General features: G+C 46.4%; 1 protein-coding gene across 1 annotated transcript; it reads left to right on the forward strand.

Moving 5' to 3' along the window:
- Nucleotides 1-53426: 53426 nt before the first annotated feature.
- LOC146861834 (C-X-C motif chemokine 10-like) lies at nt 53427-107406 on the forward strand. Its single transcript, XM_085640982.1, has 4 exons — nt 53427-53550; nt 61507-61633; nt 94386-94475; nt 106371-107406. The coding sequence occupies exons 1-4, from the start codon at nt 53496-53498 to the stop codon at nt 106399-106401; spliced, it is 303 nt and encodes a 100-aa protein (XP_085497108.1). The 5' UTR covers nt 53427-53495; the 3' UTR covers nt 106402-107406.
- Nucleotides 107407-144179: the final 36773 nt, after the last annotated feature.

Consider the following 144179-nt stretch of genomic DNA (forward strand, 5'->3'; position numbering starts at 1 on the left):
TGCCTCTTCGTCTAGTTTCTGAAGTAATTCATTTACCCTGGTGGAAAATACACCTGGGCTGTTCTTATACCCTTGGGCATTTCGACAAAATTGCCGTTGGGACCCCAGCACTGAGAATGCTGTCAAATATCTGTTCTCAGGTGCTATATTTTGGCAGAAGAATCCATTCGAGAGATCTAGTGTTTTGTACTTTTTCCGCACAATGTTATTCATCAGTGCTGCACTACGTGTGATTTGTACTGCAAATGTTTTTGTGCATGAGTTCAGATGTCTGTAATCTAAAACTAGACAATATGAATTATCAGGTTTCATTACGGGAAACAAAGGATTATTCATTAATGAGGTGCAAGTTTCAATCACACCTTGGTATTCAAGTTGATCTAAGATCTCTCTGACCTGTTTTTTTGCTTCTTGTTTTATTGGATACCGTCTCGATATAGTGCAGGTGCAAGGGCTACAGCCTACTCCTGCGAGTATGTGTGTCTTATGTGCTGGGGAACGAGGTTGGAAAAGGCTGGCATAATTACCGTCTCTCCCTTTGGGCAATCCATAACAAAAGCAGGCAGCCAATCTTTCTCAGCTAAGAGAATGTCATATTCAAAAGTCATGTTCTCCCAAAGGAGACCTTTAATTTTCCTGGGCTTGTCCCCTTCCATTTTCAGCATTATTTCATACAGCCTTTGTGGGACACTTACCCTAGTATCAGGTGTTTCCACCATGATATACTCACTCAACTCTGCTGTCACCAGAAATTCCATCAGGTTCTGATGAGCTATTGTTACTTCTGCTGCGCTTTCTAGCATTGTCAAAGCCCATTCCCCATTCAGTAATTGAGTCCTCAGAATTCTGGGCATGTTTAACTTTTAGACCTGCTACTTTCTTCTTTTTGAATTAAGCTTTTGCTTTAGGCTTTTCTTCTTTTTTGGAAGCGTAGTCTGAAGTGCGTTGAGAGCCTCTGGACATTGTACGCTCTTCTTGTCTGTGTTCTGACCGTCCTTCCCTCTCTGAGTTTTTTGATGAACCCTGAAATGAACAAGAGGAATGTGTATCAGTGTCCTGATACCTGTCAGGTTTTTTTATGTTATCTCTATTCCTAAGGTTATACCTCCTTTCTGGGGGCTCCTGTTGAGGAGACTTTCCCCGGGATTGAGATCTATTCTTTTGTTGTTTGTTATTATCCCATTTCTTTTTTAAGAAACTGGATTTTGTTTTGCCTGTTCTTTCTCTGGACCTGCCACTAGTTGAGGTTCTGCATATGCAGTTTCAATTATTTTAGGTTGTTCTGTCTCCTATTGTAAAGGAATGAAGTCTCTCGGCATTGACGTATTGCCACTGATGCTGCTTCCCCTTTAATGTTTGGTAATATTATAGGTGATACCTGGGAAAAGTTGTTTAGTGTCTTCATTCCCAAGTTCAGAGCAGGTTCTGCTCCATATTCATTCTGTATTTGTCTCAATACATCTGGTATTACTGCTAATGAAGGGATACCATGAGTCTTGGTATATATTGCAGCGAAGACTGTATCCCAAGAAGTACAATCCTCTACTGGGGGAGCTATCCCCATTGGCAAGCAAATTGTTAGTATTCTATGCCTTTCCTGCGGGCCAGTGTGTGGAAATACTGCCTGCAACCGTTTTATTTTTTGTGCTATCCAGAAAGGCATTTGTTCACATTTAGTGGGCATTTTACCCATCACTGCGTGTAACGTTTGTGATGTAATTTTGGTTGTAGACGTTTGGAGTGGTCCTGATTGTGTAGCTGGTGTTGGCTGAAGTTTGAGTGTTCTCATCACGAACTGTGTCATGTTTCTGTAAAGTTTTATTAATTCTTTATGATGTATTAGTAAGTCTCCTCCTGGCATTTTGTCAAGGTCAGGGTGTGGTGTGTAGGCCGCTAATATCAGCCATGTTGCTCCATCTTTCCTGAGCGGACTGAGTCTTACTCAATTTCTTGTATGGGGGAGAGCGCCTTTCAACCAGTATAAATGTTCCTGGTAAGGTAGTGGAATTTCAGTGTTCTTATATGGACTATATTAGTTTGGTATGTCATCTTCAACATGGTAATGGAATTGTTTTAGTTGTGCATTTACCTGCGGGAATCTAATCTATGAATAGAATACCTCTGTTCCTATATGACTTGTGTACCTCAATCACAAAGGTTACTTGCCCACCCCTAGATGTAACACCGTATGCTACTAGTTTTAGGGTGATGCCATATCTAAAATTCTCTGCAATTTGTATTGCATCGGCATCTTCTTCCTCTATAGAGAAGTTTAGTGCATGTACTTGATACATGTCTCCCTGCCCAGTCATTGTTTTTAGAGAGGAGAGCTTTTCAAGGGAACTGAGATATGGTGTAATGCACAATAGGAACAATGTATCCTTCAAGCTTGATTAAACTAACAGCCAATACATAGGATTTTGCCTACTCAGCTGTGGCAGATTTTGTTCCCGCCCACTCCAGACGTCTCTGGGGAAAATGTGAGTAGGGCCTCTGAGAAATAGCACAACGGAACTATTCAGATTTGACCGTTAAATAAGTGCCCAACCAATGTTGGCGGCGCCATATAGTGTAGTTCTTATAAAACTTATACAGGATCTGTGCGTTTACACAACCTATACTACACGTTCAACCTAGCCTCGCAAGAAAAGGAGGAATCAATGAGTGACTTCATCGCCCGCATCAGGCGTCTCACCCGATACTGAGAATTCGACAAATTCAACACCGAAGATGCACCCCGTCTGCGCATCATTGAAGGATGCCAATCAGAATCACTACGTCGTCGACTACTAAAAAAGCACTACACTCTCGAAGAGATAGAAGAACTCACCCGCATCAATGATCAAGCGTAAGAGCACGCAAAAAAGATGGAGGCTAGCAAAACTGAGAAAAGAGAGCAAGCTCTTCGAGTACAGTCCCACACCGACTCGAGGCGTCGTCCTGACCTTCCCAAATCTGAAAGACTCGTGAGAACACATCGCGCGAACTCTCCACGCAGCAGGACCCGAAACAGCCAACTCAGAAACAAATCATCGCAATGTTACCGGTGTGGGCAAGAGTACCCTCACACAGGTCAATGCCCTGCAGTTGGTCAACAGTGCCATCGATGTGGAAGAGAGAACCACTTTGAAGCCATCTGCCAAACGCGCCGCCCGGAGGTAAAACAGACCAGACAGAGGACGGAATCACATCACCATGCCAGAGCTGTACAGGGACGGAGAGACCACTCCTCCAGCTCATCAAGGTCAAGCGCTCAATCAGTAAACTCCTACAGATCACAGCGGTCGACGTCCAGAGAATCATCTTCCCTCACTCCTATATCACAAGACAGTGATGAATACGTGTGCATGGTGGCAGACCCAGATAGATTAAAGAAATATCCACGGCTAGATATCCAAATAGGAAACCACTCTGCCACATTTGTACTAGATACGGGCGCATCGCTTAATTACATCTGTACCACAGAATACCAGAGCATGAATCTCAAACCGAAATTAGAACCAGCGGCAGTGCGAGTTTACACGTGGATGTCCAGAAAACCACTGCCATGTCTAGGACAGTTCCGCACCACCTTGACATACAAAGATCGACAAATCCAAGCACATATTCATGTTATTGAAGGCCCTGAAGCAGCAGACTGCCTCCTCAGCCTGCCAACAGCAGAACGTCTGAAGCTAGTTGAAATCCTATACAAGGTGGATGACTCGCCGGACATTGTCAACAAATTCCCGAAACTATTCAGTGGACTTGGAAAACTAACTCACTTCAAAGTCAAGCTACATATCAATGAACAAATAACACTGATAGCGCAGCATCACAGGAAGGTACCATTTCACTTGCAACAGGTAGTAGATGACGAACTACAAGACCTACTGAGAGCGGACATCATAGAGCGATCAACAGGACCCACTCCATGGGTGTCACCAGTCGTGGTTGTGCCCAAGAGAGAGGTCAAGACAACAAGGTATGCCTGTGTGTGGACATGCGAGTCCCGAATACGGCTATCGAGAGAGAGCGGCACCCAGGACCCCATATCAGCGACATGATCACGTGCCTAAACGGAGCGACAGTCTTCTTGAAATTGGATCTTAACAAAGGATATCACCAATTAGAACTACATTAGAAGTCGAGATACATTACCACATTCACCACTCACCAAGGCCTCTTCAGATACAAACGTCTCAACTTCGGAATCTCCTCGGCGGCCGAGATCTTTCAGGTGGCCGTCCGGCGGGTGATTCAAGACATTCCGAACGCATTCAACTACAGTGACGACATCTTGGTCTTTGGGGAGAATCAGAAAGAACATGACAAAGCACTTGATCGGGTATGTCATGCCCTCCTCAATGCCAATCTCACACTAAACCAAGACAAGTGCGAATTTCATAAGTCAACACTCAAGTTCTACGGCCATATCTTCTCAAAGGACGGTATGAGACCTGACCCGGAGAAAGTGTCTGTCTTTTCGGACACTCCACAACCACGTGATGTTAGTGATCTCCGTTCATTTCTAGGGATGGCCAGCTACTGCGCCCGCTACATTAAAGACTATGCCACCATCAGTTATCCACTCAGAGTACTGACAGGTCAAGGATAGCAATTCCTATGGTCAGCTACCTGTGAACACGGCTTCAACTAAATCAAAGAGGCGGTGAGCACTGCAATCAATTTAGCCTACTTCAACACCAAACGGAAGACCGAAATCACTGTGGGCGCCAGCCCATTGGGGTTAGGTGCAATCCTAGCACAATATGTTGATGAAGCTGACCAACGCCACATTGTCGCATACGCCAGTCGCAGCCTCACCAACACAGAAAAGGCTTACTCACAACCGGAAAAAGAAAGCCTCGCGGTTGTGTGGGCATGTGAACATTTCCATCTTTTCATCTACGGGAAACACTTCACTTTCATCACTGATCACCAGGCGCTAACAACCATCTTTGGTAACCCGCGGGCCAAGATGCCCCCACGGATTGAACGATGGGGAATTCGCCTACAAGACTACACCTACACCATTATCCACAAACCGGGGAAGGCGGAAAACCTGGCGGATTACATGTAGCAACATCCACAAACACGAACACAAGTGCGACGTTCTGTGGCAGAGGAATACCTCCATTTCGTCATCAACCGCGCCTTTCCACCGGCGGTCCCGCAAGCAGCCATCCGAGAAGCGTCCACCCAAGATGTCACAATTCAAAACATTATGCACCGAATCCATACCAACTCGTGGAGACACTTAGAAGACGCCCACAGAAATGAAACTGTCAACACTCAAGAACTTGCAGCATTCAAACACGTCCAAGAAGAACTGTCTATCAGTACGGACAAACTACTACTGAGAGACAGAAGAATCGTGATCCCTCAAAGGTTAAGACAAGGAATCGTCAACCTGGCACACGAAGGGCACAGAGGAGTGGTGGCCATGAAGAAAGCGTTACGGGAACGCGTCTGGTTCTCGTCCCTCAACCAGATGGTGGAAGCCACGCTCCAAGACTGCACATCTTGCCAACTAGTGGGACGAGATGAACCACCAGCGCCACTGCAGATGTCAGACCTCCCGGACAGCGTACGGCAACAAGTAGCCATTGACTTCTTCGGCCCGTTGAAATCAGGGAAATACATCGTCGTCATCATGGACGAATACTCTTGTTTTCCCATTGCTCATCAAATCTCTTCCACCAAAGCGACGGCTGTCATACCTGTCATCGACGAAGCATTCGCAGCATGGGGAATACCTACGGTGGTAAAGACAGACAACGGGCCACCATTCAATGGACAAAAATTTTCAAGTTTGGAAAACATCTCAACTTCAAACATCGGAAGGTCACTCCCTTGTGGCCCCAGGCCAACGGGATGGTAGAACGATTTATGGGAACAATCAAAAAGACCATACATCAAGCTGAAACTGGCTCACCGCGACATTCAACCGGCACTAAATTAAGTGCTGCGAGCCTATCGGACCACACCACACAGCACCACGAACCAATGTCCTGCCACTCTAATGCTTGGGCGAATTCCATGTACCCGGCTCCCAACTACAGACGCTGTCACGCAATCTCGACTCGTAACCACTGACCACAACACTCTAGTAAAACTTGATCACGCTAAGAAATCCAAAATGAAGGAATATGCTGATCACCGCAGACATGCAAAGGCGTCCGACATCCGTGAAGGAGACTGGGTGCTGGTGAAACAGGACAAGAGAACCAAAGCAGACAGTCGCTACCTTGCCCACCCCCTGCAGGTAACAAGAAGAAAAGGGACCATGATCACTGCAGAGTCTGAGGGCAAGCGGACAACCAGAAACATATCATACTTTAAAAGGTGCAATATCTCTGCCTATACTCGAGCTCAAGAGCATGACCATGACACAGACTCGTCAAGTCAAGACAGGAGCAGTGACCATGAGTATCGTCGAGCACGGGAGTCTGACGACAGGAGAGACAAGAGCCCACCTGAACAGACACAAGCCAGCCGACCACGAAGAACAATTCGGAGACCTGTTCGGCTCATTGAAGAACTCTAAAATACGGTGAACACTTAAAATACAAAGAGGGGAGGTGTCGTATCGTTATGCCTGACCCTGGTAATCAGACAGGGCAGGCAAGAAGGAAAAGGCGGGGTTAGGAAGGAGGCGGGAGGAGCAAGCGGAAGGGGGATTAATGGCGGTCGAGAAGGAATAAAGGAAGCCATAAGAGAGCTCCTGTGTCCCGCGTCTTCTTTGGGGGCAGAGATACCAAACTGGGGGCTTGGTATCTGAACTGATTCCAGATGCCCCCACCAAGTATGTTGGCCTGTATGCCAGCTAGCTCACAGTGCCACTAGAATCTCCTCTTATCAAGGAGAGAATAGTTCTTGGCAACTATCAAACATGACAACCCTGATCGCCCAGAATCTTTGAAACAGTGCAATACTTTTAGCTCAGTCACTCGTGCTCACTTAGAGGTCCATTAGGATGGTGGGCGGAAAAGCACCCCGACCGCCAATGAAGCGGAAAACAACTGCCCGCCGGCACCGTGGGAAAATCGTCGGCCAAATTAGGATAAACCGCCCAAAGAATCAGACCGCGGCAGAACGAGGCCAAGAAAAAACGCACGTTGCGGGCAGAGATGACCAAAATCCGTCCGCGGCGGTCGGAATTACGGCAAAAAACCACCAACCCGCCGCAAGTATAGCGTAGACACCGCACCGGAAATTAGGATGTCCCAGATGGTCCCGCGGTACGTACCGCCGGTTCTGACCGCCGCGGTTGCACAATGGGATGAATGGGAGAGCCAGCAGAAGAGCTGAAGTCCAGCCACCGCGGTGGACGAACCGTAAAAAATATGGCGGACGAAGCCAAAACCCCACAAGAAGGCCAAAAAGTGCACACAGAAAACTAGCCATGCCCCCCAAATACACACAACACACCCCAATGACACAACCACATGGTAAAACGAAAATTACAAATCCCAGGACAACACACCTGTCAGCAACACTACAATTGGACAAACCTACATAGCTGAGTATAAAACCAGCCCCTTCCCTGACCACAATCCCTTGCAAACCTCCAGGAGAGAAGGGACACATACCACAGCTGACAGGAGAGGCAAAGGACACAACATCACTAGCCACACCACACACAGCACCACCAACACCTCCACACCAGCACAACTAACCCCTGCACAACACACACCATACACAGCACAACCACAACCACCACTCACACTCCTGCACCCAGAATCACTTTGCACACCACACACCATGGCCACACAGAAAATGCCCAAATTCACTGAGAGTGAGTTGAAGGTCATGGTAGATGAGATAGTCAGAGTGGAACCGCAGCTTTTTGGTGGCCTGGTCCAACAGACACCATTAGCCACAAGGACACAAATGTGGGCAAGGATAGTCCAAAGGGCCAATGCGGTAGGGAGCTCCCCAAGATAAAAAAAAAGGAGATCATGAAGCGGTGGCATGATCTGAAGAGGGTGGTCAAGGAGAGGAGGAGCAAGAACCGTGAGCTGGCTCAGAGGACTGGCGGTTGCCCTCCCATTCCACAAAAACCATTCATACCATGGGAGGAGAAGGTGCTTGCCATATTGCATCCACAGGAGTAGCTGGGGGAGAGGAGGCTGGTAAGTACAAACAAATGACTACTGCCACTCTGCTATGTACTGTCTTGCACAACTGCAAAGCTACACCACCTAGGACACATACCATCCATGTGCACCACACACAAACAAAAACATGGCTCACAGATCCAACATTCACCCACTCCCATTCACCCCAAACGTAGCTACCAACATTACTATGGGGGCATGTCTACAGACAGACAGCACTACAACTCCCACCAAGCCCCCTGGCACACAGCATCAGCAAGATGAATCCCTCCCCCTACCCTACCCAGAAGCATGTGTCAGCCATTACACAACCCACATCAAACGTACAGGTAGGTAGCCATCTTCACACTAAGGCTGTTTGTGGGATGGAGGCCTGCACCACTACTCCCACCATGCCCCCTGTCCCACACCTGACCAGGATGGAGCCCTCCCCCACCCAGGCGCATTTGGAAGCCATTGCAATACTCCAAACAAACTTACAGGTAGGTAACCATCTTCACAATGAGGGTGTCTTGGGGTGGAGGCCTGCACCACTACTCCCAACATCCCCTCTGTCCCTCACCTGAGCAGGATGGAGCCCTCCCCCACTCCAGAGCAGTTGGAAGCCATTGCAGTACACCAAACAAACTTACAGGTAAGTGGCCAGTACGTGCACCAACCCATTTTAAAATAATTAAATGGTGCCATATGACAACACCAGCCCTCTCATTGCACAAAGAGGCATACCTACCCCATTGCCAAGCACAGTGTGCACACAGGTAAGCTAAGGAAACTGGCACAGCTACCAAAGTGTGACACACCAATGCACAACTAGAAGAAGGTCAGGGCACAATCATGCACAGCACCTATTGACAGGTGCATCGCCATGGGGCCAGAGCAACAAGGATTATTCGAAAAATGAAACTGCATGTGTGGTGGTAGAAATCAAGATATGCACATGACAGGACAAAGGGATGCAGGTGATGACAACGGCCAGTCCATGACCAGATGTGACATCTGCCAGGTCAGACAAATAAACAATGAGTTCTCAATTAAACACATGTTGTGCCAGGCCATAGATGGCAACAAGTCCTTGTAAGCCTCATTTGTGCACGGGTCGCATGGTATGCCTTGACGCCTCACACCATGGACAAGTAATGCCTGTACCACTGCATCATGTCAGGAAGCACAGTACTGCACATAGTCAACAATGTGATGATATGTCAATTGTGCAGTGTACAAAAAGTGAATGACACACAGCTAACACAAAGCTTGCCGGGTGCACTGCAATGATCATTTCACATCTGACCCACAGGTGACCAAGAACTCCCTGCAGAGGACAACACCAGCAACCTGCAGAGCCAGTCTCCACCCCCGGTACAAGGACTCTCGGATGTTGACTCCCAGGATTCCATGGACGATGAGCTCGAGGCCGGCCCATCTGGTGTGCCAGGGAGAAACAGGTCCCAGGACCCCATCGTCCCCCCCACCACATCTGCGCCAACAACAACTCCACAGCAGACTCCTGCTGTCATGGCCTGTGCAGCCACCGCCACCACCACCACTACCAGTGCTGCCTGCAACACCCTCCCTGTCCCAGAGGAGGGCCAGCACACACCACCAACGGAGGAGGGCAGGGAGAGGATGTGGGTGCCCACAGTGGTGAGGCAACAGGTCCTTGGCAGCAGGGCAGGTGTGAGGGGCAGGGTCAACCAGGGACACCAGGAGGCTGGGACCCACTCCCTGGAACACATCACCAGAGTCCTGGGTGCATACGAACAGGCCTAGGGACAAACGGGCCAGTCGGACCAACTGTTGCACAAGCTCATCCAGATGATGAGGTCCATCGACACCCACATGGGACCAATCGTGGACCTCTTGGGCCAGCAAGTGGCGGTACTGAGGGACAGGAATGAGCCACAGACAACACCTCCACCTCCCTCTGGTGGGCCGCACGATGACAGTTCACCATCCTCCCCTGCGCCCACAGAGAGCGGTGAGTCCTCAGACCCCACTCGCCCGGCACGACGAAGGGTCCATCCTAAGAAGACCCTGGGAGTATCTGGAGGCCAAGCACCTGCCAGACGCCAGTCACGGACCCAGCCATGATGGCAACCCTCTCCACCACTGCATTGACTTTTTGGACTCTCCTTCCCCACACTGCCTTGTGAATGGCATCTGTCTGATGGACTGGGTCACCACAGCAATGTGGTGACTACTCGACTATCTCATCTACCACAACTGTTAACTCACTGCTCCACCCCACCCCCAATGGAAATGTACACCCCCTCGCATCTCACCATTGTAAATAAAATATCCTCACACACGTTTATTGCAGGATGTACAGTCTTAAACATGGTCACAATGTACCAGGAGCATGGGCTGCATGTAGGCAAGGATAAGTCGAAGGCACCTAGGGAAACACAACAGAACAACTGTCACTGGTCTGGGTGTGGCATCACAGACATCACACAACACCTACCATCAGGATAACCCAACATGCACATGTCACAATGGCCAACAAGTGTCAACATACACGTCCTGTAGATGTCCCTGAATGACATGTCTCATGAACATTTCCAACCACTACTGAGTCTACTGGTTGATGCTACAATTCTCACTTGCCCCTTCATGACAACAGCAATATAATCAGACAATGGGTATGTTGCACATTGACACCCACCGTCAAGTGAAGTAGCGGGTGATGAGCTGTTCACGCAGGTCAACACCTTCCTCCTCTCCACTGTCCTCATCAATGGACACGGCTTGGTTTGCAGGCTGGGGCCTTGGGTCCTCACCATCATCCAGGAGCAGGGGAATCTCCTTGCGAATGGCTAGGTTGTGGAGCATGCAGCATGCCACAACAATCTGACACATCTTCCCGGGCGAGTATGCCAGTGCACCTCCGGTCTTGTCCAGGCAGTGGAAACATTACTTGAGCAGACCAAAAGTACGCTCCACCACACGACGTGTACTCCCATGGGCCTCATTGTAGCGGACTTCAGCCGGGGACCTGGGATTCCGCAGTGGGCTCAGCAACCAGGGACGGTTGGGATATGCAGAGTTACCTAGGTATGACAAACACAAATAGACATTGCAACCTCGCTGAGGCTCAGGGCAGCAGGTCACCCACACAGCATGCCACACGACTAGGCATATTCACCCACAATCCATGCACGCTCGGGAAGAAGATTAGCCATCAGCTGGGGCACTATGCTGTTCCGCAGGATGTAGGAGTCATGGGCCGAGTCTGGGAATTTGGCACACACCTGCGAGATGGTCATATCTGCCAGGCACACCACCGCACATTGATGGAGTGGTAATGCTTGCGATTGCGATATATGTGCTCACTTGCCTGTGGTGGCACAAGACCGACATGGGTGCAATCAATGGCCCCAACAACACTAGGGATGTGTCCAAGGGGATAGAACTGTCCCTTCACAGCTGGCAATTCAGCACCCCTGGGGAAATGGATGTATCTGTCCTTGTAAAGCATCATGGCGGACAGTACATCACGCAGCACCATGCTGAACATCGGTTGTGACATCCCACCAGCCCTGGCTACAGTCTCCTGGAACGATCCAGTGGCAAAAAAATGCAGGGCTGCCATCACCTTATAAGTAGGGGTGAAAGCTGTTGGATATGCCCTGCGGGGCTGCAGGTGGGGCTACAACAGATCACGAAGGGTTTTCAGGGTGGCTCTGTCCAGGCGGCATTTCTGTAGGATCGCAACATCCTCCATGTCCTCCAGCAGCGTCAAGTGACGAGTCAAATTTGGCCTCCTCCTATTTGAGATGATAGTGGACACATGTCAATGCAATACTTCATGAGATGTGCACAGCATATCACGTTCTGGATGACACAACCACAACAATGACTGACATCTATAGTGACTAACAGACCAGCTGACATGGAGTGACACCTTCAGCTACACAAAGGGCACACGTGTCAACTTACACAAAACAAGTACCTCAAACACCACCTTGGTCAATGTGAATGCACATAGGGATATGGCCACAGTTCACATGAGCACGCCTGGGAGTATAGCATTCAGCATATGTGTAACTAATCAAAACCACTGTCTCATACCTAGCTGCTGTACCCGTCACACCTTAATGCGTCATTGCAACCTGGCACACATCCACAACACAATGACCACATTCGGCGCTGGAATGACGAATGGGTTCATGTGCAGACATGAGAGGCAATGCTAAATAGATCATCATTCATTAAGACGAGCATTGCTGTGATTGCCACTGGACCTCAACACATTGACATGTGTACATATTGCACAGTCCAGAACAACACTGTCCTGCCCACACCAACATCAAATACATAAGTGACATGTGGGCACAGGCAAATCTACGTTACACACACACAAACATGGCATCTGTAGCCATCAGTGGACTGAATTGAGCATTGGCATCGTGTGCACAATGATGTGCCATTGAACATGTTGGCACTGTGCACTGTTGATGTTGGACAGATGGCCATCACCATTGTATGGCTCCCAAATCGCGGTAGCTACCGCCTGGCCCCGGTGGTGTGTCAGCAGCACCCCCCATTCACACAAGTGCGGTAGTGATAGTAATGGAGACATGGGGAAATGGTAGTTGGCCTGCTCCGCCGCCTGAATGGCGGAGCCTCGTGTCAATGTATGGCACCCAAATCGTGGTAGCTACCGCCTGGCCCCGGCGGTGTGTCATCAGCACCCCCATTCACACAAGTGCGGTAGTGATAGGCATGGGGACATGGGGAAATGGCGGTTGGCATGCTCCACCGCCTGAATGGCGGAGCCTCGTGTCAATGTATGGCACCCAAATCACAGTAGCTACCGCCTGGCCCCGGCGGTGTGTCACCAGCACCCCCATTTACACAAGTGTGGCAGTGATAGGAATGGAGACATTGGGAAATGAATGTTGGCATGCTCCGCTGCCTGAATGGCGGAGCCTCGTGTCAATGTATGGCACCCAAATCGTGGTAGCTACCGCCTGGCTCCGGCGGTGTGTCTCCAGCACCCCCATTCACACAAGTGCGGTAGTGATAGGCATGGAGACATGGGGAAATGGCGGTTGGCATGCTCCGCCACCTGAATGGCGGAGCCTCGTGTCAATGTATAACACCCAAATCGCGGTAGCTACCGCCTGGCCCCGGCGGTGTGTCATCAGCACCCCCATTCACACAAGTGCGGTAGTGATAGGCATGGGGACATGGGGAAATGGCGGTTGGCATGCTCCACCGCCTGAATGGCGGAGCCTCGTGTCAATGTATGGCACCCAAATCACAGTATCTACCGCCTGGCCCCGGCGGTGTGTCACCAGCACCCCCATTCACACAAGTGTGGCAGTGATAGGAATGGAGACATTGGGAAATTAATGTTGGCATGCTCCGCTGCCTGAATGGCGGAGCCTCGTGTCAATGTATGGCACCCAAATCGCGGTAGCTACCGCCTGGCCTCGGCGGTGTGTCTCCAGCACCCCCATTCACACAAGTGCGGTAGTGATAGGCATGGAGACATGGGAAAATGGCGTTTGGCATGCTCCGCCGCCTGAATGGCAGAGCCTCGTGTCAATGTATAACACCCAAATCGCGGTAGCTACCGCCTGGCCCCGGCGGTGTGTCACCAGCACCCCCGTTCACACAAGTGCGGTAGTAATAGGCAACAGGACATGGGGAAATGGCGGTTGGCATGCTCTGCCGCCAAAATTGCGCTAGCGCTCCCTGGGCCCTTGTGTTGTGTCACCGCCATAGAGCATGCCCATACAGCCGATGGGAGCCATGATTGCGGTGGCATGATGCAATTTTGAAGATCGCGGTAGGCGTGCTCTGCCACGGCGGAGGCGGTCATTGGATGCATTTGAAAGATGCACCATCGCTGTAGTGCACCCCGGGCCCCTGCGTTGTGTCACCGCCATGGAGCATGCCCATACAGCCAATGGGAGCCATGATTGTGGTGGCATGATGCAATTTTGAAGATCGCGGTAGGGGTGCTCTGCCACCGTGGAGGCGGTCATTGGATGCATTTGAAAGAGGCAGACCTGGACCACCAATTGCTACAGCTTTGCACCTTTGTAACGACCCCAGAGGGCTATATATGTGTGGGAGTGAGCCTCACATTTCCACTGCTCCCAAAGCCTGCTGCCTGAGACCCCTCACCTGCTGCCTCCAGGGACTGCTGCCTGATAACCCTCACCTGCTAATGCCTCCAGGGACTGCTGCCTGAGACCCCTCACCTGCTGCTGCATCCAGGGACTGCTGCCTGAGACCCCTCACCTGCTTCTGCCTCCAGGGACTGCTGCCTGAGAACCCTCACCTGCTGCTGCCTCCAGGGACTGCTGCCTGAGACCCCTCACCTGCTGCTGCCTCCAGGGACTGCTGCCTGAGAACCCTCACCACCCAATTCTGCCGCTGTTGTCTCATGTCCACAGTGATAGCAAGGACAGAGAAGATCCGTGCCAGTCCCTTCACGAGTGCGGAGCTGGAGGTCCTGGTGGACGAGGTGCTCACACAGTACCCAAGGCTTTATGGTGCCCCAAATGTCATGGTAAGTCTACCAACAGTGGTGGTCTAGGGAAGGGGGGCCACACCTGTAGTTGGACTGATGCAGTATGAGCCTGGGAGTGTGGGGTAGTGTCATGCACTGCCTGACATGCTGTCTCCAGTGGGAGGGTGTGTGTACCCAATGCCCCAGCTTTCCCTCCCTGCACATGTATGTATGAGTGACCTGTGTTGTGTTGTCAGCCATACAGTGACACAGAAGGTTATTCATGCTGTAGTCAGGCCAGTGACTGCTTGGCTGGATGGCTGTTTGTGCCCCTGTAGTCCTTCTCAGTGTGAGCCCAGCTGGACAGCACAGTCCCCGTCCACAAAGACAAGGACACATCACTCAACTTACAGAGTATGACATCAGTCTTTTCACATTGCACTCCAGCTATGGTCCATCTCAGCAATGTATTTTGCACACAACTGCCCTTGTGAATGGCATTTTGTATTTGTGTGATCATGTCCCTCAATGTGACCACCAGAACACATTCAACTATTCTCTGGACAGGGACATTGCTGGCTGCGCAGTCTTGGACACAGTGAGTCAACCCCCAAACATAGGTTGACGTGATGTATGTATTGCTCAAGCCAAAAATGGAGTGGAGTGTGGGCAGGCTACATGGGTATTTCAGTGCTGGCATCCGGCATGTGTGTGAGATGTGCAGGGACTGTGTTCCCCCTCACACCTGCATGCTTTAACATCAGCTTTTCCCATGCAGGTGTCCCATGTGAGCTGTACTATAGTCTCTGATTGCCAATTTTGTTTCATATGTGATGATTTTGTACCTTGCTGCTACACTGATAATGTTGTTACATGGCACTGTGTCACTGATCATTTCCCACTCTTGTCTCCCATGCCTGCAGCTCAAGGTACACCAGTGTAAGGCTGTGTGGAGGGCCATTGAAGCGAAGGTGCGAGCCCTGGGGGTCTCAAACCGATGGCGCACCCACTGCCACAAGAGATGGGACGACATCAGCCGGCTGGCAAAGAATGTGGCGAAGATGACCTTGGGGCTGCTTCCTCGCACTGGGCGTCTGGCACGGCGCAGTATGACACCACTAATGGGGCGCATCTTGGTGGTGACACAGCCTGAGCTGGATGCACGTTTGAAGGAGCATCAGCAGCAAGCCAGGGGTGAGCATTTGGGGGGAGTCTGAATTTGGATGGGAGTGGCTACATGTGTACAGAGCCTGTGCCAGCGCTGGCCTCTGTGATGTTGGTAGTGTGATGCTGTGGCATGTAAGTGGCTGCTGGCCTGGGTGCCTTTGGCATGCATTTGCTCTACCTGTACTTACAAAGGTGATTTGGATGCTGTGCCTTCACATTACATTCTGAGTTGTGCTCTTCAGGTTTCTTCTGCATTGGTGTAGTCTTGGGAATCCCATGGGAGGGAACGGCAGTGTGGCCAATCTGACTGTGCGTACATCAATGTGTCCATTGCATGCACCCATATTGGGGAGGCCTACACACCTTACAGCAATGTGCAGCATTATATTGTCCCCAAGGTACGACATGGTGGGTGGCATGGGCTAATGTCCATTGTGGACTGTCATGTTGTAGTCTGGGTTTGTGTTGTCCCCTCCTGTTCCATCCAGTTCTGTCATTGGCAACAAGTAGTGTGCCCCCATCATGTCACTAGGTGTGCTCAGAACTAGTTGTGTGTCTGTTTGAACAGAGCCACAAGCAGGGTGTTGGGCTGTGTGATCATCACATGGCTCACTCATGCCTGAGTATCCTGTTTCCACGCACTGCTTGAGTCAATGTAGACAACCTTTATTAATATCCCTCAATATCCAACCTAAAAACAGTGCAAATGACAGTATATAAAGATTTTAACTGTCTAGTGTATATGGAGGGTCAACATGTTTCAGCATTCACGGGACAATTTGATTCCATGCTTTCTTCATGACCACAAGTGTGTTGCTACTGCAACTAAACAAAAAAGTGCATAAAAACGGTTGGAACAGATACAACCAGTTCACCTGTAATCAGGAATGTGCATTACTTCCTCCGCAAATCATATGATGCAAATGGCATCTGCAATGAAATGAAACGAAGTGGATGCTATTATTTCAAAGTAATTGAGTTCTCATATTGCTAAGACCTTTTCATCATCATCATCATCATAGTGACAACCGCTTGATCATCTATAGGCTCCAAAAAATGAATATAAACATAGCATTCTTACCCGAAATGCTTGGGAAGAAGACCTCACCTCACCTGGCTGCGGCTCAGGATAAAAGGGAGGCAACATCTCTATAAGAAAAAAAGTGGGAAATGCCATTCTCGTTATGGTTCCCTACTAATATCATGATCCATCATATCATCACTAACAACTGAGAGCCAGATGTACAAAAGTGCAACACGGATTGCATATAGAATGGCTGTGGATTTAAATATGCGAGTTGTCACTAGAACAAATGGTACTAATGTGCTCCTCATATGCTTACAAAATGAAGAATAGTTATCGAGTGCCATCTTCAAATGCAAGTAAAACGAACATTGTTTGTGCTCCACCCCACTCACATTGTCAACTCCTGACAATGTGTGGCGAAATCTAAATGTCTACAAACATCATTCTACCAAGTCTCAAAATGGGCACAAAAACTCGCATGGCCAAAAAATGGCTCGGTTTCCCGTAAAATTAGTGTGGCAATGCTGTGTAAGTCAAAAATCACCCGCGATATCTATAGCCCATTTAATGTTAAACACGCGTCTAAACATAATGGGTGTCAATCTTATAACCACTCATAAGTGTTGTACGTTCTAGTGTCTCGTTCCCTCTGTGTCACGTGACGCCCCGTCCAATCGGGACGGGCGGCTCCGTGACGCGGAGGGGGGCGGAGACACTCGAAGGAGAGCGTTGGCGGCGAGCCTACATCGCCGCTCCTCGTGGGCCCTAAAACGGAACATACATGTTGTATTTACTCAAATAAACCTACAAGCTGTTACTACCATCAACCAGCGTCCTCCCTGTTATTTATGGCACAACAAATGGCGACGAGGGTTCTGGAAGCTGGGCCCACGAGTGTCTCTCCATGCCCTGCTGTCCTTGCTGATTGAGGCGGAGTCCTCCCACGTGGGCGTCTGCTGCTGAAGTCCGTCCCTGCTGCATCTAGTACCTGCTTTGCTGCCTGCCTCGCCTGCCCCCTTGCCTCGTGCTTCTGCCTGTTGCTGCTGTCTCCGGCCCTGAGTGCCAGGTACTTTCTGTTGCCGTGGGGTCTCGCCTGGCGGTGTCTGCGCCTTGCTTGATTCCCATTCCTCGTGCTCACGTCCTGTCAAGGCTTGGGGTCCTGCCGCTGGGTGGGGGAGCCTGCCGACCGTGCCACGTGTGCCGGGCGTGCTCAAAATGGCGCACGGAGGCAACATCTGTGTCCCGCCTCTCTTCTTGGAGGTTCCCGGCAAGCCATGCATGAAGTGGAAAAGCTGGTTGAGGGCTTTCGAGAACTATATTGTTTCCATTGATGGCACGGGGTACTCGGCGGAGCGGAAGAAGGCGCTGCTGTTCGGACTGCTGGGGAAGGCTGGGCAAGAGGTCTTCGACAGTTTGCCTGTGTTCGTGAATCCGCCTGGTGTTACCACTCAGCTCAACGCGTACCAGGAGGCGGTGAGGAGGTTGGAGCTGCAGTATGCTGAAGAGACTAACATCATGGTGGGGCGCCACAAGTTCGCGCTTAGGAAGCAGGAAGAGGGGGAGTCTATTGAGGAATACATTGCCTGCTTGCGCATTCTGGCCCAAGACTCTGAATTTGCGGGCATGACGGACACTTACATCAGAGACCAGGTGGTGTTCTACTGCCACTCCAAGAAAGTGCAGGAACGATTACTGACATGCCGCGATCCTACGCTTCAGGAGGTGGTGGCCATTGCGAAGGCCATCGAGAGATCCCTGGTATCCGCAGAGGAACTTGCCAAGACTAGCCACGCTGCCAATGTGTTTTATGTGCAGGACAGGAGCAAATCCGCCCAGAAGCCTCCTGACAGAGGGGCGAATGATAAGGGGGCGGGTAGGAAGCCGCTCGCTTGCTTCAGGTGCGGAGCGCTAGATCACTTGGCGGACAGTAAGGCTTGCCCTGCGCTGGGCAGGAAATGTACTAAGTGCAAGAGGGTGGGCCACTTTGCTGCTGTATGCAAGACCAGGAAGCCAGCTAGCAGTGTGAAAGTGAGTTCTGTGAGCGAAGGTGATCTCGAGGCGCTTGGGGATATAGTGCTCTCTATTGATGCTGAGGATGGGCGAGTGAAGGGGCCCATAGGCTCCGTAATGATTGGCTCTGTTGAGCTTCCGTTCACTGCTGATTCAGGTTCCCCTATTACCCTGATTTCCGACACTACGTTTGATGCGATGTGGCACGATGTGCAATTGCGTGTGACGGATGTAAACCCGAAAGCGTTTGGGGAGCAGGATATAGTGATGAAAGGATACTTTCCCGATACCCTCACTTTCAAAGGGAGGGCCATCAATACCAAGATTTACGTAGCTGAGAAAGGGAGAAGCCTTGTGGGATGGAAGGATCTGGCAAAGTTGGGAGTGATGCTAATCCCGGGGGCAGCGGATCCCATAGTCCTCAGAGCTGACTGGGTCAATTCTATTCAGGCGGACGATGAACCGGGTGGGTTGTCTGGAGTTCTTGCAAAATTCAGCTCGGTCTTCGCAAATGAAGTAGGATGTGTGAAAGGCTTCGTGCACGACATACAGCTGTAGGAGGGGGCGATGCCAATCAAGCACAAGGTCAGGACTGCCCCTATCTGTCAGGGCGGAACTCAAGTCTGTGCTGGACAAGTTGGAGAATGAAGGGGTGATTGAAGGTGCCGGTGCTTCGGAATGGGTGTCCGCGATCGTCGTATCGAAGAAGAAAAGATCTGGAGACATCCGTCTATGCGTGGACCTGCGTTCCCTCAATAACAACATCCTGGTCAATTGTCACCCGCTGCCCAACATTCAGGACATTTTGGCGTCGATGTCCGGGTCCCGCCTCTTTACCCTGATTGATCTGAAGTCCGCGTACCACCAGGTCTGCCTCACCGAAGGCTCTAAGAAGCTGACCACGTTTGTCACTCCGTTTGGGGCGTACAGGTATGTCCGGCTGCCTTTCGGACTCGCCTCTGCTTCGGGGGTGTTTCAAAAGTTGATGGATCTGTTGTTCTGTGACATGGAGGGGGTTGAAGCGTTCCAGGACGATATCTTGATTCACACTAAGGACGAAGCAGAGCACCTGGTGGTGTTGGGCAAGGTGTTGGAGGTTTTGCGTGAGAAGGGGATGACAGTCTCCAAGGACAAATGCAAATTTATGGAGTCCAAGATCGAATACTTGGGGCATGTCTTGACCCCGGATGGGATTGCTCCCAAAGAAGACCTGGTGAAGGCGATCAGAGAAGCTCCGTGCCCTGGCGACAAGGACGCACTGCGGTCTTTCCTGGGGCTCAGTGAGTACTATTCGAAGTTCCTGCAAGGGTACGCGACCACGGTGGAGCCACTGAGGGCCTTGTTGAGGAAGAATGTCAAGTACGCGTGGGCAGCGGAGCAGGACGCGGCGTTCGAGGCCGTCAAGAGGGGTATCGCAGAGGCTCCGGTGCTGCAGCCTTACAACAAGGACTTGCGGAATGTGGTCACGGTCGATGCAAGTGCAAAGGGCATTGGGGCGGTTTTCTGTCAGTTCCACGGGCAGAAGGAGAATACCATCGCCTTCATATCCCGCTCTTTGAGCGATGCCGAGAAGCACTACAGCACCATTGAGCGCGAGACGCTCGCCTGTGTCTGGGCGGTGGAGAAACTGAAGAACTACTTGTGGGGCAAGGTGTTCGAAATCGTCACGGATCACAAACCCCTGATCTACATGATGGCCGGTGAGGGCCGTGGTAATGGGAAGGCCAGTTCGCGGCTGCTGCGCCTACTGTCCAAGCTGCAGGAATACCACTTCACGATCAGGCACATCAAGGGTGGCCTCAACTGCAGAGCGGATTGCCTGTCCCGCTTGCCCGTGACAGGGGACGATGGTGGGTCCCTTGACGATACGGAGTGTGTGGTGGCTCTGGTGGATGCCACGACGATGTGCGAAGGTTCCATATCTGAAGAGGAGTGGCTCGCTTCTCAGGAGAAGGACGTGGTTCTCCGCACCGTGATGGGCCACATGACATCCTATTGGCCTCCTGTCCGGAATCTACACGGTTCCCTCCGGAGCTTCCAGCAAGTGAGTGCGGAACTCACCCTCGAGAATGGCTTCTTGAAACGGCATGAGCTGTTCGTCCCTCCGGAAGGTCTCAGAGGCAAACTGATAAGGATTGCCCACAAAGGTCACCATGGCGGCACCGCGACCAAGAATCTATTGAAAATGTACTACTGGTGGCCGGGGATGACCAGCGACGTCTGCGACTTCATAGACAGGTGCGAGCAGTGTCTGAAGGCGGACAAGCATTGGAAGACCAGCAGAGGGGAGCTGCAGAGGGTGGAGATTCCGGCTGGCCCATGGAGCAAGATTGCCATCGACTTCGCGGGTCCGTTCTCGCTGCTGCCGGAGGACTGCAGATTTCTCATCGTGATCACCGACTATTACTCCAAGTGGATACAGTACAAGTTCGTCCGAGAGGTTACCACGGACCGGGTGATTCAAGTGCTACGGAAACTCTTCGCTCAAGAAGGGCAACCGAAGGTCATGGTATCCGATAACGGCACCCAGCTGGTATCCAAGAAGATGATGGATTTGCTCGCCCACTCGGGGATCAAGCAGGAGAAGACCCCGTTGTACAGCCCGAAGAGCAATGGGCAGGTGGAGAGAATGAACAGGTTCCTCAAGGAGGGAATTCAGCTAGCACTTGCGTCCAATTTGGATGTAAAGCTGTTTCTCGCGGACAAGGTGCACACTTACCATAACACTCCAAATGCCGTTACAGGCCACACGCCTTTCTATTTGATGAGGGGGAGACGGTGCACCAGTGAGCTTACCCCCAAATACAACGAGTGGTATGATGTACGGGAAGACACTGAGGGTGTACAAGAGAAGACGCTGAGAGTCAGGGAGCAAATCATGGCTAAGCAAGAGTGTGCAAAAAGGTACGCTGATACCGTGAATAGAGCCAAAGCAAAGGATGTGGAACAGAGAGATTGGGTGCTAGTAAAGAAGCCGCATAAGGTGATGAAGGGGGAGTCAGTCTTTCAAACTCCTGTACGTGTGCGGGAGGTTAGGAAAGGGGCAGTGTGTTTGGAAAGTGGAGGATGGAGAAGCAAAGATGACATCGTCAAGCTCAAAGCAGGCCAGGAAAACATCATTATGAATGGAGGCCGTGCGAGTGGGCCCAGGAATGACGATAGTGTACCTGAGTGGCAAGAGTACGAGGTTGTGAGCAGGAGTGAACGGGCGGATAATGGTTGGTTGCACACCCCGCTTGTTGATAGAGCTAGCAAAGGAGAATCAGCATGTCACGAGGAGGTGCGAATTGAGACAAGTGGTGCCGGTGGGCGTGGTGGAACGAAATCTGTGCGAGAGTGCGAAGGCAACCAGGGTGTCCAGGAGGGTACCAGATATAGTAGCACGCCATGCGCCGAGGGGCAACCTTGGTTTGTGACTCCTAGGAGGCCCACCAGATTTGTTAGGGCGCCCAAGCGCTTTGAAGACTTTGTCATGACATGATTAATGTTTTGCTGTTTATATTGTTGAAGGGGAGATGTTGTACGTTCTAGTGTCTCGATCCCTCTGTGTCACGTGACGCCCCGTCCAATCGGGACGGGCGGCTCCGTGACGCGAAGGGGGGCGGAGACACTCGAAGGAGAGCGTTGGCGGCGTGCCTACATCGCCGCTCCTCGTGGGCCCTAAAACGGAACATACATGTTGTATTTACTCAAATAAACCTACAAGCTGTTACTACCATTAACCAGCGTCCTCCCTGTTATTTATGGCACAACAATAAGTTAAACCAAACACTGTTATTGAGCAGTTTAGAATAAATATGGAGATAATGCCGCCTACCTCTCCATCGGTACCTTTGGCGGTCATCTAAGCCATCTGGAGAGGTGCAGCGCAAGGCAGGAGACCATGTTTAAGTCACGTTCGTCTCGTTCAGAGGCGTCATTTCACGCATGCGTGTTAATTGCTACTACGTGATTGCGTTATTTCTCAAAGTCCTGAGAATGTTGGGAGTTGTAGTCCCTCTCTACGAAAACCCTTCGAGAGACGAAAAAGTGGGGGAAAGATTCAATGATTTATCATCAGATTCCTGTAGTATTCCTGAATCCCATCAAAGTATGTTTGTGGGGCCATAACACAATTTCTCTAAAAATCCTGGCCAACAGTTATTAAAACCGATCTGATTGTTACTCAGAAAAGATCGCAATAGTCTTGTGTCTCAGCTCAGACTTCTTATTCAGTTATCATTCCACATCGACTGAATAGAAGTCTTTGCCAATTCTCCTTATTTATCATGAATGTGCCACTAGCATACATAAAAGGGGCTGTTTTTTATCATATTCTACTGTGTCCTTAGTCCTATTAATACATTCCATGGAACCAGATACACAGCGAAAGTGCCACTCGTCGATACTGAAGAGTCTATCAGGTCACATCAGCGCTGTACATGTGTTATCAAAATATTCAGCGCTTTGGTGTTAAAAGAATGTGTTGGAATTCTAATGATTGAAATTCTTTATAGCATAACACAGGGTATAGCATCATTCAGACCCAGGCTGTCACTACGCAGCTTGAAGACCCATTTCTGTTCTCTAAGTAACAGGAACTTGGAAATATCTGTGATATGTTCTGGAATGTGCAACTGTTCTAGCACTGTCCATTTGAAATCATCCGGCCGGTGATTTACTTCTAAGAAATGATTTGTTAATCTTGTAGCTTGTTTTCTGCATCTTATAGTGCTCTTATGTTCTAGGATTCTTAATTTCACCTTGCAGGTCGTCATACCCACATAGTTCAAATTGCATGGGCACGTTATCAAATAGGTAACTTTTTCACTGTTGCAGTTTGTGAACTTTTTCTGGACCCATGGTCTATCCGTGCCAATATCAATCGTTTTGGTTTTGTGAGTTTGTGGGCAAACCGTCCACGAGCCACAGGGATAGTGGCTCTGTACAGCAGGGAGATCCCAAAGGGTTCCAACTGTGTGTGTTTCATGAGGCCTAGGTCTCGTGTGCACTAGTTGGTCACATAAGTTGGTGCTCCTTTTAAAAGAAAATAATGGTAGTGGGACATGTGTGTCTCCAATATTCAATATTTTCCAATTTTTCCGAGAACTTTTTTGAATGTCATTCGACATCGTGCTAAAGGTGTTAACAAATGTAAGTCTTGTGAGTTCACCATTTCGTCCTGAGGGTTCTAATAAAGACTCCCTGTTATTGTTCATTGCTCGTTTGATTGAGCGACGGACCAATCTTTTTGGGTATTTCCTGGCACACAATTGTGACAAAAGAATTGTCGGATGCTCTAGAAATCCCTCCTTAGTGGAACAGTTTCTACGAACCCGCAGAAACTGACCATAAGGTAAGTTATGTGGAAGAGATTTTGGATGGTGACTATCATAACATAACAAAGAGTTTCTTATACAGTTCTGTTTCTAGGCCAGTTGGTGTAGCCACAATGAATAGGTCCAGAAAAGCTAACTTATGTTTATCAAATTCCACAGTAAATTTCAAGAATGCATTTCTACTGTTTAACCATGCAAGGAACTGATCAATAGATTCTGTCACTCCACGCCAAACAACAAAAACATTGTCTATATAACGCCTCCATAAACGTATAGACTCACGAAAAGGGTTGGATATTGTCAACACATGTTCCTGTTCAAAACCATGTACATAGAGATTTGCCAGGCTGGGAGCAAAAATGCTTCCCATACTGGTTCCGGAGACTTGGAAATAGTTTGTGTCTTCAAATTTAAAAAAGTTTTCTTTCATTGCAATTTGGGCATATGCCATAATGAAATGAACTGGAGTAATGGAGTCCAAATTCCTCTCATATAGTAATATTGTGATAGCATCAAGTGTTTCGTCTTGGGGAATTGACGTGTAGAGTGACTCTACATCAAAGGACACCAACACATCAGTTTCCATATTGAAGTCAATTTCTGGCAATAATCTGAGCACATCCTTTGTGTCCTGTAAAAAGGTCGGCATCTCTTTTACCATTGGCCTTAAAAACTGATCCACAAAAGTGGATAAGGGTTCTAGTAATGAGCCTTGTCCAGATATAATAGGATGCCCTGGTGGTGGCCTTTGTGATTTGTGTATCTTGGGGAGAACGTAGAAATAAGGCATAATAGGATGTTTGGTTTGTAAAAACACAGACTCTTGTGCCGTTATCCATCCTTCACTTAATGCCTCTTCTACCATTACAGAGATGTTGTTCCTTATTCTCTCTGTTGGGTCGTCTTTCGATGAGCGATAGGATCTCCTTTCCCTAGCTGTCTTAAACATTCAGCACAATAGCTTTCAGTGTCTAACAGCACTATCGCTCTGCCCTTGTCAGCCGACTTGATTGTGATACGTTCATCGGATGTAAGATGACGCAATGCTGACTGTTCGCTCTTGGGGAGATTACAAAAGGTTTTCTCATCTTTCTTTAAACGGGCTGTTATATCCTCATTTACGGCTTGTTCAAAGGTTAATACCTGTGCTGGTATGAGATGTGCCGGGGGATTAAACGTAGATCGACTTTTGAGCCCTGTGTTTGTATCAATCAGATCTCTTTGCTCTTCTCGTTCTTTTTTGAAGAAGAAATGTAAACAAACTTTTTATGAAAAATTTAGAAAGTTCCCAATGAGTCTGGAACGGATCACCCCTAAAGGAAGACACAAAACTGAGACCTCTATTCAACACTCTCTGTTCATCAGGCATTAGAGATCTCAAGCTCAAATTTATCACTAGTTCGTTTCCGCACTGGTCCCGGGTTGACCGGGAGGTTTCTTCTTGTTGCTGCGCAAACTCCTAGGTGATGGCGGGGGCTCCAGTGAACCTGGGCCTGTTGGTTCCGCCACCTTCCTCTGGAGCGCCCGCGGCCAAACCCTAAGAAAGGCTGGTTGATGGTATTACTAGGAAAAACTGGTGGTTGAAAGGATGGTTGAAAAGGTCCGATCGATTGGTGAAAAGGAGGAGCTGGAAAATTCCATGGATTTGGTTGTCACCATTGTTGGTATTGACTCGGTGGGCTCCCCCGCCATTTGGACTGAAAATTTCTTCCACGTCCTCTATTGTCTTGACCACACTTTGTAGAGGAATCCGAATCACTGGATCCCTCATCTGAGCTAGATGTACCATATGAGGAACCTAGCTTCCATCCTTTGCTGTTAAATTCTGGAGGGGCGTAGCTATTGCTCGTATATGGATATACTCTCTCAAGAGTAAACCGTGCCAAGTCCTTCTTAAACTTCTCGATTTTGGAGAGTAGGGTGGCATCTTTGAATTCTTTGTTATTTTTATTAGATTCTTCCTGATTCTTTTTAAATAGAGTACTTGTGATCGTGGTTTTAATTTGTGATTCCAAAACCTGGATCTCAATGAGATGGTGTCAGCCAGTCGTTTCGTTGTCTTAATTATAAGAATTACCCAATCGCACGTACAGCACCATGCTATTAACGACCAGTCTTTTAGGAACAATTTATCAGTGAGAAACAGTCTAGGCACGTTTGTTACCAATAGTCCAGTAGGGGCTCAGTTACCAAGTAAGTATTCAGTCATGATAGCCCCATGGATTACTGTGCGTGAATGGGGTTAACACCTTGTAAACAGGAGAAGGGGGGGCAGAGGCGAAGCAAGTCAAAGCGTTCCACTGGGTCCAGCACATCACCAGAGTGGCTGCCAGTGCCTGCACCTGCTGCAGCAGTGGTGGTGAGTGTGCCTGTTGTGCCCACACCACTTCCCATTGATCCAAAGTCAGGCAAGCCATTTAGGATCCCCAAGAAGCAGCAGGGCACCCCTCCACAATCTCCCAGCCACACCGTGACTCCCGTCTGCATGGCTCCGCCTCCACGTGCCACTACACCACCTGGTCCAAGTAGTCCTCCGGCTAGCCAAGCCACTGATAGCTCTACCTCAGCTGTTCCGCTCTCTCCCCCGTCAAGTGCCCCTACAGTCCCTGAGATACAGCCAGCTCCCAGTCCGCCTGACAGCCAAGTCTGAGTGTTTGTCACCCTCACACACCTGTCCCTCACACAGGTGAGCCTGTACTGCACATTGTTGCCCCCTGACTGTGCAGCTTCTCATGGACTCAGTCTGCACTTTGTCCTGCCCACTGGCCTTGTCATCCACTGCTGTGTTAGAGCCTTCCCTGTGCAGCTTCTCATGGACTCAGTCTGCACCCTTGGCTGGCCACTGGCCCTGTTGCTCTTCACTATATTGGACCCTTCCCTGTGCAGCTTCTCATGGACTCAGTCTGCACTTTGTCCTGCCCACTGGCCTTGTCCTTCACTGCTGTGTGCCCCCTGCCAGTGCAGCTTCTCATGGACTCAGTCAGCACCTTGGACTGGCCACTTGTGTTTTGCCCCCTGCCTGTGCAGCTTCTCATGGACTCAGTCAGCACCTTGGACCGGCCACTGGCCTTGTGTTTTTCCCCCTGCCTGTGCAGCTTCTCATGGACTCAGTCTGCACTTTGTCCTGCCCACTGGCCTTGTCGTTCACTGCTGTGTGCCCCCTGCCTGTGCAGCTTCTCATGGACATGCTCTCCATCTTGTGCCTTGCTCTTCTCTTCTCATGGTACCTATTTGTGCACTATGTGAATAAAAACAGTTTCTCCTGTTGTCTATTTTGTCAGTGTCCTTACTGAATAAAGTTAATTTGCTGTGTGTAAATGGTTTACTGTGCCACATGGTCTGTGTGGCACTTCAGCATGGTCAATGTTTGGGCTCACTTACTCTCTTTTTTTCAGGGCTGACAGGGTCTTCATTTCTTCTTGACCCAGATACTTGTGGTGGCAATGGTGTAAATTTCGAATGGTTAGCAGTAGTCATTTACTTGATTAGTTCATGTTGGCTCTATTGTACACATGTCAGGGGGTTCACTGCCAGCACATAGTGGGTTTCTGCACACAGTATTGCAGGCAGGCTGTCCAGGGTCATCATGTATGTGTGTTCTTCCTTTCTGTGTGCCCAGTGGTGTATGTGTGTGGTCATCTTGTGATGGCCAGTCATCCTAGTTCCATTGCTTACTTTCCATTTGTGCTCTTGGATGGCCAGGTAGTGTGCAGTGTGAAGGGGGTGAGATTGTGGGGAGTGTTGATGTTTACATGCCTCTGCAATGTCAACTACACACATGTGTCACCTAGGAGTTGTGTATCTGTTGTTTTGATGTTCATCCCTGTGGACGTGGTTATATGCCCATGTGTGAGTTGTGTGTTGTGCACTGTGCAGTGTGTTGGTGTGTCCTTACAGTTCTGTGTGACTCCTACTTGTTGTTTTTGTCACTTGTGAGTATGCAGAGAGTGTTACTGGCAAGTCAAGGTTGTATTTTGTTGCACATCCATGTGTCTGGTGGCTGTTTGTGGGGACTGTGCAGACCTGCTGCTCCACACTGCCATTGTGGTTGTGTTTTCTCATGCCTTGCTGTCACATGGGGCCTTCTTGCCTCCAGTGTGGCATGTTGTGTGTGTTGTCATGCCATTCCCTATCTGTGCTTTAGCTGCCTACCCATTGTGGGTCTGACCTCCCTCTCTTTGTGTATGGTACACTCCTGCAATGTCCCCTACTGACATGCAGTACACTTCACTTTGGTGTGAGCTGTCCCCTTGCTTTGTATGTGTGTGTGCCTTCCCATGACTTAATTTGTGCCACTGTGCTTTGTGGTGCAGTTCATTGTCCGGGGTCAATGTGTCACTCAGGGCATTTCCCCAATGGGTAATGTGTGATGTTCTGGTGCTGTTTGTCATTCATGGTTGCTCCTATGCAGTTCAACTGTGTGTGCTGCCCAGTCCTCTGGTCAAGTTGTTTCCACCTTTGTGTCCCAGACTTGTGCATCTATTGGGTGTTGTGTTGTATGTATGTGTGTTGTTTGTATTTTTGCTTCACTTCCTGGGTGTGCTGTTGTCTTTGTGCTGTGCTGTGTGGTGTTGTGTGGGTTGCTGTTCTGTCACTGATGTCTATGTGTGTCTGGTATGCTTGGTGTGCACACGCTGCTTGTTGTCCATGCAGTGATGTGTGTGTATGTTGCCTTGTGATTGCCTGGTGTGCATCCTCTGATGTCGTGCTGTGTTTGCTATGTGATTGTTCTGCCTGTGCATCTGTTATTTGTTTGTTGTGGCTGTGTTGTTCTGTGATGGTGCACTTCTTGTGTGTGTTGTGGTATGTTGTCTGTGCATTGTTCCTGGGTGATGGGGTTGTGCACTCATGTTGTGTCTGTGCTCCCATTGCCTTTCCCCAGTTTAGCTGCACAGGGCATGTCTGTTGTTGTGACTCTGTGTGTGTTTCTGGTGGGCTATGTGTTTGTCTGTTGTACTTATTTCCACTTTTGTGGTGGCATCCCTGTGTGTCTGTGTTATGTTTGTGGCTGAGCCCAGGGTGTGTGGTTGTTTGTGTGTGTATTGTCCGTCAACTATTTCCAGCCTTCAGTGTGTTTGGCACTGGTGTTGTGTGCTGCTGGTGTGAGGGGGGTATGTGTGTAGATTCTTACTGGTGTTTGTCAATCCTGAGGTGTGTAGATGGACCCTGTGTGTAGTGCTGCTGGTGTGCTCCTGTGGGGTAGTTATATGTATGTGTGACTGTGCAGGCTGTGTGTCCATTTGGATGTTGATTCCTTGTATGTGTTCATTTGTTGCTTGTCCTCATTGATATTTCCCTGAGTGTGGTGTTGTGTGTGTTTCCCTGGCCCTGTGCTACTGTGCTGTGTGTTGTGTGTTCCTGTGCAGCCACTCCTGCAGTGTGTGTCTCCATGATTGTTTGTTGTGTGGTGCAGGGTGTGTATTGCCCTGTCTTGTTGTTGTGCATGGTGTGCACAGGAGGGGCACATGTCATGTGCCTTCATAGGGTGTGCTAGTGTGTGGTGGGAGTGGGTGTGTCCCTGTGGTCTTTGTGCACTGCCCATGCCCGGCACTAGCCCTGCCTTCTGCATTGTGTGCATGTATTTGCTTGTGTTCGCCGCTGCGGTGACGTGACCAGGACATTGCTGCATGGTGGCGGTTGCTGTGTGTCCAGGATGCAGCGGGGTGACTTTGTGGCAGGTGGGTGATGTGTGGGTGCCCTTGTGGATGTGTCCCTGTCCCCCTTAGGCTGTCTGATTGTATTTCGAACCGGTGTCAGGCCGTGTTTGTTGTGTGTTGTGTGTTGTGTTGTTGCGTACCTGCGGTGGCGTCAGCGGCTGTCCATGAGTTCCTGTTGATGTAGCAGGTACAGCACCGGAAAGACGTGTAGAGCTGGGTCCATGGCGGTCGTGACTGGGACTCTGGTTTCGCGCTCCGCTGTCGAGCTTCCGTCTCTGGTTGGGCAGTGTCTCCGCTGCGGTGCATCTGCTTGCTTGTGTCATCCTAATTTGTGTAGCGGGGCGGACGTCATTCCGCATGGCGGTAAGTCTCCATTGGCTCCCACCGCCGCAGTGGCGGGCGCACTTTGATGGCCGTGCGCGTCGCACCGCGGCGGTCGGGAATTGGCCTATGTTTGTTCATACTAATTTGGCGGCCGTGATGTCCGCTGCTGGCGGGCGGAAAAAGGAATTTTTCCGCACCGCTAGCGCCGCGGTGGTCCCACCGCCCGACATCCTAATGGACCCCCAAGTCTCAGAGACGTACACAGAACAAATGGTATGGATGTTTTCAAAAAGCATTTATTGAACATTTGTCATTCTAGTGTAAAATAGATGTGCTGAGACAATCATCAGACAGTAAAAGATAGAAATGACTAGAAGCACTCGAAAAGTGAAAGGATGGTAAATCTCTACCATTTTGTTATAATCATGAATACAAGCAGGTATATAAAATACATGACAATAAAATGCGTACTCCTACAATGCAATCCTGACTAGATGTACCTAAGTGTACCTAGCATGTGTGTAGGTGTTAAAGCCAAGAATCCCTTTACGATTAAGTCCACCCCATTACCTGAAGTGAGATACTGTGGGACCCCGTCTTGGTCACGGGTTGGACACCCCGCAAGGGATGTTCAGACCGCTGCGAGCTGGAGCGTCTGCATGCAGGAATCTCAGCCTCTCGCGTCAGTGTGTCGGCATTGAAGTTGGGATCTCCTCTGCCTATCTCAGCAAAATGTTATGTTTATATACCTGAAGGTATCCCCAGGGGTTCTACCTTGCTGTGCCACTGTCGTACTAAGGTTTCGGTCTTAAAGGCTGAATGAAGTAAAGAATATGGTGGGAGCCTCCACAGGAATGCCTCAAACCTCCTGAGGTGGAGAGCCAAGTCCAATACAACAGCTGCATGATCTAAATAAGTTCTCGGGAGAGATGCACAATGAGTAACGTGAGAGGCCAAGCCTTTAGCCACTAGCCAGAAGTCAATTCGAGTATGGATATCGTGTACTGCGGAGTAATGTGTGAACCCACACAGCCTCTGGGGAGCGGTATCTCCATATATTAAGTAAGACTGATTAGTTAGCTATATCAATGGGTGCACAGACATAATATCGAGTTTTTTATTTCGACCTACATTAGTATCGAGTTTTAAATATCGTAGGGACAGAATATCGACATCAAGAATATCAGTGACCAGAATATCGACCTGAAGGTAAGCAATATCGTTTTTGGTAATATCTAAGTTAATAATATCGATGTTTATGTTAGTGTTATGCATTTTAGTATGTATTTTATATGTGTATGTTCCACATGTTTTGTTATGTTTTGTATTTTTTATTTAAATATATGTATTAATTATTTTGAAGTTAGTAATTTTTTTTAAAGTAAATTTTGCGTTTCAATACCGTAGCGTATTGTGGGTTTATAGGGAAAAGGGGTGGGAAGTAATTTAATTATAGTAAATTAATTTATAATTTTTAGAAATTATTAATTATTTGTAATTAAATTTAGCATTTTAGTTCTGTAGTGGGTTGTGGGTTTATAGAGGAATAGGGTGGGAAATAATTTAATTGCAATTAAGTAATTATTAATTGTATTTATTGGTATAAATAATTAATTTCTTGTTAATTAATTATTAATTAATTTTTAATAATTGATTAATTGATAATCATATTAATTGTATGATTTTTTATTGGAGTGTGTTGTGGGTTTATAGGGGAATAGGGTGGGAAGCAAATTAATTATAATAAATTAATTATTATTATTTTTTGGGGGGTATTGATAATTCATTTAATTGGTAATTAATCTTTATTCATTAATTAATTGATAAATATATTAATTGTGTACATTTAGTTTATGAGCGGGATATGGGTTTATAGGGGAATAGGGTTGGAAGTAATTTATTATAATTAAGTAATTATTTATTAATATTTATTGGTATTGATAATTAATTTATTATTAATTGGTTAGTAATTGGTAAAAAAAAGTATTATCATTTATTGTTATTGATAATTAATGTATTGTTAATTAATTATTAATTGGTAATTAATGTTTTTTCATTGATATATTGAGAATTATATTATTTGTGTTAAATTGTATGCAGAGTGGGCTGTGTGTTTATTGGGGAATAGAGTGGGAAGTAATTTAATGTTAAATTAATTTTAATTTGTTGGTATTTATAATTAATTTATTGTTAATTTATTAATAAATCATTATTTAATTTAAAAAAAATATTTAATTGATAATTATGTTATTTTTAACTCCTACGCTATGCAGCACTTTCCCAACTGTTGCCCTCCCTGGATTTAGAATAGCAATTATAACCCCTACGCTATCCAACACTTTCTCTAGTGTTGCACTTTCTGGAGTTGGAATAGCAATTATAACCCTACGCTATCCAACACTTTCCCTACTGTTGCACTCACTGGAGTGGGAATTGTCATTTTTTACCCCTACGCTCTCCAACACTTTCCCTACTGTTGCCCTCACTGGAGTGGGAATAGTGATTTTAACCCTTTCGCTATCCAACACTATCCCTACTGTTTCACTCTCTGGAGTTGGAATAGTAATTTTTACCCCTACGCTATCCAACATTTTCCCTACTGTTGCACTCTTTGGAGTGGGAATAGTAATTTTTACCCCTGCACTATCCAACACTTTCCCTACTGTTGCACTCTCTGGAGTTGGAATAGTAATTTTTACCCCTACGCTATCCAACACTTTCCCTACTGTTGCACTCTTTGGATTGGGAATAGTCATTTTTTTCCCTCCGCTATCCAATATTTTTCTGTATTGTTTTAGTTAATGTTGTGTATAATTTATTTTAAAAACATTAAAAATATTGTAGTTTTTTAATTTGTTATATATTTTTTATATTTTTATTTATATTATCTTTGTGTGTATATACGTATTTATAATTTATAAAATGTTTTTACCTATTTATAAGTTATTAAAATACTTATTTATGAATATTATTAAGTAATTATATATATTATATTTACATGTGTATGTTTAATTTATTTTAACATTATGGGGTCGATTCCGATCCTGTATTTTTTTTTTCCGTACGACTCGTATCCGTAATTATTTCCGTACGAATCGTACAAGTACCGTCTGACCCGTGAAGTACGATTCGTACGGGAAAAATACATAGAGATCGGCCCGATCTGTACGAATCGGATTGGGAAAAGTTGTACGAGACGGACCCGGACACTTTTCCGTACGAATCGTAAAAATACAGTCCGACCGTACAAGTATGATCCGGACCGGCTTTCCGATTTACGAATTGTACGGAAAACGTCCCATACACGGAGAATGACTTTACCTGCTACGAAGCGAACTTTGCACGACTCGTTTCCCGGGAAAAGTTGTTCCCGGGGTGCGAGTCGTACAGGCCCCCCCATGCATATGTACGCACCTTACAACAACATCGCGTGTGTACGCCCCGTATCACTATTGTACTGGTGCCGTACCTGTATGTGTGAAACGCACCGTACCCCCGCATTCATTGCGTGTGTACGCCTCGTATCACTATTGTACTGGTGCCGTACGGGTACGTGTGCAACGCACCGTACACGTACACTTCCGTTGTTGCGGTACGCAGGGGTTGCTGGACACGCCCCCCCAAGTGACCAGACCCTGTTGGTAATGTATGGGCTCCATATTATAGGTTTGGCTTTGGGTATGGGGTATGTTTCCTGCCCCTCACCCCCACCCTGGCCCCTGGGTGTTGTTCTCACCTTCTGCGGCGTATGCGTCGGTTTTGGTGCACCAGGTCGTAGGCTAAGAGGACCTGGATGACACGTACGATGGGGTTCATGGCGTGTACGTCGCGTACCGGGGCTCCGTTTGTAGGACTCTGCTTTTATGGCTGTTTTTGGCTCCCGTAAGAAAAGAGCCGTACGGAATGCCGTAGGGACCAATCGTACTTGCTGGGCTGGAAACTGCTGCTTAAATACGTCCGGACATCGCGTACAGGCTTTTCCGGATCCGAATCGTTGTTTTTTTTTACCCGTACGGTCTTTTGTACGATTCGTATGGAAAGAGGCTTTCTGTACGAATCGTACTTCCTAGGTTGTAAGGAAAGTTTACCGGATATGAGTCGTACTGAGAAAACGCTCCGTACAACGATTCGTACAGCCTTTTTCCAGGATTGGAATCAGCCCCTATATGTATTAGTTATTATTTTTAAACATTTTTAAACATTTTTTATTATTTTCGTATCAACAGCGCAATACAAATCCACAACAGCCTCCGCCCTCCACCGGGGGTGTTACACTTGACCTTGCAGTCCGTTGAGCATGAGAAAAGTCACCCTTCCTGCGTGGGCTCCCCCACCCTCTCCCTCCCTCAACCCCTGTCAGTGTGCCCCCCTCTGCCTGTCCTCCCCCTGATGAGACCCCCCCATTACTATGAATCATGTACGGGTACTAAAACCGTTCCCTGGCAACTCGGGCTTTCCCCCATTTCTAGCCACATCTCATGTGTCCACTTCTCCCTATGGCTCCCCTCCTACTCCCCACTTGCCGCTTCCTCCTGTCGATCGGATGTGCTCCCTTCTCCTCCCGCGTCAGACATCAGCCCCTGAAGTTCCACCACCAACGCCTCCCATGCACGGGCCATCGCTAATGCCTTTTCGTCATCCCTCCTAAGTGCTAGTTGCAACCGGAGTGTGCCCTCTGCGCCTGCCCATTTCGCAAACGCCGTCCTCCATCTCAGAAAGCTAGGGCCCACCCGTGATTTCCAATGCATGGTTAGTTCCCTCTTGGCCATAATCAACCCTAAGTCATAGAATTTACTGGTAATCTTCGTTCGGCGGGTGTGGGGAAACCAAAGCAACAGGCAGGCCCCCATTTCCGGGGCAATATTACGGTCTGTCACCTGATTCAGGCAGTCTATAACATCTACCCAGTAGTCACCCAACTTCGCGCATGACCAAAACATATGTCGAAAATCAGCCCCATCTCCCCCACAACGCGGGCACTGAGAATGTGCACCCCCAAAATATTGCAATATCTTAACTGGCGTCAGATACGCCCTGTGTAGTGTAAAAAACTGAACCAGCTGAAACCGGACATTACGCGTTCCCTTCCAGGCCCGCCGCACCAGCGTGGACCAGGTCGACTCGGGGATGGGCTTCCCGAGGTCCACTTCCCACCTATCCCTCAACGTGTTTAAGGGCCGCAAGCATGCTGTCGACAGCCTGCGATAGAGGCAGGTAATAGCCTTGGACGTCCCCGCCGCCATAACTACGTATTGGCAGCCCGCGGCAACCGGCGGCTCCGAGAGCCCCATATTCCAATGCCTCTGGAGGCCCGCTACGAGGGCTGCGTGAAGTAGATAGTCTCCCCGTGGGAGCCCATAAGAGTCCTGCAAGTCCTGGAAGGGCAACAGCACCCCCTCCCTAAACAAATCACCCACTACTTGTATGCCCAGCTCCTCCCAAACGGCTAGTCCCGACCAATCGCCCCCGTGCGGGAGCGCCGTACACATACCCAGGGGGATCTCCGGGGCATAAGGGTGGGCTATGGCGGCCCTCTTCTGACACCGGTTCCAGCACAACCTGAGGGTGCGCTCCTCCAGAGTGAGCTGAGCAAGGTCCATCCGCTGCTGGAGGACTATGAAAGCGATCACATGACGAGGAACCAACCTGCCCTGCGGGCCCTCTGGGCCTCTATACTCCCTAGCCACCACTTGTGTGAGCCATTGGAGCTGTGCTGCTAGATAGTACCATTCAAAGTCCGGGACCGCCAGACCCCCTCCGCTCTTGATCGCCGCAGTGTGGTCAAAGCCACCCGCCGCCATCCCGAGCCCCATATGAAGCCCGTAGACAGTGCACGAAGCCGCTCAAAAAACGATGCCGGTATCCATATGGGCAATGTGCGAAAAAAGTATAGGAGGCGTGGTAGCGCCACCATCTTCAGCAGAGCCACCCTCCCCGCACACGAAAGTGGGAGCGTACTCCAAAAACCTATGCTGCCACGCAAGCCCCGAATGGCTCTGCCGACATTCCCTTCCAGCAGATCAGGCTGGGTGTGATAGATTTTAACCCCCAAATAACGCAGACAGTGACCCTCCCATCGTATCGCTCCCAGCGAGTGGGGGGCCTGTCCCTTAGGCAACAACGGGAACAAGCATGTCTTGCCCCAGTTGACTTTGAGCCCCGACAGGCGACCAAAGCCCTCCAATAAGGCGCCAAAAACTTCAGCAGATCATCCGCATAAAGGGATATATAGTGGGCCTTCCCCCTCAGCTGCACTCCAGCGTAGGAGCGCCCCAGTCGGGCATGCGCCGCCAATGGTTCAATGGCCAAGGCGAACAACAATGGGGATAGCGAGCAGCCCTGCTTCGTCCCCCGCCGCACCCAGTAGGGGGCTGAGATGGTCGTCCTCACGCGGGCCGTGGCATCATTATAGAGCAAGGTGGTCCAGCGTACAAAGCCGTCCCCCTGGCCAAATGTTTGCAACACTCGATATAGGTATGGCCACTCTACACTGTCAAAGGCCTTTTCTATGTCGACCGAAAGCTTTAGGGCCTCTGGGTATTCGTCCCGATCCACCTCCATCACCCGCAGTAAACTTCGAACGGAGGTGGCCGTGTTACGCCGGGGAATAAAGCCCGCCTGATCTGGATGAATCAGGGCAGTCATGTGGGTCAACAGGCGTGATGCTAATATTTTACTCAGGATTTTGAAGTCCACCGTCAGCATGGAGAGTGGACGGTATGCTACGCGAGCACTAGCATCTCCTCCGGTTTTCGGCAGGGGTACCACAATCGCCTCCCGGGCAGAGGCGGGCAAGCGCCCAACCCGCCATGCCTCACCGTAAAGGGCCTGCTGCTGCGGGGCCAGCAACTCCGTGTACGCCGCATAAAACTCGACGGGCAGTCCATCCGCCCCTGGGGTCTTTCGACGAGCCATATGCTTAATCGCGGCGCGAATCTCGCCCAGTGATATGGCGTCCCCTAAATCTTTCCCGTGTTCCGGGTCCAACCGGGGTAGCCGAGCCGCCAACAGAAAGTCATCCAAGCCTTCAGGTGCCTCCTGCATGGTGCTATCATACAATCCCGCATAATAACTGGAGAACTGCTGATTTATCTCTGTCTGAGAGTAGACCGGAGTCCCCCCCGGCTCGACCAGGGAAAGTATTGGGGCACCTCGGGCCGTCGGGGTCGCCAGCCAGGCCAGGAGGGATCCCACTTTATCTCTCTCCGCATGCGCCCGGGTGCGGTAGTCCTTATGATCAAAGCAGCGGAGCTTCTCCACTCGCACTGCCACTCCCTCACGTGCCTCGACAACCGCAGCCAGCATGTCCTCCCCCGCCTGATGCGCACGTTCGGCCGTACGCAGTTGGGCCTCCGCTCCCTCTATGTCCTTCAGCAGCGTCTTCCGCACCCCGGCGGTGGACGATATGCAAACCCCCCTAACGACCGCCTTAAACGCATCCCATTCCAACGCCCTACTCGACGCCATTTTCAAATTATTCACAAAATACTGCTCTACACAACCGCTAACCTCAGCCCGGAAAACCTGATCCTCCAGTAGCATGGGGTTTAGACGCCAAGTAGGAATCGCCTGCCGGTGCCTGGACCATTGTAGCGCCCCTACGCAGGGGTTATGGTCGGAGATGGTTTTCGCCAGGTACTCACTATGCCGCATCAATGTCTGGGCATCCGGTGAACACAGTATACTATCCAGCCGGACATGTAACTCGTGGGGGGCTGAGTAGAAGGAATAATCCCTATCTGTCGGATGATTGGTCCGCCAAGTGTCCACCAACACCCAGGTGTCCTGCCAGGCCTGTCTACTGTTGGCCACCCGACGGACCACTGACTGAGCAAGGGGGGGTGGGACCTATCTAAATCAACATCAGTCACCGAATTAAAGTCCCCTCCCAGCACCACCGTTCCCGTCAAATATGACGCCAGCTTCCCCGACAGCCTTGAGAAGAAGGCGGCCTGGTCTATATTAGGGGCATATACACTGCATAAGGCCATGTCCCTCCCGTCCAGTCGCCCCTGCACTGCTACAAACCTTCCTTTCGTGTCCACTAGCGTTGTCAATGGTTGGAAAGGGACCCCGGCTCTCACCCAAATCAGGACCCCCGTGAAACTTCGAAAAAGTAGTATAGAACAATTGGCCCCTCCAGCGCCGATGTAATGCCTGCCCCTCCTCTCGATCTAAGTGGGTTTCTTGGAGGAAGGCCACCTGCACCCCTCTCCGCACCAAATATACATGGACTTTATATCTCTTCACCATAGAGGTGAGCCCCCTCACATTCCAGGTTAAAAATCTCAATTCAGGTGGGGTCCCCATCCCAGAGCCTGACAAAATTCCGCCCGTCCCTGGCCTTCCTAGGCACACTGACATCACCCCAGAACCATGTAACTACCCAACTCCCCGAACTCCCTCCCTCCCCCAGAACAGGTGCTAAACCGCAGTTACCCATCCAAATACCACCCCAAAGAACCAAACACTCTGGTAGCCACCAGGGTCTCACAACGTCCGTGAGGGTGAGGTGGTGGCTCTGCGCCAGACGGGCTTGTCAACAGTCCCCCTTCGTGCATCCATGCCCAGTCTCTGTGAATCATCCCCCGGTGTCCCTCGCCCCTCTGACCACCCGACCCGCCTCCAGACCCCCTCAACAGACTACGCCCGCAATCCGCCGCAGATTACTGTCAGCACCCCATGCAACACGAGGCGAGGCCCCCCTCCCCAGGCATCTCCCGCCCTGTACATGCCCCCCTTACGGTACACAGGCGTAGCCTGGAAGTGTCAAGCGTCCAGCATTCCATCCGCCGTCCCTGGAGTGACGTCAGGCAGCAACTCCGCGTCCCTCCCTGCGCCATCGGAGAGGGAAGTCTCAGATCCCTTCTGGGACCCCGAATCCTCACTGGGCCTGGAGGCCGTGGCCCCTGATATAACTGAGACGGCCCGCAACGCCGCCCGTCGCTCCAGCACCGTTTGGGACGCCCCCGGAGATCTGACCCCTGCTGTCCGTGTCCTGGTGCGCCGGCTGCGACGGGCCCTCGCCGGGGTCCCCGACGACTCTCCTCCATCCGCGTGAGCCGCCGCCCCGGTGCGGAATGATTCCAACCAACTCCAGGCTGCCGCGGGATCATTGAAGGATTTCTTACCGTCCAGCACAACTCGGAGGCGGGCCGGGAACAACAACGAATACTGCAAGCCCTCGTCCCGCAACGCCTTTTTCACCGCCTGGAATGAGGAGCGCCTGCGCTGGACCTCCATGGAGTAATCAGGGTAGATAGAGACTGGAACATTCTCAACTTGGTAGGGGCCCGTTGTTCTAGCCTTCTGGAGGATAATACCGCGGTCCCTGTAATGCAACAGGCGCGCCACCACTGGTCGGGGGGGCCGGCCCGGGTCTGGAGGGCGAGCCGGGACCCTATGAGCCCGCTCCAAGGTGTAAAACTGCGTGAGCCCCCCCGGCGCCACTACCTCTTTCAGCCAGGTCTCCAGATAGGTCAACATGTCTCCCCCTTCCACCTTCTCGGGCAGTCCCACCACTCAAATGTTGTTGCGGCGGTTACGCCCTTCTGCATCCTCGGCCCTCTTCTCCAGGAGCTGCACCCTCCGCAAAAGGTCCGCCGTCTGGGCCTCCGATGATTTCTGCGCCGGGACCACCAGCTCCAATGCGTCCTCCGCCTGCTTGACCCTGTCTGCCAAATTCCTGTGGTCTGCCCGGAGTAATCCCAAATCCGTAGACACCTGCGCAATGTCGTTCTGCAACGCAGCTCTCGTGTCCGATATGGCCTGCAGAATTTGGTCCAGCTGGCGTTGTTGGAGGCCCGTTGCGGGTTCAGTGCGTGCCCCTCCGTCCCGGCCGCCTGTGGAGTCGTTCACGGGGTCCGTCGGGTTCACCCCCAGCTTGGGTCGTGGTTTGCCCATGCTGCCAAGGGGGTCGCAGTTCAACCGTCCCCCAGGGCAACCCCCCGAGGCAGCTGCTACTATGGAGCACCGGGGCTCCCCTCGCCGTCAACAGGGCACGACACACCCCCGCCGCCGGTCCGTGATGGCGCCGGTGCTCCACGGCCCCCTCGCTCCTCGTGACTCCCAGGCAATCAGGTCCCACTCCTCTCTGGGAAGGTAGTCCTCCACCTCCAGTCTATACGGCGCAATGGCAAGCAGCCCCACCTCAGGCCGCTGATTCCTCTCCTCACCGCTCCGCCAGTGCAGTCACCGCCCTCCAGCCATCCGTAAGGAGCCGCCGCTCCCCGCCAGGAGGCCGTCCCAGAGCCCCAAGGAGGTGCAGGCTGGGGAACCAGGTTTCAGCCGGGCTCACGTCCCCCGCGGCTCCGGCAGAGCAGGCCGTCCACCCGCCGGCCACAGTCCGGTGTCCTGGGGGGGTCTCAGCCCTCTCCTCGCCCTCAGGGCCGCTGTCCACAACACCTTCGGCCGCACTCCGCCCCCTGGCCGGCCGCGCCGCAAGACCACTCTCCACTCCTCCGGGCACACACAGCTGTAGGATCCGCCCCCCGGTCACCAGCCCGCGGGGGTCACAGAGGCACAAATCCGCTCCGCCCCCGTCGGGGTCCGCAATGCTCCAATGCCTTTTGCGGGGGAACCGCCACTTCCGGTGTCCCCAGCCAGGCAAGACTCTCTTCCGGGCGGCCGCCGAGTCACTGTGGGCCGCGGCTGCGCCGCATCACGTAGGCCGCACAAAATGGCCGGCGCCGGCTCGCACCCACCTCAGCTCCGGCCTCAGTGTCAGCCCCCGCTACTTCGCGCTGTCCAGCCGCGCCGCCCCTGGGATCTGTGCCGGGCAAGGGCGCCCTCCGGGGTTCCCCGGGACACCGGGGCTTCGGTTAAGCAGGATTTCAGCTGGGCTGGATGCAGAGCTCGTCGCTCACGCATCCATGCCTGTCAGCTTCCAAGCCACGCCCCCCCAACATTTTTAAACATTTTTAACTATGTTTCTTTTAATTATATGTATTATTTACTTTATTTTACATTATTTTTTTTTTATTAAAAAAAACGATATTTTTTACAATATTTTTGACATCGATATTTTTTTTCTCGATATTTTTGTACTTACCATGATGTAGATAGGATGTCGATATTCTTGACTTCAATATTTTTGTCCCAATATTTTTGTACCTCGATATTGTTGTAGTCGATATTTTGTCAGTGATTCATATCAATGATAGCCCTAGGGACAGCCGAGGGGCGGCGAGGTGGGCCCTTCAAATGATCGCAGATGGGATCTAAGATACATTTGAAATTCCCCCCAGATCTGTGTTAAGATGCCGCATTATAGTAGGTGGGCCTTAAGTGCATGATAAAAGTCTGGATTGATATGGTTGGACCATAAATTACAATGAGTAAAACTGCCAATCCATCCCTGTGACAGCGGACAATAATGAACCTACCATCTGGATTGGTTTGAATTTCTTGGAAAGTTATATCTGATCTGCCATTAGTCCATATATGGACCTAGCGGTCGTGGGAAGTAAAACCTGCCAAGAAAAACTGCCCTTGGAGCCTGTGTTTCATCAAAATACTGTTGTCCAGAGTCAAGTGTTTCTCCTGCAGTATGGCGACATCTACATTCTGTCTCTTAAGATATGCCATTACTTTCTGGATCTTTCTATGGTCATTTAGACCTCTCACGTTCCATGTAAGGAACCAGACTCTTGGGCAGGGTCACCTATCAGTCTCAGAGGATGTTATGTCACCAATACCACCCTGTCAACATAAATGTACCAGTCGTGCCCAGCCAGCCAAAATACAGAAATAAATTGCAGTGAGAAGTGAGAAAGTAAGATTCTTCGGAAATTAACCAAAATATCTCAAGCAGTACCTGTGCAAGCCCTGCGCCTCGAGTTTTCTCTAACAAGTACATATGCTAGAGGAATCACTAGTATCATCCGATGGGCGTATAACATCTTACAAGCCAAACAAGGTTCTCTAAGAGCTTTATTAAAACTGGAAATTTTTGATGAAGGATCCTTAAAATACGCCTTTTATCGAAACTTAATGTTCGCACTGAAGTTGTCAGAATGTACAGTTGACCTGTGGAAAACCTGGACCCCGGCACATTTGAAACTCTTTTTAAAACACTTGTCTCCAAGAATAAGTTATGATCTCGATTTCCAGTACTGTACAAAACTGCAATGTTATAAACAATATGCTGAGTCAATTGAATTCAAACAAAGGCAACAATATCTTAATTTCACTTTAAGACACGGATCCTTCCTCTCAAATCTTTCACCTGTAAATGGACAAATAACAATAATGCCAGTAGCTTATGTGACCTCTGTAAAGGAGGAGTTCAAGATCTGACGCATATTTTGTTTGTTTGTCCTAACTCCACAGTAGTTGACGCTAGAATGCGATTTTTAAAACCAATTCCAACAAAGTGTAATTCTACAACTGTACAGAGTCTGATCTCCATTCTTAAATCACCTCCCAATGAATTTGTATGCTATAATCTGTTTACATTTTTAAAAACTTTTTTTAACTTGTATTAGGACAAGCGCTCACTATTTTTGCTATTTATAAATGTCATTTTATCGTTTTATCATCTTATTTGTTGTTCTCAGTAGAGAACTCAATCAAATAAATAAATAAATCAAAAATAATAATAATTGCAGTAAGAACACAACAACAATTACCTCACATGCAGACCCTTCCATGCTATGCCACCCCAAACTGAGCATCGTAGATATAAACCCCACCCTTATGCCACCCACCCAATGCCCCAAGGAAAAACACCAAACACTCCATATTGTGGTGTGTTTTGTGTTTTTCCTTGGGGGGTGGATGTTACCAGTCAAGCATCTATGCAGGTAACCCGGCCCCATTAATTTAACTTAAGAAATAAACCACACACCCATCGCTAATCAAAAAGGATCCCTATGAGATTCCACTATAATGTCTAATTGCCTCATGCAAGACATGAAATGAGCAATGTGTGAATTGCGTTCCGTTGTGCATTGAGGAAAATCAACTTAAAGTCCCAGAGATTGCCTAATCCTGTTCACACTAGATGCTCATCCAGTTAAACTATAGGAACAGTCTCACCAAATTCTCAAATCCTCGAGGAAAGGCGCACAGTACCCCCGCCAAAGCACACCAGGCCATCCAACAGAGCAGGTTTTCAGTCTACCAAGCACACCACCAACAAGTTCATTGTTCCTCCTTGTCTAGAGAGTCAGGATCCGTGCCAGACGAGTCCCTAGGGGAGCCACTACAAGAGCCGGCACCCTTCCTGTGCTTAAGGAACCGGAAAACTTGTTTAAGGTCTGTTAAAAAATTTGATTTTCCTTAAGACAAAATCCGTAACTTGACGGGGTACAGCATGCTGTATCCAGTTACAATTCACATAACTTCCTCTTAAATGGAATAAACTTGTGACGCGCCTCCTGTTCTTGCTGTGTAAAGTCCGGGCATATGGACAACCCCATGCCCTCGTATGATGAACCTTTAACTCCCTTGCCACTATGAGGGCGGAGTCACAGTCTCGGTAATTGAGTAGCAATGCAATTATTGGGTGGGAGTTGGTCCCTGAAACCAGCCTAGGGGCCAGCAAGCGATGAGCGCGCTCCACAACAAAGATAACTGAAACAAGTCTTTGCCTAGCAATGTAAGAAGGCGGTGCTCCACATACTGTTCCATATTATTGATGTTCGTTGACTCTACTAAGCCCACAATCCTTATGTTGTTATGCCTAGAGCAAGATTTCAAATCCTCGGCTTTGGCTTGGAGTGTAGGGAGCAGTTTATTCATTCTGCTATGCGCAGTTGCTTCTGCAGTTATTATGTCCTCAGCATCAGACACCCTACTTTCCACAATATCCAGACTCTCTCCATCTTTATCTAATCTTTCTGGCATTCTGTCCTTCCCAAAAGAGAGGACATTAATTTTTCCATCAATCTTTGACAGGCTGTGCTGCATCGCTGCTAAAATCTGTTTTAAGTCCAAATTCAGATTGGGATCTGTTGACTCCGAGCCCTAATCTGCTGCATCAACGGTAGCCTCTATGTGCCTGGGTGTTTTTACTAGGCTCAAATTAGAGTTTAGATTGTGATCTACCCATTTTGCCCATATTGACCCCTTTCAAGGGTGTTGTATTTCAGGCTGAAGAGAACTACCACAAATATAGGTATCCCAGTAGCCTCTAACAATCGCTTTGCGCTAGTTTGCATGAGGAGTGCAGCGTAGCAAGGCCGGACATATGCTGTAGCCTACGCTGAGTCAGGCAATGTTCAGATGTGCCAGCTATGACCTGCCCCCCAGGGCCAGCGCAGCAAGGAGAGTGAAGTAGCATGTCGGTGCAGAACTCCAGCAAGCATAGATCAGCAACCATGTGAGTCCCGAAGGCCGCATGTCAGCGGCAATAGTAAGATTTTTCTGGCAGACTTATTCCCAGCGAGGGGTCCAGCAGCAACAACAGAGCCAAAAGTGCTAGACGCCACTCTAGAATGTCTCTATTGGGGGTGCAGGGCGAGGTTGCATACTTCGACGGGGGAGGCACAGTATGCACGGACGCACGTCCGATTGTACAAGGGCTGCAATGCAGGCCTCCCCTCCGCAAGCTAGTCGGGTCCTCCTTACCTCTACCCAGGGTCTTTCTGTGTAATGCGCTGTGTCGGGCGTCTGCAACGCACATCACAGGCCTATTCATACCGTGGCAACCCCATACTGCCATACGTCACACCCTCAGGTAGGCCGAGCGCCTCCACTGAGTCACACTCCCCGAGGCAGCAACGGACGAGCTACACCACAGCGCTCCGAACTCCCTCGCTCCCTGTCGGAGTAATGGTTTCACGACTCTTGTCTCTGGCGGCCCATCATCAGTAGGGCCAGACCCAGCTGCCCACCTGGAAACTAGGCCGCACCAGTTGCCTGCGATGTTAGCAGCATCCTCGTTTCACTTTCAACCAAAATTTCACAGCAGCTCCTGATGTCGGAGGAGCAGGGGATGAACTAAATGACTGAGGGGCAAAAAAGTTTTGATGGGTGCCAGGATTATGCTGGAAGGTAAGCCGGGTTCACAGAACAACTCTAATGAGATTCCATCTTGCAGCAAGGTAAGCTCCGCCCCCAGGATCCTTTCACTTCATAGATGGCACCAGGTTTAAATAGTGGCCCCTCAGACCAACTCTTCAGTACGCTCCTGGACCTGTGGAAGACTGCAGAAGGACCGCTTGGTACTCAGAGGACTACCCTGCTTCTTCAGACATGCCTTGTTCTTCAGAGGACTGCCCTGCTGCTTGAAGCTTGTCTTGTTGCTTGCAAAAGAGAAGGCCATCAACTTGAACCCAGGACTACAAGAGTGACTCCAAGTGTCAGTTGCCTGACCTCCAGTTCTGAGCTACAGGGACACAACAAACTCCAGACAGCCCAGCTGACCTGTTGCAACTGGCCCTGCATGGATCTGTAACTAGACCTGTCTGGACCTGCACCGGGACCTTCCTGAGCCCTGATGGAGTGAGTTCCTGATCCGCAAATTGTGCCTCAGTTGAGGTCCTCCGGTGAAATCCTGAAGTTTTGAACTCTGCGCACCGGGCTTTGAGAAGGTAACATTTTCAGTAGAACTAACCTGGTCCCTGTATCCACGTCGCATTCCTTTGCAAGCAGCCTGAACTTGCGACTTTGTCCCGACCTCGCATGACCAGATCCCCACAGTTAGCACTTTCTGCTTCTTGGTGTTATTTTTACTTACACTTTTAAAATTCCATATCTTCAGTTCTACTGATTATATTTTTGTGGTTTTGGTCTCATTTTATTTATTATTTTGTAGGTGTTGGGAGGCAAGGCCTGATTCTTTTTGGCCTGACATGAAGCTATTAGGAGTCACATGAAGTGAGGAAGGTGTTCTACCACAATATTTTAAACCTTGTTCTGCCAAAATAATAAATCCAAATTATCGACTACTAGAATATTGTGAAGCTAAGTATGTAGTCCCAGTGCTGTACTTGACTTAGACCCAAGCAACATGCATAAAAGGTCCACATGAGTATTTGGTTGGCCGTTCAAGATGTATTTTATGATGAGACTGCGGGCATCACTTACATGACATGAAGAGATGGCCGAAAGCATTCACCAAGATCTTCTGTTTTATGCTGCACTGACAGCAACTAGGGAGTCGAGCACCAGAGCCTTTTCCATTCATTATATTTCTGGGAAACACACTCTATGCAGGAGCCCCGACCAAACTCCTGAAACGGCTTCAACGCATCCAGAACGCCTCCGTACGCCTGATCCTTGACATCCCTCGCCGGAGCCACATCACACCCCACCTGAGAGACCTACACTGGCTCCCTGTCAACAAGAGGATAACTTTCAAACTCCTCACCCACGCACACAAGGCACTTCACAACACCGGACCAACGTACCTCAGCAGCCGACTCAGCCTCTACACCCCCACCCATCAGCTCCGCTCAGCAGACCTCGCCCTCGCCACCATCCCCCGCTTCCGAAGAGTGACCGCCGGCGGCAGATCATTCTCCCACCTCGCGGCCAAGACATGGAACACCCTCCCCATCCGCCTACGGCAGACCAGAGACCTTCTGACCTTCAGAAGACTTCTGAAGACCTGGCTCTTCGAACAGTAGCAGCTTCCCCCCTCCCCCCCCCAGCGCCTTGAGACTCTCGCGGGTATGTAGTGCGCTTTACAAATGCCATGATTGATTGATTGACTGCTTGGGCTGAGTAAAGGCAATACTGCTGTTTTCTACAGTCCCTGAACTGTTGGATATAATCGGAGTGGGTTTGTATTGAATCACCATAAGAAAGGATAAGGCTGCTTGGTGCTGCTTCTGTCTGTTGGAATAATACTGATCCACATGGATCATTCACCCAAACCTAAACAACGACCTTAGAACTCAGTGGCACCTAAAGGCGGTGCACAGTGGTTTTACAACAGTCTAAAGTAATAGGAATAAAAATCCTTCAATTGTATAACAAGCACCAAAAAAAGTATGAATGATAACGGATTTGGCCAGATTGGGTGTCAATGATATAAAAAGTGTTACATAATTCACTTTACCTTACAAAATTGGGTCATGTGGGTACACACTTTGGAATGGTCTATTCTCCTTGAAATGAGGTCTGTTACATCACTTACTGTTACATGACTCTGCAAGAAATTGAGGGTTGGCGATGCTTAGGAGTCTGAACCCCACTACTTTTTTAGACTTGTGCATTGCTTAGTTTGAGCTAGTGGTTGCCGAAGGGGCCCACCGACACTCATTTAATAGAACTTTGACCTGGAACAAGAGAGAGAATAGCAGAAAATGGGAAAAGAAGAAGTAGAAAGATAAAAATACAGTGACAAAGTGAGAAAGCAAGGATATAAAAGGACTTGCAAGGGTGAGATAAAGGTGCATGGGGTGTGTTTGGTAGAGGAAGAGAAAGAGACATTAGTTGGAATCACAACTAAACAGCCTTAGTGTTCTGCGGCACTGGCGATGGGCTTCTGAGAAAAATGCAGGCACCAGTGCTTATTCTTTTAGAAATTAATCAATGGGCTTCTGCTACTGCTTGCTATATGCAGGGCCGGTCTAGGGTGGTGAGACTGGTTCAACCACACCGGACACTGACTTTAGTGGGGGCGTCGTGTTTGCAAGACTATTATGGCTTAAAAAGCACCTGCTGAGGGCTTCCTGGCCTCCAGCAATTTTCAGGCAACAATAAAAATGTCAAGCTAACTCTGGTGATTAATGTTCTTCCTAGATAGAGATTGGAGGTTTGTCTAGTGGAAGTTTTGACTCTTGGTAAGGTGGCACAGTTAGTTAATATGCCTGCTGCAAAGAACTTGTACCACGCAGATCACAAGGTGCATATAATGGAAATTGGTCTGTGGGTCACTGCTTTTATCTGATAGATCCTTTTGTTACTTGCAGTGAAAATCCTAACATAGAACAGTGAGCTATGAACCGCCATCGAAGAGCGGCATGCAATCTACAAGGTATAGATTGGAACTTGTGATTTTTTCCCCAGTCTCTCTTTATCCTAATGCTGGAAAAAAGGTTAACTTGGGTAGAAATCAATTCTGATTAGTAAAGAGAGCCCCCAACCATGGAGTCATGTTTTAAATTCTGAGTTTGCGCTTCTCCGGACCAAGCACTCTTAAACTATACTGCCTGCCAGTATGGATGACATGTGACTCCTACACCTTGTAGTCCTCTGTCTTACGCAACATTTCCTATACGTAGATTAATTTATACACCTATGATTGGTTGTGTAGTGTGTGTGTGTGATATGGCGCTATAAATCTAAAATCATCTGAGAGAGAGCGGTGATGGAGACTTGAGGTACATTAATGGTGGTAATGAGGGAATCCGTGGCAGAGGTGGTCATTATGAAGCACCAACAATCACAGTTGCACTGGGCGTCACCAGCGCTGAAGCCGGCCCTGGCTGTAGGTGATGTTGTCCAAGGTGCACAGATGAATCCTTGCCTTGGTGGAGAAAGGGTCTCTATGTTCTTCATTATGCAGCCTTCCACTGGAGTGGAGTAGGCTTCACTCACATATTAAGTCAAGACGCACTGACACTGAAGACTAGAGCTCTTCCCACATATTCAGTCCAGACGCACTGACACTAAGACTAGAGTTCTTTCCATATATTCAGTCCAGACGCACTGACACTAAGACTAGAGCTCTTCCCACATATTCAGTCGAGACGCACTGACACTAAGACTAGAGCTCTTCCCACATATTCAGTCCAGACACACTGACACTGAAGACTAGAGCTCTTCCCACATATTCAGTCCAGACACACTGGCACTGAAGACTAGAGCTCTTCCCACATATTCAGTCCAGACGCACTGACACTAAGACTAGAGCTCTTTCCACATATTCAGTCCAGACGCACTGACACTAAGACTAGAGCTCTTCCCACATATTCAGTCCAGACGCACTGACACTAAGACTAGAGCTCTTCCCACATATTCAGTCCAGACGCACTGACACTAAGACTAGAGCTCTTCCCACATATTCAGTCCAGACACAGACACTGAAGACTAGAGCTCTTCCCACATATTCAGTTGAGATGCACTGACACTAAGACTAGAGCTCTTCCCACATATTCAGTCCAGACGCACTGACACTAAGACTAGAGCTCTTTCCACATATTCAGTCCAGACGCACTGACACTAAGACTAGAGCTCTTCCCACATATTCAGTCCAGACACACTGACACTGAAGACTAGAGCTCTTCCCACATATTCAGTCCAGACACAGACACTGAAGACTAGAGCTCTTCCCACATATTCAGTCCAGACACAGACACTGAAGACTAGAGCTCTTCCCACATATTCAGTCCAGACGCACTGACACGAAGACTAGAGCTCTTCCCACATATTCAGTCCAGACACACTGACACTGAAGACTAGAGCTCTTCCCACATATTCAGTCCAGACACACTGACACTGAAGACTAGAGCTCTTCCCACATATTCAGTCGAGACACACTGACACTAAGACTAGAGCTCTACCCACATATTCAGTTGAGACGCACTGACACTAAGACTAGAGCTCTTCCCGCATATTCAGTCCAGACACACGGACACTGAAGACTAGAGCTCTTCCCACATATTCAGTCGAGACGCACTGACACTGAAGACTAGAGCTCTTCCCACATATTCAGTCGAGACGCACTGACACTAAGACTAGAGCTCTTCCCACATATTCAGTCGAGACGCACTGACACTAAGACTAGAGCTCTTCCCACATATTCAGTCCAGACACACTGACACTGAAGACTAGAGCTCTTCCCACATATTCAGTCCAGACACACTGACACTGAAGACTAGAGCTCTTCCCACATATTCAGTCGAGACGCACTGACACGAAGACTAGAGCTCTTCCCACATATTCAGTCCAGACACACTGACACTGAAGACTAGAGCTCTTCCCACATATTCAGTCCAGACACACTGACACTGAAGACTAGAGCTCTTCCCACATATTCAGTCGAGACACACTGACACTAAGACTAGAGCTCTACCCACATATTCAGTTGAGACGCACTGACACTAAGACTAGAGCTCTTCCCGCATATTCAGTCCAGACACACTGACACTGAAGACTAGAGCTCTTCCCACATATTCAGTCGAGACGCACTGACACTGAAGACTAGAGCTCTTCCCACATATTCAGTCGAGACACACTGACACTAAGACTAGAGCTCTTCCCACATATTCAGTCCAGACACACTGACACTGAAGACTAGAGCTCTTCCCACATATTCAGTCGAGACACCCTGACACTGAAGACTAGAGCTCTTCCCACATATTCAGTCCAGACACAGACACTGAAGACTAGAGCTCTTCCCACATATTCAGTCCAGACACAGACACTGAAGACTAGAGCTCTTCCCACATATTCAGCCCAGACACACTGACACTAAGACTAGAGCTCTTCCCACATATTCAGTCCAGACACACTGACACTAAGACTAGAGCTCTTCCCACATATTCAGTCGAGACGCACTGACACTAAGACTAGAGCTCTTCCCACATATTCAGTTGAGACGCACTGACACTAAGACTAGAGCTCTTCCCGCATATTCAGTCCAGACACACTGACACTGAAGACTAGAGCTCTTCCCACATATTCAGTCCAGACGCACTGACACTGAAGACTAGAGCTCTTCCCACATATTCAGTGGAGACGCACTGACACTAAGACTAGAGCTCTTCCCACATATTCAGTCCAGACACACTGACACTGAAGACTAGAGCTCTTCCCACATATTCAGTCGAGACACCCTGACACTGAAGACTAGAGCTCTTCCCACATATTCAGTCCAGACACAGACACTGAAGACTAGAGCTCTTCCCACATATTCAGTCGAGACACCCTGACACTGAAGACTAGAGCTCTTCCCACATATTCAGTCCAGACACAGACACTGAAGACTAGAGCTCTTCCCACATATTCAGTCCAGACACACTGACACTAAGACTAGAGCTCTTCCCACATATTCAGTCCAGACACACTGACACTAAGACTAGAGCTCTTCCCCCATATTCAGTCGAGACGCACTGACACTAAGACTAGAGCTCTTCCCACATATTCAGTTGAGAGGCACTGACACTAAGACTAGAGCTCTTCCCGCATATTCAGTCCAGACACACTGACACTGAAGACTAGAGCTCTTCCCACATATTCAGTCCAGATGCACTGACACTGAAGACTAGAGCTCTTCCCACATATTCAGTCGAGACGCACTGACACTAAGACTAGAGCTCTTCCCACATATTCAGTCCAGACACCCTGACACTAAGACTAGAGCTCTTCCCACATATTCAGTCCAGACACAGACAATGAAGACTAGAGCTCTTCCCACATATTCAGTCCAGAAGCACTGACACTAAGACTAGAGCTCTTCCCACATATTCAGTCCAGACGCACTGACACTAAGACTAGAGCTCTACCCACATATTCAGTTGAGACGCACTGACACTAAGACTAGAGCTCTTCCCGCATATTCAGTCCAGACACACTGACACTGAAGACTAGAGCTCTTCCCACATATTCAGTCGAGACGCACTGACACTGAAGACTAGAGCTCTTCCCGCATATTCAGTCCAGACACACTGACACTGAAGACTAGAGCTCTTCCCACATATTCAGTCCAGATGCACTGACACTGAAGACTAGAGCTCTTCCCACACATTCAGTCGAGACGCACTGACACTAAGACTAGAGCTCTTCCCACATATTCAGTCCAGACACCCTGACACTAAGACTAGAGCTCTTCCCACATATTCAGTCCAGACACAGACAATGAAGACTAGAGCTCTTCCCACATATTCAGTCCAGAAGCACTGACACTAAGACTAGAGCTCTTCCCACATATTCAGTCCAGACGCACTGACACTAAGTCTAGAGCTCTTCCCACATATTCAGTCCAGACACAGACAATGAAGACTAGAGCTCTTCCCACATATTCAGTCCAGACACACTGACACTAAGACTAGAGCTCTTCCCACATATTCAGTCCAGACACCCTGACACTAAGACTAGAGCTCTTCCCACATATTCAGTCCAGACACCCTGACACTAAGACTAGAGCTCTTCCCACATATTCAGTCCAGACGCACTGACACTAAGACTAGAGCTCTTCCCACATATTCAGTCCAGACACAGACAATGAAGACTAGAGCTCTTCCCACATATTCAGTCCAGACACACTGACACTAAGACTAGAGCTCTTCCCACATATTCAGTCCAGACACACTGACACTGAAGACTAGAGCTCTTCCCACATATTCAGTCCAGACACACTGACACTGAAGACTAGAGCTCTTCCCACATATTCAGTCCAGACGCACTGACACTAAGACTAGAGCTCTTTCCACATATTCAGTCCAGACGCACTGACACTAAGACTAGAGCTCTTCCCACATATTCAGTCGAGACGCACTGACACTAAGACTAGAGCTCTTCCCACATATTCAGTCCAGACACCCTGACACTAAGACTAGAGCTCTTCCCACATATTCAGTCCAGACACAGACAATGAAGACTAGAGCTCTTCCCACATATTCAGTCCAGAAGCACTGACACTAAGACTAGAGCTCTTCCCACATATTCAGTCCAGACGCACTGACACTAAGTCTAGAGCTCTTCCCACATATTCAGTCCAGACACAGACAATGAAGACTAGAGCTCTTCCCACATATTCAGTCCAGACACACTGACACTAAGACTAGAGCTCTTCCCACATATTCAGTCCAGACACCCTGACACTAAGACTAGAGCTCTTCCCACATATTCAGTCCAGACACCCTGACACTAAGACTAGAGCTCTTCCCACATATTCAGTCCAGACGCACTGACACTAAGACTAGAGCTCTTCCCACATATTCAGTCCAGACACAGACAATGAAGACTAGAGCTCTTCCCACATATTCAGTCCAGACACACTGACACTAAGACTAGAGCTCTTCCCACATATTCAGTCCAGACACACTGACACTAAGACTAGAGCTCTTCCCACATATTCAGTCGAGACGCACTGACACTAAGACTAGAGCTCTTCCCACATACTCAGTCGAGACACCCTGACACTAAGACTAGAAGCTGATTCAGCAGACAGTTCTGCACCTCCGAGTTGTTCTTGATTTCTGCAAAGAGCATAAACAACACAGACGCACTCCGTTTCAAGGTCGTGTGTGAAGTAATCTCCTAGTAAAAGTGGCAGTGCCTTCTGGGCCATTTCACAGAAAGAGCCTCTTTCTGCGAAGTGAGAACAGGATCCCTGAACGGAAATTGTGGGACTTCCCAAAAAGAGGCAATATGGGTCCCAGTGTGGCGACTCGGGCGCGTTCCTATCCAATCAGAGCACTAGAACTTTGAGGATAAATACAGCCGTGGGAATACTTCCGCCCTCACTTTTAAACTGACACCCGTCTTGAAACAGCCAAGAGCGGTCAGCGCGAGCTCTCTGCTATTGACATGAAGGGGGCGCTCGTGCTCTGTGCTGTGCTGCTCCTGGCAGCAAATACTGAAGGTAAGAGGTAATGGCGAACACACAAAGGCTGTTTAGTTTGGATTCCACCTCGTCTCTCTTTCTCTTCTGCCACAAAACACTCTCCATGCACCTTTATCTCACTACTACAATTTCTTTTTCATTGTTACTTTCTCTTTGTGTCACTATTTTTAAACCTTTCTACTCCTTCTTTTCCCCTTTTCTCTCTCTTGTCATGTGGTGATTGCCTTAAAAGTGGTGTATCTTTCGTTATAAACATGGCACACCTACTTTGATGGTTTGTAAGGAGACAGGTACTCCAGAGTACCCCATTTTAAACCTATGACATGATTATAACCAATGATTTAAATGGGAGAAAATAAGTGCAGGTACTCCAACCCATGGGTGGGGGTTGGGGGCGGGGTTAGAGAGGTGATGCTTAGTGGCGGGGCTGGGAGAGCACACCTAACGGGATCGAGACTTTCATATTGTTCTATAATGCACCAAAAAAATAGTGTGGACTCGTTAAAAAGAAACTTTAAAATGAAACCGCATTCTAGCACTCTATTTAGCAAAAAGCCTCACCTGTTAAACAGCAGTAAAACGGACACTGCTCACAACACTGTCGCGTGCAGGCACAGACAGGAACATACAAGCACTCATGCACGCACACACAGCATTCAACGCATTTGTTTTTACAAAAGCTAAAATGCCTTCATATCCGCTCTGATGCACCTTGACTGCCAGCAGCCATGTCTCACTGTCGCTCCATCCCATCTCATCACTGTCGCCCCATCCCATCTCATCACTCTCGCCCCATCCCATCTCATCACTGTCGCCCCATCCCATCTCATCACTGTCGCCCCATCCCATCTCATCCTGACTCGAATCAAGCGCGGGCTCACTCTGCTACACGCCTGCACCGTCACGTGGTCTTCACTTACCTTTTATACGAGTCACGATATGTGGCCGTCAGCAGGCCCAGTCACACCCCTACCGAGTGATTGAGTCCACAGGGCCTTATCGGACCCAGTGCCATTCAAGTAACCTTGCCTCACTGCCCCATGAGTACCGGTACTATCTTTGGCCAAGGAGAAGTTCCGGTACTCAAGAGCAAAAAATTCAGAAGTGCCGGTACTCGGTACCGGTGAGTACCGGCCCATTTAAAGCACTGATTATAACTGCAGCGCTAACCCTTTCATATAAAGTGTTTTCTGTAGTTTAAATCGCGCAATTTTCCCCGAAGGCATTGCAGCAGCACTCACAACAGAACCACACTAGTGACACTATTTTTTTTTTTTAACAAGGAGAGATTTAAGCTAATTGGTTCAGCCGAAGTCAGAGTTGGAACCTGGTTCTCAACTTCCAAGGTGGGCAGCTCTGGCCCTTAGGCCACATCTCCTCCACTGGGTTGGCAGACAATTGCTTGGGACCCTGAGATTGCAGTCAGGAGTTGCTCGTTTGAGTCTCAAGTCAGAAGCCAAACATAATGCCAGCCATGTAGAGTTTTTTCGGTCATTTAGTAGTACCACGATGCAAGAATTGTGTTACTGCAACTGGTAACTGGGGCATTACTGCAAACCTGGAATTACATGTGGAAAAGCGTGTGGAAAGGGTGTTTCTGCACGTAAAGCTCCAGAGTTAGTACTGGCATGATTTTGTTGCTGACAGGCACATCTTTCCTGTGTAGTGACAAGGTAGTACCCCATTACTCATGCCGTATTACCACTTCTCTATGTGACAATTTTTAGTTTTGAGCAGAGAAATCTGCTTCTTGCTCCATTCACATGATTTTTACACTACACTCAGTTAAATGAGCGCCGATATGTCATGTTTGGCAAATCGCTAAGTGAGGAGGTAGTGATGAGAATAGACAGTATTCGGGAGCTTGAACCTGCCAAGAGCCATTCGAAGCTTTCATTGTTTGAGCCTTTAAATAACAGCCCGGAATAAATTAGAACATGTGAACAGCTGATTAAGTACTTTTACAATATGGCCTGATTAAGTACTTTTACAATCTGGCCTGTAGTATTTTTTTTAAATTTGTGAGATAATTATGACGTCGACTCTATAGTGACCAATCCCTGTTATTTAGGATTCTATATATAGGGCCAAGCCCGTAGGCGAAAGTATACTTTTCGGGGCATGGCCCCCAACAAAAACAACAATTCAAAAAGAGTGACCTGAACAGAGAATCGGGGTTTTTGCATTTTGATTTTTTGTTAAAATTTGATATGGTTTTAAAGGCTGTATTACTTTTTGGCATTGTTTAATTATAGTAATACATCTAAAAACAGGAATATTTAGGATCCTTAGAAAATAAAGCACTGTGATGCAAAACAATGGGGGAAACTTGACAGAATAGTTCATGGGTATATAAATGAAATATCAAGTATTAAGTATTGTGGTGTCAAAATCTTGTGGCCTGAATATCACAACCGAAATATTCTGAAGGTAAGTGCATATCATAATTCCACATATATTGTACCCTGAAGAAATGTACATCTTCAAAGGCCTTAGATGTGGACGTAAGAATAGTAAATCTAGAGAAACCTATACGCACTTAACTCCACCATATTTTGTTTCTCAATATTTAATCCACAATATTTTGGCACCACAATATATTCTTACTTCATATTCTTTCCAAAAATCTCAAGGGATGGTGATCACTCGTGGCAATTTTCATGGAAATTTAAATATAGTTTTACACAAGGCATTTGCAATTTTTTATAAAGGATTTTTTGGGAAAAATGAATTTCAGATTTTACCTCTAAATGCTCATTGAGTAAGATAATTTTCAGTCGGCATGGGTCTGGCCCAGCCGGCCAGCTATTATTTTCATGAAGAGTACTAGGACCTCTCAGCAGGGCTGGCATATGTGCATTACACAATGCCAACACTTTTTAGCCACAAATCTATAGGACAAAACAATTGGTCAATTATCATTTGCAATAAAAGGATCTACATAGCCCAGCATGCCTTACAAACACATATCGAAGTGTGGCAACACTTCTGATCCTGAATGGCGTATATCATTTGCAGACTTCCAGCGCTTCTCTGTAGGGTTGGTCGGCTCATACGCGGACAGTGCCAACACTTCTCAGAAGCCCCCTGTGTTTTGCATTGTCTGTACCAACATTTCTTAGCAACATTTATTTTCCCATTTTGAGGAGGGATTACATTTCTCAGAAGAGAGAGTGCTCATAGACAGGAAGAACTGCCATACATTTATTAGACAATATCACTAGTTCCACGAAGCGCGGCTATAGTTTTAGTCTTGCAATACGAGCACCTCTCCTCTGAGATGTTTTACTGTACAAGAGTTTAACAAATCTTCTGAGCAAGGCTGCTATTCCTTTATCTGAAAGTCCCAGTGTCTCAGCAGGGCTGCTCTACATGCAATGGAACCGGGCCAGCACTTCCCAGCCAGCAGATATACTTTACATGGACAACACCAACAAGTCTCGGCAGGGCTTACAACATTTTACTGCGAATTTTTCAATTTTCTTGCCATTGGTGAAAGTGGTTGCATCCTCAGTAGCTCTCATTTACAAATATGTTTCTAAAAAATGGCTTAATGTGTTCTTCGCTTTATTGGCTGGTTTAGCCCTGAGCTGCAGGTTCAAACCTTGACATGGTTGAATCAGAATGTAATCTGTCTGGGGCTGATAAAGGGATCATCACTTTACATTGGGTTATAATCCAATGCCTAGGAAAACAGTCCTATTATAATTAGGGCTCCAGGTTTTATGGTATTTATTTTTTTGACATTTCTGTCTGTATTTATCCATATTTTTTTGTGCTAATTCTATCTGTATTTATTTGTATGTTTTCTATATAAATGAAGCTGTAATAAGTATTTTTCCACATTTATTTGAATGATAAATGTATACTCGCATTTGAATGTCCAAGCGTTTTCAGCAGTATACAGTGCATTAACGTTATCTGAAAACACTTGCATTGTAGAATAGAATCAATAACTGTAGATCTGCACTTAATTGGGAAATCTATTGTCTTTTTCGTCTCCCCTACCTCTCAATCTGTACTGCCACTGACCTGTTACTCATGTAGAAAAAAAAATCCAAAGACAACCTATTTTCTGTATTTTTCTGTATTTAATGATAAATACAGACATGAAAATAAATAGTTTTCGAGCTGTATTTATCTGTAAAAATCAGTAAAAACGGAAAACAGGGAGCCCTAATTATAATTACGGCGTACAGTTCAAAAGTGGTAGAGTGATATAGACCAAACTAACAGAGTTGGCTCAAGTTAAACCTCTTGACCTGACACCAAGGCTGGGTGGAGGCTAAACTGAGAGACTGCATTTTTCTTATAGATGAAAAGACCCATAATGAGTTTAGCCCCTATAGGCTTGCTTTAAAGACGTGCACAGTCACTAGTGAGAACAATCCCCATCATACGTCATACTGCTGACTCACTGTTCTCTGTGTTTTAAAGACTGTGAGTGGCCAAGTGTGATCTATTAGACCAGGCTCACAAAACAGGTTTCAATTATGGCATAACATATACCTTGTCAGAAGATTCACAAAACCTTCCCACCAGCCGCGGTCGGTAGTAGGAGTAACTAATTTCGTTGCGTGCACTGCATCCCCAAATGCGATGCTGTGCACGCAAAAAAATTCGTTTTATTAATTTATATGTTAACTTACCTGTAAACCTCCGTAGTCCATAGTTTACTACCCCCCACCATGCCCCTCCCCCTCCCCACGTCACCGCCCAGCAGTTACTCCTACTACCGACCGTGGCTGCTTCCCACTTACGTCTGTATGATGTACACGTGTCAGAGACACTAGGTATTCATAAGGGAAATTCATGGAAAAAACTCAAACTGTTTCTCAAACCCCATGCATGTGGGTGCTGCACTCATTGCATCTGTATGCATGGATAGGGCTCGAAAATTTCTGATTTAACTTTTGAGTTCAATTTCAATTTCAGTTGTAATCAGTTTTCTCCAACTCTCTTTATCATACCACCCATTAGAACATGTTAGGCAAAACTAAACATTTCCCCAACTTTGCCACACGAGGAAGTTTGGTAAAATAAATTAGGATTTTGTTAGAGAGTATTCTCCTAAATATTTTGTAAGCAAATACTACTCTAAAAGAGGTTGCTTTCAGACGTTTGACTTCACAATGCTACTTTGAGCAATGCTTTCTGCTACTAGTTCCGTTGGGGGCATTTTTGCAAAGTATAAAAAGATTGAGAAAATTCTGATATTTTTTCAAAAAATGCACGAGGCTGAGGAGAACATTCTTCACAATATGCCTGACCTCCTGATGTTGGTGTACTTTTCTACACTTTTCACAACATTTACGCCTGCAACTTTCATTCGCTGAAGAGAGTGGAGCATGCCTTTACATATGTTTTTCCTGACCAGCTGAAAAGTGTGGCAGATGGCTTTATATATGTTTTTCCCCTACCAAATGAAAAGTGTGGCGGATGGCTTTACATATGTTTTTTCTGACCAGCTGAAAAGTGTGGAGGATGGCTTTACGTAAGTTTTTCTCTTACCAGATGAAAAGTGTGGAGGATGGCTTTACGTAAGTTTTTCTCTAACCAGCTGAAAAGTGTGAAGGATGGCTTTACATAAGTTTTTCCCCTACCAGCTGAAAAGTGTGGAGAATGGCTTTACATATGTTTTTCTCTTACCAGCTGAAAAGTGTGGAGGATGGCTTTAAATATGTTTTTCCCCTACCAGCTAAAAAGTGTGAATGATGGCTTTACATATGTTTTTTCTGACCAGCTGAAAAGTGAGGAGAATGGCTTTACATATGTTTTTCTCTTACCAGCTGAAAAGTGTGGAGGATGGCTTTACATATGTTTTTCCCCTACCAGCTAAAAAGTGTGGATGATGGCTTTACATATGTTTTTCCCTTACCAGTTGAAAAGTGTGGAGAATGGCTTTACATATGTTTTTCCCCTACCAGCTGAAAAGTGTGGAGGATGGCTTTACATATTTCTCTTACCAGCTGAAAAGTGTGGAGGATGGCTTTACATATGTTTTTCCCCTACCAGCTGAAAAGTGTGGAGGATGGATTTACATATGTTTCCCCTGACTAGCTGAAAAGTGTGGCGCATGGCTTTACATATGTTTTTACCTTACCAGCTGAAAAGTGTGGAGCATGGTTTTACATATGTTTTTACCTTTCCAGCTGAAAACTGTGGAGGATGGCTTTATATATGTTTTCCCTGACTAGCTGAAAAGTGTGGAGAATGGCTTTACATATGTTTTTACCTTACCAGCTGAAAAGTGTGGAGGATGGCTTTACATATGTTTTCCTTGACTAGCTGAAAAGTGTGGAGAATGGCTTTACATATGTTTTTCCCCTACCAGCTGAAAAGTGTGGAGGATGGATTTACATATGTTTCCCCTGACTAGCTGAAAAGTGTGGAGCATGGCTTTACATATGTTTTTACCTTCCCAGCTGAAAAGTGTGGAGCATGGCTTTACATATGTTTTTACCTTACCAGCTGAAAACTGTGGAGGATGGCTTTACATATGTTTTCCCTGACTAGCTGAAAAGTGCGGAGAATGGCTTTACATATGTTTTTCCCCTACCAGCTGAAAAGTGTGGAGGATGGCTTTACATATGTTTTCCCTGACTAGCTGAAAAATGTGGAGCATGGCTTTACATATGTTTTTCTCCTACCAGCTGAAAGTGTGGCCCGTCCCTTTACATATGTTTTGCACTGGCCAGCAAGTTAAATCTGAGTGGTCCTTTGCATGCTCTGGCACCCCCAATGGTGTAATTTAAGTTAACAAGTGGGGCCTGCTTTAAGCTGTGTAATACAGTTTATGCTGCGTCACCCTGTTGCAGTACCCATGCTCCACATACAGAGATGTCTGCCGCCCCTACAGACATCTCCAGACATTGACAGGAATCGCCATCACGGCGCTTCCCATCCATGTGTTAAAAGTTTGACGGACACTACTTTTAACATGTTTTGCATTTTTTTAAACCAATATCACAAAGAGGGATTTTAGTTTAAAAAAAAGCAAAAACGAATGACCCTGGACAACATAGGCTCCGTCGTTGACATACTTGAGGTCAACCAGCTGTAAATCAGGTACCGGGCCTTCAGTTTGGCGTCGCAGTTGCTTTTGACTATACTATGAGAAAAAAATACATATTTAAACGTTATTAAAAACAAGGAGGAAATAATTATCGTTTCCTTGCCATGTACATGTTGTTGTGTATGTAGTATTAGGGCATCATGGTACACCACAGAGCTCTCAAAACAATATTTATTTCAAGAAGGTTCTCACTGTACAGAACATTTTTTATATTTTTCTTTCTTTACTAAGGTCTGGTGACTTGAGTTTTACAGAGCCTCCCACTGTGAGACTTATACACTATGCATGTCTCGTGTAAAAATCAGTTCTACGAACATTCACTGCTTCTTAAGGGAAAGGGGTGCTTCTAGGGCCAATAATGAGGCCAGAGATTGAATACAAAACCGAATACAGCTTTTAAAACATAAGTGTAGAGTTCACCTGTTTGATAAGAACAGTTTAAGTTTAATTAAACCATAGTATTGCAGACTAAGTGAGGCACACATTTTATTGTACTGTTGAGTACAACATTGTATGTTTTATACAAACTACTTTATTCTTTAATTTATAAACTGTTAATAAAACATTGATCTTATGCTTCCATTACAGACAAAAACATTGTTTATAAGTGAGTGGCATTTTCAGTTGGATCTGGTGAATACATGTACTTTTCTTTCTTAAACCTTTGTGTGTTGCATATTGTTAGATCCCTTTTGTATCAATGTGTATTAAAATGACAAAATAGCGAGACAACATTGCCACAGAATGTGCTGCATAATGATCGTTTCCTTGTTCTTTAGTCAGCTATGCAGCATGCCTTGGGCTCTTAACTGCCGCATAATTCCAGTAGCCTCAACTTAAAGGTACAGTACATACACCTACCCTTTGTCTCTGCACTAATTCCCATTCTGTGCCTGCAGGCCTGTCCATTGGTGGCAGAGGGCGTTGTCTGTGCCCGGGCATTGGGGCTGATTCCTTGGATCTGAAGTTAGTATCTAAGATTGAGGTCTTTCCGAAGAGTATTGTCTGCGACCAGAATGAGGTCATGTAAGTAACTGCGAGAGGCATGACGTGACATCTGTATCCAACTCAATACTTTTAATCATTCAGGAGTGTTCCACATATTTGTTGATTTGTTTAATTTATATAGCACTTTTATCCAAAGTGCTTGAACTTTGGAAACGTATACAATCAGCAAGCATTGCCAAATCAAATAGGTCTGGGCTTGGCTGAGAGACTTTGAAGTTGCCAATGCTTGTTTTTATTTCTCATGGGTGTTACAAAACAATATTGCTTGGGAAGCTGCTGGATCTCATCAGCCTAAATAAAATTGGGCTAAAAGCACAAATATTTTTTTGGTCTCAAATGGCACCTATTGCTATAGTAGTTTGGCACGTCATGGAAATACTTTGTGTGTGCATGAGCTTTTTGTGAAAGGGCAGAATGCCATTACTCACAGTGAAGTTAGCCAAGTGGGCTCACCCCTTGCTCCATGCTGTAATAGATGGAAGAAAAATGGGATTCCTACAATAACAGATCAATGGATGAAGAGGGCTGGCTGAAAGCCCCTCGACTTATATATAATTTTAGTAAAATCTAAAAGCTTGCTAAAAGCAGGGCAGCTGAGCCATCTCAACGTATAGTATCTAAATGAATGCCTCTTAGTAGCCAGATACACTTCACATGTATCTCATGAAGACCAGTAACCCAGAACACCTTCAGGGAGATGTCCGAGGCCATGTTGCTTTGAAATCTATTGATCTTATTGAAACACATGCACACGTGCACGCATACAAAAATATTTCCCAAAGTCATGTTTGTATTGACATTTTATTGTTAAATGGAAGATGAAAGGAGGCATCCATCCTGCGGCTGAATTGCAAAGCGCAACCCCAAAACCTGGCCTCTTATTTCAGCTTTCTCAATTGACTACATCTTCCTGGCTTTTTATTTCAGCTTTCACAATTGACTACATCTTCCTGGCCTCTTATTTCAGCTTTCTCAATTGACTGCATCTTCCTGGCCTCTTATTTCAGCTTTCTCAATTGACTGCATCTTCCTGGCCTCTTATTTCAGCTTTCTCAATTGACTACATCTTCCTGGCCTCTTATTTCAGCTTTCTCAATTGACTACATCTTCCTGGCTTTTTATTTCAGCTTTCTCAATTGACTACATCTTCCTGGCCTCTTATTTCAGCTTTCTCAATTGACTGCATCTTCCTGGCCTCTTATTTCAGCTTTCTCAATTGACTACAGCTTCCTGGCTTTTTATTTCAGCTTTCTCAATTGACTACATCTTCCTGGCCTCTTATTTCAGCTTTCTCAATTGACTACATCTTCCTGGCTTTTTATTTCAGCTTTCTCAATTGACTACATCTTCCTGGCCTCTTATTTCAGCTTTCTCAATTGACTACATCTTCCTGGCCTCTTATTTCAGCTTTCTCAATTGACTACATCTTCCTGGCCTCTTATTTCAGCTTTCTCAATTGACTGCATCTTCCTGGCCTCTTATTTCAGCTTTCTCAATTGACTGCATCTTCCTGGCCTCATATTTCAGCTTTCTCAATTGACTACATCTTCCTGGCCTCTTATTTCAGCTTTCTCAATTGACTACATCTTCCTGGCCTCTTATTTCAGCTTTCTCAATTGCCTACATCTTCCTGGCCTCTTATTTCAGCTTTCTCAATTGACTACATCTTTGAGATCCCAGTCAAATCTTTTTATGTCACAGTGCCTCATTTCCATGCACGACTAATCTGAGAGCACCACGGCAAGAGTGTTAGGAAACAGAGGTATTATTGAATGTTTTTAGGTTTGTGTTTAGAAATTATTATTTTTCAATAAATGTCACTCAATGCACTGATGTAATCTATTTTATTACATTGCGACACAAATGCTGTAGAAATAAAGCAAAATGATTTTTGAGGCGTTTTATCACATATTTGCCTGACATTTGTTGCATGATTGACATAATGAACAAGTGTAAAGACTTTTGTTTTCTTTTTATTGTGCTTTTATGATTGTCTTTGCTCAAACATTCGAATAAAGCTTTCTTGATTGATTGACATGCCACATCTTTCTAGTGGTGTCTGCGCATGTGACTCTGGCTCGGCTCGATGTATGGATTCGCCTGCTTGAGCGCCCTTAATGGTCACAAGTAGGTCAGTAAGAGGTAAGAAGTTGCGAGAGATATGAAGGAGCAAGTGGAGTCAGTAATGTACAGATCGTACATAACTGCCATGGGAAACAAAGTGAAAGAGGACCCGGTGAAGAAGAGAAGGCTGAGGAAAATGTAAGGATGAAAAGAATCCTCCCAGCAACGTAGAGAAAAGTTTGGACAAGTATTTGACTTTTATGAGACACACCAACATTAAAAACAGTGATAATAGTTCAGATTAGATCAAAATAAAAGCTTTTAAAAGATCTTAAGAAAATGAAATAGGTACAACTTCAATCTTGATTATGTTGTATATTTGAAAATGGCAAAAGGTTGTGACCGGTCACTGTGCTCAGGGGAGGGTTTATACAAGGGTACACGTGACACCAAAGTTCCTATGTGGTAGAGACAATAAAAGTTCGGGCAAATTAGTTTGAGGATGCCTGGGCGACTGAGAAAAAGAGCCATTGAGGCATAAGTGGCTATTGTTACGCTCGGAGTTGGCCTGGGTTCGAGTCTCGGTAATGACGCTGAACATCCTGTGATTCTGGGCAAATCACTTAATCTCCCCGTGCCTAACAAAAAATGAATGTGTCCTCGTGTAACGTAACTGGTGCTATGTAAAGCGCTCTGATACCCGATTCGGATTCGGGTCAAGTTCCCGATTTATAAAACTCTGCAAAAAAAAAAAAGGTCCATGGATGCGGATTTGGCGGCCGCTTGTTCTACTACTGCGCTGCCAAGCTGTGGAATTCTCCCCCTCTCCTTGTGCTCTGCATCTAATGACCCTGCATTTAGAAAAGACTCGAGACCCTGGCCATCTCAACAGTCTTAGGGGCATAGCATCAAGGACAGAGTTCAAAATTATCGCCGGTTTAGCGGCAGAAAACTGCCACTAAAGCGGCGATAATGGGCTTAAAACAATGTGCCCTTGTAAATTCCCATAGAAGTCCATGTTCTGGTGTGAACATGGGCTTCTATTGGAATTCTCCAGGGCATATTATCAAGCCCATTGTCGCCGCTTTAGCGGCAGTTTTCTGCCGCTAAACCGGCGATACGTTTAACGCCGTCCTCGATAGTATGCCCCCTAGTTTTCTTTTCGCTTACTTATTGGTTCTGGGCACCAGGACACCCCTTTTTCGAGGTAACAGTGCGCTTTATAAATATTATTATTTAATGAAGCCATGCATGATGCTGGTTGTGTACTGTGGATCACTTGTAGACCAGGAGGACTTTTAACGATAGGAAGGGTGATGACTAATAAAATGAAGCCACACTGTACTGAGTCCACTCACAGGCTACTCAAATGAGTTGTAAGTTTCTGGCGAAAGAAAATATGAAGAGCCTCATTCACAAAAGTAAACTGAGCCGAAAGTCTAACTTTGCGACTTTTGGTATTCACAAAGGGCATTTACTACTGGTAATTGCCCTTTGGGCATACCTAAAGTTCACAAAGGTAATTTACGAGTAGTAAATGCCCTTTGTGAATGCCAAAAGCCGTAACGTTAGACTTTCGTCTCATTTTACCTTTGTGAATCGGGCCCGAGGGACGGCGGGGTGGTCCTAATATGAAAGAGTGTTCCATGCAGCAGGAGGGACAGGGGAGACGTCACAACCACCCATACTGGCCTTGCAGATTTCGGAGTCTTTCTGCAAGTGAAGACCAGTGGAATGAAATCTTTTCCCGGGAATGCAAAACTGGGTCCGGCTGGCTAAAAAAGGAGTGACGCCTTGCAATGACCAGTGCAACTAAAGATAGAATTATACATAAAACCTTTACTTTCACACATTGTAATGATCAAGTGTATAAAGGAAGTTGTATTCACATTGCACTACTTCCAATTTTAGCATTTTAAATGTGGTAACCATTCTATACCTGAAAATGCTGTAATTATGCACACAAACTGGCCACAGACAAAGTTTGTGCAGGCAAAGTCTCCATTAATTAAAACGAGTAATAAACCATACCTAATACCCCGAGCAGATTTTCCAGGGCTGGCCTTAGCGCTGGTGGCGCTCAGTGCGACAATGTTAGTTGGTGCCCCAATGACCACCTCCACCACAGATTCGCTCACTGGCACCCTTTAATAGTGACCAAGTCTCCATAGCCACTCTCTCTCAGATGCATTGAATTAGTTATATAGCGCCACTCATACCAGTAAAGTATGTCAGAGCACTTTGCATCACACACACATTACCCAGACATTCAATCATACCTGTGAAAATCAGTGTATAAGAAATTTTACATAAGAGAAAGGACTAAAAGTGGAGGAGTCATATGTCATCCATACTGGTAGGCAGTATAGTTTAGGAGTGCTTGGTGTGGAGAAGCACAAACAAAAGAAACAGCATAGTTGGGAGTTTTCTTTAATAATAAGAATCCATTTCTACCCAAATTAACACTTTTTGCAACATTAATTAATTTTCTATACTTTGCAGAGTGTATGCAGTTCTATGATGAAAGTTAATACCTCACTATTCTATATCAGGACTTCAAGTTATAAATTGCAAGTAACAAAAGGATGGCTCTTTTAAAAGCAGTAACCTGCTGATCTATTTACATTAAATGCACTCTGTAATCTACTTGGTACACGTTCTTTGCAGTAGGCATATTAACCCTCTGCTACCTTCACATAAGTTAAAAACCTCAACTACACAAAACTCTGATCTCTGTCTCTGTCCAGGAAGAACATTAATCACAGGAGTTATCTTGACATTTTTGTGAGGCCCCGTAATTGCAGGAGGAAAGGAATGCAGCAGTAGGTGCTTTAAAAGCATAATAAAGTTGCAAACACGGCGCCCCCAGGAAGCCAGCACCCGGTGCGATGGCACCGGTCGCACCACCCTAGAGCTGGCCCTGAGATATTCTATACTTTCCAGTGTAACACTGTAGGAAATTGAGTCACTGATTGAGAGGGCTGAAACCCTACCCAAGAAGCAACCACAATTCTTGTCAGGGTGAAACACGAGAAAACCCCAAATTAACCTGTGCTTAACCATCTGGTAGCTTGACAAAAGCAGTCAGACTTAACTTAGAGGCAATGTGTAAAGTATTTTTGCAGCACTTCAAACAGTAGTAACATGAATACAAAAGATAAGAAAAATCCCACACCAATTTAGTAAAATAGAGCAAAATGTAATAAATTCTTTGGGACCAAAATGGCAAAAATCTAATCAGTAGAAGCGGACATATGCAGTTTTAAAGATTTCAGTAAGGATAGCACCAAAAAGCACAAAATGCAACTATCAGTTATCTGGTTATGTAAGACCGGGTGAAAGTCGCAAGTTCAGGTCGGCCGCGATGGGCTGGACACAAGGACCAGGTTAGTTCTGCTGAAAGAGTTACCTTCCAAAGTCCAGGACGAAGAGTTCCATTCATGGTGGAGGGGACTGCAAGAAGCCTGGAGGGCATTTCGTATGGCCATTGCTGTAGCGCGAAGAGCAGGCCGGGCGTTGCGGATGGTCGTCGCTGTAGTATGAAGTCCTGTCAGGCATCGCGGATGGTCTTTGCTGGTGGTTAGCATTGGCGGTCACAGTGGGCTGTTGATGCTGTAGCGGGAAGTGCAAATCGAAGTGTTGCCTCTCGTTGCTGGTGGTTGCTGTGGCATGAAGAGTCAGGTTTACTGGAGCTTCGTGTTGGAGGCCGACGCAGGCAGCAAGATCTTGGCGCGAAAAAACACGTTCATGGTCACAAGGATCCTAAAATGTCAGGATTTCTATTTTTCTTGTAGAGAGAGCTCAACTGATGCCACACCAAGGGTCTTGGGGCTGAGAGGCACCTCTTGGGGATCAGGAACTCACTCCAACAGAGGACAGGAGGGCTCAGACAGGTCCAGTTGCAGGTCCAGACAGAAGGTCAGCAGGGCAGGGGCAGGGAGGTCACTGGAGTTTGTATGTTCCTGTTGGTCATAACAGGAGGTCAGTCAGCTGTCCCTTGGAGTTACTTTCACCTAGGATGAAGGGTGCAAGTCCAGTCTTCCTCCTCAGCAATTAGGGGAATGAGGTAGCAGAGTAGAAGGACAGCAGAGTAGCAGTCCTTCTGGCAGCAGAGCAGCACAGCAGTCCTTCTTCTGTAGTATTTACAGATCCAGAGGTGTATTGAAGAGTTGGGTCTGAGGGTCCAATTTTAATACTTGGTGCAAGCTTTGAAGCAGGAGAAAGTTGTGGAGGTTTCCACCCTCAGAGGTGTTTGGAATTTTATACTTCCATGCCCTGGCCACAGTTTGCCTGAGGGCACAAAAGACTAGCGCCAAACCCTTTGTGAGTGGGCTGAGGGAGAACCTTTGTGTTGTGCAAGTGTGGTTGATGACAGCTCCACCCCCTCACCAAGTCAGAGATGGACAATCCTGCCAACACCTATTCCCCTTTTGTCTCATTGTCTAGGGTAATACACAAAGGCCAACTGCCAGCTACACCTGGTCATGAGACCCAGGAAACAAGCTGCAGGTACCAAATGGTTACGACAAGAAAATGCCAACTTTCTAAAAGTGGCATTTTCAGAATTGTGACTTAAAATCTGACTTGACCATTAAGAAGGGTCTTAAATTACAAACCTTTATACTCCAAACTTGACATTCCTACATGCTCCAAATTAATAGTTATCATTTATTAAAACATAATAAGGTAACCCAGTGTTCCCTGGGAGAGGTAGACCTTGCAGTAGTGAAAAACGAATGTAAGAGTAAAACTTAAACGTACATGTCCAACATTTTGAATAAACTGCACCCTGCCCTATGGGCTGTTTAGGGTCTACCTTATGGGTAACCTATATATATTATAAAGGAAGGGTTAGTCTTGGCAAAAGATTTAGTTTGCCAGGATGAAAAGGCAGTGTAAAGCTGCACACACAGGCTGCAATAGCAGGCCTAAGACATGTTTAAATGGCTACTTAAGTGGCTGTAACAATCAATGCTTCAGGCCCACTTGTGCAGAAACAACAGTTGATGGACAGAATACAGAACAATGTCATACAATCACCCCAGTACAGAGATCTGGGCCTAAATCCATCCTTTTTTTGCTCGCCATTCCAGTTTGAAACCAGCCATATGCAAATCAGTCTTGACCCTGTGCCTCGTGGGAACAGTCCAGCCCGAACTGCCAAGCCAAGCCAGGACCTCCCTGGACTGGAAACAAGCATCCTAGGACCGGTTTCGGGGTTTCACCCCTCTTCAGCCAGGATAGCTTGATTCTAATGGCATGGAGAGCACGGGACCTACGTCTGGTCATGCCCGTCCCACTCGGGGTGACAAATGCAAAAACAACAGTTGATGGACAGAATGCAGAACAATGTCATACAATCACCCCAGTACAGAGATCTGGGCCTAAATCCATCATTTTATTGCTCACCATGCCATTCCAGTTTGAATCCAGCCATATGCAAATCAGTCTTGACCCTGTGCCTCATGGGAACAGTCCAGCCCAAACTGCCAAGCCAGGTCCTCCCTGGACTGGAAACAAGCCTTTAGCAATGTAGCATTTAAATCACAGGCCATAGGTGCACATAGTACCACTTTGATAGGGACTTACAAGTAAATTAAATATGCCATTTGGTTGGAAGCCAATTTTACCATGTTTTAAGGGGAGAGCACAAGCACTTTAGCACGAGTCCTAAAAACCAACAAATACGGGTTCAGAAAGCATGACGGTGAAGGCAAACAGTTTGGGGATGACCCTGCAAAAAAAGGATAAATCCAAATTATAAAAAAAGGGGCACTCTTGCCTCATTGTCAGTGAAATTGCCTCATTGTCATTTAAATTGCTCTCTCTCCCTCGCAGCTCCACCATTAAGTGAGGCCTTCCCCCAAGCCCCTGCACTCTCTAGTGTTGGTGTTCAAGGCCCTCCTCCACCTGCAGGTTTCACCTGCGCCTCATCCCTGGTGGTCCAGTGGACCTCTGTCTCCATTCTCTTGCTCCGTTTTTTCTCTCCTTTTCACTCGTTTTTTCCCTCACTTCTATCTCCCCCCTTCACTCTCCTTCTGGATCTTTCCTCCATTTTCTGTCGTTTTCCCTTATTTCAAGCTCCCCCCTTCACTCTCCTACTGTGTCTTTCCTCCATTTTTCACTCGTTTTTTACCCTCCTCTCAATCTCCCCCTTTCACTCTCTTGTGTTCTCTGTGTCTTTCCTGCACTCTTTCTTGCACTTTTGCTGCCTTATTTGCACTTTTCTCTCTCTTTTTGCCTTTTTCCTTTTGGCTTTTTCTGCCCGTTTTTCCCCGCCGCTGCTGCTCCCGCGGCCCCTTCCCCCCCAGCACGACCAGTGCGACCGGCCCAATCCAGTTCCCCTCCCCGCCTCCCAGCTGTCCAGCCCTCCCCGACCCCTACATAATGGCGGCGCTGTGGGGACAGGCGAGCAAGACCACTGACTCATTGTCAGTGAAATTGCTGTCCCTCCCTCGCAGCTTCACCATTAAGGAAGGCCTTCCCCCAAGCCCCTGCACTCTCAGGTGCTGGTGTTCGAGGCCCTCCTCCACCTGCAGGTTTCACCTGCGCCTCATCCCTGGTGGTCCAGTGGACCTCTGTCTCCATTCTCTTGCTCTGCTTTTTCTCTCCTTTTCACTCGTTTTTTCCCTCACTTCTATCTCCCCCCTTCACTCTCCTTATGTGTCTTTCCTCCGTTTTTCACTCCTTTTTTACCCTCATCTCAATCTCCCCCTTTCACTCTCCTGTGTCTTTCCTCCACTCATTCTTGCACTTTTTCTGTCGTTTTCCCCTCATTTCAAGCTTCCCCCTTCACTGTACTTCTTTGTCTTTCCTCCGTTTTTCAGTCATTTTTTACCCTCATCTCAATCTCCCCCTTTCACTCTCCTGTGTCCTGTGTATCTTTCCTCCACTCTTTCTTGCACTCTTGCTGCCTTATTTGCACTTTTCTCTCTCTTTTCTCTCTCTATTTGCCTTTTTCCTTTTGCCTTTTTCAGCCCGTTTTTCCCCGCCGCTGCTGCCCCCGTGGCCCCTCCCCCCCAGCATGACCAGTGCGTCCGGCCCAATCCAGCTCCCCTCCCCGCCTCCCAGCTGTCCAGCCCTCCCCAACCCCTACTTAATGGCGGCCACTGCACGGCGGCGCAGCGGCCGCGCTGCCGGGGTGCCAAAGGCAAGCTCGTCTGCGCTGGGCGCGACCCAACTGCGACCAGCGCCAGGAACCCTGGATCTCTGCACCGCCAATGCTACGACCCAGCAGCACTCCACGCTCTCAACCCAGGCCGCATCAACAACTGCAAGCTAGTATCAGCAGCCGACACCCATGGACCCTTCAGCTGTCACCGCTGCCGGCACACATGCAACACCGTCAAAACCACTGACCCAGCGCAATCCGCCCCCAAGAACACAACCGAACCGAAGACCCTGCAATGCATCCTCCTCAACGTCCGATCTCTCCACAATCACGCCACTGAATTCTGGGACCTCCGCAACAGCACTACCCCAGAGGTAGCATTCTTTACCGAAACCTGGACCAACACCACCTCGGGACCGGACATCGCCATTGCCATTCCCCAAGGATACAAGATCTCCAGGAAGGACCGCCCCACCCGCCCAGGAGGAGGCATCGCCATCGTCCACAAATCCACCCTCCACCTGAGCACACTCCCCAACGAGCTCACAGACCTGATGGAACACCTTCACTTCAAGATACTGGCCAGCCCTACCTCCACCCTCCTAGGAACCCTCATCTACCGACTCCCTGGACCCTGCGAACTTTTCGCCAACTCCATCAAGGACATCATCTCGCCGCATGCCATCGCGTCCACCAACTACACCCTACTAGGAGACCTCAACTTCCACCTCGACAACCAACTGGACCACTGTAAGACATCCCTCCAGGATAACCTCCACAACATCGGACTCCGCCAGATCGTGACCGAACCCACGCAATCAGCAGGCCACACCCTCGATCCCCTCTTCACAACAGGAAACTCCATCACCTTCAGCCACACCACCAAACTCCCATGTACTGACCATCGATGCGTCCACTTCACCTTCAGAACACCCACCATCCACAGACACCAGCACCTTCTCCCACGAAGAAACTGGACTAGAATCACCAACGACCAGCTAACCTCATCACTCAGCGACTCCACCCCAACCAGCGAGGAAAACGACGACGCCAACACCTTCGCCCGAACCATGCACAGATGGATCTCCGACAGCGCCAACACCATAGCCCCCCTCAGGAAAAACAACAACACCCACGCCAAGAAAGCTAGATGGTTCACCACAGAACTTCGAGAGTTCAGACGCACTTGCCGCCGCCTCGAAAAGGCCTTGAGGAACACCATAGCCACAGAAGCCCACAACAACTTCAGAGCCGCCACCAACACCCACCACCAACTCATCAGAAAAACGAGGAAAAAAGCGATTGAAGACAGAATCTCCATTCATGCACACAACAGCAAAGAACTCTTCAACATCATCAAGGAGTTAGCCCAACCCACCAGCGAGTCCACCGACATCCCTCCCTCATAAGACCTCTGCGACAAACTCAGCACCTTTTTCCACCACAAAATCAAGAGCATCTACGACAACTTCGACTAAGACAACCAACACACTGAACCCTCACCAACCACCCCCGATACTCTGAAGCCAGCGATCGACAACTGGACAGCCCTCACCTCCGAAGACACACTGAAGACGATGAAGTCTATCCACTGCGGGGCCCTCACGGACCCCTGCTCCACCACATTTTCAACAGAGCCGCCGACACCATCGCACCCATGCTCTGCCACACCATCAACCACTCCCTGGCAACCGCCTCGTTCCCTGATGACTGGAAACATGCTGAGATCAACCCCCTCCTGAAGAAACCCTCGGCGGACCCCACAGACCTCAAAAACTACAGACCCATCTCCCTGCTCCCGTTCCCAGCAAAAGTCATCGAGAAAGCCATCAACAGCCAACTCGCCACATTCATCGAAGAGCACAACATCCTCGACTCCTCCCAATCCAGCTTCAGAAAAAACCACAGTACGGAAACCGCCCTCCTCGCCGCAACAGACGACATCCGTACCTTACTGGACAAAGGAGAAACAGCAGCCTCGTCGACCTCTCAGCGGCGTTTGAAACAGTCTCTCACCGCACTCTAATACGCAGACTCCACGACGCAGGGATCCATGACAAGGCCCTCGACTGGATCCGCTCCTTCCTCTCTGGCAGACGCAGCAGGTCAGACTCCCCCCTTTCCTCTCGGACCCTACACCTACCACCTGCGGAGTCCCCCAGGGGTCCTCCCTCAGCCCTACGCTCTTCAACGTCTACATGGCTCCGCTCGCCCCCATCGTCAGAACCTACGGGCTCAACATTGTGTCATAAGCAGATGACACCCAACTCATTCTCTCCCTATCCAACGAACCCAACACCGCCAGACACAACTTTCGAGAAGGCATGGCCAAAAGGATGAAAAACAGCTGCCTACAACTAAACACCATCAAAACGGAAGTACTCATCATGGGCCCAAACCCAGACGCCTGGAACGACACCTGGTGGCCCCCACGCAACCTGGGAATCATCCTGGGCTCAGAGCTCAAAATGGACCGCCAGATCAACTCCGTCTCGTCCTCCTGCTTCCACACCCTCTGCCTCCTACGTAAGACCTTCAAATGGATCCCCCTCGAACACAGAAAGACCGTCACTCACGCCCTGGTCACCAGCAGGGTCGACTACGGCAACGCACTCAATGCCGGAATAAACAAAAACCGGCACCGGACCAGCATACCTGAATAGCCGACTCAAATTCCACGCACCCCAAAGGACCCAACGATCAGCCCAGCTCTCCTATGCCGTGGTCCCCCGCACCAGAAAGACCAGATCAGGAGGCCGCTCCTTCTCCTTCCGCGCGGCCAGAGCCTGGAACGACCTTCCACTCCACCTCAGACAGATAACATCGCTCCCCATCTTCGCAAGAAACCTCAAAACCTGGCTCTTTGACAGACCCCCTCCTTGATGGACTGGAACCTGCGAACCCCCCCCCCCCACACTTCCCAGCGCCTTGAGACCCTTATGGGTGAGTAGTCGCACTTAACAAACACCTGATTTGATTTCTTGTAATGCTCATGCCTATTAAGGGAGTCGATTGCAAATTGCACTACTTCCGATTTACCATTTTAAACGTGGTAACCTTTTTAAACCTAAAAATGTGGCAATTATATGTACAAACTGGCCACAAAACCAGTTTGTGCAGTGAAAGTCTCCATTAATTAAAACAGAGGCAATAACTAAGTGCAATACCATACCAATACCCCAAGCAGATAATCAATGCTTTACAGTTTAAAACTCTAAATAGACCCACCAGATATTTTTATCTTTATAAACTATAATCTCTGTATATTTTGTAATTTATCCAAGATTGAATGAAATTAAGAAAAGGAGCAATCCATATTATGTTGATTTGTATAGCGCACTAATCACCCGAGACGGTATCCAGGCGCTTGGGCAAGGTGTGTAGGTGTGTGCTCCGAAGGTGCTTCTATGAAGAGCCAGTTTTACAGCTTCTTACTGAACTCAAGAATTGAGGAGGAGGCTCGATGTGTTGTGGGAAGTAGTTCCATTCCTTGGGCCCAATGTAGGAGAATGAACGACCTCCAGTTGTGCTTTTGCGGATCTTGTGAGTGTGCGCGTGTGAGGTAGACCGTAGCTGTCCTGTGTGTTGGTGAAAGTGTATGCAGCTGTTCAGGTATTCTGGTCCTATGTAGTGTAGGACTTTGTATGTATAAGTGAGAAGTTCCAATTGGCTGCACTTGGGAGTGGGAAGCCAGTGAAGCTTCCTGAGGTGCGGTGTGATGTGGATGCGGCGTGGGAAGTTCGAGTATGACTCTTGCGGCTGCGTTCTGGATGTTCTGGAGCCTGTCTAGGAGTTGTATGGAGATTTCAGCATAGAGAGTGTTGCCGTAGTCCAGCCTGCTGATACATGAGAGCAGTCAGAGTGAAGCACCCTGAGGATGAATGTGGAAGCTTGCTAAATTCTCCATTTCAGTGTACCAAGGATATTAGTTGTTGGAAGAAAAAGCAGAAACACAACTACTAAAAAATATGCCTTTTTAAAAAAAACATAGGACGCTGAGGTCAGATCTGAAATGTAAGAGTTTGCTTATGATAAAAATAGAAAATCGTCGCAGTAATTATCAGGGGCTGAGAGAACGTGGAGTCCATCTAGCGAGAAATCCAGACTACAACACTTCTGCGTCAGTGAAGAATGCACATTGACAAGACTGCCAGGCCCTGTATCATGACCATTTGCACTGACTCAGCCCTGACCAAAGTGCCTGTTTTAATGTGCCATATACTATATACCATATACAATATATACTATATACTATATACACCAGCGTTCCCTAGGGTAACAGGAACCTGGGGTAAACACAACCATTACAACAACATTGGCATCTGTATTAGAAAATAAGTAGAACCAATCAATAAAGCAATTCATGGAAGAATGACCAGTAAGGGTTTTATAAACAACAGAATAGGGAAACTTCAATTGCATTTGAAGTGCTCTGTGTTCACACATGGTACACACAATTAATAAAAGGCGTAAAAATGTGTACAAGGAACAGCTCCAATACGACCTCAAAATACCATATCCTTAACAAAATCCGTGTATAATGCTGTACCCTTGATTGTAAATTCTTGAGATGGTGGCTTGTGGGGCAAATAGTCAACCGCTTTTTAACCCCAAGTGGATGAATGACCATCATCAGGACAGTGAGGATGAGTGGGCGGCCTGAGAGGTAGGTGGGATGACCAAAAGTCCTACTTGAAGAGACTTGATATGGCCGACAACTTCAAGTCTCCAGATTAGAGTATGAAATGCACTTGCAAGGGACACCTGAGTTTGCCATCCATGTGTGTGAGCAGGAATATATGGGCCAAGCGTATTAGCCACACAAGAAACAAGGAAGACAAAATATGGCAACTCTGTTTTCTACTGGAAAGGCCCGCATGGTACGGTCAGGCACCGCGAGGAGGGCTGTCGAAAGAGAGTTGTGTGAAAGAGTTAAGTCAGGAGAATATCCACACCTTACAGCTGAGCGAGACGACCAGACCCGGAAGATGTACAAAACACATTCCGGGTTCCTGGTCCGTGTTTTAATTTAACCTAGACTTTCTCCGAGTTAAAGCTTGATTTCCAGACGACCATGCATTAAAACAGTAATCAGTGTTTGCCTCTTTTTGTTCCAAGCAGTTCTTTCTGAAAATAGTGCACTAATTCCGAGAAATATTGGTTTAAATGATGCACGTTAGGCAGTGCAAGCGCATCAAAACTGGTGCTCCGCTCTGTGCTGAGCCAATGCAGCTGGTCATGATACGTTTGTTGTTTATTACAGAACCTTTACACTGGTGTATAAAAATAAAAAAATAGGATTTTCCGTTTGCATCATTTTTGTTGCTTATTAGGGAAATTGAGCAAACAGTATTTGCACCTAACTAAAGTTTTGCACCACTCCACAGTAGCGGCTCCTCGAGGGAGTGCTGCGGGTTGGTGAGGCGGGGGAGGGGCAGGGGAGGAGCAGGGTGGGGAGTAGTAAACTCCAGCATACGGCCGAACGGAGGTAAGTACATAAATAAATAAATAAAACAAATTACATTGAGTTTTGCCATTTGGCGTTGCAGCACGCGCAATGTAATTTGTTTTATCTATTTATTAATGTACTTACCTCCGTTCGGCCGTATGCCAGAGTTTACTAGCCCCCACCCTGCCCCTCCCCGCCCCACCCCACCGCTGAGCAGCACTCCCTCGAGGAGCTGCTACTGCCACTGCCACTAAAAAACACATAGGGTAAACCGATCTAATGCTATTTTTTCCAGTGGTGGCTGCTCCCAGTGCAACATGGTTGGGCAGGAGAGGGGGAATATAAAAATAAAAAGCACAAAGGAACACATTAAAAAACATAAAATATCACTTACCTAACTCTGCGTCTGCCGCCTGGCTCCTCTCCCGATCCCCAACTGGAGCACACTGCACAGGCTCCCAGATGCCAACCCCAATGCTGCTCTCATGCTGGAAACAGTAGCGGCCCGTGGAGGAAGTGCTGAGGGGCGGTGGGGCGGGGCGGGGAGGAGCAGGGTGGGGCGTAGTAAACTACGGAATACGGCCCAACGGAGATAAGTAAACAAATAAATAAATAAAATGAATTTCATTGCGCGCGCTGCTTCGCATTTGGCAATGCGTGCGCGCAATGAAAATAGTTTTATTTATTTATTTGTTTACTTACCTCCGTTGGGCCGTATTCCGTAGTTTACTACCCTCCACCCTGCTCCTCCCACGCCCCGCCCCGCAACACTCCCTCTACGGACCGCTACTGGCTGAAACTACTTTTACCCAGCATGAGACAAGCGCTGGGATTGGTCTGAGCGGCCTGGTTTGGTGCTCAGACAGGTCCTAGGAGCCTGTGTCTGTTCTCCACTTGGTGGTGCAACACAGCTCGGGTTCTAAGTGTGCCTATAATTTTCGTCATCCTAAGAGCGGCCTGCCAGACCGACATGCACACTTATCAGTGATCATCACTCCTCCTACCTGAAGCCCAGAATTGCCCAGCCCCTTCCGACCCCACCCTGTGACCCCGCTGGATCAGTGAAAAATAAAATGATTATAAAACGTATTTTATTATCATTTTCTTTTTCACTATTGCCTCTGCTGGGTAGCAGTGGGGCAATGTTCCTCTGCCATAGTGGAGGCGCCGCCCCTGATATTTTAATTTTTTTCATAATTAGAAAAAGAGAGAACACATTTCTACTTTCCTTTTCTTTTAAAATATGAAAGATGGGACTAAGCCCTTCATTTGGCATTTGGTGGATGTGGAACATCCACACATTTTTATATTGGGAGTTGTCCCTCCGCCCAATTTAGAGTACATACATATGTTTTGTCATATTTGTAAAGGATACATGTGCATACACTCCAAATAGGACAGACAGAACGTCTGCCAATTTAGGGGCTGATTCCGATCCTGGAAAAACCGGGTTCGAACCGTCGGTCGGTGCGTTTTCTCCGTCCGACTCGTACCCGGTAAAAACACCATACAAACTTGAAAGTACGATTCTTACGGAAACACCATTTCCGTACGAGTCGGAAAAAACACCGACCGACAGCAAAATCCATACGAATGTGATCCGGGACACCACGGACGTGACGTCCGGACGGAGTTAGGCATGTTTTTACGTCCCAGCAAGTACGATTCGCACCGACAGCAGTCCGGACGGCAATATTTTTACGGCACCCAAAAAGTGCCGGAAAAGCGAAGGACGCCGCGATGCGAGCGGAATAGGGAGCCCGGTACGCGCCGTCTCCCCCCCCAGCCCCCGTATGTACGTGCCGTCCCCCCCTCAGCCCCCCGTATGAACGCGCCGTCCCCCCCCCAGCCCCGCGGATAGACGCGCCATATCCCCAGCCCCCCCCGGATGTACGCGCCGTACCCCCAGCCCCGTAGGTACGGCACGTACCCCCACCCGTGTATGTACCACACGTACCCCACCCGTGTATGTATGACACGTACCCCCAGCCCCGTAGGTACGGCACGTACCCCCACCCGTGTATGTACGACACGTACCCCCACCCGTGTATGTACGGCACGTACCCCCACCCGTGTATGTACGACACGTACCCCCACCCCCGTAGGTACGGTGCTACGCGCTGGGGGTCTGCACCGTACCTACGGGGGTGGGGGTATGTGTCGTACATACACGGGTGGGGGTACGTGCCATACATACACGGGTGGGGGTACGTGCCGTACATACACGGGTGGGGGTACGTGTCGTACATACACGGGTGGGGGTACGTGTCATACATACGGGGGGCTGGGGGGGTATGGCGCGTACATACGGGGGGCTGGGGGGGTTGTTCGGCGCGTACCGGGCTCCTGTTTGGACGTCGCCATGGTTGCTTTAAGAGTTTGCTCCGGACGGTCTTTTTACCATACGGTTGTACAATCGGACGGACGGTAGGAATCGTACGTGTGTGCTCGGACTTCAGTTCTCAGATTCAGACGTTAAAATGTCCGGGGACGTGTCGGACACCTTTTCCGACCCGAGGACGTGTCGGGGAATTTACCCAATGCGATTCGTATGGACTTTTTCACATACGATTCGTACTTGCCAGTTTGTACGGGACTTGTACGATTCGTACGGTAAAAAATCCAGATACTATTCGTATGGGGAATATTTTTCCAGGATCGGAATCGGCCCCTTAATGTGAGTGCACTGCATCTGCCAAACTCCAAATGCCACCCTAAGTTTGAGGCAAAACTGTTTGCTCCAGTTTTAATACATATATAGCAAAAACATTCAAAGTCAGTTAGGATTTCTTTGTCAGAAAGTGCTATTGAAATTGGTTCATATCGAATTGTTGAAAGGGACTTAAGGCTGACTAATATTTTAAGAGTGGCTTTGCTTTAAGAAACTGAAGAGGTATACAATTCATTAGTCGAGATGCTACTGTCACTTCATGTCCCAGTAACACTGTAATAATTCAAACTTGAATCCCTTAGCTGTTGTTATTTTTCAGAGGTTGAAATGAGATTTGTTTGAGAGATCATTGATTATGTTTATAAATGTGTAAAAGTATGTATTAAAGTGTGATTACGTTATTGGAGTGACACAGAACGCTTTTGTTAAATTGTGGCTTTGTGGGTATTTGGGGACCAGAGTGTTGGCATATAATCGTGGGTGCTTAATTGTATGATGCCAAATGTTTTGGTATGATGGTGGCAGTGTGGGCAGATGATGTTGCTTTTGGTATGAGCATGCCTGTGTGATTGTTTGATGGGGGTATGTGGCCTTATACAGGTGGTTGTGCAGCTATGATGGGGGTTGTGCAGTCAAATATGCGGAAGGTTCGGAGGCCCTATGTAGGAAGGTGGATATCTGACTATGGTTACCCCCAAATTTTTTGCCTAGTGTCTAGCTGGTTTTTCGACTTAGTTGGCCTGAGATCCTGCTATTCAGGATCTCAGCCTGGCTGTTCTCTCTTTAAAATGGACTCCATGTACCCTAGGTACATACCCAATTGGTTGGATCACCCTGTCAGCCCCTGTACCAGTGTACACTAGGTACCCAGGGCATTGGTGTACCCAAGGCCTGCCAAGGGCTGCAGCATGTATTATGCCACCCCAGGCTTGGCCTAACAATCTGACACAACTGGCTGATCACTCAGCTGGGGTAAGTTGGTGTAATCACCTCTTACTTAGGTGTAGTATACCTATACCTAACCTTAAATGGGACACCTGGTAACCTATAAGTCACTCCTATGGCAGGCCTTAACAATCCTGAAGGCAGAGTGCTTGGTTCCATGTGAGATGGTGCTCTGGCATGAGCTGAGCCTGTCTGCAGTGGTCGGAACAACTTCCTTCTACTGTTTCCAGATATCGTCATACCATATACTCTTAAGTGCATTATGAACCTCGCGGTTAAATGCTATCTTTGGTTTGGCTTTATCAAAACATGTCGAGTAAGGTGTCATACGAATTGGAATACTAACCCCTCGCCAATTCTGGCGACGGGGTTAGCATTCCACCCTTCTAGAGGGACACGACATGTACAGTACCTGAAACCCGGGTAAAATCAGACATAGCCTCAGCTCCACAAAATGGATGCTGCCACCACAGACACAAGTCTGCCCTCCTGCTGCTGGGAGTCCTTCCAGCTTGGGAGGTGTGGACAAAGGGTTTCCTGCCAGGGGAGGTGCGTGCACCACCCTAGACAGGATTTTGTGTATTGGTCAGGTAGGGCTTGAAAGAAACCAGACATGCCTGTGGCTCACAAGGAGCCTCGGTGCATATGCCAGTCCAAACCGGTCCTGGGGCACACCAGTCCCGGGCCTGGGGCGAGCTGGACAAAGGATTGGGGGTGTATCTACCCCCCTTCCTGGTCCCACCCATAGGGAGGGACCTAGCAGGTAGTCCGGCCCCTAGAATCCGCTTAAAGGTAGGAGCTGTGTCCTAAGACTTCAGACATCCTGGAATCAACTTGAAACTAAGAAGAAGACGGGAACTTCGACATTCTGCTGCACAGAAGACTGAAGAAAATCTCCCCTGTGGTCAGGGAGTGACCACCTTGCTAACGCAAGCACCATCCAGCGAATCACCGTCTGCTTTGCCGCCGCCTCCCGCCGGAGCCCGAGCCCAGAGACTGACAAGACCTGGACCTCCAGACCTCTCACCGCCCGATCCACAGTCCCTGAAAAGAGGAGACCCGTGGAGGCACCGAGACACGTGGAGCCAGCCATCTTGGAACGACTACGACAAGCTGACCAGTGCAACAACCGAGGCTCCCTCCAAGTTGTGCTTTGGGTCCTGAGAAGCCCAACCCTCGAGCAGCATCTGCACCAAAGGTGAGCCCTCCAGCATCTCCACGATCTGCGTGGGGCCCTTCTGCATTTTGCCACTCGACGCGCCTAACCGGTTGCTGGCCCGCTGGCTAGTGGCCATCTTGGCGACGAAATCTACGACAAACACCGCTGGTCTGGTTGCTCCAGACTGGCCCTTGCTCCCCTCCAAAGGAGCAATCCCTCTGACCTTGCTGGTCAGAACCAACAGCTGATTTCCGATTCCTCCTACAATTGCTTTTGCCAAGGCTTGTTTGCTTCGATCAAGTCGCCGACACCGCCGACAGCGAGAGCCTGCGTGGGACAGCTCGTGAGCCGACTCCTGGACGTCGTCGACCTTCAGGGACCACGTGGCTGCGGAGACAAGCTACCCCTCATCACCTGTTTGCACCCGACATCGCCTGGTACCCACCTGGTGCCACGCTGGTCACTGGCTAGTGACTGTGAACACTGTCCCCTCTGCTTACAGGTCTTCAACATCTCCGATCCACTCTTGGATCCACTGCATCTCTCCCGGACCGACCGCCTGCAGCATCTTTGTCCCAGGCTCAACGGAACAGATAGAAGAAACCCGACGCACTTTGAGGCCTATGCACCCGCTTCCTGTGGGTGAGGTAAAGCTGGTACTCCGGTGCCCATGTGTAGTAATACATCTCTAGTGCCTGTGTTCCAAATCTTAAGTTCCTAGTCAACCCGGAAGATCTCCTTTGCAGTAACTTTGTACTTTTTACGCACCCATTGAAACCTATGGGAGCACGCGTGTGACTATTTGCTCTGCACACGCCACCCGTGGACCTCCTGGTCACTAACTGACGTTAGCTCCTTGTAGGCCCAGCGATTCTAGAGGCCCTAGGCCTTTTCCCTTTTCTGTTCGTGGTACTTATACCACTATTTTAGTATATGGTTCGAGTGGCCACCAGGGCCTATCCATATAAAGTGCAACTTCTGTGTATTCTGTGATAATCTTGTTTGACGATTTGTGCTCCTGTGCTCATAAAGAGACTAGGGGTTACTTTGAGAAATAAATACATATATATTTTGAATATATATCTGTGTGGTGTCCTTTCATTGGTATAAAAGGGGGTTACATTTGGTAAAACAGCTGGCTTAACACGCTTCACGAGTTTAGCCTCAAAGACTGCTTAGCCTACGCTACCACTAGGGCAGCTAGTCCGAAAAGGTTGACTTACAACCACACCATAAGGGTTGCTTGGCATGGTACAAGGTGATCACTTTAACTAGTGAGCATCATATACCAGGCCAACTTCTCACATTGGTGAGCAGCGGTTGGATTTGAGCTTGCTGTGTTTTACCATTGTAATCTCTTGGTTACCAATTGAAAGATCACATAGGTACCTGTAGGTACATATAAAACAAGATTAGATATACATAAGTTCTACTGAACTTAGTTGTTGTAGAGCAAAGGGAGTAGCACACCCTGACTACAACTACTAGATAGGTTTAGTAGGTAAACACAAGTGTAGGTAGATTGCAACACATCCACCCACACTTAAGAGCAATGGCCGGGGCAGAGGGGTCCACTGTACCCATCTCTGTTGAGAGTGACCCCCAGAGGGCACCATCCAGCTTTGCTACCCTTAATCAGAATGAGCTCAGGCATTTGGCAACTCTTAGAGGCCTTAAACAGCCCAAGAACCCAAACTCTGCTGAGCTCAGAGAGCTCTTACAGAATGATGAGAATCAGAGAGCACTCAAGAAAGCTTCCCAGTTAGCCCCCTTAGGGTCAGGAACAGGAGGCCCCCCTTCTGAAGAGACTACAGAGGTACCCAGTTCCAATAGCCATCCCTTAGATGAGAACCATACTACAGGGGAGGAAAGTGGTGAGGATACAGAAAGTAGTGATGATGAAGGGAGAACTAGCCCAGTGCCAAGTATTATACTTGGCCCAGCTAAACTAAGGCTATTGGGGACTGACAATGGGTTCACCCCATTGGATCTCCCCAGTGGACTTAACACAGGGCTTGGGAGGCAAAGGAATCGCTCAGGTGACTCCAATGCTTCTCATGGCTCTAGAGGCTCTCAAGGTCACTCCAGGAAAAGGATGACCACCCCTCAGAGGAGGGAACATGAGGCCAGAATGCAGGAAGCCCAGCTGAGGATCAGGAAGCAGGAGCTAGAAGTAGCCCTGATGGAAGAAAAACTGAACAAGGCTAGGCAACCTAGAGAGAGTGGGTCTATACCCACTGGTGGCAGCATTGTCCCTAAGGACAAAGATAGGGTCTTTGATAATAGGAACCTGTCTAAGGTTGTGCCCCCCTACAAAAGTGGGGATGATATCCACAAATGGATAACTGCTCTTGAGAGAGCCTGCAAAGTACAGCAGGTTCCTGAAGACCAGTGGGCAGCAATCCTCTGGCTCTCCTTTGAAGGAAGAGGCAGAGACAGACTCCTCACTGTTAGGGAGGAGGATGTCAGAAACTACAGAGTCCTGAAGAGTGTCCTAGTTGATGGGTTAGGCTTAACCACTGAACAGTACAGGTTAATGTTCAGAGACACCCAGAAGACACAGACTCAGGACTGGTCTGAATATGTTGAATGTGCCACTAAGGCTTTGGAGGGTTGGTTGCTGGGAAGTAAGGTATCTGATTATACAGGATTGTACAATTTGATGATGAGAGAACAGATTTTAAGTAACTGTCAAAACCAGCTCCTCCATCAACACCTGGTAGACTCAGATTTGACCTCTCCCCAAGAATTGGGAAAGAGGGCAGATAAATGGGTCAGGACCAGGATCAGGCATAAGAATCAGGGTGGTGACCAAAAGAAAGATACCACCAAACCTCAAGAGAAGGGTGGGGATAGAACAAAAGAGAAATCTTCCTCAGGGCCCCAAAACTCCACGCAGGGTGGTGGGTCCCAAGCTCCCTCCTCTACCACAGGTAAAAAGCCCTACTGCCATGAGTGTAAAACTCCTGGGCATTGGAAAACTGACAGCAGTTGCCCAAGGGCTACAAACAAAACTGTTCCTCCAATTACTCCTGTCACACCACCTATTACTGTCAGCAGTAATCCCCCAGGTGGTGGGAGTGCCCCCAAAAATTTGGGTGGGTTTACTTGGGGAACACAGGGGGACCCTGGCTTAGCCAATTCCCCTGCAGCAGATACTCTTGTCTGTGACGGTGGCATGGGGTTTGCCAACTTCACTGCCTGTCCCAACACTTTGGGTAGGTATAGACAGGAGCCCTACATCAATGGTACAAAAGCTGAGGCCTACAGAGACACTGGAGCTAGCATCACAATGGTGGCCCATTGGCTAGTTCCCTCTGAGCAGCTTTTGCCTGGTTTCTCCTACCAGGTGACCAACATTGATGGCAAACAGAACAGTCATCCCATGGCAGAGGTATGTCTCAGCTGGGGAGGTGTCACTGGCCCTAAAAGGGTGGCAGTGTCCCCAACCTTGCCTGTAGACTGCTTACTGGGGAATGACTTAGAACTCTCAGCTTGGGCTGGAGTTGAACAAGACACCCATTCTAAAATGGTAGGCCTTTCACAAAAGGGTAGTGGGGTTGTGCCATTCACAACCCCTGTCCAAATAGATTTCCTCCCTGGAAAGGTTGGAAGGGCAGTGGTAGCCACAGCCCAGGCACAGACAGACTTCCCTGTAGAGACTGGCAGAGCTGTGACAGTCACAGCTCAAACACAAACTGAGTGCCCCCCTGAAAAGGTTGGCAAGGCTGTAATGGTCTCAGCCTATACTCAGACTGACATGGGTGTAGTGAAGCCTGAAACTATGGATCACTCCACACAAACAGAGAGTAGTGGGGAGGAAGAAAAGTCTCCCTCTCCCCAGACATTAGGAAAAAGTCAGCCTCCTCAGGGAGCTGACCTCACCCCTTGTGAAGGAACTGCCCCAGAGGTAGCCAGGCCTGGCCTGGCAGAGCCTCTGATGTCAGTGGCCCCTTCCAAGGTGGGACCCAGTCTGGTGCAGGTAACCTGCCTCTCTCTACCCTGCCTCAGTCAGCCCAGGGCTGCAGAGGTCAGGGAGGCCAGTGGACCCCAAGAGGGCCCCTGTCCACAAGCACCCCCCCATCAAAAGAATGAGGATTGCCTGGCTAGTAGCCCTAGTCAGGTGATGGGTAAAAACATTCCTGAGGGATCTCCTTTACAGGTAGTTAGGGACCTCCCCCAGAGGGATTCTGTTGGGTACAGGCAAACATGGGACCTTAGGGCCCCAGACCTGACCTGTCCCTCCAGTAAGCCCACAAAAGGGACCCAGCCTCCAGCTTTAGGTAGCCAGAGGCTGACCCTGAGAGCACAGTGCAACTCAGTTAAGGAAAGAAAGGCATCCATGGTGGAGGGGGATTGGAGGAAGCTGAGGCCTCACTTTGAGGACACTCACTTCAGTACTCCATCTCAACACCAGCCTTTTACTTTGCCAAGACACACCAAAGGTAGAGATTCCCTATGGTGGAGACCCTCTGATACCCTTAGGGTGAGGGATTGCCTAGTGGACCATGAGACAGGGGGTAACCATGCCAGTGCTGGTTCCTCCTTATATGGCCACTTGGGCGATATAGGCTTACCTGGTCAAGGTCAGCCTTATCTCCCTTCGTTTGGGGGGGGGTTGTGTAGGAAGGTGGATATCTGACTATGGTTACCCCCAAATTTTTTGCCTAGTGTCTAGCTGGTTTTTCGACTTAGTTGGCCTGAGATCCTGCTATTCAGGATCTCAGCCTGGCTGTTCTCTCTTTAAAATGGACTCCATGTACCCTAGGTACATACCCAATTGGTTGGATCACCCTGTCAGCCCCTGTACCAGTGTACACTAGGTACCCAGGGCATTGGTGTACCCAAGGCCTGCCAAGGGCTGCAGCATGTATTATGCCACCCCAGGCTTGGCCTAACAATCTGACACAACTGGCTGATCACTCAGCTGGGGTAAGTTGGTGTAATCACCTCTTACTTAGGTGTAGTATACCTATACCTAACCTTAAATGGGACACCTGGTAACCTATAAGTCACTCCTATGGCAGGCCTTAACAATCCTGAAGGCAGAGTGCTTGGTTCCATGTGAGATGGTGCTCTGGCATGAGCTGAGCCTGTCTGCAGTGGTCGGAACAACTTCCTTCTACTGTTTCCAGATATCGTCATACCATATACTCTTAAGTGCATTATGAACCTCGCGGTTAAATGCTATCTTTGGTTTGGCTTTATCAAAACATGTCGAGTAAGGTGTCATACGAATTGGAATACTAACCCCTCGCCAATTCTGGCGACGGGGTTAGCATTCCACCCTTCTAGAGGGACACGACATGTACAGTACCTGAAACCCGGGTAAAATCAGACATAGCCTCAGCTCCACAAAATGGATGCTGCCACCACAGACACAAGTCTGCCCTCCTGCTGCTGGGAGTCCTTCCAGCTTGGGAGGTGTGGACAAAGGGTTTCCTGCCAGGGGAGGTGCGTGCACCACCCTAGACAGGATTTTGTGTATTGGTCAGGTAGGGCTTGAAAGAAACCAGACATGCCTGTGGCTCACAAGGAGCCTCGGTGCATATGCCAGTCCAAACCGGTCCTGGGGCACACCAGTCCCGGGCCTGGGGCGAGCTGGACAAAGGATTGGGGGTGTATCTACCCCCCTTCCTGGTCCCACCCATAGGGAGGGACCTAGCAGGTAGTCCGGCCCCTAGAATCCGCTTAAAGGTAGGAGCTGTGTCCTAAGACTTCAGACATCCTGGAATCAACTTGAAACTAAGAAGAAGACGGGAACTTCGACATTCTGCTGCACAGAAGACTGAAGAAAATCTCCCCTGTGGTCAGGGAGTGACCACCTTGCTAACGCAAGCACCATCCAGCGAATCACCGTCTGCTTTGCCGCCGCCTCCCGCCGGAGCCCGAGCCCAGAGACTGACAAGACCTGGACCTCCAGACCTCTCACCGCCCGATCCACAGTCCCTGAAAAGAGGAGACCCGTGGAGGCACCGAGACACGTGGAGCCAGCCATCTTGGAACGACTACGACAAGCTGACCAGTGCAACAACCGAGGCTCCCTCCAAGTTGTGCTTTGGGTCCTGAGAAGCCCAACCCTCGAGCAGCATCTGCACCAAAGGTGAGCCCTCCAGCATCTCCACGATCTGCGTGGGGCCCTTCTGCATTTTGCCACTCGACGCGCCTAACCGGTTGCTGGCCCGCTGGCTAGTGGCCATCTTGGCGACGAAATCTACGACAAACACCGCTGGTCTGGTTGCTCCAGACTGGCCCTTGCTCCCCTCCAAAGGAGCAATCCCTCTGACCTTGCTGGTCAGAACCAACAGCTGATTTCCGATTCCTCCTACAATTGCTTTTGCCAAGGCTTGTTTGCTTCGATCAAGTCGCCGACACCGCCGACAGCGAGAGCCTGCGTGGGACAGCTCGTGAGCCGACTCCTGGACGTCGTCGACCTTCAGGGACCACGTGGCTGCGGAGACAAGCTACCCCTCATCACCTGTTTGCACCCGACATCGCCTGGTACCCACCTGGTGCCACGCTGGTCACTGGCTAGTGACTGTGAACACTGTCCCCTCTGCTTACAGGTCTTCAACATCTCCGATCCACTCTTGGATCCACTGCATCTCTCCCGGACCGACCGCCTGCAGCATCTTTGTCCCAGGCTCAACGGAACAGATAGAAGAAACCCGACGCACTTTGAGGCCTATGCACCCGCTTCCTGTGGGTGAGGTAAAGCTGGTACTCCGGTGCCCATGTGTAGTAATACATCTCTAGTGCCTGTGTTCCAAATCTTAAGTTCCTAGTCAACCCGGAAGATCTCCTTTGCAGTAACTTTGTACTTTTTACGCACCCATTGAAACCTATGGGAGCACGCGTGTGACTATTTGCTCTGCACACGCCACCCGTGGACCTCCTGGTCACTAACTGACGTTAGCTCCTTGTAGGCCCAGCGATTCTAGAGGCCCTAGGCCTTTTCCCTTTTCTGTTCGTGGTACTTATACCACTATTTTAGTATATGGTTCGAGTGGCCACCAGGGCCTATCCATATAAAGTGCAACTTCTGTGTATTCTGTGATAATCTTGTTTGACGATTTGTGCTCCTGTGCTCATAAAGAGACTAGGGGTTACTTTGAGAAATAAATACATATATATTTTGAATATATATCTGTGTGGTGTCCTTTCATTGGTATAAAAGGGGGTTACATTTGGTAAAACAGCTGGCTTAACACGCTTCACGAGTTTAGCCTCAAAGACTGCTTAGCCTACGCTACCACTAGGGCAGCTAGTCCGAAAAGGTTGACTTACAACCACACCATAAGGGTTGCTTGGCATGGTACAAGGTGATCACTTTAACTAGTGAGCATCATATACCAGGCCAACTTCTCACACCCTACTATTGTGGGTGTGTCAGCATATGATTGTGGATTGACATGTATGAAGGTGGGTACGTTTGCTTATAATGGTTAACTGGGGGTTTGTTGACTTGTGAGGTTGGTTGTGCCAACAGGTAGTTGATGGTGGGTCTGCTCATGTCGGAGGTAGTTAATGATGTGAACGTAGCAACTTACCTTCTGAGTTTCATTGCTTTTTAGTTTTATGGCAAAGCCACTGTTAGCATATTAGCCTACCTTTGCTTACTTTCAACATTAGTATTTTTAGAGAATGTAATTGTTTGTAGTATTTTATTGCTGTTTTGTGTGTTGGTGCTGTTGACTGTGTGTGCATGTAATAGCAGTTATATTGGTGCATGATTGTGTCGGCTTGTGTTATTGATTCTGTGGACTCCTGGTGGCTGTGTTTCGGCATATGATGGTTTTTGTGTGGATGAATGATGGTCTGTGTGTTAGTGTATGTATTGGCATATGATAGTGAGTATCAGCATATGATAGTGAGTGTGTTGGACTATAATAGTGTGTGTGTTGACTTTATTGGTTGTCTAGATGCATGTTGATGAGCGTGTTGGTGTACAATGTTGTTTGTGTATATGGTTGATGTTGGGCGTGATGGTGCATGATCTTTGGTGTATAATTGTGGGTGTGCTGATAGATGATGCAACTGTATAGCCCTTTGTGTGCCCTGTCCCCTTTGAAGTCTATGTGCCACTCTGCTCTGCCTGTGCTGGACTTTCTTATACCACTGTGACCTGCTGCAGCTTCTGCAGGTTTCATAATCTGTGCTGGATCCTTCAGTTTGCTGCTTTGGAGGCTCTTTGTGTGTCACCATGTCCTGGCCCTACAGATCCCCGGCGTGCCTTCTGCAGCGCCTATGTATCCCACTTTCGTTGTGCCCCTGCCCACCTGCAGACACCACGAGTGCCCCGGTTTCCATTTGGTGTTCCTGCTCCAAGATAAGCAAAATGAGGAAAAGAGTTGGACTTTGGTGAGATTAGATGTAGTACTCCCGCTTCAGCCTCAACAAATGCAGGGACACTATTGGACTTTGAAGGGGTTATAGCTCCTTTCTGACTCCAACATCAGCAAAAGGAGGGAAAGTGTTGGACTTTGGTGAGATTAGATTTAGTACTCCCGCTTCAGCCTCAACAAATGCAGGGACACTGTTGGACTTTGAAGGGGTTATAGCTCCTTTCTGACTCCAACATCAGCAAAAGCAGGGAAAGTGTTGGACTTTGGTGAGATTAGATTTAGTACTCCCGCTTCAGCCTCAACAAATGCCGGGACACTATTGGATTTAGAAGGGGTTATAGCTCCTTTCTGACTCCAACATCAGCAAAGGCAGGGAAAGTGTTGGACTTTGGTGAGATTAGATTTAGTACTCCCGCTTCAGCCTCAACAAATGCCGGGACACTATTGGACTTTGAAGGGGTTATAGCTCCTTTCTGACTCCAACATCAGCAAAAGCAGGGAAAGTGTTGGACTTTGGTGAGATTAGATTTAGTACTCCCGCTTTAGCCTCAACAAATGCAGGGACACTGTTGGACTTTGAAGGGGTTATAGCTCCTTTCTGACTCCAACATCAGCAAAAGCAGGGAAAGTGTTGGACTTTGGAGGCGTTAAATTCACTATTCCCATTTCAGCGTAATCAACAGTAAGGAAATTGTTGTGTTTCAGAGGGATTAAATGTACTATTCCCACTCCAACGTAAGCAACAGTAGGGAAAGTGTTGGACTGAGGAGGAGTTACATTTACTATTCCCACTACAATCTAAGCAACAGTAGGGAAAGTGTTGGTCTTTGGAAGAGTTACATTTCCTATTTCCAATACAACATAAACAAAAACATGAAAAGTGTTGAACTTAGGTTACATATACCGTCCAAATGCCTTATTTATTTAAAAAAATTAAATGTATATCTAATAACATAAAAGTAAAACATATTCAAAATAAATTATATATACTATGTACATAATTAAAATTAAGGGTAAAAAATGTTATCACAAAATTATTTTAACAAATAAAAAACAAAATACATTTTAAAATACACTTCCCTCTCTACTATTCAAGAAAAGTCACCACCCCCCAAAAAATAAAATACATTTTAAATAAAATTATATTAACATTAAAATACTATTAAATAAAACGAATACAATGAAAACCACTATAAAACATAAAATGCATTTTATCAAAGTTTGGATTCAAATTCAAATGCATCACGTAATCTACATAAATAATCAAGTTTATAATTTCATATTTAATTACCAATAGAATATTTAATGAACATACATCAATTTGTAAAAAAAATTAAGTTTAGTATCCTCCCGCCCTGTTTCCCTACAAACCGAAGAGCCCTCTACTAAATTATAAATTAGTAATCAAACTGTACAAAAAGAAAATATTCATTAAAAATCACAGTATACATGTAAACATTTAAACTAGCAATTATTCAATAACAAATTCACTTAATTACTGATTTAAATATGTAAATTTCAATTGAAATGTAATTAAATTAACATTAAAATGTTTACTTCACATCCCACCCGATCCCCAAACAAACCCAATAACCCACAACTAAAATGTAAATTGCTAACTAATTTTTAAAATAAAACACATTCGAAATTACAAACCATAGTTAGAAATTTTAAAACAATTATATGTTATTAATATTGACACCTAAAATGAATGTAATAAATATAACTGAAAATCGATATTTAGTAGAACTATATTAAAGTAAATTATAGTAGATATGATATATTTAAAAACGAGTTTATGCACCTATAAACACCTATTTTTACCTTTTATATTTTGGTCCACAATCTTTTTGTATGATATGTTATGTTAAACATATTTGTAGGGAGCCTTATCACTGGGGATGGTATCCTGGCACTGAGCAGGTGTCATTCTAGCTTCCGTTAGAACAGATAGAGTGATTAATTAAAGAGCCGAGTCTTCAGGTTCTTCCAGAACTCAAGAATTGAAGAGGAGGCTCTGATGAGTGACGATGATATTTTTGTGTCTCATAAGGGTGTGCAGTTCCTAGTGAAAGGGGAAGAGAAAGGAAGGTCTTTCTTCGTGATGCCCTCCCATACCCCAAAAGTTGTCATGCTTCATCATTGGGCCATGCTCCTCGTCGGGCCAGCGCTGCAATGCCCGACGGGCACCTGTAAACGGGGCTGTTTGGCGGAGATCTTTTGAAGAAGCCTTAGGGTGTGTGCGGGTGTGAGGGCTGGGTAGTGCAATGGGCTAGTGAGATAAAATCAGTCTAGAGCTGTCCTACTGTCAAGTGTTTCATTCCTGTGGTAGCTCTAGCCTAAGAGAGAGACCCTACAAGGGTGTAATGTTCCTACAGGGCTGAAGTGGTTTCGTGGGTCAACATGTTTTGTGCCTGCTTAGCCCCTAACGGGTCTGGTGGCACTTCATCAGGACCGAATATGAAGTAAAAACAGTGAGTGGTGCACTTCCGCTAGTCTGGTTCTCGAATTCATGTCTGATGAGGCACAGTGGAGTAACCCCTGGTAGGAGTATACCGGGACAGAAGACCTAAGGGAAGAGATAAAAAAGGAACCAACCAATGGAGAGTTATAGCAAACAAAAGGAACCTGTCAGATAGTGCACTTTTGTAGCAGGCTTACAGGTGGTTAATGAGACTAATGATCAAGAAAGTGCCTAAGTAAGGTGAGGTAAGGGTGCATAAGCATTCATTCTCATCTCGCTTGGTAAAAAGATTAGGTGGCAAAGCTCAAGTTTAAAGATGAATGCTGTCCTGCCAGGAGCTGGGGTTGCACACATCCATCAACATGAGGAGAAGTCGAAAGAATGGGCTTGGTAAGCTCTTGGCAACGACATGTCACTGGCATGTACATATAGGGGTCAAAGGGTCGCCAAGGTTGGAATCAAAATAGGAAAAGGTGCTTCAGTAGGTAATCAAGGCCATTTGCACAACCATACTCATTCAAATTCAGTTGCGGATGCCATTCACGGCTGCAGAAATGTGCCGAGGCCTACCTACTAGTTTTTCGTGTACTGTGGCTGGCACTTAATTATTGCCGTAAGTGCCAAGGTAGCGATGTAACTCCTTCTGATTTTGTGCACATTGGAGTGGGAACCAACCAGAATCTCTACCAGTTGATACTGGCCTACGTAAGCCTTCCACCTTTACCCCGAATTCCAGCATGGTACCCCCAGAGGTCCTTACATTTGAAAGAGCTGTCCTGAAATAAATTGCGGAAAAACGTACCATCGCAATAATGCGTTCTGGGACAATTTGGCTATTAGACAGAGGAAGGGGTAAGAGGTGAGCAAGGGCACTGTTTAGGGACATTGTAAATTTCAGGAATTTTCACCATCAACGTCTGTGTTTCCTTATAACTGGGACCCCCTATCAATTGGCAATCAGAACATTACTGGAAATTTGCAGAAGACAAGATGAAGAAACTCTGTCGGCCTGAGTAAGGACTGATAATCTGCATCCTCTTCTCTTGAACTAAAGTTCTGAAGATCATTCTAAAGGGTCATGGAAGACCTCCCCCTGATCTTCAAAGGGAGATAATGCATGTGAGAGTATCTGTGGGGAAGTATCAGGAGACCATTTGAGAAAGGATTCGGCTGGGCCCTTGGTGGTTGAGCCAGAGCTGGCAGGGACTAGTCGAATTTTCCGCACTGAACCCTGTTTTTGCTTCTAGACCAGTGCTTCTAAAACATTTAAGAACCACAACCGCTTTTTAATACGAAAGCCTTTCGTGACACGCCCAGCTTTAATGGACATGAGCCGGGTGGTTTTTCGAATGTAACTAAACATCACGTGCTAGCACAATATTTGCAGACAGCACCTTTTCTATTGAAATTGATTGGCAGTACATTTACACAGACACACAGTTTTATAGGTAAAGTTCTATTACACACAAATCATAATGTGTGGAAGTCGGGTTTCAGTGAATACTTATTATTTGTGAATACCTAAGTAAATTGTCTTGATTTGTTCTGATCCCATTAAAATCTTTGTCAGAATTACAAAAAAGATGTGGTTTATTTTTGCTTTCCTGACTGCTGAATTTGTACAGCTCATTCACAGGTGTTTAAACTTTGTTGAGCCTTAGACAAAGATTACATCCTACAGTCTTTCCTTTCAAACTTCATGTACCCCAGCAGGCCTGTCACATCATTCATTTTTACTATTCCTTCTTTGACTGGAAAGTGTGAGGAGTTCGCAAACACTAATCCTCTGTTAAAAAATAAGCAGCACAAGACAACTGTGACATTTGACCTTTGTCTTTAAAGTGTAGCAAATGTGACACGATGAATACAGAATTTAAAGACATCTCTATGTATTTCCTGGACCTTGGCGACCCACAAAAATTCGGATTGGGAACCACCAGTGGGACCCACCAGTGGGTCGGAACCGCTATTTGGGAAAGGCAGTTCCATACATTATTAGCTTGCCTAACTTTGTAAGGAGCTCATCCATTGCTCTGTTGCCTAGTTAATCATCCACTTCCTAAAAAATGTTATTAAAGAACGTCGACGATGGAATTTGTTTTGACCTCAAATAAACTATTACTTAAAACAAAAAATATATCTATTTCATCCCGCAGCCAGAAACAGCTCATTGCCAATGATTGTTTGTACTTACAAGTTTTTTTTCAAATGTTGTGGAGTGATAGAGACTGAATTTTGTGGTTAAAAGTGTACAAAATTCAAACACCTGATTTTCCAATGGGACCTACTCTTTGTTTTAATTTAATGAACGACTGAAATGGAAGATCAATGCACAAAATTATTCTCCCATGCCATCTGAGTATGTCTGGTGTTAATGTTTCAGCACTTTCCTTCCAAGCTTTACTTCTTACCATCCAATACCCCCACCAATCACAGCATGAATGCAATTTATTTTCTATAACAAATCAGATCCCCACTAATCACAATAAAGGACCTTTAGTGTGAAGGTAAAGTCAATGACTGCAGTCAATGTTCTCTGAACTCTATTATTAATTTTTGTAGTGCGACCATGAAAGCGTTTGGGAAGAAGCGATGTCTGAATTCAGAATCTAAAAAAGTGAAGAGGATGCTGAACAACCTTATGAAGACAAGGTTAGTCTGCATTTACTTATTGGTAGCATTCACCTATCCTTGGTGAATCCTGGATTTCTTTGTGCAAACATTCACAGTACAATGTGGGGGCACATGCTATGAAAATGAATTTCAAATAAATGTTTGTAGGTCATGCCTGCAACAGCACATGCGCTGCATGTGCTCTTGCTTGAGAGACATATTGTTTACAATAAGCGGATTGAACGCAGCCCATTGCTTACCATTTCCTATAACTCTTTTTGCTGACTCTAAATTGCCAGTGCAGGCCAAGCAGACATTTTGATCCTTTCTGTGGAGCATGGACCAAGCACAGATTGAACTTAGAGTGCCAGTCTGCTGCTCGCGCAGTTATAGTGGTACTATTTCTATTTTCCTCTCCCACCCATCCCTTCTCCGTTTTTCTGTTCCGTATGGGGCTCCTGCGCTCCTCCCCTGCACCTCCTTCATGTAGCTTTCCCCCCTCCAGCTGTTGGTGCTCCCACCCTCCTCTCCCGCTCCTCCCTTGTGTTGCTCCCCCCACTTTTTTTTAAAACAGCACAGGCTGATGACTGTGACTGCATGAGATGAGAGGGTGACCCTTTTGCAAAACTGTGGGGAGCTGACCAATGGGGCTGGTTCCCAGCTTGGCCTCTCACATGTCGCCTGAGTGGAGGGTGGAGCTGAGGTCCGGCATCGAGCTAATCAGGGCCAGTGGGGTTGCATCAGAAAAGGGGACCACAGAACGGGTGCAATCTCACCTGATAAGGCACTATCCTGCTCTCTCCCTAGCGCTGGTGCACAATTACGCTGCCTAGTGCCATGCATACACCTTTGCACCATAGTACAAGGGTCTGTGTGTGAGTCTAGCATAGGTTTTGTACTGGAAGGGTATCCTTCCAGTACAAAATAGTATGCCGAGATAAACTTCAAACCATTTCCCACTTTGGATATGTGCTGTACACTTCATTACGCATACAAAGTGTAAACGTTAGTAGAAATAAAGGCATTTCTCCTTTTAACGCCTGCTTGAAATTGGCTTATTGGCTCAAGGACTCTCTTCTTAGACATCTGATCTCTTTCTCTCTGTTTTGCGCCCTCCCTCACTTCTCTTCCACTGTGCGTCCTCCTGTCCATTATACTTTGCCTTCAAACACAGTTTGAACCACATGGGCAACTGAAGCCAGATACAGAAAACACACTGTGGCACTTTGGTATTACAGAAGGAGCCACAGATGTTAGTGCAGCCCTTCTGTATTTGGATCCCACAGATGCACATTTTGCGTCTCCACAATTCCAAAGGCATTTTTTCATTTGCATGTAAACTTGGTCCAGCATACTTTCAGTACTACAGATGCGGACGTAGGGGCAAAGTTATCGGGAGACACACTGGCTGTATGGCTGTAAGAAATGCCAAAGAGTTAGTTAGCACCGTTTGGGATGCAGGCACAGGCTTTCAAGGCACCCATGGGCATCCTCCTACAGGCAAGTGTAATGCCACTGGTTGGCAATGAGCCCCACCAACATTTATGTTTGGGGATCGGGAGTCTTCCTGCAAGTTCTTTCAACCTGAAAATGTCCCGTGGCTTGTCCACAAGACCTGCCAATGACAAGGCCTTGATGTTGCAGTGCAAGAGTGCTTGAGTCTCATGCTCAGTTCAGGCACATCGTGCGCAGTAGGGAGGCACAGCGCAGTCACTTTTCAGTTAGTGTCTTCCCTGCTCAGACATGCATGGCCATGATGAGACGAGCTGTTTAGTAACTCCCCTTTGGTGGTGCTTTGGTGGTGCACGCTCAGTAATGTGCCTGTCTGCACTGCAGTTCCCCTAATTTAATTCCTGTGCTTCCTGTTTTTCTGGAACCTGGTGGCTTCCTAGTACTGAGGCCATGCCTGCAGATGAGCACTGTCCTCGAGTTTAGAACTGATCTGGCGAGTGGCACAGTGGATTCACTAATGGGGTGAGTTGGTGAATTATTTTTAGCCTGGAATTGGGTCCTGGCATCAGATGGCCACATGAAGAAAGCAGAGGCACTGGCAGTGAGTGGTGCAGCCTCAGTCGCACAGAGACAGAACTAATGGGTTGGAGAGATAGGACATGGGAGATGTCAGCAGGTTACATAGGCTCCAGTGTACAGTCACAGGGTATACTAATTCTGTTCATGGAAAGGTGCTGTAACTCCCTCCTCCCTCAGTTACCGCAGCCATGCCCATATAATAGTTGCCAATATGGAAAGTAAAGACTAGGGCCTTCGACTTAGGGCTAGGTAGAGGTCCAAGAGTTTCATACCACCAAGAGGTTGACCAGATGTTAGGTTGTTTCCCCAACATCAAAACCTCTGTCTTCCCTTCATTCAACCTTAGACAATTTTGGTCCATCAACCCAGCGACCTCCTCCAGGCTTGACCTTAGAGAAATAGCTGTGGATGTTGCATCATGGGAGAGTGTGATATCAGCTGAGCGTTATGCTGAGAACCCAATCAATCAGGGTTCTTATAGAGCAGGGGTAATCACCCGTTAGGGTCTCAAGGCGCTGGGCGTGTGTTCTGCAGTTTAGTCTAAGAGCCAGTTCAGTCAAAGAGCCAGGTCTTAAAGTACTTCTTGGATTTTGGGAAGTGAGGGTGATTGCCTGAGATGCAGAGGAAGAGAATTCCAGGTCTTTGCGGTGATGTAGGAGAGAGAGCTTCCTCCGGCCGTGGTCTTGCGGATACGTGGGATAGTGGCCAGGGCCAGGTTGGTGGAGTGGAGGTGTCTGGTGAGAGTGTTGAAGGAGAGGCGGTGGTTTAGTTATGCAGGTCTGGTGTTGTGGAGAGCCTTGAAAGCGTGCATGGGTAGCTGGAAGATGATTCTTTTGTTAAGTGGAGGATTCTCAGGTGATCAGCATGTGGCTGCGGCAGAGATGTCCAGGATAAGTCTTGCGGCGGTGTTCTGGATTCTTTGAAATTTACTTTAAAGTTTTTGGGTGGTGCTGGCATAGAGTACAGGCCACCAGGAGTTGTCTCAGGTGGAGGAGGTTGGTTGCAAGGATGAGGACTTCGGTTGTGTCAGAGTTGAGTTTGAGGCAGCTGGTGCTGAGAACTCATGCGGTCCAATGATCTTAGCCAGGAGAAGCATATAAATATATATTGAATAAGGTTGGACTCAGAGAAGAACCCTGAGGTACTCTCTGATGCTGAGGCTGAATATTCAGTGATGGGGGACTTCCTGGGGCTACACCTTGGACCACAAATGGAGTGGGGCGACTTGGGTCACAGGGTTTGCTGTCCCCTGAAGTCCGGTTGAAGTTCAGTTAAAAGTCAGTTGCCACTCGCCTACTGTTCCACAGGTACAGCAAAACAAATGATTGCCCCTAACGGGCGATATTCCTTGCTGGGTGACCAGACTGCACTCTAATGACTCTCCGAGGTCCAGCAGACTCAGGTGCAACTTTTAAGGGTTGGGACTCGGTCTCCCTGGCTGGACATTGGTACTCAATGGCAGTCAGGTGTTTTTGGCTACCAACTTACAAAGGCAGGCTTCTTCAACTTTTGTGGCCCTTTAGCTGTAACAGGAAGTCATCCAACTGTTTCTTGAAGTTACTTCTTCTGTCTGAGGCTCAGGGATGGCTTTTCCTTGAGCAGGGCACCACAGGCACAGTCCTTTCCTTACTAGCCCAAGGAGAAGGTGCAGTCCAGTCTTGGTGAAGCCTCTCTTTCCTGGGTCTATGGAAATGCAGGGCACTCCTTCTTCAGTCCACTCCTCAGTACAGACACAATCTCAGTCTGGGAGCCAGGGGTGCCATTTTTATGCCCAGTTTGTGCCTTTAAGAGATACGACGACTACTAGCTGATAGACCCTCCCGCCTAGTGACAACATCCTGTAAAGTAGGGCAGCTAGCTAGCCCAGTATGCACAATTCTGACCACTCCCATCATGTCAGATTCCTCTTCTTGGTGTGTAAACCTCCTTAGCCAAGCTAGTTGTGTGGGTACCTGGGGGCTACAGTCCCATGGAAAAAACAGTTTGTCCACGTTTCCTCGTCTGTTCTTGATGCCAACCAGTCTGCAAGAACAAAAGAGCAGTTCCTCTTTTGTGTGTCCACCATTTGCCCTTCAAAGACGGCTTCCACTTTAAAGCTTGCCTTTTGGGCTCACACTCAGTTTGGCCACCCTGCTAGGGAAGGGTCACATCTCTTGCAACTACAGGTTCTTTATGTTCCTTCCTGAGAGTCATTCACAGCTCCACCCTAGGAGGGAAGAAGGCTGTCTCATGGTCACAGCCTTAAACGTTCACTGGAAAACGTGGGACAACAAAGTGGCTACTTACTAAATTTGTCACTTGCGCAAAGTTTACACTAAATTCTACCTGAGCATCCACTGGAGTTTAATGCAATGATTCTTTTGATACCTTAAAGTATCATATTTAGTAGTCCCTTTCAGACACTGGCACTGCTGACTTGTCCGCGTATAAACCCTGTACTCGCCAATGGGACTACTAGCCTTTCTACAGTAAAAATGACAATGTGGGGTTTTCATTGTCAGGCCATGTAAAGACACGTACTTCTTTTTATTATACTGCACCAAGCCTTAGGACTTGTTATGCCTGCCTTATGGGTGATTTATATGTATTAAAAAGGAAGGTTTGGGCTTTGCCTTACTGTATATGGCAAAGTCGAGATAGCAGTTTAAAACTGCTTTGCCAGCCAGCAGTGACAGGCTGGGAGTCATACTTTGCTTTGTCACACTCATGGTGGCACAATAAGTGCTGCAGTCCACGAGAGAGTCTCTATCTTACAGGCCCTAGGTACCCCATACTGTATACTATAGACTTATAAGTATGTTGGCTTAAACCAATTGTAGGTGTGCCAATCAGATATATATCTCGTAAGGGTCAGAGCAATGGCAACTGAGGTCTATATAGCAGGCCTAAGTGCAACTACAGAGTTGAAAAATCACCAACATCAGTCCAAAACTTGGGGGTGAGCATGCAATAAGAGGAATTTCTTACATCTCCATTTTACTCATGTGAATATAGTAAAATGAATGTTTTATGAGATATACCGAAAATACAATTGAAACCAGCAAGGGTGACATTGACATGCGGCTTTAAATGTACCGATTAGTCATGCACCATGTTTTTTTAAACAAAGTTCTGTCTTACTTTGCACAATATTTTAAAAGTCTTGGATAGGCCTTTTCTTACTTCCCATACTAAAATAATTTATTTTCACATTATATATTATTTTACTTATCAGAGTCACATCCAGAGTAAGTGAATGTTCATAAAGCAAATCTTATACATATACCTACCCACATCTCAGCGTTGAAACTACACTATAGGCTTTTTCAAAGGAATGTATGTATGTATGTATAAATGTATTGCGTATATATTTGTGTGGGATATTTGTGAAATGTGAACCTAGCCGAAAGGCAGTGAAGCGCTGTATAGAGTTGAAGATAGAGGGTGAATCTAAGTGGTGGGAGCTGGGACCTTGAAGGGAAGGTGGACTATTTACTTTCTGTGTTGTAATGTTTTTTAAAGAAGCGTGTCTATGGAGAAGTGTAGCTCAATGATTAGAGCGGCAGACGCTGATGCAGAGGTTTAGCCCGGGACCAGGGTTCAATTCCCCGCCTTGGTGGGTCTTGGGCTCAAATATTCCAAGGACCTGATAATTCTCTCCTCGTGCCTATTCCAATCATGGAGTCCAACTCTGGGCAAAAGCTTGCTTAATCCCCACAACACTAAGGATGCCTGGCCTCCACCTTGGGGGTTCCCAGGAGTGGACGCCTCACAGGGAAAGCCAGGATGGGTTCCACAGCGGTATTCGTACAAGTGCCTTGAGACCCTTGTGGGTGAGTAGTGCGCTATACAAGAATCAAATTTACATTTTTATAGGTGTTTCTTAAATTGAAAAAGGGTCATCAGTTTTTTCCTAAATTGAAGAAGGGTAGGGGATAGCAGAGGCAGCTTCCTGTTATGTTACCAGAATAAAATGTCACACGTGGTCCCTGACTGTGATGACACAAGGGATCAAAGGTCACATGATACTACTTCCTGTGATGTTAAATTAATAGACAAAGGAGAGGTGAGTTCACTCCCACTGTTATTTCGATATAAGGACATCCATGATTTTTGGCAAGCAGCTGCTTCACACAACAGAGACATTCTAGTGTTAATGCTCTTATTAAATATTTACGAGGATCGAGACATTAAATTAGGTCTATCCAAGTCTTGATAAGACTGTGTGAGACTTCATAAGACTGACTACAAAGCCAAATCAAATGGCTTATGTGAGACAGAATTTCAAGTCAACCCTTATAGGTTTATTCAAAATTAAAATCATTACAGCAGGCAAAAAGTGATTGGTTAATAAATTATGAATTAGCTCGATCAAAATAGGCACAGTCATAACCTGCAGAGACTAACATATGGTCAGTCTCTGAATCAAACCAATAGCCAGACCATAATATAAAGTAAACAAACAGTCTAAGACAGAGTCTGTTTAAAGAGCAAAGCAAGTCTATTACATATTCCAAAAATGTAATCTTTTATAGGGTTTAGAAAAGCCATCCACATTCAATGATGAACTATGAAGGGGTTGAACTATGAATGTAGCAGTCTAGTAAACCATTCCAAAACTTATGATACAGTCAAAAAGAGGCATCCATAAACACTTTCTTTTCTACATATTACCGAATAAGGTGTGCATAGGAAATTAAGGAAATTATATGTCATTGATATACTTCGAACTACAATAGACATTTCAACTAAGAAATGGCTCACATAAAGGGTTTGAGGTAAGGATCTTGAAAGTTACAAAGGCAGGGACATCCTGATAACTTCCTTGTAAGGAACGCACATATTTACACATTATTAATACAGAGACCCTGGCATATGCTTCTATTTTGCTGATGTTCTGAAATTGAAAAGTGAACATTTTCTTCTTCTTATGTATATGAATGTCAATGTACGATGCTTGAGGCCTAGTCAGGCTAACTAAAGCACATCTAAATTAGGCATCATTTTCTAATTAGTAAAAACGCTCCTACAATCGCCTAAATTCGCTATGCATGACAGACGGATCCAAGATGGTCTGCCTACACTCGAGTGATGATGGAATTCCACCATAAACGCAAGAGGAGCAAAGGCTCAAAGTGGCAAAGTGATTTATGCTCCACAAGGTGATTCTTTCCACATCAAAAGGCTGTATCAAGTGTCTCTCCACCTACCATGCTACCTGATGACTTTTGAGTTTGTTTTTCACTTAACTAATTCACAACGTTCTTCAACTGACAAAATAGTTAGCAATTAACATTTAAACTATGAATTCCAACTTTAATCTGTTCAATGATACAAATCAATAGGCCAGCAGCTCATCTTTTTACGGTTTGTTACTGGCACACATATATTCAGTGGAGCAGTACTCTGTTCCATTACTTTCCTTTTCACAATAAAATCTGGAAGACACGTCATGCATGCCGGTTACTTGCGCACCGTTTGGCGGAAAGTAGGAGTTCAGATTTCCTAATCCAGGAGCCGCATTACACATGCAGCACACTCTACTTCACTGCGCCGGGCGCACCTTTCAGAAGGTGCGCCCGGCGCAATGAAGGAAAGTGCGCCGCACTTTGGGGCTTGTGCTGCCCCCACGGCAGCCGCTACCTCGTGCTGCCCTGGGGGCTGCGCATTCACGTGAAATACGGAATGTCTGCTTTACAACCACTCCATGTTTCACTGTGATGGCAGCAACCCACCTGCCCTTTTAAAGGGGATTAGAGATCCCCTTGCAGGCGGGTGCAGTCAGTGGCTGCACCCACATGCAAGGGGATGTCTGGGGGTCCATGGGACCACCTTTACCCCTTCAGAGGGCTGCTCTCAGGAGGCGCACTGACAGTGCCCCACCTTTTAGGTGGTGAACTGTCAGTGCAACTCCTGAGGGCTTCTTTGGCTCTGCACCCGCATCGGTAATACGGCATGGGCACAGAGGCAAAGGGATGCCCTCCCATGCAAATGAGGGAACGCCCCCTGCCGATAGCACTGGCGCTTTATGTGCACTAGCACCATTGGTATTACAGAAGGGGCTGCACAAGCGTCTATGGCCCCTTCTGTATTACCAAAGTGCCCCGGGGCACGCAAAGCAGGCACAAACACCCGTTGCACCCCGGGGCACTTTATGTAACACACCTGCAGGTGTCTTATCTACACCAGAACAGCAGTTTTTGTTCCCAATGTTGGGCATGGGAGGGTGGTCTATAGTAAAGTTGGCCTTCTGGCCAGGATATGACCCACAAACTGCTTGCTTCGTGAACGGGAGATATGTGTTGGAAAGTGCTGGGACCAGAATAATACATGAAAGTAATAAAAAAAAACAGGTTAGTCTTGGAAGGAGTGGTGGACCACCTTCTGCCTAGAAGCACTAACCTTAAAGAAATATATACTGTTCTTGTGAGGATGAATATGTTATAAATGGCAATGTCCATTATTGTTAAGGTTCAAAATGAGCATCTAGTATATGCTACCAAGATCTTCTATGGCATTCCAGCTACTGCTAGGTGTCACCTGTTGTAGGACAGCACAAACAAATGCTGTGGGCTCTGGGTCAGCCCACTGCTTACCATTGGTTTGCTGTCATGTAACTTGTATCTGCATATTTCTTATTCAATAGCTTTACCTCCTCTTCTTACGCTTGTCAATGTCCTGGAGCATAACTTTTTGTAACATCCTCTTGTTCTCTTCAATGTGCGCTGCTTCCCCCACCAGTACCCCCTCACCACTCCACTCTCCGTGCTGCTTACTCCTTCCCTTAACTCGTCCATTGCTTCTCCCAATGCACACAGTCCAGCTTTGCAGCTTTTTAAAATTGTTTTTAACCTTGTCACCCTCCAAACTCCTCCACTGCTCCCTCGACCCCCTGCTCCCTGCTGCTTCCTGCTGCTCCACACCCTCTGTGCTGGCATTGACATTTAACCAGATCATCCTACCTGCTCCTCCGTTGCTTCCCTGCCCTCTGCACTAGGCCTGGGCTAAAATTTTGTTCCGTTCGCGGAAATTGCGATAATTTGACATTTTCGCGTTCCGCGGAAAGCACGAAAATGTCAAAATTTCCACATTCCGCAGCTTGGCGATAATTTGTTTCTTGCTCGCGCTGTAAAATAATACATTCTTGCGAGCGCGCGATCGCCTTGCCTGAATCCCTGCTTTCGCCGACAAGTTTTCTTGATCCGGTCGCGTTCTCCATGAGATGTTGTATTGTTTTTAGCCATTTGTGCTGTCTCGCGAGAGTTCGCGCCCGCAGTGACGTCATGCGTCGCGCGATCACGTCTTTCTTCTCGCGATCATGCACCGCGAGACAACTGAAAACAAGATGGACGCGCCCGCGAGCAACCACATGGGTAAGTTGGCGAGCCGCAACCATGCAGAAAATCTGGCAAACATGCGGGAAAAAAACTTCCGCATCTTCGCGATATTTCTGGGTGTTTGCGATAATTTTTAACATTTTCGCGATAATTTGCGAAAGTGGATTTTGCAAATTTCGCCCACCCCTACTCTGCACCACAATTTAATGACTTAATTTTTGATGTCTTTTTTAAGGGTCCAGCAGATGCAATTTGCTGTCAGGCGGCTCTCTTTTTTTGTCTGGTGTTTACAAGTACATTTCATTCATTCTTTTGTTTGCTGCTTGAAGATGGGTGAAGATATAACCAAGCTGCAGCAGATCTTACCACGTCAGAACAGTTGCATCATGATGGTGGATCCTCGCTGTGCTCTTTTTTGGGGAGCCAAGAAAAACGCTCATTTATTCAGCGTGAATTTTCATCCACAGGGTTAGCCTTATATGCTGGAGGTAGCCAGAAATGTGAAGCTTGGATGGGTGATTGCAAATTCTATACTCCTAAATATGAAATTGATTGATCCTAGGACTGCAGTGAATGAATCAGCTGTCCTTCTCTTGGAAAGTATCTACCTGTTCCAAAAGCATTTTGAATGGCTTGCATCTGACCGACTTTTCTGTTGGCACAACAATGTTTACTAAACAAGCGTTGGCAAAGCCAATAGGTCTTGCCTTTGCAAGCTCTACTGGCTTTGTCAATGTTTTTAGCCATGTTGCAGAGCAGCGTGACCGCTATGCAACATGGCTGTAAGTAAAGAAAATGAAAGCACTATGGCGCGTCCAGAATTGACACCCTTATAGCAGTTTTATGTTCTTTACTTTCAGCCATGTTACAAAGTGGCTGTGCTGCTGTGCAATATGGCTGAAAAAAACATTGACAAAGCCAATAGATCTCATATAGGTAAGAATTATTGGCTTTGTCAATGCTTGTTTTATTTATTTTTTACCGATCTAAGATGGATTGTTAGATTAAACAAGTGTGTTGTGTGTGTCAAATCCAAAGATTTAAAACCTAAATCCTTCAAAAGCAGTCTGGAGTGACTGGAAAAAGAAAACAAGCATTTGCAATACAATAGGTCTCACAATTGCGAGATTTTTAGATATTGGCATTGTAAATGACAATGCCTTTTATGTATGTGTTTAGAAAACCCGGCAATAATAAAATAAGGCATTGTCATTTACAATACCAATAGGTCAAAGTTTCTAAATGTGAGACCTTTTGCATTGCAAATGCTTGTTGTTTACAGCCCCCATGCTGTGCTTTCCTGTTAATAGAGGCCACGCCCCTTTCTTTAGAATAGCCGTGTCTAAAGAAAGGTCTGGCCGCTATTAAAGTTAAAGTGTGGTATGGGGCTCTTTTACCAAAAAAAGCATTTGTTTGTCAAGTTGACAAACAAATGCTTTTTTTTTTTAAAAGCGCTCAGTGAAAGCGCACACGGCCCACTGAATGCCTGAATGTTGCAGGAAAGCATGTAGTGATTGCAGCAGGAGAAACACATTAAAGAAAATAGTGCTTACAGACTAATTAAGACGTACTGTGCAACAACCAAAGTAAAAGGGCCAGTTCTCATGGGAGGTTAAAAATTAAGACAAGGCGGTACTAAGAAGGGACTAACAAGCCTAATATATCAGAAGCCAACATTTAGAAAGGACAATGACACAAGCCAATGACAAATATGGGCGGAGAGTGGGCAGGGCTTCAAGTCCATACTCCAATACAGCATGCCTCGCAGAGCAGCGCATACGCTGCCCAGGCTCGACCTAACCAGTTGCACTGACAAATGAAGACAAAGGAAATGACAGTGAAAAAGAATCAAACCAGTAAGTAATGGATGTTTCAAAGCTCTTTTTAGATTTGTTTTCAAAACAATAGACTTACAAGTGACTGTGCATGCGCTGTCTCAGGCGAGACCTAAACATGGTTCCGTTTTATTAGTAAAATAAGAGGTTTAACTCTTTGAGGTGAAGCTTTTCTGAGGAATGGTCATGCACACAGGTCCTGCAACATGGGGCCTGAATCTGTATGTTTTGTGCCAAAATCTTACATCAAGTTGATTGTTGAGGAGGGGGAGATGCGGAGGGTAGTAAAACACCACCACCCCCTTCCTCTTCAAAATGTGGGCCCTCAGCGGTACTGTTCTACTGATGTCAAACACTCCACCATCACAAATCTTGCATTTGCCCCTTCCATGAAAATGGCTGGACAGGGGCTAGAAATCCTTGTCTTCATGTCTGGGCACAGGAGTGGCGTTATTCTCAAGTGGGTTCGCCTTAAAGAAGGGTGGAATTTGAAAGGGTGTGATTGATAGTGACGTCATGAATACGAAGAACATACCAAGGCAAGACCCAGTTCAGTTAAAAATAACACAACAGTGTGAATAATCCCTCCTGAGAAAATGTATTTGACTGTAAAGGTATGATTTGAGACATTTAACGCAAATTGATAAACTTGGCGTGTGGCCTCGTCTATAAAATGCTAAACTTGTGACGCAGAACAGATGTGGTAAAGGAATGAGTTAAATCATAACATTTGTCTTATGTTATTTCTGTAGATCTTCGCGAAAGAAGAGGTACGACCAGTAAGCGGTGCACAGTTAGAGACTGCGACCTATTCAAGCTACGCTAGTTGCGTTTTTTTCAGTCGTGATGAAGCTACTGTACCCGCCTACCTTCAAAGCTATTCATACTTCCTGAAAGTCACGTGAACATCTTTTTAAAATGGCAGATTCTTGACTTAATGTCTAGGTCAGTGGTTCTTAACCTATTGACTTCTGTCGACCCCCCAGTTAATCATTACTGGAATCCGGGGCCTCTCACTAAATCATTATTAGAATCCAGGGACTCCCACAGAGTCATTACTGGAGGGGCCCAGGCCTAAGCATTTCCCATGGTTTGAACCACAAACAATACACACAAAAATACAAAAACTAGCATTTATGAAAGAAATACACAAATTATTAAATGTTTTATTTAATTCACTAACTAATACATTTTTAAGAAATTAATGGGAAGTGTGGAACTCATCTTCACTCAAATGAGGTCACTCATCATCCGTACTATTTTCTGTGTGATGCACTTGCACTGCTTTCACGAATCAATCTTAGGATACGAACCTAATTTTTATCCTCCAATTTCAAATTCCTTCACATTTACAGAACTTTTTTTTTATTTTCAGCTTTAAATTTAGCTTCTTTCTTTCTATACACTTTATTAATCTGTTAATATATTTGATTATCTAAGCAGTCGCGGGCTCCTGAGCAGGCTTGGCAAACCCCCATCGGTCCCCGGACCACAGGTTAAGAACCACTGATCTAGGTTATGAAAGTGATAATAATAATGATATTTTCAGGTTTTTATGCTGCCTTATTTGATTGTCGATCCACATTTCCTTTGTATCATCAACCTTTAGCATGCTTTGTTAAATGTATATAACGAAGGCTATGTAAACACTATATAGAGGCAATTGCAATGCAAAATAGGTATCTGTACTCCTTACACTCTACAATGCTACTATTTCTGCCAGGTAAAGTGTTTTTTTTTGCTTAAAGGAAATTAATTTTGCTGAATAAATGCTCAATAAAATATTAATCCGTTTTATTGGTTTTTTTTACTGTGTGGTCGTGGTAAGTGACAAATCTGTAAAAGTAATTCAACAGTGTACAGTAACACTCGGCTTCAATAATGTTGTGATCCAATAATACTGCAGCCACATTTCGAAATACTGTAACATGTCAGGAGTACTTGTCTTCAAAGTTGAATACAAGTGTGGTATGATGAACGTGGGTGTGACATGGAAGATATGGTATTTTTGCGGGAGGGTTTGTTGCAGGCCTAGTCTGTTAACTGAATGGCAGCGCTTGCTAGGGGGAGGTTGGCTGAGACCGGGCTTAGCATGAGGGTGAGAAGAACCAACAGAGCAGGTTTAGGACAGGGTGATTTTTAGGTCTCGCCTGAGCCAGCGCATGCGCTGCTCTGGCGAGCGCTGGTGAGACATTTAGTAAGCGCTTTTCAAAGTGCTACCAAAGCGGCCACCAGCTTGCGGTCACGTGCACAAGCGCGCTCGCCATGCTCCGCCTCTGTTGCGCGCGCATCCCTCGCGTGCTTTGCACAGAGCGCGTCATCGTGATCACTTTCGCTTTCAAGGCCGCACGGTGTTACTTTTACTGCCGCACGGCCAGTCCTTCTTCTCACAGCTAGCCTGGACACAGACATTCTTTTCGCAGCCAGCTCTGATGTAAAACTGCTTCCCATAACCAGGAGGTACCTTGTGTCAGGGTCCTTCTCACAACCAGGCAGTATTTTACATTGGTTTGCTACTCGCTGTCGAGGGTACGCTGTTGCCAGCTTAATTCTTGCAGATATACACGGAGCCCCTCTGCCCCTGGAAGCCAGTCTTAGCCTCAGCCTCGTCCTCACAGCTAACTTTGCTGACAGCCTGTTTCACACAACCTGTTTTGGTGTCAACCTGCTTCTCACAGCTAGCTTTGAAGTTAGATTGCTTCTCCCCTCTAGGGGGTGCTGTGGCGTCAGCATTACTCCCACCAGTAAGAGGTGTTCTGGTGTCAGTCTGCCGTTCACAATCAGATTAGTTTTCAATCTGTTTCTTATAGAGGGGGGTTCTTTCTGTCAAACTGTTTCTCACACGTTTTGATTCAGGGCTGCTTATTACAGACGCACTCTCCTTAAGGTCACTCGACTTCTCACAGCCAAATGGTCCATTGATTGTCTTTTTCCTCACAGTCAAGGAGGCCTTCGTTCTTAGCTTGATTTGTCCTCAATCTGCTTCTCCCAATCACGACTTCTCCGTGTCAGACTGTTTTGTACAACCTGGTATTCCGGGCTGCTTCCAACAGCCTGAAGTGCCTTGAGGTCAAGCAACTTCTCAGGGCCAGCCTTGAAGTAAGCCAACTCCTTACTGCCTAAAATGCAAAGGTCACAAGGACTTCAGCCAGTGTAATACTACACATTACTACTGCCTCTACCATTTCTATGTGACATTGGTATCTCCCTTACCATGATGCTACGTTCCACCAGCGACCACTGTCTGCAGTCAGACTACACCTCTCAGCAGCCGCGCGCGCAAGATGGATACTGTGTTTCTTTCTTCCGTCTCTCTGCCCCTCCAGCGCCCCCACCCCTTTCTTCCTCCCGGTCAGCCTCCGCACCCCTCCCCCATCTTTATCTCTCCCGGCTCTCTGTTCTCATTCCTCCAACCTTGTGCCCCTGTCTCCCACACTCCTTCACTGTACTCCATCTTTCTGCCTCTCCTGTTCTTGCCCCCCATTCTCTTTCCCTCTCGCCCTCCTGCTTGTCTTCCCTCTCTACCTTCCTCTAACCGACTCTCTCACCCTTTTGGTGAGCTTCCTCCCTTTCTCTGTCTTTTCTATTTTTCCCTCACTCGCTCACCCTCCTTCTTTTTCTCTACAATGCTTTCTCTACCTCTTCCACTCCATCTATCACTCCCTTTGCTTTCATCTCTCTTTCTATCTCCTTCACTGTTTCCGTTCACTCTCTCTGCTTCCAATGTCTCGCTCGTTTAATACATCTGTCTTACCTCTGTCTCTCTCTCCCTATTTCACCATTCTCTACTCCCTCGCCCTTCCTCTGTATTAGCCTCATCTCTCTACCTCATCTGCACCTCTTTTCTCTCTACTTCTCATATCTTTCCATTTTTCATCCCACTGGCTCTACCTGCATCTCTGCCTCGCTACTTTGTTTACCTGACCTGTCATTCTGTGCTTCACCTTTCTATTTGTGCTATCTTATTATAATTCAACCTCTCTTCCTATCTTATTTCTCTCTAGACCTTGCCTCTCGGGTTGGCACCTTTCTTACCAGCTTACATTTAAAACTGCATGCCAGGTTTCTAAAAACAAGCATTGGCATAGCCAATAGGTCTTGCCTTTGGGACCTTATAAGTTTTTAGCCATGCAACAGTTGATGTTATTGCACCAAGGATATTGTGCTGCATTACTAAATACTTATAAGGTCCCAAAAGGGAGATCTATTGGCTATGCCAATGCTTGTCTCTCATGTGGCTCAGCCTTGTATGAGCTCTCCATGACATGAGACGGGATCCTCTGGGATGGACCAGCAATAGGTTTGTTTACGTTTCCACGGGTCTGATTGTCCATGGCCCTTGGGCCTCTCACCACTTTGGCAGCATGTAAAAAGTCTGTAGGTGGGAGCCAGCTGATGGGAACCAGGATTGTCTGGACTCCTGCAGGGCATTTAAGGATATCAACTCCAGTGGACGACGCATGGCACAGCCTGACTTTTAGGGCTAGGTACCTTGGTGGCTGCAATGGGAGCAGTATGGCTTCATTCCACACCTAGATGGTGGAATCTTCCCATGGGTGTTAATCCGCAGACTCAGAGTCAGGGATCTTGGGTGCTGCCTGATTATTGGGTGGATCCAACGGTGGGGTCCAGGGGCTGAACCCTCACTGACTCCTATTTGTCTCTGTTGTTGCCTCTTCTCACTACTCTCTGCACCCTACACGAGGTAAAATGAGATCCTTAGGGGTTCATGTGATTACAGATGAATGTTCCCTTTGAGTAAAAGTGGCCCTTTCCCTGAGACCTAGTTATCTGAGTGGCTGAGGGAGATGTCTATAAATAGGTTAATAATAATTACAGATTTCCATGTAGCAAGCGTGACTACCTTTATTGAGTCACCACTGATAACAAGGGTTAGAATACACAGACTTATGAACTAGTAACTAGTTGACACAAAGAGACTAATACAATATGAGTTATTGATATGTAACTAAAAAGCTTATTTTCTACTGAGGATTCCAGCGCGTCTGCCATAGGGAGCAAGATGAACAGAAGGCACAGTTCATGTTTTGTCCCAAACTTTGGGTTATTCTGGGGGTCGCCAGTCCAGTAGATATGAGGAGAGGAGCCACAGTGCCGTTCACAGTGTAACATGCTCCTGAGGCCTCCCTGCCTCGAGTCCTCCTCCCCTCTGACTCGTGGCTGGTAAAACTATCCTTCCCGCTCTCAAAATGTTAGACCCGGAAGGAGTTCCATCTGGCCCTGCCAGGCTTCTGAAGAGCTGTCCTTCTGCTCTCTCCCTGTCCCAGGCAGCATTTGGCCAGGATATTGCCGGGCTGGGTCCACTATGTAGGACTTTGTACTCCTCCTCTTTGGGAGGGCACTCTTCAGGGCATCTCCTCTCCAGGCCGTGGATACCCATGGGGGTGGAGCATTGACTCTATGAGGTTTGGCAGTCTCTCGTCAGCCGCTGAAAGTCCCACCGGTAGAAGAGGAATTTGGAGAGCCTTTTGTCCTCCATGAGCAAGACTAGCAGCTACTAAATAGAAATAATTTGTATCTGTCTACAGCAAATAAACAATGAGTCCACTTCGTAGCCAGATTCCCTCTGGGCGTGGCCTTTCATTTTTCTAATATAACCAGATAACATTATTTTTCAGCTGCTTTGTAAAAGTGATGATATTACAGTATTTCTGAAGTATTTTCTTTACCTTATATAGTATTTCTGTGGTCATTGTGCCTCACCGTGCCTAAGAGTGGCACCTCCTGTGGATTCAGAGAAATCCTACCTCAGCTTTTCCTCTGTGCCCTGCGACGTCCTATGGAAGAGCCACTGTGAAGAAGAAAGATGTGCCTTTCACTGGACAAACATGGAGAGTTTTATATGCAAAAATAATGACCAGTAATTAAGACTAGGACCAAAATGGACATCTATAGACTGGCAAAATAGATCTAGTCAGATCACGTTCTAATGGCCGCAGCTGGCCGCATTAGAAAAAGCAATATACAAGGTATATGGCAATAAAGGGAATCCACTATGGGCAATCTTCAAACCAGTGGCAACTTGTCTGTATGAATTCCCTAAATATCAAGGCAGAGCGGAAAAGCACATGGTTCACACTAACAAGATGTTACAAATCACATCATATCTTGTGAATGAGAACAATAACAATGCACAAGAGAATAAAGAAGAACAACAAAACCTCCAATTGGTCAATTTGGATAGATAAAGATAGCTCTGTAGTTAAGGACCTTGAAATTCTGGACAGGCCTCTTTCTTTTGCAGAATTTTAAGATATGCACTCACTCCAGAACACGAAATCCTACAGATCCCTTCAATTTAGGCTGACTGAGCCCCCCACACCTAGCTATCCTACTCAACAAAATGTGCAAATTGGGACACTTAACATCGAAAATGTACAAGATTATCAAGGGAAATTATCAGAGTAAACTGCCCACTGCAAATGGAACAGTTTAATAAGTGCCATTAACAGACCTCCATTTACCAGTGAAGCCTGGCGGGACATCTTCCCAGTGCCCTAACACTTGCAAGAAACAAAACGATTCCTTCACTCTACCAATGCAACATATTTTTGCTCCAGTTTAAGTAGCCAAATTAGGGGCTGATATGGCCTGAAAAATGTTGGAGCTCCAAGAATGAAGTAGGCTCTTCGGCTGCAAATGTTCGCACCCTCTCTGGGGCCTTATTGGTGAACACCTCAAAGACATTTTTAAAATTCAACTCAATCTGGACTTTCCCGCAACAATATTTGGGATACACACTGCTACGGTAAAACAGCTTTTAGACTCACCTACCTTGCCCTCATGGAGCTCAGTGTGCTGTCACCAATAAACTCATCCTTTCAGAATGAAGATCTGTGGGCGACTATATACACACACTTGGTGGCCTGGCTCACATACTTGAGAGGCGTCCAACAGCCCGCACCCTCAATTCAAGATTGAAATCGCCCACATACCCATATCTGGTATACATTAGGCGACTACCTCCAGAAGATACATTTTCCCATAAATTACAGATTCCAGCTCTGTTCTACATTTTCGTGCTTATGTCTGAATCTGCCAGCTTCTGTCATCCCCTTCTACTGCAGTGCTTTGCTTGGCCTCCCTCTGCCCTTCTTCTGCTGTCTCATATCACAGCTATCCTTCTCCACACCTCTATCTATGCCATTACACCCTGTTCACTGGCATTGACCCAAGCTTTTCCTTTACTTAAGTAACAAACCTACTCAATATTTTGGTTCCAATGTTCTGCCTGGATTTAATTCACGTGACTTACTCGTGCTTAATGAAGTTATATGTTGCTAACCTCTGGCTTTAGATAGGCTCATCAACTAACATCCACTCAGTCCTAATGAACGCTTCTGGCGTCCTAACCCACCTCACTTGTGGTGGCACTTTTTTTCTGGGGTTCTTCTATACTTTATTAGAAGTTTTTAACTTCTATTCAAAGTTAAAAATGCCCAATAACTTTTTTTTAAAACAAAATAAAAAAATGTCTATAGATATGACCATAACACCTCCTGATCAGATGTGACACAACCATACATTGACATACATCCGTCCTTGGTACAGTAAATCAACCTAATCTGGGCACCAGGCTTGAAGGAAATTATATTGCTTGAGCTCGAAGGAAAATATTTTGTTGTATACTGCTGTCTGCTCTATCATAATGAGGGGTCTGGGTTTGTGTTGCTGATTTCTGATTTTGTACCAGAAAATTAGGATTACATATTCTGCCCCTATGTCCATGTTCTGGAATTAACCAGGCATGATCCAGCAATAAATACCAGCAGGTTTACCATAACAGAAGTTACTGCCCATGGACACGCTGCTATGTAACACAGAAATGTTGACATCAATTGTAATGCTGCAACAATTAAGTATGATTATTGTATGACATGCACAATTCAAAAATCCAGTAAAAAGGTTTTACAAAAAAAAAAACCAGAAGTTACTGCCCATATCAGTATTTAAAGGCCAACTCGTAATTAGGATCTAAGTGTGACGCTCCAACTATAACTTAAACCCCATGAGTTTGTCAGTTTACTTTTACACATGGTTTTCCAACTCCTCCCACCACATGGGCCAATTGACTACACAATGACTAACATTTATGTTCTACTCCATGACCAGTTGCAACAATTATGACATCTGCAGCATTAGGCTCTTAAAAGGCTCTTGCCCTGATCCTTTTTACTCACCTGCCCTCATTATGGTGGTCCAACCCACACCTGCTACTTCAAACCGCTGTCAAGGTTATGTTGACATCTTGTAACCTTTGATCCTGTCATAGGCCCTCATTACGAGTGGCCTGGTAAAATACAATCTCTACACACAACTGTTTGCTTAGAGATCGCATTTATAGGTGTTGTGATGGTTATCGCGCCCCGTGGTTACAATACATTGGCAACCTCATTAAATTTAAGCAGGTCAAACAGGAACACCTTAAGGATCTTCTGGGCCATGGGCCAAACTTATTTTGGGGGCCCCTGTTCGGAACAGCTTTGAATTTATGATCCAATTTCAGCTCTTTCATGCCCTCTTTGGCCAGGTCACAGACAGTGCACAGGCACACTCGTCCAAATTCTAAATATGTTTACATCTAATGTTCAGACATAGGGACGTGTGATCTCTATATTGTAACATAGCAGCGCATTTCTCATAATTGAGTCATTACTTACATTGAAAAATAAATTAAAGGAAAACGGTATAATCCCCATGTACTCAAAATACCAGCAAAAATAAATAGCCTCATATCAACGGGGGTCATTGTCCAAATCTATAAAAAAGGAGACAGGGCCAACCCAAAGAAATACAGACCGATTTCCCTGCTGGACACATCAAAGCTCATGGGCCGCATCCTCCTCACTAGGCTAGAGGGGTGGGCTAAGGAGGTACTGTGGATCAGTGCTTGAATTTAGCACTGACCATGGAAAAGTATACCAGAATGAAGGACGAAAAGATCTACATGGCATTCATGGACCTGAGCGCTGCGTTCGACTGCGTGGTCCATGCTAATCTATGGAATATATATGGAGACGATGGGGGTTGACCAAGCCATATTAAACTTCATTAGACAACTGTATTTAAACGCTGAGGCATCAGTCCGCTATACTAAAAATGGAGATTGTACGCACCCTTTTACAATTTCCAGGGGAGTAAGGCAGGGCTGTGTCCTGGCCCTATTTCTCTTCTCCATATATACAAATGGAGTCGAGAAAGCACTTACAGTGGCCACCCGGGATGTCCCTGTCTTTGACTCCCAACTGCTACCAATATTGGTTTATGCGGACGACGCAGTGTTAATTGCTAGGACAGGGCTTGGCTTACAACGTCTGATAACCGCGTATGTCTCTTTTATGAACTCGTTACAATTGAAGGTAAATCAAACTAAGTCCTTTGTAATAGTAGCTGGGGCAACAAAAAGAGATAAAATGCCGTACCTACATGCGGATGCTGAAAGAATTGAGATGGTGGACTCCTTACCCTATTTGGGGGTTCTTTTTGATAAAGACCTATCATGGTCAAAGTTGATGGAAAGAAGGAAGATGGTAATGGAAAGGGGTATCGCTCCTGTTAAATCCTTTGCTAGAAAACTGGGCGCAAAACCCTTACTACCGATAAAAAATATCTATCAGGCTAAAGTAAAGACAGCAGCGACTCATGGGGCTGGGGTGTGGGGTGTGGTAGCGCCAACATCACTACAAACCACTGAGAATAATTTCTTTAAATCTATAGTGGGTCTCCCTCTTTCCTTTTCTAATTATATTTTACATATGGAATTGGGCTTGCCCTACATTTCAGATTCAATACATCTGACCCCACTCCTTCTCTGGCATTCAATCTGGCGGAGAGACACAGTGACACTCACACAAACAATAATAAAGAGTTGCTTAAGCATGGACAAGTGGAAGAGGTCTAGGTGGCTTAGCTATGTGGAGTCAGCATTAAAGGAGATTGGTCTCCGTGAACTTTTTAAGGACCCACTGGCTTGCAAGAAGGTCTCTAAACAAAAGGTCACCAACATGTTCTTACTGATGTCTGAGCATAAGCGAAAGGAACATCATAAAGAGAAACACGCGGTTTGTATATACCGCCAAAACCCTCCATTAATAGAGGGGGGGGGGGACTCTTATTTAGTGAATGTCACTAGGCCGCAACACAGATTTATATAATTGAGGTTCCGCACGAACATTTTCCCTCCTATGTTAGGTTATCCGGAAAAAACATATAACCATTTGGTTTTAAGTGTGGGACCATACGATAATTTCTCACCTCAAACTGAATTGCACTTAGTCCTATTCTGCAGGCTCTATGAGAGAGAAAGAAACGACTACCTTAAACCAATTTTAAAGCAAGGGAATTTTAAACAGTGCCGGGTGGCACTATATTGTTTAAAATCATTATCTGATCCCCTGGTTTGCTATTCTGTAGCGTTATTCTTATGGGCCTGTATGAGAAAGAGGAAGGGGGGGGGGCGCTAGGAGCAGTGAGCTTGTTAGACCATAATACAACTACATAGTTTTAGCACATGAAACGATTTTAATGTATTAATGTCTGTATTCTAGAACCAATGATGAATTATTTGCTGTTTTTAAAATTTTATGACGATCCATTTATCTGTGCTTTTATGATCATTTTAACTTGATCGAATAAAGATTGAAATTGAATTGAATTGAAATAGCCTCATACCATCAAATATTAAATACTATTTACAACAAGCATTTGCAATGCAATAGGTCTTGCATCACTGAAAGTTTGAGCTATTGGCGTTGCATTATTATTTGAAACGCCAATATCTCAAACTTTCACCAATGCGAGACCTATTGCATTGCAAATGCTTGTTGTACTTGTTTTGGTTTTACCATCATACTCATTAGCTTAGAAATTTCAGCAAAAGTGCTGTTAGCTAAATACCAGGATTGACAGAGGGTGTCACACAAACCAAAGGGCCACTTGTCAGCTATGTGCCAATACAAAAATGTTTGCTATCGCATGGAGGACTTCCACTTCCTATGTTCACCAACAGGCGCGTTTCACAAGGACTAAATGTATTCCATGGATGGGATTCTGTGTGAAATGCGTTCTATGCAAGAAAACTTACTCACTAACCTGGTTATCAAAGTTAAGTCAATAATTTATGTTTGCCATGTTCAGATATATTGGCCTAAGTGCCCCAACGTGTTTGTTTGACTTTTTAAAGCATTACGTCTCTATTTGTTTATTTAGGATTTTTAAAAGGCCGACCTTCCGCTATGGTAATCCCCCGATCGCCACTATAAAATCACAGTACCTACAGATAAAGTAAATACCCGTAATCGCCACTATAAAATAACAGTGCCCACAGATAAAGTAATGAATGGATTGCTTTCTTGCCAGGGACTGGCACCAGCAATGAGTACCAATTTTGTTCCAATTGGGAATCAACATGTATTGATGTAGGATTTTATCACCAGGCTTCAGGACCAGGAAATCTAAGTTGCAAACTGTGATATGGCCACTTATTTCACACACCTCTGCGTCCCTTACCATAGGTTTTAAAAGTGGAGCCTTGAAATAAACTGACCGAATGCCACATGCACATTTAAGTGATTAGGCAGATGTTCCATATTAACTCCACACACACAGTGCACAATCAGATTACTATACTGACGAGCCCGGTACAATTTAAAGTATTGATATCAAAAGCACAATAACATCCAGTTAGTCTAAGAGCACGACGGAGCTTGCCTCATTGCTTCCACATTTCTGCCTCCGAGACAGAAAGGCATTTCTATGGCCAACACCGAGCAGGGCATAGTGGAAGACGCCATTTTGAAGTGAAATTTGAGGGTGCTGTTCATCTCCATAAGTATGTAGGGGATCACCAGCAGCAGGCAGACCCATAGCAGGCAGACAGATCCATGCTGGCCAGGGGTTGGCTGGAGGGGCAACACTAGGTGAGACTGACCTGAAAGGACATTACAGGAGGAACGAGGTATGGGGGTGACAGTGGCAGGAAGAGACGTAGACGGGAGAAGGAGGGGCGATACATATGAATTCGGCCGGAGGGACACGCCCTGTTCCAGAATGCAAGACACACAAGCATTTGCAATGCAACAGGTCTCGCATTTGTGAGAGATCTATTGGCGTTGTACATGACAATGTTTTTTACCTATATGTTTTGGTATGTAGCAGAGCGGATGTATGTGGTGTGGAGTGGAATGGGTTTAATTGGAATTGTTAGTTGTGGAATTGTGTGGTGTGAAGTAGACTTGTGCAGTGTAATTATGTGGCACGTTGAGCTGTGGAATTTTGTGGATAGTAATTATGTGGTATTGTGTGCATTTGAATTGTGTTTGAGTGGGATTGTGTGTTATGGAGTGTAATTATATGGAATAGTATTTTGTGTTGTAGAGTGGTATTTAGTGGCTAAAGCTGTAGGCGTGGGGAGTTTGATGTGGGAGGCAATAGGTACCCGAAGCATCTCACTCTGTATATGGCATGAATAAATAGGCTGGAGAATATTAGGTAACGTTAAGCGCAGGGATGTGGTTTTGCAGAATGAGATGGGACTTACTAGAGCCCCTTGCCATCGCCATCCACCACTTGAGAGACACTGTGGACACTGATTTTGTTTTTTTTTTTTTTTTTAAACAAATTTTATTAGTTCATTGAACAAAATGCAATCAATCCCCGTCTCCCATAGTCCGCCCCCCAGCCAAATCAGGACATCTTGCAATAACCATCCCAGCACATAAGCTACATCTGTACAGCATTCACCCCAATAATGTCCGTTCTACTAGGTAGTGCATCCACAGGAGTAATCCACCATGAGTGTGCGAGATAGCCAAAATACCCCCCACCCCATCCCCCAACATCCCCCCCAACGAGCCCCTCCTCCCTACCCACCCACCCAAGCATGTCGCCAGTACCTATCAGAAGTACATGTACATCAAAATCGCAGTCATCACCCGTCGAGTCCGCCTCTCGGGAATCCCAACAGAGACACTGATACCTCTGAAAGTTGATTTCTATGCTGCCAACACCGTGTTGACCCTGGCCTCCCCTAGCACTTCCATATATGCTCTCATTGTATTGTCTGCTGTATAAAGATGTAGAAAGACAGGTTAGCTGTAGAAAGACAGGTTGTACAGATCCTACACACCCTCACAAACACAATTTATGAATACTACCAAGGCCCAGTAAAACATATTTATACATGGAATGTAGGGACAGTCCAAAACATCTGCGCTTGGCATGGTGTAGAAAGGCCAGGAGTATAGAGATGTAAACAGATCTTACACAACCGCTCTATACAGCACAGTTTTGAAAAGTCTGTAGTATAAAGATGTACATATACATGATGCACAACTAAGACAGCATTTCTTTGCATTGGCCGGGCCTAAAGTGGTCTGCACACTGTATGAGAACGAGAACGGATGGCCCACTTAAAGAGGGCTAGTCATGTACACAGATTAGCAATGATTCCATCGGTCGTGGGCTTTTGAGCAGAACTTCAAGCACCGGCATTTATTTATTTGCAAATGAAGCACTGTCAGAACCTATGCTGTGGAATGCCTGGAGTAAGGAGGGACTGCATACTGGGGAAAGAGGATTGCTGGATTGCATCCCCCATAGGAGAAGCCTACCTTGTGTAGTCATAAAGCAGTCCAGCAGCCTAGTGACTAAGGAGCTTTGCAAAGGATGTGGGCCATCAATCTGCCAAAGAAGCGGCATCTCCTTAGGAGAAAGAAAATAAACTACTTGTCAAAAGCTATGCTGGACATGTGGTCTGCAGGAGGACCCAACTAGAACAGGAGACCACAGCTGTGCAACAAGACCTGAGCTCAACAATGGCTGTATCACAAGACCCCTGGAAGGTGGTGTTGATGGCTGTAGCCCACCACCATCAAGAAAAAACAGGTGCTTAGGATCAGGAGGGTACCTCTTTAGAGCTGCCTGCTAGGGTCCAGGGTAGAGGGCCTATGAGGCTAACCCTAGCAGAGATTATTGTGTCCTGGTGTTTGATAGGTAACCGAGGTATACAAAGAGGGAGTTTCAGAGAATCCTTGGCTCTAGTGGTGAAATGTGTTCTCTCTGGAGTTTTTGCTTAGCTCTTGCGTGAGAACCCCTTCTTAATGGTAACACGTATTGTCTTAGGTCTGGCCACATGTATTGTTTGTTTCTCATGAATCATGTGAGGGACTCACCAGCTTTTAAATGGATTACGTCTACTTGAAGATTGTTTAAGGTCTTGTTAGATAAAGGCCTTTGATTAATGTTTCAATGGTGTTATAGCCTGTAGGTCTAATTTCACAAATGTGAGTGCACTTTCAAAAGCAACAGGTCTTTATTATTCATCAGTATTACATTAACAAAATCTGTAGGTCTATATCAGTAGAGTAAAGAGCAGCAGACCATACAGACTTCACCTGGCCTGTGTTCCAAAGATACAGTTCAACACAAATATATGCAAATGTGTGCACACACTATAGGCAGCTGCTGCCAAGGTGCCTAAACCAGACACTGGTTACAAATGACAGTGTAAAGTGTAGAGATGCACTACAAGAATAACCCATAACAGGACTATAATTCTTGTCTTTACTTTCTTTTTCTTTAACGAACATTCCATAAGTGCAGTAAAGACAACCAATGTGTTGAGTCCATGACAATGGTCTTCTTCAGGGCAAGTATAATCACAGAAGAAGATTTCCCATTTTCGCGCCCTACACTCGAGAGAGTGGACGGACGTCGACTGCACCAGCATCTATCGGAGTGCTTATTAGGGCTTAATGGCCCTTTTCATTTTCTTCTCTTTGTCATCAATCCCCCATTTGGGAATCTATCTTTGGGGTGTATATTCGCCTTTTTGAACAGGATGACCAGGATAGACACTGTCTGTGATTCTTGAACCAGGAATACTGATGAAGTTTACTACAGTGGAGTTTCTATTTGAATCTGTATTGTGATGCTTCTACTTGGCTGAATTTCTTCTGTGATTATATTTGCCCTGAAGAAGTCCATTGTCATGGACGAAACGCGTTGGCTGTCTTCACTGCACATATGTGATGCTTTTTAAAGAAAATAAAGACAAGAATTATAGTCCTGATTTGGGTTATTCTTGTGGTGCATCTCTACACTTTACAAAGTCTGTAGTCCTGACTATGTTTATCATGAAGTGTTCATATTATTGAGATAGGGCTAGTGGGGATATTGTGATTGCCATGTTATGGCTTGCATGTGTACAGTTTGTCACAAAATCCCTTGTAGATAATGTCAGCAGACTAAGTGTATGGGGCTAGTTCCCTCTGTGATAATTTTTTATGGTAAGTGATTTGAACCCTGGTTATCTCTAAGTTCCCATTTGGGAAGATTTTTAAATTGTTATACCCACTGTCATTGTTATACCCACTGTCATTGTATCTTTATTTGGGTATATATCTGTGATTTTGTGCATTGTATTTAGTTTTAAATGCATTAAAGTATTTTTCATTTTTAAAAATAAAAACACTGGCAGGGCAAGAATTTATTGAATATTATTATGTTTTCTTCTGTCCCTGCATTAAGAGTCAAATGATGAAAAGGTGTGTTTGGTTTTCATTTTGGGATGATAATGATATGGGTAGTCTAGGACGTCAGTGATAAACAACTTCAGTTTATACCATTGATGCCCAGAAAACCCTGAATGCCGTTAGGCAACTAATAAACATCTTCACAACATAAGAAATATTTCATTGTACTTATTATTATTATTTTCATTAGTAGTAGTAGAAATAGTAGTAATAGCAGTAATACTAGTAGTATTATTGCTGTTACCTTTCAAAGCACACATACACACTCAAAGGCATCATGATGCTGAATCATTGCAACAAATAGCATCAATAACAAGATTAGCAGAACCAACATATTTTTAAAGTCTTCCTAAAGGAGGGATGACCCTCTAAACTGTGCAGAGACTGTGTCAAGTCTATTCAAAGTTTGGGAGCCAGCAAACATAAGGATCTGCCTCCTCTGTGACATTTTTTAACTAACGGGATAGTGAACAGTAGACCCAAAGAAAGAGCAGATCAAGCAACAGGGACAATAGGGAATGAAGGACAAAGCTAGTTTAGATATTTCTAGCCCATATTCCTTGTGGCACAGGGGTAGAGATGACCTGCTCTCTATACTCCACATACATCCTGCAAATGACTTTGGGGTAACATGGTCCAACCTATGAAGGTTAACTACTCTGGCCTCAAAGTTTTGGACTAGTTGGAAAGATGAAGACAGTTGTGCTGGAAAAGTAAGATACAGATTGTTGCAATGATCCAGTCTAGAGGGTATACAGGTAGCAATCAGAGGGGAATTGAAAGATGAGGCAGGGCAGGCAGGGCATTCCTCGGCATCTGAGTTAGATTGAAACAACAGCTCATCACCAAGTCCACCTTTTTGTTCAAAGAGAGCTGCCGATCAGTCTGCAGGGACTTAAAACCAGAAGCAGGAAGAAAGACCAAGACCATAAAAGTGGGCCAGATTGGGCATCCCACTGTTCAGAGTTATTGTCAATGAGGAATAGCTCAATTTTGCTGAGATTAAGTTTTCGAAAACTCCTCTCAGTTAACAAATGGATATCATGCAAATAACCGTGCAGACAAGAAGTTGAACCAGGGACACCGGAGCCTAGTCTGCTATAAATTCAGAAGAAAAAAACTAGGGTTAAAGGGACGTTATAGTTAGGATTTGTAATAAGATCTAACTTTATAACAAAAAAACGCTTAGAAATGAAAAAACTAAAGACTAAAGGAACGTTATAGTTAGGTAAAACTGTCAGTTAAAACTTACTGTCTTAAATGAACAAAACTAATGAAATTCACCTGCTTAAGTAACTACAATTCACGCCTTCACCATGCAGTGATTCTACCCCTGTATATTATATCACTCATGACATGTTCAAGAACGGCATTGATAACATTCCCAACGATAACTGAAATGACATCATTTATTACAACACCGTGCATTTCATCTATTTATAATGTCCCCTTAACCTTTATTTTTTTCTGTGTGTGTATGTAGATATATATATTAAAATAAGTGTGTGTCTATATATATATATATATATATATATATATATATATATATATATATATATATTTATATATATATATAGATAGATATATCTATATAAATACAGGAAGTTCCATGTCCGATTGTATCCATGGATAAGACACGCACACCAGGTTCACTTTTCCAAAATCAAAATGTATTTAACAGCAACGTGTTTCGACCAGGACGGTCTTCTTCACAAGGCTTGTGAAGAAGACCGTCCTGGTCAAAACGCGTTGCCGCCAAATACACTTCGATCTTGGAAAAGGGACCCTGGTGTGCGAGTCTTTTCTGTGGATACAATTGGACAAAGAATTTCCTGTATCTACAATCCGGGTTCCGGCACCCTGACATCACACCGGCCCCGTCTGGTGAGTGATCAGCTGTGCTGGAAGTTTTCACTATTTATATGAATATATATATATATATTATCTACTGGCGGTCGCCAGTAGATAGTTATAGTTAGGACCGAGTTTCCATAGGAAATCTGAAAATTCTATTTTGAATAACTTTGGCGCCGGTTGACGAATCCTCGCGAAGTTTTCAAAACTAATGGGGCGCTCTGCTCAGCTCCTACCCTGAAAGTCTCGGGGTGATTCGTCAAGCGGGGGCCGAGAAAAAAGGGGGGTCCCAAAACGCGTTTTCCCCATGCATTTTCCCACAGGACCTTTAGTCGAAGGTACAGCCCGAACGGCTGAAGAGAATTACTTGCCAAAGAGGTAGTCCTCAGGTCAGGCATGTGCCTTTTGCATATATGGTGTCAATCTGTTCAGTAGTTCCTGAGAAAATTGCAGTTAAAAGCACATAAATATCTATAAGCGCGCACCGTGCGCGCACCGTGCGTGCACGGTGCCATGCGCAAGCGTAATTCTGATTGGTGGATTCATGTCAGTCAACATTCAAATCGGTCGAAATCAGGAAGTGCCGGCCGCCATTTTGTGTGTGACAGTGAAACAGAAAGGTGGAGAACGTGAAAAGGGGGCAGGGTAGAGAGTTCCTGACCCCCTAGCCTTTGTCAGGGGGTCCCTGAAGGACCCCGAAGGGTGAAAAAAACATTTTATTTATTTATTTTTTTAGATCACGGGGTGCGCGCATGGTGGCAAAAAACTCATTAAAAAAAATACAACACAGTATATCAGGAATATAGCTCTTCTTGGAGAAGTGAAGTGAGTTCTGAAAAGAACTGTTGTTTTTTGTCGAGCAGCAAAAAAAAAAAAATGCAGCAAAAAAGAATGAAAAACTGTTCACCAGGAACAAAAAAAAAAAAGGAAAAAAATTAGGGGGTGGAGCATGTGTGCGGCTGTATCTTGTTCTCTATTAGGTTAATGCTGCTCTCACCATAACAGAGAACAGCATTGCACACATTGCACCGTATATGCACCTTATGGAACAGAGGGCGCATATCCAGAGGTCTAGAAGCAGGTAAAGCTGCGGCTGCAGATGATGTGCTCGGCTGAGCTGCGGCTGCTGATTATGTGCTCGGCTGAGCTGCTGGAGGGTTGTCTCTTGCAGCCCGAGCATAAGCCACAGGATGCATTGCTTTAAAGTGCATTATCATGGAGTAAATACTAAACGAGTATTTTTTTTTAGGGTCTCCTCTAGATAAGACCACTCCACAAACAGTGCAGGTGACTTTAGGAGCATTCACCTTCTTCTGACCCTCTGGAAAAGTAAAAAATTGCCAAATAAATGAGTCCTTCTGTTTCCTCTGCCTTGGGGGCACAAAGGTCTCCTCCTCACTCCCTGAAGAAGTCTCCTGTTCTGCCATTTTCAGGTGCAGGAAAAGCAGTTCAGCTCCTTCTCTCAGGAAATAAGAAGTAATAATGAGGGGAGTGAGTGTGGTGTTGGAAGATTCTGGAACTGAAACTACTTTGAACCAATGAAAAGTGTTGCTTCTTAATCACATGACTTGCCGTGCGTGCACGGTGCGTGCACGGAGCACGCGCGCATGCGCGCATGGAGCACGCGCGCATGCGCGTACGGAGCTCGTGCGCACGGAGCACGCACGGAGCACACACGCATGCGCACATGGAGCACGTACGCATGCGCACACGGATCACGCACACATGCGCTCACGTAGACGGTGCGCGCACCGTGAAAAACTTAAAAAAAAAAATCATGTTTATAAGTTTATGGAAGATATAGGTTTCACAAATAGGAATTAGCATTTTAAAAACCTTGCAAATTCACTGAAAAAACCATAGGTTTCACACACGTTATAGTTAGGAATTAGCATTTAAAAAAACCTTGGAAATTCACTGAAAAAACCATAGGTTTCACACATGTTATAGTTAGCTGGACATTTCACTCATAAAAAACCATTGAAATTCCCCCGTTATAGTTAGTTCAGCTAACTATAACTCGCGCGACCGCAATCCACTGCTGATGACGTCACATAGTTAGAAATTAGCATTTAAAAAACCTTTGAAATTCACAGAAAAAACCATAGGTTTCAGGCAGTGTATTGTTAGCAATTAGCATTTAAAAAACCTTAGAAATTCACTGAAAAAACCATAGGTTTCAGGGGCGTTCTAATCAGCTGGACTTTTCACTCGTACAAAACCATTGAAATTCCCCCGTTATAGTTATAGTCATTGGAGATGTCATCAGTGATGTCATGAGTGATGTCACTGAGCATGTCATGAGTGATGTAATATGTGACGTCATCAGCAGTGGATTGCGGTCGCGCGAGTTATAGTTAGCTGAACCAACTATAACGGGGGAATTTCAATGGTTTTTTACGAGTGAAATGTCCAGCTAACTATAACATGTGTGAAACCTATGGTTTTTTCAGTGAATATATATATATATATATATATATATATATATATATATATATATATATATATATATATATTCACTGAAAAAACCATAGGTTTCACACATGTTATAGTTAGCGGAAATTTTACTGATAAAAAACCAGTGAAATTGCCCCGTTATAGTTAGTGCTGGCAACTATAACTCACACGACCGCAATCCTCTGCTGATGCTAATACTGTATTTAGACACTTATTTGCCCATGTCTTCTTCCATACATTTTTAGCTATACATATATTACAAATATTTTTTTTTCATAAAGACACATATGTCATCAGCAGAAGATTGCGGTCGCGTGAGTTATAGTTGCCAGCACTAACTATAACGGGGCAATTTCACTGGTTTTTTATCAGTAAAATTTCCGCTAACTATAACATGTGTGAAACCTATGGTTTTTTCAGTGAATTTGTACGGTTTTTTAAATGCTAAGTTACTTTACGCCATTCGAGGCGTGCGCGCCCACTTGACGCAGTTCGTTCCGTGCACGGTTTTTATCAACTTTAATAAGCCCTGTACATTTGGTGGCCTTCGGCCACCAAAAGCACAGGGGGTGGGGTCAATGTGGATAGTGTTTTTTTTATTTCGATTTTATAATTTCATGTTGCCAAAATTTAGTTTTTTTTACCTATTAATAAGCCCTGTACATTTGGTGGCCTACGGCCACCAAAAGCACAGGGGGTGGGGTAAGTGTGGATAGTGTTTTTTTTTTTTTTTTTTTTTTACCGTACGCTTACGGCAAGCATACGGTAAGCGTACTCGGCGAAATTGCCGAAAAAAAAATAAAACCGTTTTTGCTCTTGGGGGATGTTTGGGGACTCCCTCAACATGACTATGTGGGAGGGAGTTGTCAAAACAGCCCCGTAACATGTTTTTGGCCATCATGTTTGATAAACAACACTCAGTGCGAGAGACAAAATGGCGGACGCCGCTTCCTGGTTTCGGCCGATTCGAATGTTTACTAAGATCTAAGAGCCAATCAGAATCGCGCTCGCGCACGCCACCGTACGCTTACGGTAAGCGTACGGTAAGCGTACCGTAAGCGGGCTCAGATATATATATTGATTTAAAGGCTATTTTCTCAGAATCTACTGAACAGATTTACACCAAACCTACAAAAGGCACTTCCTTGACCTAGGGACTACCTCTCTGCCAAATTTCTAGTAATTCTGTTCAGCCGTTCGGGCTGTAGCTCGTTCTAAAGGTCCTATGGAAAAATGCATGGGAAAAACGCGTTTTGGGACCCCCCTTTTATCTCAGCCCCCGCTTGACGAATCCCCCCGAGACTTTCAGGGTAGGAGCGGAGCGTAGCGCCCCACCTATTTTGAGAAATTCGCGAGGATTCATCGACCGGCGCCAAAGTTATTCAAAATAGAATGTTGAGGTTTTCCTATGGAAAAGGGGTCCTAACTATAACTACCTACTGGCGACCGCCAGTAGGTAATATATATATATATATATATATATATATATGAAAAAAGAGGTTGCCGCTCCGGATGGTTGCACTCGCCGAAGGTCAGGTCACAGGCAGGGCTGCTAAAACAGAACATCTCCCCATTAACGCGCCGCCTACGCGTTTCGGGATGTCTCCCTTCCTCTGGACGGCTTTCACGTTGAAAAAGGAATGCCAGCAGTTTTCAAAGGGACACTCCCATCTTTATTTGCACATTGACGCTGATGTTAAACAGGTGAGTAATACAGCAAGGCATGATGGGAGTAGAAGTCCTTATAGTTTGAGTATCCATGTGGATGCCAGCATTGTCAATAAAATAAAAGTTCATGGGACAAACGATGTTGATAAAGCTGCCCTGTAATACTTCGACCCCTTCAGCACCGCTCTGCTTTCAGAAATCCTTAGCTGCGGACCCACAGGGGTATCGTGGTGGTGCAAACCGTGGCCTGGACTTGGCCACAATATATGAAAAAAGAGGTTGCCGCTCCGGATGGTTGCACTCGCCGAAGGTCAGGTCACAGGCAGGGCTGCTAAAACAGAACATCTCCCCATTAACGCGCCGCCTACGCGTTTCGGGATGTCTCCCTTCCTCTGGACGGCTTTCACGTTGAAAAAGGAATGCCAGCAGTTTTCAAAGGGACACTCCCATCTTTATTTGCACATTGACGCTGATGTTAAACAGGTGAGTAATACAGCAAGGCATGATGGGAGTAGAAGTCCTTATAGTTTGAGTATCCATGTGGATGCCAGCATTGTCAATAAAATAAAAGTTCATGGGACAAACGATGTTGATAAAGCTGCCCTGTAATACTTCGACCCCTTCAGCACCGCTCTGCTTTCAGAAATCCTTAGCTGCGGACCCACAGGGGTATCGTGGTGGTGCAAACCGTGGCCTGGACTTGGCCACAATATATGAAAAAAGAGGTTGCCGCTCCGGATGGTTGCACTCGCCGAAGGTCAGGTCACAGGCAGGGCTGCTAAAACAGAACATCTCCCCATTAACGCGCCGCCTACGCGTTTCGGGATGTCTCCCTTCCTCTGGACGGCTTTCACGTTGAAAAAGGAATGCCAGCAGTTTTCAAAGGGACACTCCCATCTTTATTTGCACATTGACGCTGATGTTAAACAGGTGAGTAATACAGCAAGGCATGATGGGAGTAGAAGTCCTTATAGTTTGAGTATCCATGTGGATGCCATATATATATATATGCACATATATATATTGTTAGAAATGGGATTTCTGGTCAGCTAGGGCACGTGCCAAAGTCGGGCAGAAACCACCACTCTAGTCAGGATAAGGGAGTTACACTACTAAAATAACCCCTGCTCACTCCCTTAGTAGCTTGGCACGAGCAGTCAGGCTTATCTTAAAGGCAGTGTGTAAAGCATTTGCACATAACCAACAGTAAAACAGTGTAAGCACTACAAAAGGACACCACAACAGTTTAGAAAAATATCCAATATTTTTATATATTTAAGACAAGACCAAAAACCATAAAAATCCACAATATAGTACTTAAAAATCTTCAATTAGCAAAATATGCTTGAACAATAGTTTCTTGATGTTGATAGCTCCATCCAGGGCTATCAGGGTGTCGTAAGCAAACAAATCCAAACAGTTCTGGCTGACCGCGGCATCGCTGGCCAGCTACGGTGTCGGGAAGACACGCAAACAGTACCTTTTAGAAATGCAGGGCGTCGGCGATCTCTCGCTGAGTTTCCGAAAGCACGTCATCCGCAGGTGTCAGTTCCGGAGATCGGTGCAGGAGTCACCGGGGCCCTTGAAGTCACACACGTTGTCGGTCGAACTCCCCTCTGTTGAAGTCAGGAGCGCTGGCGTCGGCAGGCGTCGGGTGCTGCGGTGCGAAGTGCAGCAGTGTGAAGTGCAGCGGTGTGGCGTGCGGTGCCCTCAGGTCACGGTGTGAGCAGCGGCTCGGTGGCGGCATCAGATGGCGAGTAGTGAAGGCGGTGCTCGTCACCGTGCAGGAAGTCACGGTGCAAGCAGCGGCAACAAAGTGGCTGAAGCGCTGTTGACGACTGCCGAACTGGAGTCGATGGTGCCGGCATCAGTAGGCCAAGGCTGCGGGATGAGGGCGGTGCATCGTGTAACTTTACAAGTGATGCCCTCGAACCACGATGCAAGCAGCGGTGTAGATTTCGGCATGGAGCGGCGGCGTCAGGGGCACCAAGGCATTGTTGTGAACTGAGGCGGTGCACACAGGTCGCAGTGCGAGCAGCCGCTCGGTGGCGGCGTCAGCAGGCATCATCAGTGAGACCAGGGTTGCGGTGCAGCTTTGCGGCGGTGCCCTCTGCAGTGCCTTCAGGACACAGAGTCAGCAGCGGAGTCGTAGACGGCGTCGGGTTGATTTTTCCTCTGTTGCAGCACAAAACACACAGTCCCCAGTGCTGAGGGCAGAAGGCCTTGAAGTCTTCACTGTTCCTGAGACTTCTTGAACAGTGGGCAAGCTCTACCTCAAGCCCTTGGAGAAGTAGATTGCAGAAAGTTCAGTCCAGTCCTTTCACTGCCCAAGACAGAAGCAGCCACTGCAGGCCAACACAGCAAAGCACACAGCAATGTGGTAGTACCTCCTCACTGCTTCTCCGGCTCTTCTTCTTGGCAGTCTTCTTGGTCCAAAAGAGTTCTAAAGTTCAGGGGTCTGGGCCCCAATACTTTTATCCCAAAATCCTTTGATCTCTTCGGCAGAGTGTGTCTGTGGCCAGCCAGAACCAGTTCTGCCTTCTCTGGTGTGACTTCCTGGCAGGACCTGAAGACGGCATGGTCAGAGGCAGACCAGGCCCTTTGAGGTGCAAGGAAATCTCCCCCCCTTCCCCAATTGCAGCCCAGGCCTATTCAGCCCTTTCCTGACCCACCTAGACTATCTGGAGCCACTCCTGCTCCCCAGCCTTCTGTCATCCAAAACCCAGACAGGCAATCCACATTCCAGCAGAGGCACACGAGATGACTGACCAAGGAAATACCTACTTTCTAAAAGTGTTTTTTTCAAACACAGAATGTAAAAATCACCTTCACGAAAAGATGCATCTTTAGATGCTGAGTTCAGGCATACTTAACGTTATTTTCCTACCCAATTCCTCGGGCCAGTTATGTTTATAAGATTTTATAAACAAACTCCGTATTCTGTCTTAGGGAGAACAATGACGAAAAACGGAATTGGCTGTAATTCGCTATCAAGACATGCCACACATACCAGGGCATGTCCTACCTTTCACATACACTGCACCCGGTCCAAAGGGGTACCTTGGGCCTACCGTAGGGGTGGCTGACATGTCAGAAAAGGGAAGGTGAGGGACTGGCAGGTGGGTGCCCTGGCCAAGTCAACATGGCAGTTACAAACTGCGTGCAGACTCCGCAATGGCGGGTCTGAGTAACCTTTTCAGGGCTACTCACGTGGGTGGCAAATTAGTGCTGCAGGCCCACTAGTAGCATTTGATTCACAGGCCCTGGCACACTCAGTGCACTTTACTAGGGACTAACAAGTAAATCAAATGTCCAATCATAGAAACACCATCCATAACACAAATTACCACAGGAGCACTTGCCCTTTACCACTGATCAGCTGTGAGAAAAGTGCGCAGACACACTACGCCAGCAAAAACAGAGTCAAAACCGGGAGGTCAGAAAGCAAAAACTCAGGGGAAACACACCAAAAGATGCCAAGTCTAACACATAGATCCCTTAGTGCCTTCTTCAGTGCAATCGGTGTAATATTGTGCCAATCCAGTTTTAATAATGCTTAATATCAGAGTGCAAAATCGCAAGTTAAATACCTGTCCCAGCTACATTGCTTGATAAGAGCACTTAAAGTGTCAGTGCCACACAATACTTCAGATGATAAAATGAGAAAGGTGGGCTCTAAGACCACCAACTTTCTCATTGGCATTCTCTCACATTGAGGCCTCACATATACTAGTGATCTCACACTGCCCAGCTACTTGGCCTCCAACGGTACGTAATCTGGCTGTGCACAAGATAACAAATTAAGTAACTGTGCAAAAATCACAAGTTTAAAGTGCCAGTACTCAGAGCCCCTTGTGGCTGCGTACCAGTCCCATATATATATATTGTACCAGTCATGATATCAATAAAAACAGGCGCGGACTCCGTGGGAAATTTTGCCAAAAAAAAATTCTTTATTCCAGAGTGATGACCTAGACGCTTTTCGGCTGCTGACTGCCTTGCTCACTACATCAGGTATCTCTCAATTTTACTGCATATAAATGAGTGAGTAAAGCACATTGAGTTGGTTGTCACTGCAACCGTCTGTGGTTGAAGGACATAGAAGAATTCGTTTCACAACCATGATAGTGCAAAAATAATGATTTAGAAAACATTTCATTTCACTGTTGTTAATGCTACTTGTGCTAACGACACACCAGATTAGTAATATATACATGTTAAAATAAATTGTGACAGTTGTTAAAAACCCAGAAAAATTGCTTCATATATACAGTGTAATTAAGGTGCTATTACGGGTTCACATTCACGTATAAGGAGACATAGAAGAGTTACAACCGTTTTGGTGCCCACCCTGCATTAAAAAGTAGAGAAGTCTCTCTTGTCTTTGCCTGTGAATGATAATGGCTAGTGCATTAGAAGAGAGATATGTCTGGAAATGATTCTTGTGAGTATGTCAATAAATTGAACAATGTAACCTCCATCTCTAATTTTCTATGGAGTAACAGTCAAGCTTGCAAATGTGGGGTTGGCAAGTAGCAGACGTAGTGTAATGCCCAAGTGGGCAATTGGGACAGAGCCGGTGTCTCTTATGTTATTCATCTGAAGAGATGGAAAGCTCCTTAAAAGACACTAGAAGCTAAAAATTGGTGTTTAACAAAAATGTGAAAAAATGTGCCAACAAAACCTTATCAAAAAGTTTCTAAAGTGTGAGAACCTAACGCTATGGAAACGGTTAAGATGCAGGACAAGCGGCTAGAGCATCAGAGGTGTACATTAAGTGCCTCATCTGCGTTCATCCCGTTTGGGATTTTAGAATCTAGTAGAATTATGTACCTTGATTCTAATCTTCTGAGTGACAGCTGTCTATTCCCTCCTCTGATGTTTCTGGGGATACTGTCAATCACAAAGAAAGAAAGTTCTTGGATTTTACCGCCATGGCATGTGTTCATGTGTCTCGCTACCGGAGATGCTGGGTCATCATGTGTGACGACCCTTAGACGTTGTAATATCCGCACGTGTACGTGGGTGTATGGTACTTCCCACGTACAGTTTACCACATGTGCATTGGAGGATGTAAAATGCGAAATCTGTTTTGCATGAGAAGCTTCCTCGGATTTCAAAGGGAGTTTGTCTAAGCGGTAAAGGGACCGTTCTGGTATTCACGCTTCGTTTACATGCTTTGAACATAAAGCATTTCTGAAACCCTCTCTGTGGTTTGAGCCAGTCAGCTCCCTTGTCAATTGTGATGCATTACAGACTAATTCCTGGCGCATAGATTTGGCTCTTCTGAATGTTATTTTTGGGACTTTAGTGCATGTGGGACCTAAGACAGGATTGCTACGTACTAGTTGCCATGTCTGTGCAGTATTTTTCGCAGGTTCGTACGGTAAGTGTTGAACCCGGTGATTATTCTAGGTGTAGTTCCTTTGTTTTCTTTTGTACTGCGTTTGTTACTGCTATCAGAGAAAAACAGGAAATCCTCCCACTTGGTGTTTGCACATTTCTGCTCTGCATTGGTCAATGTTCTAGAGCTGTAACCCCTGCATTTGAGTCTCTCAAAGAGACCATTCGTAAATTGTCTCAATCCCTCATGTGTGCTACAATTCTGCTTCATCCTGAGGCATTCTGCATAGGGTATGCTCTCCTTGAGGTTTGTGGGGTGGAAGCTACTAGCGTGGAGGATTGAGTTGCCTGACGTGGGTTTTCTGTCTGTCCTAGATTGGATTTTATTATTTTCTACATACAGTTCAAGATCTAGGAATTTAATGGATTATTTGCTGGTGGTACAAGTGAAAGTTAGATTAAGGCAGTTGTTGTTAATTTCTGTTGCAAAGTTAGTAGCACTTTCTTCAGTGCCTTGCCACAGAATAAAAATGTCATCTATATACCTGGTGTATAGCAGCACATTCTCAGTCATAGATGTACATTATGTCTTCATGAGTACTTGCTCCTCCCACAAGCCCATATGCAAATTAGCATAGCTGGGGGCGAAGCAAGTACCCATGGCTGTACCTTGTGTTTGTTTATAAAAGAGTCTGTCAAAGATAAATATGTTGTTGTCTAAACACCATTCTGCCGTTTGTAGTAGCATCATGGTGTGTTGGTGCAGACCTATGGGCCGTTTCCCTAGATAGTAGCTCAGTGTATTCAGGCCATCACTGTGTCTCATACATGTCTACAAAGTATGTACATCTAATGTCATCAAAACAAAGTTATCTTTCCAGGTATGGTCATAGATTTTTGTTAAAAAGTCCCCCGTGTCTCTGATATACGCTGGGAGCTCACGGACATATGGCTGGAGGAAGAAGTCTATAAATCTGCTGGTGTTCTCGAAAAGTCCCCCAATCGAGGAAATGATTGGTCTTCCTGGGGGGTACTGGGCATCTTTATGTATCTTAGGTATAAGATATAATTGGGGTGTTATTGGATAGTAATTTTTCAAAAAATCCAGTTCTTGTTTGGAAATGAGCCCCATCCCTCTCCATTCATATCGTGCCTTGTGGAATTTTTCTTTTACTCCCATTATGCTTGTAGCACTTGTGCAGCTGTAGCACTCTCTGTCCTGTAACTGTGTCATTGGCTCCTGGTTGTACATCTCTAGGGACCATAGAACTACATTACCGCCCTTGTCAGACCATCGTACCACAATATCTGGTCGCGGTTTGATTTTTTTGGACTAAGTTGTTGTATTTCGTCCTTTGGTTATGGTTTGTTTTGATAAAGTCTCTGCTACTGAGTTTAGCCAGTTCCTTCAGGTCTTTAATTACATTGTCAGCAAACATGTCCAATCCATCTTTGGGCATTATGGGGGTAAAGACAGACTTTGGTCTAAATGGCGTGCGTATATTTTCATATATGTTGAGTTCAGATCTTAGTGCCACTTCCATTGGAGATATTTGACTAAGTGGTTCTTCACAGTCCAATTCTGCTAAGTCTTTTAGTAGGCTCATGCCTGCCACACAGAGATTTACAGTGTTTGTAGTTCCTGTCTCATTTTCTTTTGCATTCCTTGTCACATTGAAGAAATGTTTTTGCAGTTTGAGTTTGCGTATAAATTGGTGCACATCTACCCTAGTTTGTGTATAGTCATAATTGGTTTTGGTGCAATATGTCAATCCTAAAGATAAAATTGTTTGCTCCTCTGGGTTCAAATCCATAGTAGATAGGTTAATTACTGTATTGTCAGTGTCTATATTTGTTGTTATCTCCGTCTGTTCCTCTGTTGGATGTTTTTGCGGTTCTTTGTGCTGTGCTTTCCCCATCTTCTGTCCTTCCTTCTCCTTCTCTTTGACTTTGTGCTTTGCTTTTTTGTCCTTGGTGTGCAGGTCGTGGTCGTAGGCTCATGATGCGTTCCATCCGTAAAAAAACAAACTCTTAAACTGGTGTTGGAGCTTTGCGATTCAGATTACCACTCCCAGTACCCTCTGGGTCTGACTCCACTTCTGAGCTAATTTCCGATTCACTTAGCTCTACTGGTCTCATTTGGTTTCCTGCTGTGGAGGATAGTTGTTGGCGACAGATGTTTTCAAATTTTTTTGGGGGGAGAACGTATATATTCTTCCGTTGAGTTACTTGTTTCTACCCTTTGGAACTTTATGGTCTTCCTGTCTTTTATTGTTTGCTCATGTTTGTATATCAGCTAGGATTTTCTTGACATCGTCTTGCTTGTCCATTTTTTCCTGTAATGCAGCCTGCGTGGAGAACACGGTATGTGCGCATGACTGTTTTGGGTGGCCAGGAGGGCCGGCCAAACACTCATGCTCACATACGGAGTGCAAACCACTCCTCCCCCTGCTCAGAGAGCAGCCTTGCCCCACAAAAAGCCACAACGGGGAACACTGAAATGATAATAACCTTGAGTTATTATCATTTAATTTTTCCTTTTTTTACACTGCAAAAAGCAATGGGGGCGACGCACCTCTGTCCTAACGGAGGAGCCGTCACTGGGCACACACATGTTGACTACATTTCTTTTTCTGTTTGTTTTTATAAAGCAGCAACCTAATAAATCTGCGTATTACTCACAGGTACTTTTTTATCCTTTGTGACATGGGCTTTCCCTTTCATACTTTAATTGCCGGTTCTTCTCGTTCACAGTCAAGTGTTCTGGCTTTCAGCCAGTCGATGTTGTCACTTGCTGATTGTCTTTCAGAGGTCAAAAGTTTTGTTTGTACATTTAATCACACAGGTTGCATGTCTAATTACAGACTGGTGAATGAGTCATTTAGATGGGTTACTCACGTCACAAAAACAGGGGAGTTTTTTAATACCATGCTCCAGTTTGAATCCAGATTTCCCAGGTGTCATTAGTAGTCTTGGTGGCACTTGTTCACGACCAGTGGTTACACTCTCCACTTTACTTTCATTAGTTTAACTTTTTTCTTCTTTAGAATCAGCGGATTGAGCCGCTGTATACACTTAATGCCGAACTGCTTCACAGTAAACCAAGTATTATTTTTAATTATAGTCACCCCTGACGAAGGGTGCCACACCCGAAATGCATTGGGTTCTTTGGAAGGCCACAAAAGAGTTAATTTTGGAAATTCTCGTACATGTGATGAACTCTACAAATATGATATCAATATTTGTGAACAATTTTGACGTCTTTGATCAACTGGATTAAACTAGTGATTGATTTTGCAAGTCTACTATTGCATTATTGTTTTGGACTCTCATTTGCATTTGATAAATTGGATTACTGGGCGGCCTAAGGGCCCAGTATTGCATGCTGTTTCTTGGTCTAGGTTTCTTCATTTATATAGTATTGGGTTTGGGTGGAGCACTCTCTACAGCACCCACACAAAGTTTGTTATATTTAGAAATAAGCATTAGTATTAAATGTTTTGAGTACATTGTTCGTGTATCAGAAAACTGATTGCATCACAACTATCCCTTTAACACAGGAATGTGTAACATGTTGTGTTTTCACTTTTGTCTGCACCAAGACACGCAGCCTGCACTGGCAGTCTTGCATGTGCTTGGTGAGGGGTCCCTTAGGGTAGCACAATTCGTACTGCAGCCCTCAAGGGCTTTCTTTAGTATCCCAGGCCCTAGGTACCAGGGTACAATTTACTAGGGACTTACAGAGGGTGCTAAAGATTTTGCTAATTGGGGGAAAAATTGTACAGTTATGGGTAAGAGTTCTGGGACTGGAGACCTGGTTAGCAGGAACCCAGTACAATTTCAGTCAAAATCACATCATTTACCAGGCAAAAAGTGGGGGGTGACCATGTCATAAAGGAGAACTTTCCTATACATATGCTGTTAGTAAATGTAATTCAGCATTGTGGCTGAAGCGCTGTCATCGACTTACGAACTGGAGTCGATGGTGCCGGTGTCAGTAGGCCAAGGCTGCAGTGTGGGATGAGGGCGGTGCATCGTGTAACTTTACGAGTGGTGCCATCGAACCACGGTGCAAGCAGCTGTGTAGATTTCGGGGTAGAGCGGCGGCGTCGGGGACACCAAGGCGTCGTGGTGAAGTGAGGCAGTGCGGAGTGCTGTGCCCACAGGTCGCAGTGCGAGCAGCCGCTCGGTGGCGGCATCAGCAGGCGTCATCGGTGAGACCAGGGTCGCGGTGTGGCTTTGCGGCGGTGCCCTGGTTCAGTGCCTTCAGGATACGGAATCAGCAACAGCGTCGTAGACGGCGTTGGGTTGTTTTTTCCTCTGTTGCAGCACAAAACACACAGTCCCCCGTGCTGAGGGAAGAAGAGCTTGAAGTCTTTGCTGTTCCTGGGGTTTCTTGAACAGGGGGCAAGCTCTACCTCAAGCCCTTGGAGAAATTCACAAAGTAGATTGCAGAAAGTTCAGTCCTGTCCTTTCACTGCCCAAGACAGAAGCAGCCACTGCAGGCCAACACAGCAAAGCACACAGCAATGTGGTAGTTCCTCCTCACTGCTTCTCCAGCTCTTCTTCTTGGCAGTCTTCTTGGTCCAAAAGAGTTCTAAAGTTCAGGGGTCTGGGCCCCAATATTTATATCCCAAAATCCTTTGATCTCTTAGGCAGAGTGTGTTTGTGGCCAGCCAGAACCAGTTCTGCCTTCTCTGGTGTGACTTCTTGGCAGGAGCTGAAGACGGCATGGTCAGAGGCAAACCAGGACCTGTGAGGTGCAAGGAAATCTCCTCCCCCTTCCCCAATTGCACCCCAGGCCTATTCAGCCCTTTCCTGTCCCACCTAGACTATCTGGAGCCACTCCTGCTCCCCAGCCTTTTGTCATCCAAAACCCAGACAGGCAATCCACATTCCAGCAGAGGCACACGAGATGACTGACCAAGAAAATACCTACTTTCTAAAAGTGTTTTTTTCAAACACAGAATGTAAAAATCCCCTTCACGAAAAGATGCCTCTTTAGATGCTGAGTTCAGGCATACTTAACTTTATTTTCCTACCTAATTCCCCGGGCCAGTTATGTTTATAAGATTTTATAAAGAAAGTCCCCATTCTGTCCTAGGGAGAACAGGTAACCTTGCAATGGTGAAAAGCGACATTGGCATTAATTCGCTATCAGGACATGCTACACATGTCCTACCTTTCACATACATTGCACCCGGCCCACAGGGGTACCTTGGGCCTTCCTAAGGGGTGGCTGACATGTAAGAAAAGGGAAGGTGAGGGACTGGCAAGTGGGTGCCCGGGCAAAGTCGACATGGAAGTTATAAACTGCGCGCAGACACCACAATGGCGGGTCTGAGTTATCTTTTCAGGGCTACTCACATGGGTGGCACAATCAGTGCTGCAGGCCCACTAGTAGCATTTGATTCACAGGCCCTGGCACACTCAGTGCACTTTACTAGGGACTAACAAGTAAATCAAATATCCAATCATGGAAACACCAATCCATAACACAATTTACCACAGGAGCACTTGCACTTTACCACTGATCAGCAGTGAGAAAAGTGCGCAGACACACTACGCCAGCAAAAACAGAGTCAAAACCGGGAGGTCAGAAAGCAAAAACTCAGGGGAAACACGCCAAAAGATGCCAAATCAAACTCATGTCACCTCCAGCTGAAAGTAGGGAGAACTACCCATCCTCCTGGGAGTTCTCTTCACTAAGGCGGAAGGACCTGGACAGACCATCTGCATTGGCGTATTCTGTGCCAGGATGGTGTTCCACCGTAAAGTCCATTCGCTGTAAGGAGATGGACCATCTCAGCAGTTTTGGATTCTCACCCCTCATTTGCTTTTTTTTTTTTTTTTATAGTTTTTATTAAACAGGCTGACAGGAGAAACACATATTAATACATACATCTGTTGGCGTCTATAATCGAGAAAATTATAATATATTCTCAGCGCTAAACAGCAAAACTAAGCTGTAAACACGGGAGGGGACAAAGAAAGAGAGAAAAAAAAAAAAGGGGGAAGGAAGATTAAGAAGATAATAAAGGCCGTCTCATCCTATAAAAGTTCCCCAATTTTTTTCATGTTTGCTTATGGATCGACTCCCTCTTAGCCTAGCTAAAGCTGACTCCATGGTGTAGATCTCAGTAACCAGCGCCCACCAATCCCAAACCGTGGGTGGATCAGTGCGAATCCAGGCTCTTGCCACAGTTAATTTAGCGCATGACATAAGTATTGAGGCCAGCGCGGCTTGTGGGATTGGATTGGAATAGATGTCGAGCAAAACTGAGGCAGCGGTGAATATGGGTGTTTGGATATGTTTGATTTTTAGAACCTTCTGAATGTCCCCCCAATAATCCTTGAGAGTAGGGCATGAAAACAACATGTGTATCAAGTCGGCGGCCTTAATTGAGCATTTTGGGCATTTAGTTCAATTACTAGAAGAATTATTAGAAGACCATTTAGATATTATTTCGGGCATATAGTATAGCATACAGCTCGTTCTAAACTGTTGAAGCCTTAGGCTTGAGGAGCGAACCCGTTTATTAATGTTTGACATAGAGCTCCCTATTTCTCTAGCTGTAATATTTATGCCTAATAATCTGCCCCATTTATCTGCTAGCTTAGAACAGTCGTTTGATTTATAGCAAGATAGAACATGATAAGTGTCTCTTATAGTTGATTTGATTTTTCCAGAGTATAGGCTGGACCAGATTTCGTTGTCTGTAACCGCTAAGATTTGTTTTTTATTAATCAGATAGTCGTGCAGCTGTAAGTGTTTGTATCTCATAGTTTCAGGGAGATCGAATAGTAGTTTAAGAGTATTAAATTCTATAAACCCATGAGTACCATATAAATCCCCTAATACACTAATACCCTTCCTAGACCAGCTATGAGTAGAGTTGTCATTAAAGATTCCCGGTAAACCCGGGTTACCCCATAGCGGCATCATTGGATGATAGTAAGTTATTTTACAGTAATTTGAAATATTACCCCATATCTTTATTAGGTCTCTGGCGGTCTTAAATTTGACTCTTTTAAAGTAGTTTGGATCGTTGGCTCGAAGCAGAAACATGTTTGAGTCTTGTTTTAGCATAAGAGTGTGAAAGGGGAGTGTTCCTTCTTTAATAAGTAATGAGCGAATACGCAAAACAAAGGCAGACCAAAAATACAACTTAAAATCAGGGAAATTAAGCCCTCCCAAATTCGTGTTATTTGTCAGAAATGTTATCGACCTTCTCGCCTTTTTATAGCTCCAAATAAATCTGCTGAATACGCCGTCCAACTCTTTAAAAAATTTATTATTTAGATGAAGTGGTATAGATCGAAAAAGATATAAAAATTTAGGCAATATCGTCATCTTGATAAGATTAATTCTTCCGATTAAATTCAGGGGTAATCTATGCCATTTTTTTAAAAGTAAGATAGTGGATTTGATTAGTGCTTTGTAATTTATATTATTAATTTCCTGAGTTTTAGCCGTTAGTTTAACACCTAAATATGTAACGCCTTTAACAAATTTCAGGAACGGTCGAATTTGGGGTATAATTAGCAATAACCTGAGTCTTTTGTACATTGAGTTTGTACCCTGAGATGTTCCCATATTTCCCAGCCTCAGAGACAATACTTTGGAGTGCCTCCACAATATCTTGTGTGTAAATAGCAATGTCGTCGGCATATGCTGTTATTTTCAGTGTTTTTGAACCAGATCTAAAAGGTACAATTTGGGTTTGGGACTGTAGAGCGGATAGAAAAGGTTCCAGTGAGAGGGCAAACAAGAGAGGTGAAAGAGGGCAGCCTTGGCGAGTGCCACGACGTATTGGAAAATCAGGGGATATCAGGCCCCCGTAGCAGACATAGGCAGTAGGATTATCGTAGAGGGCCTGTATACCCCGCAAGAATTGTCCCCCAAACCCCATTTTAGATAAGACGCACCAGAGATAGTCCCATCCCACTCGGTCAAATGCCTTCTCGGCGTCTAATAGTATCATGCCGAGTGGGGTGGACTCTATCTCCGCTACGTCGAATGCCGTTATAGCCATGTTTACGTGCATAGTAGTGTCTCTGCCGGATATGAACCCGTGTTGCTGTGGGTTGATAATTTTAGGCAATATAGGGGATAATCTTATAGCCAATATTTATGCAAATATTTTTGCGTCAGCGTTTATAAGAGAAATGGGTCGGTATGACCCTCTCTCCTCCTTTGGTTTATCTTTCTTTAAGAAGAAGATTATTTTCGCCCTATTCCATGATTTGGGGGTTTTGCCATTAAGGCCGGCAGATTGCAGTACCTTCAAGAATAGAGATTCCAGCTCATCTAAACATACTTTATATAGCTCTAATGGTATTGAGTCTTCCCCTGCCGCCTTCCCTGCAGGTAGGAGGGCTATAGCTTGATGTAATTCTGCCATTGTAATATTATTGGACAATGAATCTGTTCCAGTTATAATCTGTGAGTTTGTTATGTATTTGTCCACATAGCCCCGGATTGCGTCTGGGTTAGGAGTGTTTTCTGGGGTGTATAAATTCTTATAGTAATCAGCAAATTGTCCTACTATATCCTGAGGCTGGTTATAACTTTTATTGTCACTCCCCCGTATACTTGTAATTATAGTACTAGCTCTATCCTCAGCGACTTTATAGGCCAAAATTTTACCAATTTTATCGCCACCCTCGTATTGTGCTATTTTAAATTTATGGATCTTGGTGCTGCACTTCTGTATACATTTTGTTTTAATTTCATTTTTTAGGAGTCCAAGTTTAAGGCCTATTTCAGTTGTCGTTGATAGTTTTAATCGGAGTGCAGAGGCTAGTAATTCCTCTTGGTTGGTTATGTTGGATATAAGCAAAGAATTGGCCTTTCTACGTTCCGTATTTTGTCTGATCGTGTAGGCTTGAGTAAATCCCCTGATAATTGTTTTGCAGGCATCCCAGACTGTGCCACAAGCTGTAGAGTCTATATTGATATCCATAAATTCTATAAGGTGAGATTTGAGCTGCATCACATATTGTGAGTCTGTGGTCAAGTATCTAGGGAAAGAGAATGGTCTGGGCGGGGTCCTGGTGTGTGAAGTAGTTATTGTGAGGATTATTGGGTTATGATCCGAAGAAATTCGGGGACATAGAACCAGATTAGAACTCTTTAATAGGTTATCCCCTATTAGCACCATATCTAATCTTGAGCATAGTTTGTGGGGTGCTGAGTAATAAGTATAGCCCGGTAGATTTGGGTATAAGTATCGCCAGGCGTCTTTAATGTTGTGGATGCAACAGAGATCTAAGATGGATAATCTGGTTTTGCGCATCCTTTGAAAGCTACCGGGTCTAGTTGTGTCAATTTTATAATCCATGATACAATTAAAATCCCCCATAATAATAAGCTCTCCCTCCCAGCCCAAGAGTTTGATATTCAGCTGGTCACCCCTCATTTGCATCAACTATCTGAGGGGCCTGTGGTCTGTCTGAACCCGGAAGTGAGTCCAAACAGGTATGGTCTCAGCTTCTTCAGTGCCCAGACCACAGCGAAAGCTTCCCTTTCTATGGCACTCCACCTCTGTTCCCTGGGGAGTAGTCTCTGGTATAAGGAGGACTACAGGCTGGTCTAGGCCTTCTTCGTTCAGTTGGGAGAGCAGCGCTCCCACTCCATACTCTGAAGCGTCAGACTGCACGACAAATTCCTTGGAGAAGTCGGGTGCCTTGAGCTCAGGTGCCGTGCACATGGCGGCCTTCAGGTCATCAAAACCCTTTTGGCAGGACTCAGTCCAGATCCCCTTCTTGGGCTGCTTCCTGCAAGTCAGCTCTGTTAAGGGGGTAATAATGGTGGCCCTAGCCTCTGCCTGGGTCCTGGGGTGCTCCCAAGCCAGAATGGTGTCAATCTTGGGTTGTTGGGGCGCCACCTGGCGGCTTCCTACCTGGTGTCCCAAGTACACCTCAGAACCCTGCCCGATCTGGCACTTACTGGCCTTGATCATGAGGCCTGCCCCCTGCAGCGCCTTCAACGCTTCACAAAGGTGCTGCAAGTGTTCTTCCCAGCTGGAACTGAACACTGCGATGTCATCCAGGTAGGTGGCATTGAAATCCTCCAGCCCAGCCAACAGCTACTTGACCAATATCTGAAATGTGGCAGGGGCATTCTTCAACCCAAAGGGCATCACCAGGAACTGGTAATGTCCTTCTGGGGTCGCAAATGGTGACCTCTCCTTGGCCCCATCGGTTTAAGGCAATCTGCCAGTACCCAGACGTTAAATCAAACATCCTGATGAACAGGGGCAGCTCTCAATCGATCAATGAGCTCATCAGCTCTGGGGAAGGGGTGTGCGTCAGTCCTGGTGACGGCATTGATCCCACGGTAGTCCACACAAAACCGCAGTACTGGAGTGGTACAGGGTGCAGCAGCCTTTGGGACCAAGACCACGGGGCTGGCCCATGGACTGTTGGAAGGCTCGATCACCCCTAACACCAACATCTTAGAGACCTCCTCTTTAATGCTGGCCTTGACCCTGTCATTCAACCTGTAAATCTTGTGCTTCACAGGAGGGCTGTCACCAGTGTCCACGTCATGGGTACACCTGTGAGTAACACCTGGGGTCAGAGAGAACAGTGGGGCAAACCGTCCCAACAACTGGTGACAATTGCTCTGCTGTTCTGGGCTCAGTGTAGGGGAGAGGATCACAGCTTCCACTGACCCATCGTGCTCCTTGGTAGACAGGAAGACAGGGAGAGGTTCACTCTCCTCTTCCTTCCCATCATCTGTCGCCAAGAGCATGCTCACTTTGGACCTCTTGAAGTGGGGTTTGAGGCGGATCATGTGGAGGACCCATCAAAGGGTTCCTGGGAGTCCGCAAATCCACCAGGAAGTTGACATCACTTTTGCGTTCCACCACCTCAAATGGCCCAGTCCACTTGTCCTGCAAGGGACAAGGTTCCACTCTGGCCATGACCCACACTTTTTGCCCAGGTTGAAATTCGACCAGAGTGGCATTCTGGTCATACCACTTCTTCATTTCTTCCTGCTTTGCTTCCAGGTTTGGGGTCGCCTGAGCAAGTTTCCTGAAGCGGGCAGTTTGGTTTCGGAGGCCCAGCATGTAACTAAACACGTACTGGGGAGTTTACCTGGAAGCTGCCTCCCAGCCTTCCTTCGCCAAACTCAGTGGTCCTCTCACAGGGTGACCATACAAAAGATCAAAGAGTCTCAACCCCAGAGTCTTCTGTGGTATCTTCCTGTACGCAAAGAGCAGGCATGGCAAGAGGCTTTTCCCACTTACGCCTCATGGGTTCTGTTAGACCCTTAATCATGCCCTTCAAGGTCTGGTTGAATCTCTCCACCAGGCCGTTACCTTGTGGGTGGTAAGGGGTGGTGAACTTGTAGGTTACACTACACTCCTTCCACAGGGATGTCATACACTTGGATATGAAATTGTAACCCCTGTCAGAAAGCACCTCTCTGGGGAACTCCACTCGGGAAAAGATCCCCATCAACGCCCGGCCCACCACTGGTGCCATCGTTGTCCTGAGAGGGATGGCCTCCGGGTACTGGGTGGCATGGTCCACCAAGACCAGGATGTACCTGTTGCCCATGGCTGTCTTGGGATCCAGTGGCCCCACAATGTCCATCCCTACCCTTTCAAAGGCCGTTCCAACCACTGGAAAAGGTTGGAGAGGAGCTTTGACCTTCCTCCCACTCTTATCCCT

The sequence above is a fragment of the Triturus cristatus genome, chromosome 2_2 (genome assembly GCF_964204655.1).
Source record: "Triturus cristatus chromosome 2_2, aTriCri1.1, whole genome shotgun sequence".
In the NCBI taxonomy this organism is placed as follows: Eukaryota; Metazoa; Chordata; class Amphibia; order Caudata; family Salamandridae; genus Triturus; species Triturus cristatus.

Coding starts and splice junctions, on each gene's coding strand:
- LOC146861834 (XM_085640982.1), top strand. CDS start 53,496: ATGAAGGGGGCGCTCGTGCTCTGTGCTGTGCTGCTCCTGGCAGCAAAT. Junction 61,634..94,385: donor TGCGACCAGAATGAGGTCAT/GTAAGTAACTGC, acceptor TAATTTTTGTAG/TGCGACCATGAAAGCGTTTG. Junction 94,476..106,370: donor AACAACCTTATGAAGACAAG/GTTAGTCTGCAT, acceptor TTATTTCTGTAG/ATCTTCGCGAAAGAAGAGGT.